The 144179-nt window shown below is 43.4% G+C and overlaps 2 protein-coding genes across 4 annotated transcripts; one reads left to right on the plus strand and one right to left on the minus strand.

Annotated features, from left to right (window-relative positions):
- Positions 1–9912: 9912 nt before the first annotated feature.
- LOC134585871 (interferon-induced, double-stranded RNA-activated protein kinase-like) lies at positions 9913–102115 on the plus strand. Of its 2 annotated transcripts, XM_063441354.1 has the most exons (17): positions 9913–10018; positions 29138–29273; positions 31866–31924; positions 38001–38049; positions 40245–40348; positions 47304–47436; positions 49203–49246; positions 52297–52339; positions 52710–52765; positions 75427–75483; positions 81104–81226; positions 86880–86993; positions 88890–89079; positions 91528–91671; positions 92948–93046; positions 98308–98370; positions 101112–102115. In XM_063441354.1, exons 1-17 carry the CDS (start codon positions 9921–9923, stop codon positions 101220–101222), a joined length of 1623 nt encoding a protein of 540 aa, XP_063297424.1. In that variant the 5' UTR covers positions 9913–9920; the 3' UTR covers positions 101223–102115. The 2 variants fall into 2 exon arrangements, with proteins under 2 accessions (XP_063297424.1, XP_063297425.1); XM_063441355.1 differs by lacking the exons at positions 40245–40348; positions 47304–47436.
- Positions 102116–110104: 7989 nt separating this feature from the next.
- CEBPZOS (CEBPZ opposite strand) lies at positions 110105–121186 on the minus strand. Of its 2 annotated transcripts, XM_063441356.1 has the most exons (6): positions 121028–121186; positions 118719–118779; positions 117566–117685; positions 114675–114719; positions 112434–112512; positions 110105–110222 (listed from the first exon to the last, which is right to left on the minus strand). In XM_063441356.1, coding segments are annotated over exons 3-6 (225 nt in total). In that variant the 5' UTR covers positions 117666–117685; positions 118719–118779; positions 121028–121186; the 3' UTR covers positions 110105–110221. The 2 variants fall into 2 exon arrangements, with proteins under 2 accessions (XP_063297426.1, XP_063297427.1); XM_063441357.1 differs by lacking the exon at positions 118719–118779.
- Positions 121187–144179: the final 22993 nt, after the last annotated feature.

Genomic DNA, 144179 nt, shown 5'->3' on the forward strand with positions numbered 1-144179 from the left:
CGAAGGCAACATAACCAACCTGGCAAATTTCAATTAGAAAAAACTGAAAAGCAAGCCTTATATTTGACTCTGTAACTTTCGAAAACACCATAAAACCTGTACATGGGTACTGTTATACACGGGAGACTTTGATGAACACAAATATTACTATTAGTGTTTAAAAACAGTAAAACGTATCACAACAATTATATCGTCCGTGTAAGTGCCATTTGTGTGTGAAAAATTATTATTAAAAATGCAAAACATGTCACTTTCACTGACGATAGCATCGCTGTAATACATTTTACTGTTTTGAAACACTAATATTTGTGTTCAGTGAAGTCTTCCAAATAAAACAGTACCCCCCCTGGACAGGTTTTAGGGTGTCTTGGAAAGTAACAGTTAAATATAGTGCTAACAAATTCCCTGGACTTTCAGCCTGGGTTGTCAGGCAGGTCCCACAAATTTTAATTAATAAAAATACCTAATTATGTAAAATTATTACATAAATATATACGTAGAATTATTATTATTTATATATATATACACGTATAAGAATTTTTTCAAATTATTTTTATTTATATATAGGTATATATAGTTATGTGTATATATATATATATATATTATTTAGTTATACGTGTATTTTGATAGCAATATATATATATTAATTTTAAAATACACTTAGAACGAATTTACACACACATACATTTATTTATTTTTTTTATTTTATTTTTTTACATATTTACATACTTATTTTATATTATGTATAAATATATATAATAAAACGTATATATATATTTAATTAATATCATTGTACGTGTACTCCAACCCCTCTCCAACCACCCAGCCCCATCTGCATCCACCCTACCCCCCCTCCAACCACCCAGCCCCCATCTGCATCCACCCTACCCCCCCCTCCAACCACCCAGCTCCCATCTGCATCCACCCTACCCCCCCTCCAACCACCCAGCCCCCATCTGCATCCACCCTACCCCCCCTCCAACCACCCAGCCCCCATCTGCATCCACCCTACCCCCCCTCCAACCACCCAGCCCCCATCTGCATCCACCCTACCCCCCCTCCAACCACCCAACCCCCATCTGCATCCACCCAGCCTCCAAACAAGTAATAGTAGTAAAATGTACTTACAGTTCTGAAGACTCAGGGCTGGCTTGGCCTCAGGGGTGCTGGCTGGCTTGGCCTCAGGGGTGCTGGCTGGCTTGGCCTCAGGGGTGCTGGCTGGCTTGGCTTCTTCTCCCTCCTCACCGTCACGGTCTCACCCACGCGTTACACAACGCCGTGACTCCGCCTCCGCGTGACGTCACGACAGTCCGCGTAGCCGCGTACGCAAAGGGCAGGGGAGGTCGGAGGAGGAGCAACCCGGAAGTAAGTCCTCCGTCCGCTCCTGCGTCCTGACTCCTTCACTATGCGATGCCGCTTGCATAGTGAAGGCTCTGTCTGCTCAGGAGGAGCACCGGCTGGGCTCAAGAGGCAGCTGCCCTTGTCCTGTAGGAGCAAAGGGAACGGCGTTCCTGCCATGAAAAAAGTGCAGGAACACCGTTCCCACGCGTTCCTGCAGGACTCGAGCCCTGGAAATAGTTCAATGCATTGGACAAGGTATGAAAACATTAGATATTTCACGAAAACTTAAGCGTGATCATCGCACTATTAAGAGATTTGTGGCTGATTCAGAGCACAGACGAGTTCGTGCAGATAAAGGCACATTGAGGAAGATTTCTGCCAGATCCATGAATCGGATCAAGAGAGCAGCTGCTAAAATACCATTACATAGCAGCAAACAGATATTTGAAGCTGCTGGTGCCTCTGGAGTCCCACGGACATCAAGGTGTAGAGTCCTCCAGACTGTGCATAAACCTTCTATTCAGCCACCACTAACCAATGCTCACAAGCAGAAATGGCTGCATTGGGCAGAAAAATACACGAAGACTAATTTTCAAACAGTCCTGTTCACTGATGAGTGCCGTGCAACCCTGGATGGTCCAGATGGATGGAGTAGTGGATGGTTGGTGGATGGCCACCCTGTTCCAACAAGGCTGCGACGTCAGCAAGGCGGTGGTGGAGTCATGTTTTGGGCCGGAATCATGGGAAGAGAGCTGGTCGGCCCCTTTAGGGTCCCCAAAGGTGAAAAGATGACCTCTGCAAAGTATGTGGAGTTTCTGACTGACCACTTTCTTCCCTGGTACAGAAGGAAGAACTAGGATTTCCGTAATAAAATCATCTTCATGCATGACAATGCACCATCTCATGCTGCAAAGAATACCTCTGCATCAATGGCTGCTACGGAGATAAAAGGAGAGAAAGTCATGGTGTGGCCTCCATCCTCCCCTGACCTCAATCCTATTGAGAAACTTTGGAGCATCCTCAAGCAAAAGATCTACGAGGGTGGGAGGCAGTTTACATCCAAACAGCAGCTCTGGGAGGCTATTCTGACATCTTGCAAACAAATTCAAGTAGTGAATGCAAGACTTGTGAAGCTGCTATCAAATAAGGGGTCCTATGTTAAAATGTAACGTGACCTGTTAAAATGTTTAAAAAGGTAAAATGTTGTTATAAGTTTGATTGAAATCTTTTGATTTCAGTAAATATGCTGCAAACACAACAAATTACAATCTTCAGTTCTTTACAACCTATATAGTGTTTTAAAACTTACTGTGTATAATAATTTGGAACAGTGCATTGTAAGTTTTTTATATTTAAAAAAAATACTGTTATCATTAGGAGGTTAGTTCAATAAAATTTGAATTGTACTCTTAATAGTTTATAACATGATAATTATGCTGACTGTTATTTATATCAATTATTTAGGTAAATGAGAACAATATAATTTGCATAATAATTTGAAACAGGGTGTATATACCCTTTTGTTGGAAGAAGATAGGAGATGAAGCCAAATAGAACTTAAAACCTTTATTAACTGCAAAACATATTAAAAACAAATAAAACAAATCAAATATACAATAAAATGCTTAACAAAAAACACGTTTCACCCACTTGGGTGAACTTTCTCAATTGGCATACAGTCACTTGCTTCCTCAAAGGGGAAGTGATGCGGTGCCCTAAATCATGTCACTTACAGGTAACGATCATCCATCTTGTGTGTGGGCAAACCCACTCTTTACATCACATTAGTGGCGCGGCGGACATTGCTGTCGCGTCATTTCCTGTTGGGTTGCGCCATTTGTAATGTGCATATGGGTTAGTACTGTCAAGGTTAACCTCCTTAACACGCAAACTAAGGGGCTCAAAAGGTACACAAAGCCAGACGTATTACCAGTCCTTCGAATGGCCAGATTTAACGTTTAAAAGTACAGAGATGAGAACAGAATGGTCAGACAAGCAAAGGTCAGGATAGGAGACGGAAGAAAAAAAACAAATAACAAAGCCAAGGGTCACGGATGCCAGAAGTACGGATAACCAGGAAACAAGCCGAAGTCAAATACCAGAAAAGACAAACCAACAGCAAGAAGGCCTTTTAATTTTGATCGGCTCTACCCACCCACCCCGGTTCCTTCTAACTATATAGCTTGCTCTTCCAGCTGTTTGGAACCATAGCCAATTACCTCCTCATTCCCTTCACATGCTATCAGCTGCTGCAGTTATACTATTAACTCTCTCTGCTATCACATACAAATCCCTCTGCTACCTCTTGTCTCATCTCCCCAGTTTAACCTTTAGATTGTAAGCTCACGAGCAGGGTCCTCTACCTGTTGTATGGGTCTGTTCTTATTGTGTTTGTCTTTTTCCCAATTTTAAAGCGCTATGGAATTTGTTGGCGCTTTATAAATGCCAGTAATAATAATAATAAACAGAACTAAGTGAGAGCTGATAGGCTAGCTAAACTTATAGGGCAGTAATTAAATACATATAAATAGAGTGCCAGTTCAAAGGTAAATAATGGTACTTCCCCTTTAAGAAGCCGGAGACGAGGCGCACGCCCCCTAGCTAGTAATAGCACGTGGTACGTCGGCCGGGCCTCTGCACAGTGTGGAGGGACAGGACGGACATCGGGATGAGAGCAGCGCGGGCCGGGAGGAAGTATGACAAGTGCTCAGTAAAAATAAAGCTGAGTTTGTTAGTTCCTTTTGAAAATGTGTGTCCAGTTTGGTTTCTCTACGGATCCCAGTAACAGAATCTTTGGACCTGTTGGCTGGATGGTTTCGTCCTTGGATCCTGGGACATGATAAAAAGAACTAAGCTTGAGAGCCATGTAGCGGACCCTGTTTTTATACCCATACCTTTTCCCCAAGAAAACTGATCACTTCCCCCTGGTTTGGTACCTTACCTTCTCCCGAACGTTTATTGCCGAAAGCACCTCTCTCTGGCAGTCATTCGGCTACAAGAACTCTCGAACAGTCTCCTGTGGTACTTGGCCACAAACCCTCTGGAACTCGAACCAAGCTACTGGACCTCGGGGTTCCCGATCATCTTGACTCACGGCTTTACCCCACTTGCCGACATGCCAGAAGAGCGCTATTTGGACGTAAGGTACTCCAGACTACAGAGAACAATCGATCCCTGAGAGCCTGGTGGAGCCCCCTTTTCTTTGGCCGCAGGAGCTTCCGACATTTGACTGGAAAAAGTAACTTTTGCACTGGAACTCTTTTGGGCATGGACCACATGTGCGACTGTTTAAAACTTTACCCCTGTGGTTATTTTGTCAATTCTTTATGGATCCGGGCACTTTTGCCAACATGGGCGCTCGCACCAGAGTCCACTGTGGCAACGAGCAAACAGCTTTGCACTTGGTCAGAGTACGGGAGCTCCGTCACATGGGATTGAGACCTGCCTGGAAGACGGAGCGGGTGGAGTGCTTAATGCCTGCCTGGAAAACAGCGGGTGGAAATGTTGATACCTGCCTGAGTGGGAGGAGGGGTTGATTCCTGCCTGGAACAGTTGGGATCCCTGGTACAGAAGGAGAAGGGACAGACAGCGAGGTGGAACAGGTCTGCATATTATGTCAGGGACCAATCACCCCTGTTACCGTTACACCTCTGACTGCCCATCAGGCCCTGCTCACAAGAAGAATACAGATCAGATAGCAGATCCCCCCATCTCCCATCCTTCACTCCCTCTGTAACCATACCCTCTGATCACTCCTAACACAGCTGTCCCTTCTTCATCATACTGCTATCACTCTAATTCTTTTTTTTTGTAAATCTGTTTGCTATCACTCTAATTCATTACATCTCCGAACCCTCCTATCACTCCCAACCATCCCTATTCCTATCAATACCACACATCACTTTCTAACCCGATACTCATTATTGCCTTTCCAGCCAGAGTTGTACTCATGAGATCTACCTTTAAGGCACTCCTGCTCCATGGGGGAGGAGAGGGTGTGCAAATTTTCTTAACAACACGCTACTCTCTACATTAGTTTCACCACTGGTTGTCAGGGCTACAGAATGGGAGTGAAGGGTGTGTGAATGTTTTACTATAGGTTCCTACTCAGAGTGCATAGGTGATCTGTCTACCACACATTATTAAATTAAAACCCCATCTGATGCCCAGGATGGGGTAAATGTAACAGGTCATCCCCCCTTCCCCTACATACTTGACTGGCTCTATAGCTCTTATCTATATATTTGTTTTATTGGTTAGATAAGTGAGAAAAAACAGGTAAGTATGAGAATAATGGAAGATTATACTAGCTTTAGTGTACTAATAATCTTAATTTTAATAATGACAGGGGGAGAGTTTTTTTTTTTTCATAACTCTCTTTACTCACTCCACAGCAGCAAATAAAAAACAAGTAAGGTATATAACCAGTACAGCAGGGCTCGAGTCCTGCAGGAACGCGTGGGAACGGCGTTCCTGCACTTTTTTCACAGGAGGAACGCCGTTCCCCCTGCAGGCACTCAGGGGGCGGCCGAAAATGCCGCCCCCAAATGCCCTGTGTTCCCCCCCCCCCCCTTCCCGGCAGGCGGCTCTCTCCCTGTCACACGCGGCAAGGGAGCTGTGTCCTCTCTGCTCCCTCTCGCCGGCGCCGTTTTCTGATGCAGGAAGGAATGACGTCATATTCCGGCTCCCTGCATCAGCAGACAACCCACGCGGCGAGAGGGAGCAGAGAGGACACAGCTCCCTCGCTGCGTGTGACAGGGAGAGAGCCGCCTGCCTCACTGCAGCCCCACTGGACCCCAGGGACCCATCCATGCCAGCTTTCCTAAAAGGTAGGGAGGCTGGGTGGGTAGGCAATGTTAATTTTAATAATTTGTATATATGTATGTCTGTGTGCATGTCTGTTAGTGTATGTCTGTTAGTGTATGTGTGTATGTCTGTTAGTGTATGTCTGTTAGTCTATGTATGTGTGTGTATGTCTGTTAGTGTATGTGCGTATGTCTGTTAGTGTATGTCTGTTAGTCTATGTATGTGTGTGTATGTCTGTTAGTGTATGTGTGTGTATGTGTATGTATGTGTGTGCGTATGTCTGTTAGTGTATGTGTGTATGTCTGTTAGTGTATGTGTGTATGTCTGTTAGTGTATGTGTATGTATGTGTGTGTATGTCTGTTAGTCTATGTATGTGTGTGTATGTCTGTTAGTTTGTCTGTTAGTGTATGTGTGTATGTCTGTTAGTGTATGTGTGTGTGTGTCTGTTAGTGTATGTATGTGTGTGTGTGTATGTCTGTTAGTGTGTGTGTGTGTGTATGTCTGTTAGTATATGTATGTGTGTGTATGTTAGTTTATGTCTGTTAGTGTATGTGTGTGTTTGTGTCAGTGTGTGTGTGTATGAGTGTATTTACGTCTGTTAGCGTATGTACGTGTGTGTGTATGAGTGTATGTGCTTCTGTTAGTGTATGCATGTTTGCGTGTATGTGCTTCTGTTAGTGTATGCACGTGTGTGTGCGTATGAGTGTATGTGCTTCTGCTGCTGTATGCACATGTTTGCGTGTATGTGCTTCTGTTAGTGTATGTTTGTAAGTGTCTGTCAAATCAGTGAGAGTCTGTTTGTCATTTAGTGTGTGTGTGTGACTATTAGTGTGTGTCTGTCAGTGTGTTTGTGTGTGTCTCTCTGTCAATGAATGAGTGTGTGTCAGTGAATGTGTGTGTGTGTCAAATCAGTGACGTCTGTGTGTTTGTCACTGAGTGTGTGTGTTACTGTCAGTGTGTATCTGCCAGTGTGGGTGTCTGTCAGAGAGTGTGCTTAGAGGGACACTATAGGCACCCAGACAACTTCAGCTCATTGAAGTGGTCTGGGTGCAGTGTCCCAGTCCCCTTAAACCTGCAAGTGTAATTATTGCGGTTTCTCAGAAACTGCAATAATTACCTTGAGGGGTAACTCCACCTCTAGCGGCTGTCTACCAGACAGCCACTAGAGGGACTTTCGGGTGGTTAGGTGACCAAAAGTCACCTAACTGATGCTGGACGTCCTCACCCTGTGCATGAGGACATCCAGCATCTGCTAAATACCCATAGGATTTTAACCCCATCATTGTCGAGTGGGGGAGGGGAGGACATGAGGGGGGGGGGGGGGGCACTATAGGGAATTATAGTGCCAGGAAAACAGCTTTGTTTTCCTGGCACTATAGTATTTCTTTAAAAGGAGCAGGAAATGGTGGATTCTAAAGAGGAAGGGGTGGGTTCTTAATCAGGAAGCTGTGCGCCCTTGACAGGAAGGGGTGGTAAATTTAGATTAGGGGGTGCTCAGGTATAGTCATGCCTAGGGCAGCACAAAATAAAATACACAAATGTGTGAGTGTCTGAGTATGTGTGTGCGTCTGTGAGTGTCTGAGTGCATGTGTGTGTCTGTGAGTGTATGTGTGTGCACGCGTTTATATATGCATACGAGTGGGTTTTTTTTTTTTGGCAGGGGGGGGGGAGGAGTTCCCACACTTTTTTCCCCAGGACTTGACCCCTACAGTACAGTAACTATAAGTACTTCCCCTTTCTACAAGATAAATTAAAACTAACAAGAATACAAATCAAATACAATATTTTGGAACAGGCAAGAACAGCAGCAAGAACAACAGCCTTCAGATCGTAAACAGCCATTGTATCCAGCGAAGTAGATCATACTGAAAAGATAATGTGAGAGTTGTTAGTAAAATGGTCACAACTGTGTGAACAAATAATGCCCCACAGTAATTCAAAGAAATAACGTATGCGCAAATTCTAACCCATACACCCCTCGTATAATAACAATCAAAACAAACCAAGCATACTTATACAGAACATACAATACACGAGCATAAACACATCAGATCCTCACCAGAATATACCATAACAGACCTGAAATAAAATTAGGAATAGACCTAGTAGTAACGGGTAACGGGTGGGAAAATACTCTCCTCCTGTCATTATTAAAATTAAGATTATTAGTACACTAAAACTAGTACAATCTTCATTTTTATCACATGACAGGAGGCTTTCTATTTTTTTTTTTGTTAAAATCTTTATTTTTGCATTGACAAAGACTGCAGTACATCAACAATATAAGGCTTGTGCACAAGCCATTTCGTTGAATATATAGCATTGCATATATGATACAGAAAGATAGGTAGATAACGTTAAAACATGCTTTACTTTAAGCAATGGTAACTGGCTTGCTCGGTCTGTCATGGGTTTTCTTCTTTATAGCATTTTGGTAATGTGACGAACGTATAATCTGATCTGACTTCTTGTGGAGCAGCAAAGAAAGAGGAGGTACTTAGAGTTACTGTACTGGTTATATACCTTACTTGTTTTTTATTGGAATTGTAAATGTCTGTGCTGCTGTGGAGTGAGTAAAGAGACTTATGTAAAATAGGAAGCCTCCTATCATGTGGTAAAATTCATATTTACCAGCATTTTCCCCATTCAGAATGGGACAACTGTTTCATTAAAAATTAAAACTTTTGAATAGGACAATTATCTCAAAGTGTCCCTTTAAAGATATATATACGATTATTATTATTATTTTTATTTATTTTATTTAACCTAGACTAAGCCATTGAAGTATCCATGTCAGGTTTCCATTTCAGTGCTGATGACGTCATACACTAGGGGGGAAACGAAACTAGCCGTGTCTCGAAAAGGGTTCGGCTCATGGGGAGGGCATGGGGGCGGAGTCTACCACAAACTCCTCCCACACGTACAGCATTAACCCCGCCGCTGCTGGACGAACGTGTTCACTGCACTCAGTCCAACTGGGACTCCGGCAGCGATGGGGTAAAGTTTTGGCCATGTGTTTCGTGACGTCAGGGCGGGGCGGTGAGTGGACTGAGTACAGAGAAGTAGGGCAGAGTTCCAGACCCCGACACTCCGTGAGTGGCATCTGAATTACCCGGTGAGTGGCATCTGAGTTACCCCAACTATTTTAGAATTGTGAAAAGAACCATGCATGTCACATTATCATAGGAAACTCTAAAACATTGATCCATTCATAAATGTGGATGATAAGATTGTTATCGATACCCAGAAGTTGACCAAACTGATTGCTATTTACAGAGCCCGGGTGATGGCTCTGCATTATGTGAGTGGTTCTATTACATTTGTTTGCATATTGCATGTTTGTTTTTTATGTGTGTGTAGCTTTAACAACTCGAATGATAAGAGTGCACAATATACTTCTACTTTTACCAGAGTAGTAGGAGTGGGAGTGCAGAATTATTTATATGCTATTTTGTTTATGCAATAGAGACTTGTACAAGGTATATTGTTTCACACTGCTGTTAGTTCTTTTCCGCTATATTTTTACATTTTGGATTCTGCTTATTATGTTAAACCAGTAACAATTTAACATTAAACCCAGGGATGCCTACAGTACACTCTAAGCAATATAGAGTGCCCCTTTAAACCTCCTTCAGGACCAAGATAAGACACATCTCTTAGAATGGTGACTGCCCTGCCATCTCCTCACTTCCAAAGGGATATTTTTTTATTCTAATTTAATATTTTTTTTCTTTCTACTTAAGGTATTATATAATTAAATACTGCATTCAAGATGGACTTCAAAGGCCAGCTCATAAACCAATGCATCAGGAAGGGATTGACGTATGAGTTCCACGAGGTCTCGGTAACAGGTCCACCTCATGTTCGTTGGTAAGATTTTCAGTCTGTGTTTTGTCTTTTTTAAAGGGAAATAATAGGCAACATTTTTTTTTTTTACCTTATATCTGTAATGCTTTAAAGATTCTTCCAAAATCTGTATTTTATATATATATATATATATATATATATACAAGTGAAAGCTTGGCACTCTCCTCAAAGACAATAAACGTGTCTTAATATGCCTGGGTGCAAATTGCTGGCGTCAAATATATACAGAAAAATGAAAAATCAAAATGCACTCACAGGTCTTCTTAAGTGGAACACTTAGTGCTTTATTGTTTCAAAACTGGTGTACAGAAATCAATCGACGTTTCGACCCTGCCGGGTCTTTTTCAAGATCGCAGAGTACATGACAGTGAAGTGTTTATATATGAAATACAAATCTAAATTAATGTGCACTTACCCAATGGTGAAGTGAGGTGGAGTGAGTCTGCCCGTTGGAACCCGGAAGTGCTTGGAAGCCGCATAGGACGTCACGTGATCGGGACGTCGGACGGAAGAAAAGTGGTTGTCAAGACAACGGTAAACACAGAGAAAACTCAGATACCGGGCGCAAGTGAAACGCTGTGGAGAACAGAGTGGGAAGTATAGACTACCACATAGTCTGTATAACCCAGATGCCAGGAAAGAGTGCTGGTGGACTAACCAGTGTAGTGTACTAACGTGTTAAGAGTTATAAACACACATGTGAAAAGAGTGCCAAACCAAAAAAATTTAACCAGTGAGACAACACAAAAAGCCTGGCATCGTGAATAAAGGTTAAAATCAAAGCAGAGAACGACATGTATTTAAACAATATTATATGCAAAATATATATATGAGATTTATACACTCAAGCATGCTATTATATGCATAAGTTCCATACCAGAACAACTTAATAAACAATGTTATATACATAATGTATGCATGATTAATGCACTAGAGCATGCTGTACGATGTACTACTAATGTGATGATCTAGTACTACGAAATATATCATAAACAAAATCATAAACTCTAATGGTGACACAGACTAACTCCCATCACTCTATATATTTTCCAAATGAATATCATGTCTAAAGGATAAAGGGGACAGCCCTTGAGTAACAAACTAACCCCACATGGAGTAGTCTGAGATACCCCTGGACTGGTCAAAGTCCCATGTCAGAACAAATAGATAATAGAGCAGGAAGATAAATCCATAAGTGACCAAATGCCACTAGTAACTGCATCTAGCGTAGTGCCGGATATTAACACTCAGTTGACTGTCTGAGACCAACCAAACTTTAAGTCCGATATGCCAAATGGTAATACGATACTACCAGCATATGATTGCTATGTACAAATGAGCAAACTAATAATAAATCAAAACATAACAAACCAAATCTAATGCTGATCAGACAATCACGTCTAATGGGACCACATGGAACTCTATGTGGTTAATCTATACTGGGGTCTATCTTGTAGAATCATAGATGTAGCGTATAATTGCTACATACATGTCAAATAAGGAATGTTAGTGTAAATACGTGGTAAACGTGTCTCAATGGTACTAGGACAACCTAACATATGGTGATAATAATCCCCACCTTCATAATACGATACTACCAGCATATGATTGCTATGTACAAATGAGCAAACTAATAATAAATCAAAACATAACAAACCAAATCTAATGCTGATCAGACAATCACGTCTAATGGGACCACATGGAACTCTATGTGGTTAATCTATACTGGAGTCTATCTTGTAGAACGCTACATCTATGATTCTACAAGATAGACTCCAGTATAGATTAACCACATAGAGTTCCATGTGGTCCCATTAGACGTGATTGTCTGATCAGCATTAGATTTGGTTTGTTATGTTTTGATTTATTATTAGTTTGCTCATTTGTACATAGCAATCATATGCTGGTAGTATCGTATTATGAAGGTGGGGATTATTATCACCATATGTTAGGTTGTCCTAGTACCATTGAGACACGTTTACCACGTATTTACACTAACATTCCTTATTTGACATGTATGTAGCAATTATACGCTACATCTATGATTCTACAAGATAGACCCCAGTATAGATTAACCACATAGAGTTCCATGTGGTCCCATTAGACGTGATTGTCTGATCAGCATTAGATTTGGTTTGTTATGTTTTGATTTATTATTAGTTTGCTCATTTGTACATAGCAATCATATGCTGGTAGTATCGTATTACCATTTGGCATATCGGACTTAAAGTTTGGTTGGTCTCAGACAGTCAACTGAGTGTTAATATCCGGCACTACGCTAGATGCAGTTACTAGTGGCATTTGGTCACTTATGGATTTATCTTCCTGCTCTATTATCTATTTGTTCTGACATGGGACTTTGACCAGTCCAGGGGTATCTCAGACTACTCCATGTGGGGTTAGTTTGTTACTCAAGGGCTGTCCCCTTTATCCTTTAGACATGATATTCATTTGGAAAATATATAGAGTGATGGGAGTTAGTCTGTGTCACCATTAGAGTTTATGATTTTGTTTATGATATATTTCGTAGTACTAGATCATCACATTAGTAGTACATCGTACAGCATGCTCTAGTGCATTAATCATGCATACATTATGTATATAACATTGTTTATTAAGTTGTTCTGGTATGGAACTTATGCATATAATAGCATGCTTGAGTGTATAAATCTCATATATATATTTTGCATATAATATTGTTTAAATACATGTCGTTCTCTGCTTTGATTTTAACCTTTATTCACGATGCCAGGCTTTTTGTGTTGTCTCACTGGTTAAATTTTTTTGGTTTGGCACTCTTTTCACATGTGTGTTTATAACTCTTAACACGTTAGTACACTACACTGGTTAGTCCACCAGCACTCTTTCCTGGCATCTGGGTTATACAGACTATGTGGTAGTCTATACTTCCCACTCTGTTCTCCACAGCGTTTCACTTGCGCCCGGTATCTGAGTTTTCTCTGTGTTTACCGTTGTCTTGACAACCACTTTTCTTCCGTCCGACGTCCCGATCACGTGACGTCCTATGCGGCTTCCAAGCACTTCCGGGTTCCAACGGGCAGACTCACTCCACCTCACTTCACCATTGGGTAAGTGCACATTAATTTAGATTTGTATTTCATATATAAACACTTCACTGTCATGTACTCTGCGATCTTGAAAAAGACCCGGCAGGGTCGAAACGTCGATTGATTTCTGTACACCAGTTTTGAAACAATAAAGCACTAAGTGTTCCACTTAAGAAGACCTGTGAGTGCATTTTGATTTTTCATTTTTCTGTATATATATATATATATATATATATATATATATATATATACTCCTCCTCAAAGTACCTGAGAGACAGTCTCCAGATATAGGCAGAATGAGGGCCGGCCCAAGACATTGTGCTGTCTGGCTCCAAGGGTGAAATGCTGCCCTCCCCAAAACCTAAACCACGCCCACATTCATTATGTTATACAGTGTGTAGTGAATACAGTAACTGTATAGTGGATGCAAAGTGTGTATTTGTGAAATGGATTCAGTGTGTGGATTGTATGCAGCGTGTGTGTGTGTAGTGCATGTAATGTGTGTGTCGTGTGCATATAGTTCACATGTAGTGCATGTAATTTGTGTGTGTGTCGTGTGCATAGTGGAGACAGTGTGTGTGTGTGGTGCATGTACTGTGTGTGTGTGTGTGTATAGTGGATGCAGTGTGTGTCGTGCATGTGGTGTGTGTGCAGGGCCGCCATCAGAAATTGTGGGGCCCCAAACACAGCTCAAGGTCTGGGCCCCCGGGTGCCCGCCTCCAAGCCCCGCCTCCAAATCCTGCCCACAGGAATATACACAAAAGGACACAGAAACACACACAGAAAGATACACACATACTAACAGACACACATACTGAAACAGACATATACACATATAGACACATATACAGATACACACACTGACGTACATACATACTCACATACTGACACACACACACATACATACATAATGGCATACATACACATACATACACACACACAGATATATACATACACAGATACATACTGACATACACACACACACACACACACACACAGACATGCATACTGAAATACATACTGATAGATAGATATATACAAACATACACACATACATACTGACATACACACACACACACACAGACATATACACACTGACATACACACACACACACACAGACATGCATACATACAGACATATACACACTGACATACACACACACACACACAGATAGACTGACACATACATACTGACATACACACACAGAGATATACATGCATAGTGACATACATACATACACACATACATACTGACACACACATAGACATATACATACTGACATATATGCATACTGACATACACGCATACTGACATACACACACAGACATATATACATACTGACACACATACATACATACTGACATACACACACACACACACATACATACATACACACAGACATATATACATACTGACACACACACAGACATATATACATACTGAGATAACACATAGATATACATACTGACATACACACATAGATATACATACTGACATACACACAGACATACATACTGACATACACACACATACATACTGACATACACACACATACATACTGACATACACACACATACATACTGACACACACACATATATACATACTGACATACACACACACATACACACATACATACTGGCTTACACACACACACATACATACTGGCACACACACACACATACATACTGACATACACACAAACATACATACTGGCATACAAACACATACATACTGGCATACACACACACATATATACATACTGACATACACACACACACACACATATATACATACTGATATATACATACTTGCAGACACATACATATACACACACACCTCATTTATCAGCCACCCTCCTCTTACCTTTAAGTTGCAGGAGGGTGGCTGGGGATGATGGGAGCGGATGCCTCTGGTGTCCTCTCCTCTTCCTCCCAGCAGCACTTGTGGTGTAGCCGAATTTTTTTTTAAAGGGGCTCGGTCGCGCAAATACACGGCCGCAGCGCAGACCGGGCCCCTGAAGATATAGGGCCCATCAGGTGGCCCCTAAAGGCTTGGGCCACCTGATGGGCCCCGGTGCAGATGCACCTGCGGCAGTTTCGCTGCTCCACGTGGGGCCAGGGCGGCCGGGCCCCCCAGGGTCGCCAGGCCTGTGACAACCGTTATGGTTGTCACTCCCTGATGGCGGCCCTGTGTGTGTATTTTAATTGGGGGTGAGGCAGTTTTTTTTGTTTTTGATTTTTACTTATGTTTATTCTTCCCTCCCTACCTCTTACCTGTGGGTAGGGAGGGATGGTACTTAATCTCCTGGTGGTCTGATGGCTCAGTGAAGCTGGAAGATAGTGAAGAGGGGCCCCAGAGCTGTAATCTCCCCTCCAGCAGCAGGTTCGGTCCGCTCCTTCCACGAGCAGAGAGAGCGATGCTGCTGGGTTGCCACAGCATGCTTTGCATCGCTCTCGCGGCTTGAGAGAGGAGCAGCCAGTACTTGCTGTTGCTGAAGTGGAGATTACAGCTCTGGGCCCGGAACAACATATATCTATATAGCGGTAATCGCTATAGATATATGCATAGGCGGCCCAGGCACCTTACAGCTCATTTCTTAAAAGTACAGGGGCGGTGGACAGGCCAACCCTGGGCAGATTCATGATTTTGACCAGGAAGGGGCTCCTCTAATTTGGAGCCTCTCGTTTTTGTGTATGGGGTGTAATTTTATCCCATTATCCAATCCAATGTAACTGCTTATCATACCAGCTGCAGCACTGGTTTTGTTCCCCACAAAGTATTCAGCAATCTCCTAAACTGCTGACCATGCATGAGGATGGCTGCAGTTTGGCTCTCTTGGGAGTAGAATATTTTAACCACTTGCAGGTGAGTTTGCATGAAATTGACACCGCAAAGTAGTAGGTGAAAGAATGCAAAAAACACCCCAGCATATTTATTAGGGAAAGCTGTCAAATGCCTTCATGTTGTGCTGATGTCCATTTAAGCAGTGTTTATTGCCCTAGAGCAAACATGTCAAACTCGTGGGCCGCATGCGGTACCCAATGAATATCTTTGCGGCCTGGCGAGCCGCGAGTTTGACATGTTTGGGACATAAAGGGACACTATAGTCACCAAAGCAGCTACAGATTTTTGAATTTGTTCTGGTGAGTAGAATCATTACCTTCAGGCTTTTTGCTGTAAACACTGTATTTTCAAAGAAAATGCAGTGTTTACATTACAGCCTAGTGATAACTCCACTGGCCACTCCTCAGATGACTACTAGACCTGCTTCCTATCTCAGTCTTGCCTAGTGTGCATCACAACATATCAGTATCTCTTCCCTCTGCATGCAGACACTAAACTTTTCCTCATAGAGATTAATTGATTCAATTAATCTCTATGAGGAGATGCTGATTGGCCAGGGCTGTAGTTGAATCATGCTGGCTCTGCCCCTGATCTGCCTCCTTCACAGTCTCAGCCAATCCTATGGGGAAGCATTGTGATTGGCTCAGAACAACACTTCTGATGATGTCAGCAGAAAGCTTGCTGGTCTGAGGCAGGCAGGGGGAGAGCCATCAGTTTCAGGCTTCAATACAAGTAAGATTTTACTATATTTAGGGAGGCAAGAGAGGGCCAGGGGGGGCTAGATGGTGGTTTTAACACTATAGGGCCAGAAATATGTTTGTGTTCCTGACCCTATAGTGCTCCTTTAAGGCAGAGTAGGCACCTGCTCTCCCCACATTGCAGGTGCCTACTCTGCTCAAATTTACCTGGCCGGGGAGGAGAGGTCACTGGCAGCAGCGAGGGAACTCAGTCTTCCTGCTCCTCACTGCTCCCTCGCGCGCGCCATCTTTTGTAATAACGTCATATTCCAGCACCCAGCATCACTAAACTGCGCGCGTGAGGGAGCAGTGAGGAGCAGGTAGACTGAGTTCTGTGACTGTGTGCAAGAATGTGTAAATGTGTGTGTCAGTGTGTGTGTGTTGGTCAGTGTTTCGATGGCAATGTAAAAATGACAATGTAGAAAGCACTCTGTAATAAGCAGCAAGCACTTCATCAGATAGTCCATCCACCGGCAGTGCACCAAAACAGAAAATTGTTGCAATACTTACCGTAATTTTCGTTTCCTGGCTAATATCAATGTCAGCGTGGGGTAGCTCCTCCCTCTCTGCTGATAGAACAGGAATCTAAATTTCAAATGATGGCATATAAGGAATCAACCTCCCCAGAAAAAGCAGTCCAAAAAAACAAGTCAGCCCAGAAAAAAGGGAGGATACTTTGATGCTGACTAGGATATTAGCCAGGAAAAGAAAATTACGGTAAGTATTATAACAATTTTCTGTTTTCCTGGCCAATCCATGTCAGCATCACCTATGGGACTTCCCAAGCAAAATTAAAAGGTAGGTAATAAAAAACAATTGCACCATCTCAATGTTAAACCAAATTGAATCAAACGTTCGTTGCAGAGGTAAGGACATTTCTGCCAAATGAGGGGGCAGATGAGCTTGAAACGCCAAGGCGATAGTGCCTCACAAAGTGTTGGAAGATAACCATGCTGCATCCCTACAAATTTCTTCTGTAGAAGTATCCTCCAAGAGGCCAAGAGAGTCCTACTCACGTGAGCTTTAACACCTTCCGGCACCGGTTTACCAGCGAATATTTAAGCTTTCTGAATCACAGAAGTAATCCATCTCCTGATAGTAGAGACAGAGGCAGACATACCTTTTTTTATGGTAGCTAAAAGGTACAATAAAAAGTCTATTTGACCATGGATGACTAGTCTGCGACTTAGTTATTTAACAAAAATGTGCAAGAATCTCATATGCCCTGTACTCTGCATTGTTTGTATCTCAAACTTCTCGCTACGCTGTTGGGGCATAGCAAGAGCATCTGTTCAACCTTTGCATAACAAAAATAAAGAATTTTTTTTTAAAAAGTCTATTTGACTTTCTAAATTCCTTAGTATGATCAAGGTAAATGCGTAACAACCTCACCACATTCAAAGTGTGCCAAAGGAATTCTTCTTCAGAAGAAGGGTTTTCAAAGAAAGAAGGTAGGATAATCTCCTGGTTCAGTTCAAATTTGGAAATGCAAAACTGTAGACACGTCCCATGCTGGAATGAGGTTTTTTTTTAAGGTGGTCTAATTCTCATTGGTCCTTTGATAAAATGCTTAATCGTAGGATCTAGGGCCCATTGGTGGTTAGTGATAGCTGAAAATGCAGATAACTGTACCTAAAGAGAACTAAGGCTCAAACCTTTATGCAAACCATTTTGTAAAAATTCCAACAAATCAAGAAGATTAAGGGTTTCATAAACTTTCTCGAGAGATGATGCCCAGTCAGCAGAAGCCTTCCAGATTCTATACTTTTGTCGTAGTGTGTTTTCTAGCTTTGAGAATAGTCACCACCACATTATCTGATAAGCCTCTAGCTTATCTCAATCTCCAGGCCTTCAGATGGAATATTGCAGGATCTTCATGAAGAACTGAGCACTGTTCTAATAGGTTTCTCTTGATAGGCAGTTTCCAAGGAACTCCTTGTGACAGACTCAACAGCAGTGGAAACCAAGGCCTCCTTGGCCAAAGAGGATAATTGCGATAATTACATTTTTCTCCTAGATCTTTTTGACAGTTCTCTGGATAACGGAAGGGGAGGGAATACATATCCCAGCCAAAAAATCCATCTCTGTGTTAGGGCATCTTGACCTTTTGCTCTCTGTTTGAATCTTCTGGAATAGAAAAGGGGGACTTGTTTGTTTCTGGAGTTTGCCAGATCTATATCGGGTGTTTTCCATAGATCGTATACCTGTTGGAACGTATCCGAACTCAGCTTCCATTCTCCTGGATAGTCAGCAACGTCGTTCAATTCTCCTGGAAGATGGATAGCTGATAATCCTTATAAATTCTGTTGAGCCTAGAGTATTATAGGTTTGATTTCTTAAATGAGTTGCTTGATCTTTGTCCCTCCTTTGTGATTGATGTAGCCCATCGCAGTAGAGTTGTCCACTCTTACCTTGACCATCTGTTCTTCAAGAGGTGCTTGAAGGCCAACAGGGATTTGAAGACTGCCCTTAATTCCAGAATATTGGAATGGAAACTCCAACACTTCATTGGCCTCAATCCTTAGGCTAGATAGTACTTTTATTGAGCTCTCCAACATTTTCCGCTGGCATCTGTGGTTATTAATTCCTACTCAGAGTCCTCTAGCAGGAAGCCTCTCCTGATATTTTCCTTGTTCATCCACCACTGAAGAGACATTCTTACTTCTTCTGTGATCCAGATCTTTTGTTCCCATTCTTGATCTTCTTGATTAAACTGTTCTAAGAAACTTGTCTGTGTTAATCTCAGGTTCCAGTGTGCCCACCTCACTAAACCGATAGTTGAGGACATTATTCCCAGGATGCTAATATATTCTGTGACTGTCATAACTCTGCAAGCCACTGCTGCTGAAACGTTGTCCCTTAGTCTTGTAAGTATGTCTTCTGTTAACATTATCCAGTTTATCTTTGTATTGATGCTTGCTCCTAGGATATGTATGTGTTGTGATAGTTGTGTCATGCTCCTGAGCAGGTCAGAGAGGAGACGATTGCAAGGGTTATTGGTTAAAACTTTATTTGTCGGTAAGATGTAATTCAGAAAGGATGAGGCACTGCAGGTACGTTCTCTACAGAATGAAATAATGTAGATAAAATACAGGATATTACCAGGAACAGAGATTCTTTATTGGAGCATAGACTTCATCCTGAACTTGCCTGAATTACATCTTACCGAAACACTTTCCTTATCAGCTTCCAAGAATCCTGATTTGTGGCGTATTGCCTTCATTGAAGAATCTTAACTGCTTCAATTGCTGCATCACTGCATGATCTCGTAAGCAACCTGCATTATATTATTTGGGAATATACCTACCTGTTTCAACCTCTGCAACTCTGCATGATCCTGTATTGCTTTTTACTAAACGGTATTTACCTATAACTAGCTGCATTGCAAAGTATCCTGGAAATCCTTAACTACTTGGTATAACTTCAAGCCTGCTTGTATACAAAATACTTATTCATTTACTTTCTAAAGATCTTGTTTGTGGCATATCGCCTAAACCCTATTTTTCTCACAAAGTATCCTGTTTGTGGCAGACTGCCCTTTATTCATTATTTCAGTAAATTTGTTATGTCTAATACGACAAATAAAGTTTTAACCAATAACCCTTGCAATCGTCTCCTCTCTGACCTGCTCGGGAGCATGACAAGTTGCTTTTGACTCTTGTTGAAGTTTATTATCCAGCCAAAATCTTGTAAGTCCTGAATGAATGTCTCTGTATCTCTTATCAGTCTTCCTTTTGATTTGTTCACAATCAGTATATCATCCAGATAATGGAATATGCTGATTAATTTTTTTTCCCTTGGGAGAGCGATCAGGATTCGTGAATATCCTGGAAGCGGCGCTTATACCAAACGGCATACCTTGAAATTCAAAATGACTGTCTCAAATCTTGAACATTAGATATCCTTTTTTTTTGTTTTTTTTTTAATTCTTTATTTTTGAAGTGCAGATAATTACATACAACTTGTCACGCCCCAACAGCTTGTGACAGGAGATAAAATACACAGCTTGTAAGCAGTAAGGCAGTGAGAAAACATGCACAATTTTTAAAGTTACAGAGACAAGAGTAGGTACATGTTTGGTATCTCTATTATAGAGTGAGATCGTAACGTAGGTTCGTAGGGTATTCAAATCTATCTAGACTCTATAGGTTACCTTTTTTTTTTTTTTCAATTTATATTTTATTGAGTTATCGTGAATAAAACATAACTTTTCATTTTATGTATATTTAACATGAGTAAAGCAGGCATAACTTTTGCGGCTTATATACCACGATTAACAGCGATGGTCTGCCTGTAATCGTTAGTCCCTGATGTTTCACAATTTATAATTGGACTACTGTCTAGTGCGAGCTAGGTCTCGGTTCATATTGGGCTCTGGATTGGATGGGTCACTGCCTGGGGATGGGGGTATGAGGTGAAGTCTCTGACTCAGCGCCAAGAGGTAGTTCCCCCTAGTGGTCTGGCCCACCTCTGAGCTGTGTTGGTGCCGGTCTCTTTTCTTCCGGTTCGGTGCTGTTCGGAGGATGTGTCTGTCAGAGTTTGTGGGCGCATGTCCAGGTGCTTATATAGCTCCTCGGGGTCGTCTGCTGATGTCAGTGTATGGGCTTTGTCCCCAGTTGTCACTTCCAGGGATCCTTCCACTCCCCAGCGGTATTTTATAGAGCAGTCTCTTAGTTTCTTTGCCACCGGTGCCAATTTGCGTTTTTCCATGAGCACAGGGAACGGGATGTCGCCGTATACAGCCACTGTACTGCCTTCAAAGGTTATGTTCCCCTGCGTTCTAGAGTAGGTCATGATCGCATTCTTGATAGCAACATCACGTGTTACCGCTATCACATCTCTGGCGGAGCCCTCAGGTGCTGCTGGGGACTTTCGGACCCTGAACACCGAGGTGATCAGTGGCGGGGCAGTCCCTCCCCTGATTCCTAGTGTGTCTATGAGGCTCTGTGTATATTGCAGCAGCTTCTCTGTGTCAATCATCTCTGGGATTCCCCTGAGACGTATGTTTCTACGTCTATGGCGCGTTTCCAGCATTGTTACCATGCGGTTCAGCTTCTGCACTTGCGAGGTCAGTCCCTCCATCTGCGTTCTAGCCTCCTGCATTTGGCTTTCTCTGTTTGCTTCTTTTGCCTCTATAGCTCTGACCTTGTTGTGGACTATCACCACCTCTGCCTGGACCTCTTGTAGGTCTTCCTTCCATACCTTTCTGAGGTCCAGTAGGAGCTTTTTAATGTCCCCTTTTGTGGCAGGGGCTGAGTCCTCGTCTGGTTCGGATGAGTCGGATTCCCTGCCCGATTGCGGTGTAAGGGGTTCATCCTCCTCTGGGGAGTCATCCGACATCTCCTGTTCTGTGCTGGCTTCCGGCGCCATCTTGGGTATCGGCCGCGGCACGGGCCTTTCAAAGGAGAGTCGGATGTCTGGTAGGCGATGTGTCTCTGGGCGCTGAATTTTTCTATTTTTTCGCCCCATTGCGTCCTGAAGTGGGGGTGAGGGTTTCGGTCAGGTAAGTCTCTGTTTTTTTCGGCCAAAGTCTAATTTCTGCTTGTTTAGCACGGAGCCTCGCATAGAGACGTCCGCTCAGTCTCTCGGTCGGCCACGCCCCCCTATAGGTTACCTTTTAACTGTACATTTTACATTTATTTTTATTTCTTTTGTCAATCTTTGTTTTATTGCGGCATATGAGATGGGATACAGAAGAGAAAAGGATAATGTACGGTTTGTTCACAAAATGGGGTTAATACAACATTTGCATCTGATAAATACACTTCCTTGTTCAGTAATGCCACATTTTTTGTTATGTCGATTATCGAAACAGATATATTACATTTTAAAGGTAAGTAAACAACGGTTATGTGAAGTTACTACCATAATGCTGCAGCCACTTTTGGAGCCCTGCAGTCAATGTAGATACATTACAGATTGTTAAAGTTTAAACTGTAGCATGGATATTCAGGCTATGGATTGTTTGATCCAGTATGTAACATGTTAAATTAACAGTGCATAAACTAGTCTTAATATTTCACCATTATAATACCGAGTAGGTGAAACCATGAGTCAGCTGGTGTGCCTTTGCCAGTCATTAGGGTAGTTTATAACAAGCTATTAAGGTATGATTGTTTAACTGCTGCATATTGAGAGAAATCACAAACACAAGCTAGATTAAGTTAAGACAGTGCGTGACAATGAGAGTAACACAGGTGTGTGGTACCATGTGGGAGCATGCTGAGGCACTACAGCGGTTCGTGAGGGTGAAGCTGCACTATCCGAGTCTGCTGAGCTGGGCATTCTCGGGGTCAGGCTGGTGTGTCAATATATATGTGCGGTAAAAAGCCATTGTGGGCGCCATGCAGGTGGCGAGGGTAGTGTTGCTTTTATGTGTGGTGCCTGCGTACAGCTAGCTGTGCCGGGTGAGTGTACTCCCTTGGTAGGGATGAAGTATGTGTTGCTTATGGCTGGGTCTGATTACCATGGTAAGTGGCATGCATTAAAGTCTATAGTTCAGTTGGGTAATAGGTTAGTCTCTGCGTTGTGGGCTGGGTTGTTGGTTGCAGGCCGTGGCCTGTATGAGTCCGGATTGCCTCACCCTATGCTCGTTCTGATGGCTCTGCTTGTGCGACCGGGTGCGTGTCGACCGCTCAGGCTCCCTCTGGGCGGGAGTTCCGGCAGTTTTTTCAGGTGGGTCAGCGAGGGGTGGAGGTGGTTGCGGCAGGGGGCTTCTCCCTCATTCCTGGCATTCCTGGCACCATGCGGCCACAGACTCGGTTGCCTCTCGGGGCCGGGCCTTTCCCATGATGGGCGCTGTGGAGGGCCCTGGTGGTTGTCCGCCGCCAGCGGCGGGGGCGGCTCTCCTGCGGTGTGGCCGGTGTATAGGAGGGGGTCTCCTAATGTTCCCCTGCCTGGGTGGGTGGGCCGTCTGTCGGTGCGTGGCGGCTTTTCACGGGGTCTGCCCGCTCTGCCTCTCAGCCTGAGTCCGCCTCACCTCTTCTTGGTGTTGCAAGGTTAGATGTGCCGTCCGACTGTCCAGTTTCTCCCAGAACCGGCGGAGCAGTGCGTCCAGACGCTCGTGTAGAGGCTGGGTGGGAGCATGCTCTGCAGTGTGGCCTGGGGTCGCCATTTTATGAGCGTCCGCTTGTCTTTGTGCTTCGTGTGTTTGGCAGTTTACATCAATTGCAGCTAAGTTTGGCTTAAGGTACATGCTTTTACGGACCAGGATAACCCCCACTGGTCCTGGGGGGGGGGGGGGGGGGGAGTAGAGAGGCCCGATGCTTCAGGTACCGCTTGGTTTGGCAGGTCGGGAGAGCGTCCGTCTCTCCCCACCACCATGCGTTGTAGGCCCCAAGTTCCCAGCCCGGACTCCCAGCGGGTTTGCAGGTCTGTGAGGTGTCCTTCTGTACCCCTGCTTTCACAGTGCCATTTATGGTGGGCTGAAGGTCCAATTTGGGTGAGTTTCCCTCCATTTTCCGCTAAAAATCGGGCCCAGGCTCGGGAGCTCACAAAAAGCGTGTCTGCTCAGCTCCCCGGTCAGGCCCCGCCCCCCCTACATTTTACATTTATAATACTAGGAGAAATAGTCAGTGGAAAGATAAAACAACAGATTAGAAGGGTCAGGCTATACTAACCAGTGGAACATAATTGATAAATTATTGCGTTGTTATAAATTACCGCTGTTTATCATAGCACATTTGTTATGGGTAAAGATGAAAGAAAATTATTGGAGTGAGGTGTTAGTCAGGGCTTGTACAAGAGAGGTTAGCTGAGCTCGTTAACTGTCTATGTGTAAAAGATTAACTTGTAACCAACGTTTGTCTTAATAGTAACTGAATGTCCCTGGGGAGACAATTACACCATGAGAACAATGAAAATGATTAAACCTCATCTATGCCTGGGGATGTGGCTAAATATGATTAGGAAACATAGCGCCAGGCAAGGGTTGGTACATTTCAGTCAGTGGAGTTGAGGCAAGGCAGTAACTGAAATGTACACCACAGGTAGTACGTTGTTGGGAGTTCACCCTATGCCCCGACTTGGCTTCCGACCTCCTTGGTTAGGGAAAGTCTTGAGCGGACCACCCAGTTTAGCCTTGGCCCTATTACGTGAGGGGGCTTTCCCCGGTACCTCCGACACTATGGGAGTCCCAGTGGTAGGCAGTTGCGGCATCCTCTTGTGTGTTGTCCAGTGTAGCTTGGTCTGGTTGCCTTTGAGCTGTGAATGAGCTCTTTTGATCTGGCCGCTTGCTTTACGGTTTCGTCTGCAGATGCCGGGTCTGGGGTATTCCCCGGGGCGAGCATCCAGGCTTTGAGGTTCCGAAGAGAGGCAGTATATTTCAGCAATCAGGGCTGAATCTTTTCCTGGCTTGTCAGGCTTGAGCTTGCACCGTGCTGCTGTTAATGCCGTTGATTGCGTCTGCGGCTTCTCTGGTGAGGTCTTCACCGTGAGTGTGTGTTTCTGTGCGGTCTTGAGCTTGTGGGGTGTGCGGTGTATGGTTTGCCGCGTGAACGGAGTTTCTGCCGCTGGTGCCTTTGAGGACTTTGTCCGGTGACCTCAGGGTAAGCGCTTACCCGATCGTGGGAGGGCGGTTGCGCGTCGTGGATCGGTTTGGGTTGGCATACCATGCATTGGACAGGTGAGACTGTCTGGGGCTTTAAGGCTTCCCCTTGCTCCCCTTCTCCGCGGGGTCCGATGGGGCCCAGTCTGGCCTGGTCTCGACGCCGTGTAGGCGTTGCTTTCATGGGGAGAGGCAGATCGTTGTGGTGCCGTTTCTTGTCCAGCTCCGAGTACCAGCTTCTCCTGCAGCCTCTTCCAAAAGTTTGCAAACAGTTGGTCGATGCGGGCTGGCAGGTCATCGCTTAGCAGTCGTGGGTCTGCGTGGCGCCCTTGTTCCTTTCCCCTGCATGCAGCCTCCATTTTGAGTAGATGCTGTGACACTGTGCTGTCGGCTTGTGCTCCTTTGGGTCTGGAGCTGGACCGGGATAACCCCCTCCGGTCCGGGGGGTGGGGAGGAGGGCGGCTGAGTTGCTCAGCGGCTCCGAGAGCTGAGAGAGCGGCCGTCTCTCTTCAGCACCACGTGGTGTAGGCCGCAAGCCTCGATCCGGGGATTCCAGTGTCTTAAACGCTCATGTGGGGTATCCCCCGGTGCACAGATGCTTACTGAGCCGGGTCCTGCCGGTTCGGGTCCAAATTGCCAGGTTGGCCCGTGGTTATAACCCAATTAGCTTGTTTAGGCCCAGGAGCTCTTACAGTGTACGTCCGTTTAGCTCCACAGCCAGGCTCCGCCCCCAAACATTAGATATCTTTTGTGTGCAAGTGATAGTATGCATCTTGAAGGTCTTTGGAGGTTAGCCATTCTGTATAATATATTTGAGGAATTCTAGTCTAAATACTCTCCATCGTGAAAGTTATTTTCTTTAATAGACCGTTCACCTTTTTTAGATCCAAAATCATTCTCCATTTCCCTGTTGGCTTTGGGTGAGAAAAACAAAGTAAATTCCTGGAAATCTTTCTTTGCAAGGAACATAACAAATAACTTCCTGTTGAAGGAGCTTTTCTAGGCATTCTTGCATAGGTTTTTTTTTTTTTTTCGCGAGATACTGCCAATCCCACCATGATGGATGGAATACCTTCTTCAAATTCTACAAAGTATCATCTCAGAATGAGTTTCCTCTTCCTCTTTGGATTTTAACGGATTGGCTCTGTTGTCCCTTCCAGTATGGCCCTCTAAAATATTATCTTCCAGGCTTATAAAATCTGGAGTCTTGAAAGGAGCTGTGTTCTTTGTATCCTCTGCCCCATTCACTAGGACAGGGGTAGGCAACCTTTGGCACTCCAGATGTTGTGGACTACATCCCGCATAATGCTCTTACACCCATAATGCTGGCAAAGCATCATGGGAAGTGTAGTCTAAAACTTATGGAGTGCCAAAGGTTGCCTATTTCTGCGCTAGGATATCACTTAGTTCTTCTGTCCTATGGCAGGAGAACTTTTTTCCCCTGAGCCGCCATCAGATGTAGCATCGTCTAAGGGTGTCCCAAATAGAAGGTTCCCTTAAAAGTAAGTAGGCATATGTTAGTTTTTGGTGAATTATCTGCACCCAGTGTTCTCAACCAAAGAGCTCTTCTGGCTAAAATTGATTGGCCCCTGACTTTAGTTATACGCTTGGTAATGTCTACCGATGCTTCTGTAATGACATTTGAAGCAAATTTTAAATCTCTGGAAATTTCCAGTAATATATCTGTTAGTGCCTTTAGAAATGTCTTCAGTAAAAGTAGCGGTCCAGACCCTTAGAGCTCTTAACAACGATGTTAAGGCCACTGCAGGATGGATTGCTTCCCCTAAAGAGTGGAAGTCTTGACTAGGTTAGCATCCAAATGCTTTTCCATTGGTTCCCTAAATGACGCTGCACTGTCTATTGGTAAAACAGCTTTTTGCCACTTTGATTATAGCCGCATCCACTTTAGGTACCGTTTTCCAGAATTTTGTGTCTGATGATTGGAATGGGTATAATAAATTGAATTTCCCTTGGGCTGACATACCTTTTCTCTGTGTCCCTCCCCCCCCCACTCATTCTGATTCTATCAGATCTTTAATTTTGCAGTGTATAGGGAAAGTGATTCTTCTCTTGTGCAGGCCCTCTAAGTATATATCTGAGTCCGTAGCTTCTCCATGATCCTCTGGGATTCTTAGAGAAATGAATCAACCGCTTTACCATCTAGGTTATAAGGGTAATCCATGCTGTCTTCATCCTCTGAGTTAGTAATCTGGTATCTGAACCTCTGACATAGAGCTTGATGTGAATCTTCTCTTGCTCTTTTAGTTTTTTTACAGGAACGACTCTTGCAAGTTGCCTCTCTAACTCTAGCAGCCACAGTCTTAGAAATTACCTCAGCAGAGGTAGATGCTTCTTCATTTGCTATGATTTAAAGCAGTCTCTGTAGAAGTTTTTCCCCTTAATTGCATCAGATGGGCAGGCATGACATTTCCTGGATTTTCTGTTATCCTTGCAACTTTTTCTTTCAGTCTGTCTCTGGCTGCAATATATATACTAATATGTATCAGCAGGATTGTGTGTGTGTATATATAAGTAATAGGTATAGCCATTAGGCACTCTATTATATATGTATATAAAGCTCACCTTGTACTTCCCTGATCCAACAAGGCTGCGACGTCAGCAAGGCAGTGGTGGAGGCATGTTTTGGGCCGGAATCAATGGAAGAGAGCTGGTCGGCCCCTTTAGGATCCCCAAAGGTATAAAGATGACCTCTGCAAAGTATGTGAAGTTTCTGACTGACCACTTTCTTCCCTGGTACAGAAGGAAGAACTATGATTTCCGTAATAAAATCATCTTCATGCATGACAATGCACCATCTCATGCTGCAAAGAATACCTCTGCATCAATGGCTGCTATGGAGAGAAAGTCATGGTGTGGCCTCCATCCTCCCCTGACCTCAATCCTATAGAGAACCTTTGGAGCATCCTCAAGCAAAAGATCTATGAGGGTGGGAGGCAGTTTACATCCACACAGCAGCTCTGGGAGGCTATTCTAACATCTTGCAAACAACTTCAAGCAGAAACTGTCCAAAAACTCACAAGTTCAATGGATGCAAGACTTGTGACTTATTTTTGCTATAAAATAAGGGGTCGTATGTTACCTGTTAAAATGTTGTTATAAGTTTGATTGAAATAGCTTTTGATTTCAGTAAATATGCTGCAAACACAACAAATGACAATTTTCAGTTCTTTACAACCTATAAAGTGTTTTGAAACTTACTGTGTATAATAATTTGGAACAGTGCATTGTAAGTATTTTATGTTTAAAAAAAATACTGCTATCATTAGGAGGTTTGTTCAATAAAATTTGAATTGTACTCTTAATAGTTGATAACATGAGAATTATGCTGACTGTTATTTACATCAATTATTTAGGTAAATGAGAAAAATAATATTTTGCATAATAATTTGGAACAGGGTGTAAGGATATCATCTAGGAAGCTGTGATAGACCAAGTTGCACCTCCATGAGTTATTCTCCCACACCTTTGTCTCCTCAGAATAACCCATGCATATATTGGCATAAGAATGTGCAAAACTGACCCCCATCGCTGCCCCTTGTGTCTGTAAATAAAATTGCCGTTAAAATAACCACTTCACTGAGACGAAGTTGCTAAGGTGCCCAGAATGTTTCTTTTAGGGAATAGCAGGGTAATAATTTGGACTTGTCTGAGGGACCTCTCCTACATTTAGTCTCGCAGTATGGTTTAGCACATTCATACAGAGCTGGGGAAATCTTCCATTACATGTAGTTTATTAGCAGATTCTCCTCTGGCCATGAGCTACATTTCGCTGACTACCTTCCTAAAGGAAAAAAAAAAATCAATATAATTTATTGATGATTAACCGGTAATTCACTTTTGCTGTTTTGGCTTTTATATTTTGAGTGGAATAATTAAAAAAGCAAACTGGTTTTCTTCTTTTTTAGGTTTACATTTCATGCTCTTGTAAATGGTGAAAAACTTGGTGAAGGAGAACATGCAACAAAAAAAGGAGCAGCTAACATGGCGGCCAGAATGGCTCTTGAAACTCTACAAACTCAAGATCAAAGCAATTCCCCCATGGTAAGATTCCAAATTTCTTATTATGTGCTAGGAGGTTAATTCAGCTGTTCAGAAGTTTAGAACGTCTTTGATAGTAGTGCTGATTTGAGGTGGATTCATTATTCTGGTAAGCGAGCTGTTTTTTTATGCCTGTTGGACAAGCAGACGCTAGACTGCTGCCTAGGCAGTGGCGTAACTAACGTAGAGAGGACCCCTGCACAATAATTTTTTTTTTTTGCCCCCTTCCCATCTCAAGGGTGGCAAAAGTAAAAGGTAGATCCATACCTGACGTACAACTTCCTTAATGCTTCGACAGCTTGGGATCTACCATTTGTCCATCATTTTAGGGTTATATTTAGCATTTAGCAGTGTTTGTGTATTTGAATGTGAGAAAATTTTTGTATGGAGTATGTAGGAGTGTGTTTGTATGTGGTGTTGGTGTTTTGATGCAAAAGTGTGTTTGTTTTAATACAGAGGTGTGTTTTGTATGCTTGAATACAAGGTTGATTTGTGTGTAGTGTTGGCGTTTGAATGCTGAGTTGTATGCACATATAAACATACACTGATACACATTCACTGATTAGCCACAACATGAAAACCACTGACAGGTGACGTAAATAACATTGATTCTATCATTCCAATGGCACAAATGAAAGGGGTGGGATATATTGGGCAGCAAGTGAACAGTCAGTTATTGAATTTCATGTGTTGGAAGCAGAACAAATGGGCAAGCAAAAAGATCTGAGTGACTTTGACAAGTTCCAAATAGTGATGACTAGACTACTGGGTCATCTCCAAAACGACAAGGCTTGTGGGGTATTCCCTGTTTACTGCAGTAAGTACCTACCAAAAGTGGTGCAAGGAAGGACAACTCCTGAACCGGCATCAGGGTCATGGGCACCCATGGCTCACTAATGCACATGGGGAGCAAAGCGCTAGGTCCAATTACACAGAAAAGCTAGTGTAGCTCAAATTTCTGATTTAATGCTGGCCATGATAGAAAGGTGTCAGAACACACAGTGTATTGCAGTTTGCCTCATATGGGGTTGTTGCAGAGTGGTCAGAGTGCCCATGATGACCTCTGTCCATCGCTGGAAGCACCTTCAATGGGGACGTAAGCATCAGAACTAGGCCATTGAGCAATCGTAGAAGATTGCCTTGTCTGATGAATCATGTTTTCTTTTGGATCAGGTGGATAGCTGAGTGTGTGTGCGCCATTTACCGGGGGAAGAGATGGCAGCAGGATGGCACTATGGGAAGAAGGCAGGTCAGCAGAGGCAGTATTATGCTCTGGACAGTGTTCTGCAGGGAAACCTTGGATCCTGGCATTCATGTGGATGTTACTTTCATACTTTCCACCTACCTAGAGATTTTTGCAGACCACTTAAACCTCTTTGTGGAAAAGGTGTTCCCTGATGGCAGTGGCCTTTTCAGCAGGATAATGCAGCCTGCCATACTACAAAAAATGTTCAGGAATGGTATGAGGAACATGACAAAGCACTCAAGGTGTTGCCTTGGCCTTTAAATTACCCAGATCTCAATCCGATTTAGCATCTGTGGGATGTGCTAGAGCAACATATCCGATCCATGGAGACCCTACCTTGCAACTTGCTTGACTTAAAGGATCTGCTTCTAGTGCCAGATACCACAAGTCATGTTCATAGGTCTTGTGAAGACTATGCTTCGATGCATCAGAGCCATTTTTGCAGCACGAGGGGGACCTACGTGATATTAGGTAGCTGGTTTTAATGCAGACACAAATACTGGTCAAAAGTTCTAACTTCCTCTCACGCTGCAGGTATGAAAGAGGTACTGTTGAAGAGAGACAGCACACAACTTTGCCCCTGATGACACATGCCCATCGGGTGTCCCTAAATGCATGGGGCCCCTCCGGATCTGAGCCCTAGTGCAGCTGCACCGGCGGTAGTTTCACTTCTTGGCCCAGGGATTAGACCGAATCTCAGAACCATCCCTATGTGATGAAAGAAGGCTGGGAGGTGGCAAACTAGGGCCCTGTGGGTTCTTAAAGGGATCATATAGTACCAGAAAAACAAAGCCATTTTCTTGGCGCAGTTTATAAAAACGACAATAATTACACTTACAGGGTTACGGGTGATGGGAGTTGGCACCCAGACCACTTAAATGGGCTGAAGTGTCTGGGTGCCTATAGTGTCCCTTTAAGTTGAAGCTTTAATTCTTCATTAAAGGGAATTATTTTACAAGATACCAAGCATGCAATTTTCCATCTGCATATTTGGAATGAGTGCAGCAATAAGTATATGGACCCCTAGATGTATCTTACTCAAAGTAGGTTAAAAGCCCTAAGTGTGTTTTTGTGGTTCAAACGATATGGGGGGATAAAAGTTGCACTCAGAATTTTGCTTAGTAATAATTACAAACTTATTGCTTCTGAATTTGAAGCTTTTTTGTGATTGTATGTGTGTTTTTTGTTATTTTAGTTTTGACATTCCAAATGACTGAATGTAATATTTTACAATTGCTGTCCAATATACCACCTTTAATAGGTGATTATGCCCATATTTTTGAATACTGATAATTTGATTGTTTATCCACAGCTTATAATACGGTACTTATTTTTCCTTTATTTTCCAGTTACAGAACTCTTCAAATACCCCACAGACAAGCCGCTGTCCTAGTGCATTAAACTCAAGGTACTGCAATTCCTGTTTTAAAAATCGATACATTTTTAATGATTGCTAAATGAAGCACAGTGTTAAAAACCCTTTATGTACATTCCTGATCCCAACGCCAATGTCCCAATCTGATGACACTTGACGAGGGGGCGCTAATGCGCATGTGTGGCGAGTGCCACCCGCACATTAGGCCTCCCCATATGAAAAGCATTGAATCAATGCTTTCCTATGGGGAAATAGCTGACGCTGGATGTCCTTATGCAGAGTGTGAGGACATCCAGTGTCAGTTAGTGAACCAAAAGTCTGGTAACATTCCGGAAGCGCCTCTAGTGGCTGGCAATGTAAACATATCAGTTCTAAGTGCAATAGGGACACTGTACCCAGACCACTACAGTGAGCTGAAGTGGTTTGGGTGTCTATAGTGTCCCTTTAATGGAAGAACACAGTAGGAAATACTTATGGAATAAAAAGAAAAACATAGTTAAAAAATATAAAAGGAAGGTGGTATAGGATGGCACTCACAGGCGGAGAGAAGTTATCTACTGCTCAGAACAATGCAGCTCCTCAATGAATTAGATGCACATGGACGATTGTGTAAGAAATAGCCTTTATTTAAAACCGTTAAACCAGGACAGCCCACAATTCTCCTCTGAATTCAGCATACAGTTCGACAAACGCCTTCAAATTGACACAGAGCTAGGACAGCGACACAATTCACCTCCGATTCGACCACTGAACGGTTAACTAGCTAGCGGCTTACACAATTTAGCTGAAGTAAGTAGAAGTCAGAGTCTCAGAGAAAGTGCCAGTATTTCTTCATGGGGGGTGGGATCCTGGTTTTATCTGTTTTGAATGAAGGCTATTTCCTATACAATCGTCCATGTGAATCTAATTCATTAAGAAGCTGCATTGTTCTGAACAGTACATAACTTCTCTCCGTCTGTGAGTGCCATCCTATACCACCTTTTCTATTTAACAGTTTTACACCACAGTGGAACCTCGGAGCTCAAACTTAATCCGTTCCAGATGGCTGTTCGAGTTCCGTTTTGTTCGAGAACCGAATCAACATTTCCCATGGGAATTAATGTAAATTTGATTAATCCGTTCCAGACCACCACAATTACAGCGTTAATTTGAAGACTGAATGGAGCTGTTTGTTTACAGAATGGAGCTCTATTTGGAGATTGAGTGGAACTCTATTTGTAGACTGAGTTGAACTCTATTTGAAGACTCGAAAACACAAAAAGTATAGTAAGTCTCCTAGTTGTCACCAACACTCTGGTTAACTTCAAAAACCATGATATACACAAAAAATCCAAAGAAATAGTGTGGTGAGCTATGCAAACATCTGTGAAGATCACCGATTAGATAATATACATACACTGGTTACCAGTCCCCCGAAATATACCGGTATGATAAAACTCCAGTTAGGAAACTAATTCCAGCTTTTAATCACTTAAAAACATAAACATGGGGGGTGGGGGAGCCTGATCCTCATCCTCAAGCTAGCCAGACGTGCTTTCTTTAAGCCAGCACAAGGCTTAAATGTGCTAAAACTGAAAAAAAGCGTTCTAAACAGCACGAAACCAAGAACAGACGATACTTTTGACAAGGATAACCAAGCCTGCAAGTTTAATCTTCCATCTGAAAACTGGCCTTCCAGGACTGCCGGCCCGTCGGCTGGGAGAGGCGGCTGTACTCCCGCCGGGGACTGCACACCCCGCAGTGAACCAACTGAAGCCCTGTTACCCCCCCCCTCCCACTTTGGAGCGGCGGGGGAGATCCTGGTCCCCACTGGGAACACTAACCACGCTGCCACGACCACATCGATCTCTGATCTTGAGACCGCGTGGCGAAATAAAAATGGCTGACACGCCCACTGTCCCAGGGAGCCCAGACTGCGTTAAAAGCTTTGCAGACAGATTAGACAAACTGTGCCACGATTTTTGGACTTGCATAGCAAGCCGTTCACGCATTTCCACTTCACCTGTCCAAACCCACTGAGGGTTACTACCTCAACACTGCTCAAGCCTGCAAAGCCCACATTTAACTGCTTTACCTTAACGCCAAAAGCAGGGAGGCAGAAGAGGAGGAAGCGGAGAGCGCACCGACCACAGAAACGCCGCACCGCCAGCAGCCTTCACTTACCTAGGCCTCAGTCCAACCAGGGACAAGTCCCAAGGCACAGCCCACATCCTCGGGATACAAAGATTCAGCGTGCAAAGCAGGTCACTGGCAGCAGATCCTGCTACCACTTCTGGGTAGCAGGACATGACCGGACCGGAGGGCAAAGTGCACTGGACTGTGCTAGAGCCTGGGGCTGGTGGGGCACTGCTATATGGGACTTGAGCAACACAAATCTGCCAGGTCCATTGCTGTGTCAAGTGGGCATAGGATAAGATGCACACATTCTTGAGCCTAGGCCTGGAGGTCCCTCACTCCTTCCCTAAACTGGCCCGCTAGCATATTTGGGGCAGCAGTTTCTCAAGTTTGCTTATGTCTAATTTCTGCATACCAACAATATTCCAGTCAGTACCAGTGGTATTACTTCTCATGTTTCATATACCTATCTATTGTCTTGTCTGAAAAGTTATGCCATAAAGGAAGTGTAGATTAAAGTCTCACACTCCGATGCATCTATATAGCATGCTTGTTTACCCCTTCTTTATCTGCAATGTTACGCTTGCTTATGCATTATGCATGATCCTTAAAATGTATAAATGTGCAGTCAACTCAAATGTCATTCCTATGATTAACTATGTTTTCTTAAGCTTGCTAATGATATCGTAACACTGCAAGCTTGTCTGTTATAATGTGCACAGCAAAAATAAGGAATATATATATATATATATATATAAAATAAAAACCTAAGATAAAACATAGTGTAAAACCATATAATATAATGTTAAAAGATAAGGTAATTATTGCATTCACAAACACTCTGCCACTAATAGTGGCCAGAAGGGCACAGAATAGAGCTCTGCTGACAGAATGCAGCTGTTTGCTTAGGGACGAGAGCTGTTTCCCAACAGAATGGAATGGCGATGCGTCCTACTAATGAGGTCTAGCGAGGTTACCATAGAGGTGAATGCTGCGTGATGTGTTCAGAGTTCAAGGATCGTTCGTGTATCGAGACATTTTAATTCGACTTCCGAATTATTCGAGAATGGGACTGTTCGAGTTCCAAGGTTCCACTGTATTTTGTTCTTCTTTTGTAGTTTTATCCCATAAACATTTCCTGCTGTGATCTTCCATTAAGCATTTGTAAGTCAAATGTTGCTACGCCATGTCAAAGGGTTCTGTGGGGTTTTATATTTTTATAACCTACTTCCTCCAAGCTTTGTAACTAAGAGCATTTTGACACTTTCCATTTAACTATTTTATCATGAACCTAAATTTCCTGATGCTGGGTGTTCTGGAGCTTCAGTACTCCGGCTGAGTACCTCCGTCAAAAGTTCCCTCTTGCTGGAAAGAAAGCATTGAAGTGACAATAGCCCTTTCCCCAAACGCTAGGCAACACTTTGTGGTGAAGGGTAAAACATGCATTATTGGAACACAGGCACATATTTTTAAAAACAATCTTAACAAGGGGTTTAAAAAAAAAAAAAATTCAATTAGATAGGTGGTATAGCGGTAAACCATAAATTATACATCTCCCGCAGGGTAGCTAATTAAGTTAAGCCACGATCTTGATAGACTTGGCATCTATCTACGGGCTTGACATAACCGTGTCGTGTCAGGTGTAATTGGGTATGGGATGTATCCGATGGTGTACAGAGATTAAGCCTGGCTTCCGTATTACAAAGATTTTCAATTCCTCTGAACTTTAAGTAAGCGGTAGGGGTGTTAGTTTTGTCCAGAGACCAGTCAATCTGTGGGGTAAGAGAGCTAAGATGGTAGACAAATTAAATGGTGGAACATAATGAAAACAAAACATATCTAACAGTATAGGTTTACTGCTAATAACAATAAGGTGTTCAGGTGGTGGCTGCGGCATGTCTTTCCCTGGTTGTCTTGGGATGAAGGTGGTCTGGGTCCCAGTGGTGTCGCAGCTCTGCCACTCTTCGGGTCTCATCAAGCTGAAGAGAGTCCTGAGAGAGTCCCAGCTCAGGTAGTAGGGTAGTTGCCCCCTGCAGGTCTTGTAGCAGATGCTTTTCTTGCCCTGGAGAACAATCAGGGAACGGGCCATTTATATTGGATGCTTTGTCTTCTGAAGCCTGAGTGACCTTCTCCGTGCCATCGTACCTCCGGAGAGGTCTGTATAGAAGGTGAGGGACATGGCTTCAAATGGGTAAGGTGGGCGTTCCTTTACTGCTGCTAACACTGCAGCCTTGTCTTTCTCCTGCTGGAACTGTACAATTAGGTCGCTTGGCTGGCCTTGTGACTCGGAAGTAGCCGTCCAGTCCAATTGCCTTGGCCTGCATGGGGGATATCAACTCTGCCAGTAGACTCCGCAAGAGGTGCGATATTTCCGCCACAGGTGTGTTTTCTGAAGTGCCCCTGATCTTTAGGTTGTGTTTGGGCCAAGCGTCTTCCAATGCCACAAAGCCGCGATCATAAGTTTCGTTTTAAAGTTGGAGACTTTGGACGGTTTGCTGTAGGGCAGCCAGTTGGTGTACACAGTTCCCAGAGGCAGACTCTAGAGCCCCCAGCTGCCCCGTCAGGCCCTGTATGTCAGAGCGGAGTACTGCTACATCGGACTAGAGCGTTCTTTGTTTCTTGACGTGTTTTTTTTTTTTTTTTCAGCATTTTGCTTCTTGATCTTGCGACCCATTCTGCTTCCCTATTTCTAGCAAAGTACCCACTGTCACTCAAATCAAACGTTGGAGCCCTGATTCGTGGAAAATCGTCGATAATATGCAGGAGCACTCTCTCCTTGCGACCAGTCTGCTCTGTTGCTTGGCTCAGCCCCCTAACTGGAATCCGTTTTTTTAACTTCCAGACAACAGGACGCCTTACAGCAGCAATAGTAGATCAACAAATTATACATTCCCGAACAGGGACAATTCCCATGAGAAATATGTCCAAAAAGCACCCGAATTGGATGTACACAGCATGAGTAATTATCAAATGAAGTTTAGCCAGACTGTGGCCATTTCCCGATCCGGCACAGAGTTCCAGTATGCTGCAGGCTAAGGAACCTTCTCCGAAAAAGAGTCCTCCTGACTTTGGAGAAAGGGGCTCTCTGATTTAGAGTTCTAGGTGATTAGCACCTGGTCCCGCTGGAGGAGTCGCAGCTGCCCCTGTCCTGTAAATCAGTCCCAGAAATTAAAAATAAGAGCGCTCTGTTGCATGGGAGTGCATGTGACCCGGAGAGTGATTATGCTCTTTAACCCCTTAAGGACACATGACATGTGTGACATGTCATGATTCCCTTTTATTCCAGAAGTTTGGTCCTTAAGGGTTAAGGGGATGTTTGACTTGGAGTCCTGCACAAATTGAAGCATGATCTGAGGAGGCTCCATCACACTGGGAACATATAAAATTAGGGTTCATTTTGATTGTAAGCTCACGGGCAGGGCCCTCTACCTTTTGTATTGGTCTGTTTATACTTTATTGTCTTTTTCCCAATTGTTCAACACTGCTGAATATGTTGGCATTTTTATAAATGCCAGTAATAAATAAATAGGGGATGTTCAGGTTTAGAAGGATACCTTGAGCTCCCTGTATTAATTGATGGGAGGCTGGGTGCGGATTCAGAAATACCACGACTAAACACGATCGCTCACTCACAATATTTAAAAGGATTTCAAAGGCTATGTGCTGTTGCCCCAACTGACAGCAGGGGCCATTCTATATTGAAAGATACCTGGAGTTTTCTGATGCCTGCTGGTACTTTAACTGCATGACGGTCTATGCCTTCAAAGGGTGTAAAAGCACTCACTGTATGACGGCATAGACCATCATGTGCTCCTTAATGCTTAACATATAGTGCTTTTCATGCTTTGTGTCCCTTTTAATGTATGTGTTCTTTGTGGTGACATATTATAATGCGTCAATTGAATTTTTGTCAATTACAACCTAAGGCTGTTGGTTTTTGGTGAGCATGCTTATCACCCAGTCTTGTATTGAAAGGTTTTTGTTTCCTCCACAGTCCTGTAGAAAATTCATTATCTGTTACTGAGGAATCACGAGAAAATACAGTAAGCCTCTCTTTTTAATAAACCATTTTCTGTGTTAATCTAACGTGTGTGTGTGTATATAATTGTATTATAAAAAAAATAGTAAGTCTAGTAAAACTAGTAGTCTTTCTATGGTTTTGACAGACTCGTGTACTAACCTGTATCCTCCCCAATGTTTGTCAAACCCTTTTTTGTTAAACATTATAGTGATAGGAATACAAACATGTATTCCTGTCACTATAGTGGTGAAAACATAATTTAGGTCCCCTGTCTGCAGCTGGCTCCACCTCCTTGGCTGAGATCATGAAACTTGACTATCTTGGCCAATCCAATGCTTTCCCTCAGGAAAGCATTGGGAGGCTATTGTACATGCCCAGCAAAATGCTACACTGCGCCAATCAGCATCTCCTCATAGGGATGCATTGAATCTCTATGGGGAGTGTTCAGCGTCTCTATACAGAGCATGGAGACTATGAATGTCCGTGTCGCACACTGTGCAGCACTGACCCAGAAGCGCCTCTAGTGGTCGTCTGAGCAGTGGCCACTAGAGGTGTTCCTAGGGAGTAATGTAAACACTGACGCTTCTCTGGAAATGCAGTGTTTACAGCAAATTGCCCGCTATACAGGCTATCGGCACTAGAACCACTACATTAAGTGTTAGTTGTTATGGTGACTATAGTGTCCCTTTAAGGGACACAAGGGATCAAGGAAGCAGATGTTGGCAAACTGTTAGTGCAGGTTTAGTGGATGTAATTTTGTTTGCATTATTCTGTAGATTTTAAAAAACATATTTTATCTACTTGTTTGTGCATTGTGTAATTTGATGAAGTAAAGGCGGTTTTATGTTTAATTTGGTTAGTATTTATATATATATATATTGATGTTATGTGGTGAGAATAGCAAATGATTAAGTACAAATGTGGCCTTGATTTAATATTGTTTGATAAGCTTTTACAAATCATTTAATATTTTTGGACAAACTTCTAAAATTATTTTATACTATTTTAAAAATTTATTAAAGTTTGTAAAAAAATTATGAAATCATTTGAATAGCTTACACAACAATATTAAATCAATTATTTTGTGTCTAGTGGGGTGTGCTGCTCTATTGTGTATTTTATTATTCCCATTAGTTACTAATACTGTTACAGTAGAGATGTTACCTTCTATTCTTTTAATAAGGCCAAACATGGGCTGGTAATATCATATGTCTTATTAAAGGGACACTATAGTCACCTGAACAACTTTAGCTTAATGAAGCAGTTTTGGTGTATAGAACATGCCCCTGCAGCCTCACTGCTCAATCCTCTGCCATTTAGGAGTTAAATCCCTTTGTTTATGAACCCTAGTCACACCTCCCTGCATGTGACTTGCACAGCCTTCCATAAACACTTCCTGTAAAGAGAGCCCTATTTAGGCTTTCTTTATTGCAAGTTCTGTTTAATTAAGATTTCTTATCCCCTGCTATGTTAATAGCTTGCTTGACCCTGCAAGAGCCTCCTGTATGTGATTAAAGTTCAATTTAGAGATTGAGATGCAATTATTTAAGGTAAATTACATCTGTTTGAAAGTGAAACCAGTTTCTTTTTTCATGCAGGCTCTGTCAATCATAGCCAGGGGAGGTGTGGCTAGGGCTGCATAAACAGAAACAAAGTGATTTAACTCCTAAATGACAGTGAGTTGAGCAGTGAAATTGCAGGGGAATGATCTATACACTAAAACTGCTTTATTTAGCTAAAGTAATTTAGGTGACTATAGTGTTCCTTTAAGAACATGAACCGTAGATTACAAAGAACCAGATTGCTTTTTATGCTAACAATTGGTATTTTGTTTCCTGCGTTTTGTGCTGTGACTGAGCACACTTGCCATGCTGATATGGTTCTATCACAAATACTTTTGTTACTAGGAATATACCACTACTCTATCTTATTGCTGGAGTCTTTTAAATGGGAACTCTAAGCACCATCACAACTTGCATATATACAACGTACATATTGTACCCTTCACTGACACTGCGAGTGGTTTAGAGAGTGTAACAAAACAAAACAAAAAAATCATTCATGTTCCAATTCCAGTTGAGTATATCTAGGTCCATTTATCAAGCCATTCCACTCATGATGAGTAGATGTGCAATGTGAGATACCAAACACCAATATCATTTTAAACAATGCATATATGTTTTATTTTACTTAATTATGTTCCTTTTTATGTTTTAGTTTGGAAGAAATTACACTGGAAAATGTAATGAATTGTGCCAAAGAAAAAAATGGCCATTTGCTGTCTTTTTGCATGAGAATAAAGGACCATCACACATTCCGGAGTAAGTAAAAGTGAAACTTGATTGTAAGGAAGTAGAAACCCTTAGTTGTACTTATAGCGAGTGTAACGGATCGACTGGCACCCCGACTTGGTACCTCCGTTAATGGATGCTCCTAGTGCTTCCTGAGGACTCCAAGCACTCTGGCAGACACCATAATCACCGAATCCGAGAAACCTTTAAATTCTCCCAAGCGTATGAATGCTGTAGACCATTGAATAGGAACCATACGAATAGGCTTGTACTCCTAGCAGTCAACTGGAACAGCATACAATAAATCCTTCCCCCAATAATGAGACGACACATCACTTTGAGGGTAAAACAGGAACTCTGGACTGGCTCATCCAGCCTGGCTTTTATTTCCAACTCACACATACAGGCCACACCCAGGGGGAGGCATAAAAGAACCAATGACATAGATGTTACCTCCCACACCTCCCCTCCCCTTAGTGTGACACATAATCCCATTATGCATACAGTGTAAAATATACTTTTACACAACTTTCATAACTTTAAAACCATACATCACATTGACATAAAAATACATATCCACAATCAATCCATTTAGGGGAACAACATATTAAAAAATGGCATGAATCCGACCAGGGGTTCAAAAGTTACTAAAAGTATCTTTTGTTCCTTTCTGGCTGGCAGAAAAACATCCCCACAATGCACCCTGGTTTCCTCCCTTCTGCCCTGGAGTTAATTGGAGAAGTAATCCAATTACCAAGGACTAAAGGCAGACTCCATTAACCACATGGTTGCAAAACGACATAAAATACTTTAAAATACATAAAGTCACATTTACACATAACACACAGACATTTCACCTATCTCCAGATAGCTGAGATCTGCACGCACAAAACTACCGAATAGCGCGCAGATCCTACTCACACAGTACAATTGCCATGGAGCTAAAGTCTTTCCCATAGTCTTTCATTATATGAATAGGCTCCATGGTATGGCTATCTGGGGTATCACATTCCCCTAAAGTCTGGTCCATAGTCCAAAGGCAAGAGGCGGGCAATCAGCCCCCTCCAAGGACACGTGGCGAGGTCGGTTTCGCCACACTTCTCCCCTTTACCCCCCAGACTAACAGGGTACTTGACCTCCTGCCGGTCAGTGCCCTTGTTAGTCCAGCAGCCCACCCACAAGACAGAAACAGCAGAGCAGCCCACCCACAATAAACAGTTACTACACCTGGGTGAGGGAGAATCTTGTCCAGGTTCAGGTGCCTCACCACGGCTGTGTGGGGGACTGGTAGGCTGCCTTGGTAGGTTGCTGAGGGGGCAGAGACCAGCGGTACTCTGTCCTGTTGCCAGCACTACCACGGGAGTAGTCTGGTTGGAGCCTGGTTGCTGGAGACCGACTGTCTCCCCTTTAAATACACCGCTCTGCTGCTGGAGACCGACTGTCTCCCCTTGAGTTACACCGCTCTGCTGCTGGAGACCGACTGTCTCCCCTTTAGTTACACAGCTCTGCTGCTGGAGACAGACTGTCTCCCCTTTGGCTAAACAGCCCTGTTGTGGGGGGGCAGGACCGACCGTCCCTACCCCCTGTGCTGGAAGTGCAGAGACCACGGTCCCATCTGCACAGGTGTGGGGCTTACAGTCTCCCCCTGGTACATTAAGCTGCCGCTGGGGAGAGGTGGTAACCAGCTCCTCTCCCATTAGAACACTCTGCCGCTGGGGAATGGAGACTGGGCTCTCTATTCCCTGTACATTAATGATCCGCCGCTGGGGAGAGGTGGTAACAATCTCCTCTCCCATGCATACTTCCCGTCTCTGCGGAGGGAGACCGACTGTCTCTCCTCCCAGCACAGAGTCCTGCTGTGGGGGAAAGGGGGCTGGGCTCTCCATTCCCTGCTGGATACTCTGCCGCTGGGGAATGGAGACTGGGCTCCCAATCCCCAACAAATCACACTGCCGCTGGGGAGGGAGGACGGCCCCTTCAGCTCCCTGTAACTTGGGCGCAGAGACCACGGTCCCATCTGCGCTGGTGTGGGGCTTACTGTCTCCCCTTGGTGTGCTAAGCTGCCGCTGGGGAGAGGGGGTAACAAACTCCTCTCCCTTACACACTTTCAGCCGCTGGGGAGCAGGGCTGACCCAGTGTACTCCCTGTAGGCAGGGCGCAGAGACCACGGTCCCATCTGCGCTGGTGAGGGGCTTACTGTCTCCCCTTGGTGAGCTGCGCTGCCGCTGGGGAGAGGGAATAACAAACTCCTCTCCCTTACACACTTTCAGCCGCTGGGGAGCAGGGCTGACCCTCGGTACTCCCTGTAGGCAGGGCGCAGAGACCACGGTCCCATCTGCCCTGGTGAGGGGCTTACTGTCTCCCCTTGGTGAGCTGTGCTGCCGCTGGGGAGAGGGAATAACAAACCCCTCTTCCTTACACACCTTCAACCGCTGGGGAGAGGGGATAACAGGCTCCTCTCCCTGCACCGTAGACTGCCGCTGGGGAGCAAGAACGGCACCTTCAGCTCCCTGTAACGCACACTGCCGCTGGGGATCTGGGCCGACTGCCCAGCATCCCTGTAGGGCCGGTAGAGAGACCGCAGTCCCATCTCCACCTGCCATCTGTGGGTCTTCCCAGGACCAATCCGTGAGGCCCCTCAACATTTGTGAGTAAGGGCCACCTGCTTCCCCACCTGGCAACTCTGGCTGCTGCTGGGGATCTGGGCCGGCTGCCCAGCATCCCGGTGGAGTGACCTTGGTCCCATCTCTACCTGCCTGTTGTGGTTCCTCACAGGACCAGTCTATGAGGACCCCCACTTCGGGTTCCTCCCGCCGCCTCAGGGAAAGACGGCTAACCTCCTCGGATGCAGCCTCTACCCGGCTGCTGTAACGCTCCTGCTGCTGAGCATACTTCCTCTCTTTTGCCAACCGGAATTCTCGGTCCAGCCTTGTGTTTCGCTCGGCCATGACCTGGTTCCAGATCACCCGGCGTGTCTCCATGGGTATATCATCCCCATACTCGGCCACTCGCTGCCTCACCTCGGCCAGCCAATCATCTCCAGAGCCAGAACCTTCCATACTTGTCTGCTCCCAGGGGCGCTGCACGACTGCTAGCGTTGCCCTCAATTTGTAAATCCAAACGAACTGTGTCTCCGAGCTGCTTTACCTCACACTAGGACGCCATCCCACCGCTTGCCACCAATGTAACGGATCGACTGGCACCCCGACTTGGTACCTCCGTTAATGGATGCTCCTAGTGCTTCCTGAGGACTCCAAGCACTCTGGCAGACACCATAATCACCGAATCCGAGAAACCTTTAAATTCTCCCAAGCGTATGAATGCTGTAGACCATTGAATAGGAACCATACGAATAGGCTTGTACTCCTAGCAGTCAACTGGAACAGCATACAATAAATCCTTCCCCCAATAATGAGACGACACATCACTTTGAGGGTAAAACAGGAACTCTGGACTGGCTCATCCAGCCTGGCTTTTATTTCCAACTCACACATACAGGCCACACCCAGGGGGAGGCATAAAAGAACCAATGACATAGATGTTACCTCCCACACCTCCCCTCCCCTTAGTGTGACACATAATCCCATTATGCATACAGTGTAAAATATACTTTTACACAACTTTCATAACTTTAAAACCATACATCACATTGACATAAAAATACATATCCACAATCAATCCATTTAGGGGAACAACATATTAAAAAATGGCATGAATCCGACCAGGGGTTCAAAAGTTACTAAAAGTATCTTTTGTTCCTTTCTGGCTGGCAGAAAAACATCCCCACAATGCACCCTGGTTTCCTCCCTTCTGCCCTGGAGTTAATTGGAGAAGTAATCCAATTACCAAGGACTAAAGGCAGACTCCATTAACCACATGGTTGCAAAACGACATAAAATACTTTAAAATACATAAAGTCACATTTACACATAACACACAGACATTTCACCTATCTCCAGATAGCTGAGATCTGCACGCACAAAACTACCGAATAGCGCGCAGATCCTACTCACACAGTACAATTGCCATGGAGCTAAAGTCTTTCCCATAGTCTTTCATTATATGAATAGGCTCCATGGTATGGCTATCTGGGGTATCACATTCCCCTAAAGTCTGGTCCATAGTCCAAAGGCAAGAGGCGGGCAATCAGCCCCCTCCAAGGACACGTGGCGAGGTCGGTTTCGCCACAGCGAGAACTATAATTTTATACAAACAAAGAGATAAGGAACTGAACTCATTCATATGAGTAAAAAAAGGGTGCAAGGGCCTGGGGCTAGCACAAAGCCCAAATAGTTGAATCCTATTGAGAAGAAAAAGGTCCAGGCACTCCAAAGCTCAATCTGGCACATTTATTTGGAACAAAGTGAATCCAGCAATGTTTTGAACCTACAGTGGATCTTTGTGGAGCTTGACTCATAAGGTCTACCTCTCCAGTATTTCAAGATCTTTACCGTGTACCTGAGTAAACTGGGACTTTGTTGTAGACATTATAGGCAGTGGGGTCAGATCTAATTTTAAGTTGTGGATCCATGTTCTTCAGGGAAAGGTCATGGCTAGACTCTGTTTAAAGACTCTGTGCTCTGTATGATTTATTCAGTGGTGCTCCTGTATGCTCTCACATTTGAGCTGTTTTTAATATAAATTGGAGTAACAACAACATCTCTAACTTCTGCTCTCATCACTACCACCAGAAAGTGATACCTTGAATTTCCAGATAAATTATCATAACTTAGTGAATCTTACCATACCTCAATGAGACCAGCTCTAATGGAAAGATTTTGGTTCCAATGACATGCCTCCTGCCTTTAATATTTTGGGACCCCAACATTGGATTCCCTCTACAAGGTTTGTTTTAAATGCCTTCTCCACAGGATGCTGTCAGACTTTAAGAAGTGGGATCAACCTCAACTTTCCTGGATAGGACCAGTAACTGCAGTGAAGACTTTTTCACCTTGCTGAGATTGGGGATTCCCTCTCTTATCTGACAGAACAAATTACCCCACATCCGCTTTAGTTCCAGAATATTTCTGTAGGATAAAGATGGTCTGGCACTCCAACAACTGTAAAAGATTATGTGGCCACACACTTAAGCCATCTCCATCATTGCCAACTGGTACCAGTTTCCCCACTCATTTACTTCTCCCTTATCAGGAATAAGGGCACACCACATTCTTACATCCGATAGTACAGTGCACTCGTTGACATCCCTTTATCCACAGGCTGAAAGTACAATCCTCCATAAATTAATATATCGTGAATTTTCAGACACCTCTCTTTCTTGCCAGTGTCATTAGCTCAATCGATCTTTGTTCTCATTTGAATAACTCTGCAATGAGCAGTTGCCTCCAACTAGCCTCATTTACTTCCATGTGATATACTTGTGCAGAAAATATACTTTTTCCCTCCAAGCTCTGTCTTCATTGAAATAGGTACCAGGTTATGACCATTTCATAAGATGAATCAGTTAAGATCATGTCTTTGATTCTCAAATGTTCCCGATGTGGCAACAATGCATGAGACTCCCTATAAAATACTGACTCATTGGTACGGCAAACCACAACTATTAAATGCTGGGAATCCCAGTATATATTCACTACTTACGGGAGATATGGACATATGAAAAAGGCAACATGTTGCATGGGGATAATGCCCTCAGATTCTGTTTTTCTAGGAGGGAAAAAGGGCTACACAAAAACTCTACGGATATCCCTCCCCATATAAACCTGCTCAGGTTGTACAAGACGTCCACAAAATTTAATTGTGGCTTTAACAGCAGATAATAATCTAATTAATTTGGAAAAATCCTGATGGCTCCTTTCTTTCCTAGATGGTACCAAGACTCCTTTCATATACTTTGCCCTGATCAGGGACAATTCAGGGAACACAATATTATGTATATCAATGCACCCCCAATACCCTCTCCTTTTTAACATAGGTTGCACAGGTGGATGAGATCAGACATTTGGAAGATTTCACGACCAGGGGTGTTAAAATAAGAGTTCTACACTTATCTATGGTCCTTTTGGTTTGAACTTCTCCCAGAGTTTCAAAACATGGATGTTCTAGGTCAGGGGTGCCTAAAAAGTAGATCCCCAGATGTTGCAGAACTCCAACTTCCATGATGCTTTGTCATTCTAAAGAAATGCAATGCATCATGGGAGTACTGCAATATCTGCAGAATACTGCACCAATGTAACTTAAAAATCTGTGTTTTTGACTGATTGAAATCTATATAGAATCTCAAATTACAGAGTAAGTAGTCAGTACATTTGAGGAGTCAATAACTTTTTATTTATGAACCAATTTTAATGGTATTGCACACAATAAATGCCTAACGCATGGATATTTGTTTGACTAGGTACAGAAAATGACATCTTTTAAATGAGCTCCATTTGCCGGGCTCTGCTGATATCATTCTTCATAATATAAGTTCATGTTTGAGGCTCCAGTGCTTAAATTTCTGCTCAACAACTTCCTGCGACGTCACCCGCACTAGGTGGTACATTTGGTAGGGTGCAATTTGAGCTGATTATCCGTGGCTTTTCTGTACACCAGAAACAACAGTTTTGCTTATTGTCGAAACCATTTAAATGAAAATGAGTTGAGGAATAAACTAATTGTTTTCTCTGGCTAATCAGCTGTTTCTTTGTGAAATTACCCATAATGAATCTTCCAAGACTCAGTTGTAATGTATACCTACAACCAAATATATTTAACTACTAACAAATACGTTATTTGCCTTCCAAATCCGACTCTGAATTTTGGCCCATCCAAAATATATTCCACTGGTAAAGTTTTTTACAATTTAGTAGATATACCCTGAATGAAAACATGCGTGTTTTCTTTGGGGGTATATGAAAGACAGTTAAAGCTACAGGCCTGCTTTCTGTAGCCTTTGCAAGCCCTCCCCTTTATCTCTGTCCTATGAAATTGTGACTTCTAATAACTCTTTTTGAAATGTCTTATACTGTGTTTCTCTCCTCAGGTTTTTCTGTAGTGTTAAAATTGATAAAAGAACATTTTCAAAAGCTACAGGAAAGAGTAAAAAGGAAGCACAACAAAATGCTGCTTTTAATGCACTACTAGAGCTTAAAAGGGAAAATCCAAGTGACCCAGAGGTACACATATCCGTGTGTATTTGTTGTTTTGATTTTGGTTGACAGATTTTTAACCCTTTAAGAACATTAGGATGTGTCATTGTGTCCTAACTATAATAGGCTTTAATGCTACCTGCATCTCCCCTCTGTCAGCTGGACCATTTTTAGAGGTCCCAGACTTTTTGCTAAGTTATATGCAGTATTGGAATTCAGCACAACATCTAACTCCTTCAAGAGGCATTTAAATGCCTCTAATTAGATTTTGGTGTGAGCGAGGTTAAATCCCTGCTCACACCTGGAATTCCATGTATCAATAGATACCTGCGTATCCCCTCTGAATGCAATGCAATGTAGAGCAGGGTTAAATCACTTTGTACAATGTACAACATTTTTAAATGTTTGTACACTGTATGATTTGTACAAATGTTTGTTTTCAAACGTCTTCTGGTTATCCCTGCATATTACAGTTACTAGTGATGATATTAGTTATGTCATAGTTTTTCTGTGTTAAAATTTTATGTTTGTGCAATAGATTTATTTTTACATGCAATGAACTATTTACATTTGAAGGAACTTTTTTTTTTTTTTAACCCCTTAAGGACACATGACGTGTGACATGTCATGATTCCCTTTTTGTTCCAGAAGTTTGCTCCTTAAGGGGTTAAAGGACCACTTTAGTGCCAGGAAAACATACTCGTTTTCATGGCACTATAGGGTCTCCAGGTGCCCCCCTCTCACCGGGCTCTAGGGGGTGGAAGGGGTTAAATCTTACATGTTTTCCCCCACTGGGCTCCCTCAGTGTGGGGAACTCTCCTCCTCCGTTTTGCCGTCATCGGCTGAATGTGCATGTGCGGCAAGAGCCGCACGCGCATTCAGCCAGTCCATAGCAAAGCATTCTCAATTCTGAAAATCACAGTGAGAAGCACGGAATCGCCTCTAGCGGCTGTCAATGAGACAGCCACTAGAGGCTGGATAACCCATATGTAAACATAGCAGTTTTCACATGGGAACATCTTAATCAGTCAGGTAGTGGACACTGACCAGACTGTTTCTCTGAAACTGCTATGTTTACAGCAGAAAGGGTTAATCCTAGGTGGACCTGGCATCCAGACCACTTCATTAAGCTGATCTTGATTCGAATGCTTAATATAAAAATGTGCAGAATAAGCTCTACTGTTTAGTTCTCCTACTACATGTTTTACAATTGCCTATGTTGCTCAACAGTGTGAAATGTTGTCATGTACCATCAATGCACAACCAAAATAAATAATGTATAAAACCGTATTTAAAAAAAAATAAAAATAGGAATGTATGCATGAGACATAGGTGTTTGTAGTGTGTGCCTTTATTAAATTGGCATTTTTTAAGTGCAGTTTATTTTTCTCTCTGCTCATTCTTCTGTAATGTGCTATGTAATGCAGTACACCGGTTGATTAACTAATTTACTGTTTTTTTAAATGCTAAAGGAGATTTAATTTCACCTTACAGAGGACAGGGCGAATATTTGATATTATTATTATTATTATTAATATTATCATTAATATGGCACCAACCTATACTGCAGTGCATTACAATATTATAAAGGGAGAATTTAACAACACATTTGGACAGAAATCATAGGTTGATGAGAACCTGCTCAGAAAAGCTTAGCACTTTAAATGGTAAAAGATTTTAACAAACAACATTGCTTACAACTATATCTTATACAATGAATTTAAAACTGCAACATTTTTTGTCAAACTTGTAACAAATTGACTAATAATTTATTGTATGTGGTTCATTAATAGATCCCGGATGTGAGTAGAGACTCTGCAAGTCCAGGATCATTGAGGTATTTATTTAAAAATAGATATAAATTTTAAAATTAATGTTATTTACCCTTCGTAGACAGAATTGGAAATCGCATCATTTTTTATCACAGAAAATGGAACGTGTCAGTACATAGGTGCACGATAAACTGGTAAATGTAGAAACTGGATGCTACTTGATTTGGTCTCATGGAACACATGGATTACATGTTTGGCTATTTATTCTGCCTTTATGAGTTTTACAGTCTTTCAATAAAAGGCCCCATTTGAGGGGCATTTTGTGCTTGCTGAATGCTGGTTTCTGTGTGTAAATGCTTGCAATGTTTGTGTTGGGTGTCCGTGTTTGTGCATGAATGTGCTTACTATCTGAAAATGAGTCGCCTTGCCACTTTGTCTCTGCGACCATGTCACTCTCTCCTCGTTTCTTCCTCTCTTCATCCATTTCAGCTCTCTACATACAGGGAGTGCAGAATTATTAGGCAAATGAGTATTTTGACCACATCATCCTCTTTATGCATGTTGTCTTACTCCAAGCTGTATAGGCTCGAAAGCCTACTACCAATTAAGCATATTAGGTGATGTGCATCTCTGTAATGAGAAGGGGTGTGGTCTAATGACATCAACACCCTATATCAGGTGTGCATAATTATTAGGCAACTTCCTTTCCTTTGGCAAAATGGGTCAAAAGAAGGACTTGACAGGCTCAGAAAAGTCAAAAATAGTGAGATATCTTGCAGAGGGATGCAGCACTCTTAAATTTGCAAAGCTTCTGAAGCGTGATCATCGAACAATCAAGCGTTTCATTCAAAATAGTCAACAGGGTCGCAAGAAGCGTGTGGAAAAACCAAGGGGCAAAATAACTGCCCATGAACTGAGAAAAGTCAAGCGTGCAGCTGCCAAGATGCCACTTGCCACCAGTTTGGCCATATTTCAGAGCTGCAACATCACTGGAGTGCCCAAAAGCACAAGGTGTGCAATACTCAGAGACATGGCCAAGGTAAGAAAGGCTGAAAGACGACCACCACTGAACACGACACACAAGCTGAAACGTCAAGACTGGGCCAAGAAATATCTCAAGACTGATTTTTCTAAGGTTTTATGGACTGATGAAATGAGAGTGAGTCTTGATGGGCCAGATGGATGGGCCCGTGGCTGGATTGGTAAAGGGCAGAGAGCTCCAGTCCGACTCAGACGCCAGCAAGGTGGAGGTGGAGTACTGGTTTGGGCTGGTATCATCAAAGATGAGCTTGTGGGGCCTTTTCGGGTTGAGGATGGAGTCAAGCTCAACTCCCAGTCCTACTGCCAGTTTCTGGAAGACACCTTCTTCAAGCAGTGGTACAGGAAGAAGTCTGCATCCTTCAAGAAAAACATGATTTTCATGCAGGACAATGCTCCATCACACGCGTCCAAGTACTCCACAGCGTGGCTGGCAAGAAAGGGTATAAAAGAAGAAAATCGAATGACATGGCCTCCTTGTTCACCTGATCTGAACCCCATTGAGAACCTGTGGTCCATCATCAAATGTGAGATTTACAAGGAGGGAAAACAGTACACCTCTCTGAACAGTGTCTGGGAGGCTGTGGTTGCTTCTGCACGCAATGTTGATGGTGAACAGATCAAAACACTGACAGAATCCATGGATGGCAGGCTTTTGAGTGTCCTTGCAAAGAAAGGTGGCTATATTGGTCACTGATTTGTTTTTGTTATGTTTTTGAATGTCAGAAATGTATATTTGTGAATGTTGAGATGTTATATTGGTTTCACTGGTAAAAATAAATAATTGAAATGGGTATATATTTGTTTTTTGTTAAGTTGCCTAATAATTATGCACAGTAATAGTCACCTGCACACACAGATATCACCCTAAAATAGCTAAAACTAAAAAGTACTTCCAAAAATATTCAGCTTTGATATTAATAATTTTTTTGGGTTCATTGAGAACATGGTTGTTGTTGTTCAATAATAAAATTAATCCTCAAAAATACAACTTGCCTAATAATTCTGCACTCTCTGTATATCTTCATCTCACTCATCAGTGTCTGCTTCCTATATCACTTCCATTTTTTTTCTCCTTTTTTTTTTCAATTTATTGAGAGGTCCCCTTCCACTTGCTTACTGAGTGGAGGGACCTCATCCCTGATGTCTAATAGCAAAAGAAAGTGGTAGGGCGTTGGTCATTATTTGGTTCTAAACACAGCTGACTCACTCTGTAGTGACATTATACCAAGCATTGTATCCCCTGCTACCAACACCAGGCCCAGATCCTGAGCTTCCAGAACCTTGGCCAGTTTCCTTCCAACCAGCACTAGCAAGTATTGTAGCCGCAGCTGGTTCCTCTGTTTACCATCACAATGTCTTAAAGCGTAGAAATTAACAGGACTAAGCGTACAGATTTCTTAGCCATAATATTATATAGTTAGTAAGAGTTCCTCTACTTAAAATATATAAATAATTGTGAATACAATACAAAATATGGATTGTCTTGGAAGCAATAAAGTTTTGTCTTTAAAAATATTTTATTAAATAATATAAGTATAAACCTATAAAAACGTAATAATCCATAATAGTAATTTGTAGCTTGCAATATCCGTAAAGTATATGCTTGCAATATCAGTAAAAAAGAATAACATACCCTCTTGAACAAGTCAGCCCCTCAGCATTGGTAAAATGGAGCAGTGTCTATGCATCCAAAATTCTCTCCTCTGTCTCTAACATTAAGTACACATATTAACCCTTAGATTTTCAATTCGGTCATGTTAGGACCTTCCTTAACTTGGCAAAGAGAAGAGGCCATGTTCATTAAATGACCTTGACTTGGTCATTTCACATGGGAACATCTTAATCAGTCATGTAGTGGACACTGACCAAGGCTCCTGGTACTTATCTCTCCCCACTTACTGGGCCCATGGCAGTTATATACATTTAAAAAAACAAAACAAAAAAACAGATTTGTTTTATATGAAACCTAAAATCTATACACACCTTCTTGTGTTGAGTACATATATACTCTGGTATAAGTTTTCAACTTTAGAAAAAATTATTATTCTTATTAATTTCTTTTATTGTTTTGTAGTGCCAGCAATGCCAGTTTAGAAAGTGGATCATCATCAACTAAGGTATTCCACTAGATCCTGTGATGTGAATGCGTGCTGATAAACGCTTATTGATTGAATATGGTTTAAAATGCAGTAGTATTTATTTTATTTATTTACTTACAGACCTGTGCTAGATTTAGACAGACCTTTCTTTCCTTTTCTTTCTATTTTCTATCACCTTCTTCATTAAATTAAGTTATGATCAGAAGAAAATATAATTCCCACGGAGCTGAATCTAAACTGTATGAAGGAGTTCACTTCTCTTTAAGCTATGGGTGTTTTCTTTATCTTTTTATCTTTTCTTTATTTGACGTTCCCTTTCAGATGGTGTGTACTACTGATGAATTCTGGGCAACATTTTTGAGAGTATTATTTGTTTGTTTTCTTGTAGAGTTCATTGGTCTTTGCTTCCAATTTGACACCCACCGCCCCAACCAAGTCCGTGAGGTATGTTGTTCTGTTCTAATAAAATAGACTGGCTCTGTTTATCTAAATTTGTTTTTTTTGTGAATTAGTGGTAGTAGTAAAGGGGTTAATGCACATGATATTCCAAGCATTACCTGCTGTTATTACATGTCATATTGTACTAGGATTTTATCAGTGTTTGGAAAAACAGTTACATATTTCTTTATTTTTGCCTTCAGTCCAATTGCAGTGATTGCTTGGTTTTCCTAATGCTTGCTTTGGCGTGTAATCCACACCTTTTCTGGATTGTATTATTAAAGAAATCTTTAATTGTGTTTTGGGTATTTTGTTTTATTACATTTGCCAAACAAAAGCCCAACTATGTAAAGGAACCCTTTAGTCAGCAAAACAACTTTTGTTTAATGAAGCAGTTTTGACCATGCCCATGCAGTCTTACTGCTCAGTTGTCTGTCATTTCTAAGTTAAATAAACGTATGCCGCCTTAGTCACACCTCCCAGCGTGTAACAAGCACAGCCTTCATAAACACTTCCTGTAGTGAGATCTAATATTAATACTACCTTTCTTGCCTAGTCTGTTTTAATATAGAATTTCTCATTTACTAAACTGTTAAATGCATGCTAGACCTTGCAGGAGCCTCCTGTGTCTGTGTTAAAGTTCAGTTTACAAAGCAGGATATCTGGCTGAATATTACACTTTTTTTCCATGCAAGCTGTGTAAGTCACAGCCAGGGGAAGTTTGGCTAGGGCTGCATAGACAGGAAAAAAAAGTGATTTAATTCCATAATGGCAGAGATTTGAGCAGTGAGACTGCAAAGGCATGCTCTATACACAAAAAAAATGCTAAATTAAACTACTATAGTGTCCCTTTAAATGAACAGTTTGTAGTGGTGCCAGCAGTGTCTGGGCACCCTCCCCGAATGTAAGTAGCCAAACATTTGCTAGCTGTTTATCTTCTTACCTGGGAATCCCTCGTGTATCACTACCCTACCTCTTTACAGGTGGACGTTGTCTTCTCTGAGCTAAGCACAGTCTGTGCAAATCTTGACTAACAGGTTGGGAGTGATCAGCTGACCGTATCAATCATTGAGCTGCCTATGCACAGTAGGGCTTAGCTTAGAAGAGTTAATGGAAGCTTCTGGCTTTAGAGAGGCAGGGAGTAGTGCTGGGCAGACTCCAGGTAAGAAGTCAAACAATTGGCAAACGGTTTGACAACTCAAGTTGGGGGGGCACCAGGACACAACTTGAGGCATAAACACAACTGCAACCTGTAGTGGTTATGGTGTCCTAGGTGTTTTCCCCATAAAAAAGCAAAAAAAGAAACCTTTTTGGTGCAATTTGCCATACTATAAATCATGACAAATAGCACGGGAGACATTATTCTTTTAATATTTCAATAATACGAATTATGCTTTCACATTTAGTATCATTTCAACCAACGACAAAAAGAAAAAAAAACAAGTAGAATTGTATAGATACAATTAAAGGAATTTGGGGCACTAATTTTATAAATCTACCAAAGTGTAATGCCACCTTTTACACTTACAAATACAAAAATCTACACACAATTATGTGATGGTGCACGCAGTAGTTATAGTTACCAAATATTTAGATTACTGACACAGGTATCTTCCTGTAACCTAACTCCATAAAAGCACATCATAGTGCAGTAAGAATGACAGTGTCAAAACACATCACGAAAGTAACATCACTTCAGTGTTCCGTTGCCCAGGAGACATTCCCCACTCATCCTTAGTTTCCTGGTTCCTCATTCTGACATCATGACATGTAACTCTTCCATTGGTCTCCTTTTATGTTGTCAGTCTGTATGGTGCTTTAGAAGCAGGACGGTCGCATGTCAGACCAGCTCCTGAAACAATAAGGAAAAATAAGCATGAAACTGGACTTTTGGCATTTAAAACTGACCGGCAGCGGCAACCCCAATCGGGTGGAGAGTACCAGACCCAGGGTGAGGCTGGCCAAAAGGGCTCCAGTCCCCTGGGGGGTGAACCCTCACTGGCGCAATCGAGGCCTTCTCCGGCGGTGAGTGGAGCAGACGGCCGCTGCTCCACTATCCCGTCCATCGGTACCCAACCAAGGGCCAGATCCGTGAGGAAATGGCCCTGTTCCCCCCCCTCTGGACCGGGGGGGTGATCCCGGTCCTCACCCTCGAGCCCCGACCAGCCAGGACGCCGCTTCAGGACCACCCTGATCCGACACAGCATTCAAGATGGCGGAGCCCAGAGGTGATGGCGCAGAGCCTGTAACCACTACAAGGTACCCGCCAAAACCCGCAACGAGGCGCTGAAGAAGCGACACACATCAGCCCCCCCCTTCAAAGCACCCACCTTCAAGCCGGCTAAGCAAGAGACGGTACCTTAAAAGAGGACCCCAGCCTGACGGCCTCTCACATGCCCCCTACAACATGGCGACCTTAAGGCCTATACTAGGCACGGCGGCACTCACCACCACCCCTCACCATAGGCAACAACGCGAAGCAGGTCTGTACTGCCTAGTTTCCGCACCATAGGACTGGGACTGACCCCACGACAGCCTTCCTGGGCCTTGAGCCCCAGAGGTCACTCCTCAAACCGCAACCCAGCACCTGGACTGACCACACTGACCAGGAATTCCGTTACCGGCCACTTATGGAACCGGAACCGTGGGCACAAATGGTTGGCTCATACGGAGCCCAGGGCTGGCAGCGTGGCATTCGCCGGACCCACCCTTATAGCGGGACTCAGCTACACCTCCACTCAAGGCGGAGGGAGGAAAGATCACAAGCCCAGGAGACCTGACTTGCCTGACAACTTGCCGATGGGGAGCAGTTGGTCTTTCCTAACAATACCCAGTGAGGTCTTTTAACCTGCCTCTCAGATTGAACTCAGACTTCCTCTTAACAGTATGTGCCCCTCTCAAACACACATCACATCAGGATGACCCAAGTCTTAATTTTGTTTTATAGTTCTGTCATGGCGGTCTCCCTGCTTCAAGGACTTGATCTGAGAGCCTCCTGGGACATTTCAGAAATTTAACTTAAGCATATTCTGTAAGCATACTGTAAGCATTAATGCTAGTTAATGTAGCTAATGGCAGCATATATAGCAGGTTGTTACTGTCACACATAAGCCAGTAAGTAAATATAAGAACTGAACTCTCATAGTTGCTAAGATTAGCAGACTAAAAAATATACCATGATTAGGTCCTGTAACTCACTGCATAGGACCTACTTAACGTTCAGACTAAGGACTAGCAAAACCATGCATATATGTAGAGCGCCTAGACAAAGCAAACCTCATTAAACAACAACTATATAGTTACCTTAGCAGCAAAGTATATCTTGTTTAACCACAAATCTGGTTAGTTGTTTGTTATGCTACTTACAGATTATAGCCTATGCCAGAAAGCGTGGTATTAGTTTAAGAGCGAAGCTCACACTCTGTACTCAAATACCCGTTAACATTGCATTTCATAGACGATAACACAAATGACCTACTAGCAACGAGCATATGTATTAGCTACAACTATAACAAAAAAAACAAACAAAAATGTTTTCGTTAAGCGACTTCCAAAATATAAAAAATGAGGCATCGATAATTGGGAAATGTATTAAACAATGTCTTCGCTGTACGAACCCTATTGTGTAGACAATTCATGCACTTCCCTTTTTCCATTCTGTATCCTGCTTTTATGCCTTAATAAAAGCAAGATTGACAAAAAAAAAAGAAGTCACCTGTACATACACACACACACACAAATATACACATATATATGTTTAGTAGATAGGAGAGTGCGCTGGATCTTGTGTATTGTTTGTTTTATATATATATATATATATATATATATATATAAACAAAATATTCAAAGTCTGGCACTCTACCTTTAAATGGGTTTAAACGGAAAAAAGCCTCGGTGCTGCTGAGCGTAGATGTGGGTGCTGGGTACTATTGGATATATATATACATATTTCTTTGTGCATCATTGTGTGGCTTGGACTCATGTGTCCTATTTGTTCGTTCATTCTGCTCAAACTCTGCATTGTTATGGCATTCATCAGGCTTGGCGTTGGCACTTGCCACCCAGGCACTGCTGGACTTTACACTGTGTATGTACACACTCATGCTATGCCTGAATTAACTCATTAGAGGTACGCTGTTGTCTAGCGGTTGTCCAGTTGGGATCTTCACTTACGATTATTCTCATGGCACTCTCAGCAGATGGTCCAGTACAGTGACTATTAGCTGCACTACTCTCTACACGCTCCCTTACATTCACTTGCACTTACTCCTTTGATGTATATAGTATTCTTCAGGGTCACTCTCTCACATGTTCTCACTCTCTCACATGTTTTTATTAATATAGATGTTGTCTCACGTGTGACCGGTCACGTTCTTCACATACATTCATTCACTCACTCTACCCTCAGCTCATCCAGATCTTCCCACCACTCTCACTCTTTACATTCATCCTCACTCACACACTTTTCACCCTCCTGGACATATCCGGTATGATCATTCATTATATACATTCATGATATACATACATGGTACGCTGTTTCTTACAAAGCCCATTGATAGTGGGCTTCCCTATTCTATGTACACAGCACAGGTCCACATTAGTCCTTAGTCTGATCAGCATATTCATTTTCTTCATTTTCCTCTATGTTCCTTTAAATTTCGCTACTCCACATTCATTGGTTAGCCCGTTCACTAAGTGGTTTCCTTGGTTACCCAGACGCACACTCACATTCTCTTCCTAGTCGCACGTCCCGTGACGTCATCACTCACAGACGGGATCGATACTGCTTTTTTCGGCAATCACACTCTAGCGATCACACATGGCTTGGTGACACACACCTCTGCTCAGGGTAAGTGATTACTCATTAATTTGTTAGGATATATAATGTCAAGATTGTACACTTGTAAGCATCTTGATAAAGACCTGAGGGTCGAAACGTCGATTCTACTCACATTGAATAAATAATCTCAACAAGTCCTCTGGAGTGCTCTACTCACTACTTGCATGCATATATATATATATATATATATATCCAATAGTACCCAGCACACACACTCAAAACATGAAAACTGCCGGGTGCATAACAGCCATAGCCAAAAATACTATAAATTGTAATAAATGAAGGCTTGCACTCACGGTCTGTAGATAAGTTAAAACAATTCTTGTTTATTCCAATTCGTTTAAATCATGATTGCTGCCATCAACGTTTCAGCCACTCCTGTGGCTTTCATCAGGATCAATTCAGCATACAAATAATTACATATACAAACTTCTGCTTATACAGGGAGTGCAGAATTATTAGGCAAGTTGTATTTTTGAGGATTAATTTTATTATTGAACAACAACCATGTTCTCAATGAACCCAAAAAACTCATTAATATCAAAGCTGAATATTTTTGGAAGTAGTTTTTAGTTTGTTTTTAGTTATAGCTATTTTAGGGGGATATCTGTGTGTGCAGGTGACTATTACTGTGCATAATTATTAGGCAACTTAACAAAAAACAAATATATACCCATTTCAATTATTTATTTTTACCAGTGAAACCAATATAACATCTCAACATTCACAAATATACATTTCTGACATTCAAAAACATAACAAAAACAAATCAGTGACTAATATAGCCACATTTCTTTGCAAGGACACTCAAAAGCCTGCCATCCATGGATTCTGTCAGTGTTTTGATCTGTTCACCATCAACATTGCGTGCAGCAGCAACCACAGCCTCCCAGACACTGTTCAGAGAGGTGTACTGTTTTCCCTCCTTGTAAATCTCACATTTGATGATGGACCACAGGTTCTCAATGGGGTTCAGATCAGGTGAACAAGGAGGCCATGTCATTAGATTTTCTTCTTTTATACCTTTTCTTGCCAGCCACGCTGTGGAGTACTTGGACGCGTGTGATGGAGCATTATCCTGCATAAAAATCATGTTTTTCTTGAAGGATGCAGACTTCTTCCTGTACCACTGCTTGAAGAAGGTGTCTTCCAGAAACTGGCAGTAGGACTGAGAGTTGAGCTTGACTCCATCCTCAACCCGAAAAGGCCCCACAAGCTCATCTTTGATGATACCAGCCCAAACCAGTACTCCACCTCCACCTTGCTGGCGTCTGAGTCGCACTGGAGCTCTCTGCCCTTTACCAATCCAGCCACGGGCCCATCCATCTGGCCCATCAAGACTCACTCTCATTTCATCAGTCCATAAAACCTTAGAAAAATCAGTCTTGAGATATTTCTTGGCCCAGTCTTGACGTTTCAGCTTGTGTGTCGTGTTCAGTGGTGGTCGTCTTTCAGCCTTTCTTACCTTGGCCATGTCTCTGAGTATTGCACACCTTGTGCTTTTGGGCACTCCAGTGATGTTGCAGCTCTGAATTATGGCCAAACTGGTGGCAAGTGGCATCTTGGCAGCTGCACGCTTGACTTTTCTCAGTTCATGGGCAGTTATTTTGCGCCTTGGTTTCTCCACACGCTTCTTGCGACCCTGTTGACTATTTTGAATGAAACGCTTGATTGTTCGATGATCACGCTTCAGAAGCTTTGCAATTTTAAGAGTGCTGCATCCCTCTGCAAGATATCTCACTATTTTTGACTTTTCTGAGCCTGTCAAGTCCTTCTTTTGACCCATTTTGCCAAAGGAAAGGAAGTTGCCTAATAATTATGCACACCTGATATAGGGTGTTGATGTCATTAGACCACACCCCTTCTCATTACAGAGATGCACATCACCTAATATGCTTAATTGGCAGTAGGCTTTCGAGCCTATACAGCTTGGAGTAAGACAACATGCATAAAGAGGATGATGTGGTCAAAATACTCATTTGCCTAATAATTCTGCACTCCCTGTATATAGCTAAACAGACTCATCAATAAAATTAACAATGCTTACCACCTGTGTCTTCAAGCGTCCGGCGTCTATCCCATTCATGTGCGCATGTGCGAACACGCCGAAACCGGAAGTGGCGTGTTCGCGACAACAACCCGTTGCCAGGGTTACCCGCAATGTAAACAAGCTCCCCGGCAACGGAGTAGTGCTACACAACGCCAGGGCGCCTACACGGTAGATCTATCAGGACCATAAAAACATACACAATATATAAACTTATCCATTCATGTACCAGCACAGTTTTCAAGGCTCACTAGCCTAATAATACTAAGGGTATAAAGGGGGAAGGCTCATACTTAGCTTTACTAAACGATCCCATTGGTCCTCTCAATGAAGTATCACGATCACATATCAAACCTACTGTGGATAATAAAACCTAACAAGTACATACATTGGTACAATTCAGATGACAAATAACACTCAGGGAACAAACATATATATCAAAGTGATTCCTGTGTATATTAAAGTGAAACTTAATGCTATTATATACATTAAAGTGCTATCTGCAATTTTAAGTGTATTACTATGCGCTAAAGTGCCTGTTATGTTCTATAAAGTGGTACTAAATGCTGTTATGTACATTAAAGTGCTTACAGTGATCTATTATGTACAATAAAGTGCTATCTATAACTTTCTGAAAATACCCATTCTCTAAAGTGCCTCTTATCATTCTTTAAAGTGATACTTATTGCATTTATATACATTAAAGTGCTGTCAGTGATTAATAAAGTGAAACTATGTGCATTTATGTGCTATCTGCAAATCAGTCCTGGTGTGAACTCATGTGGTTGAAACATTCAATGAGGATCCTAATGTGGCCTTAAAGTGATACCTGTTGCTCTTATGTACATTAAAGTGTTATCCGCTACTATGCACATGAAGAACTTGAGGGGACCCCACCACTATGGTACAAGCTAGAATAGAGGAAATATTGAACATGGGAGTAAGAGCCAACTATATAGACCTAAATCTGTATGCATACCTCACTCAAAAGTCTCCAAGGACTCCGGTTATGTATACAATACCCAAAATACACAAGGACCAAACCGCACCACCGGGAAGACCGATAGTATCGGCGGTGGGTGGAGTCCTTGAACCTCTAGGGAAGTGGTTAGACGCACAGTTTAAGGAGACAGTTTTGAATCTACATACGTGCATAAAGGACACCCCCTCACTCTTGGAGTCTTTGCGGCAGCTTCACATAGATGTACAAGATCCTGTCTTGATAACTATGGATGTGAGTAGCCTCTATACCATCATCCCTCATGATGATGGTATAGAGGCAATGAGACAAGTCCTGTGTGCTTCATCTGTATACAGAGGTCCACCGATCGAGTACACTTTGGAGTTATTGGAAGCGGTACTGAAGAATAATTACTTCAGGTTTGAACAACAGTGGTTTATGCAGATCTCAGGAACCTCGATGGGTGCACCTATGGCGCCTATGTATGCGAATTCATATATGTATATATTTGAGGAGGAGCATATACTGAAACCGTATCGACATAACATCATAAGATATTTTCGCTTCATTGACGATGTGCTGATACTATGGAGTGGCACTATTGAACAAGCTCAGCAGATGGTTGAATCCATTAACAAGTTACCTACACCTGTACGGATGACGGCGGATATCAGCACAGAAAAAGTTCATTTTTTGGATGTGGAACTCACCATAATAAACCACAAAGTTGAATTTAGTTTGTACTCCAAACCTACGGACCGGAACACAATCTTACATTACATTAGTGCACATCCGAGAAACTTGAAAAATTCCATTCCCCAAGCACAATTTCTTAGGGTCATGAGAAACAATTCGAGAGATGATGTCAGACAACGACAATTGGTTCAAATGAGAAATAAATTTCTGGAACGTGGATATGGCAGTAGAGTCTTAGATTTAGCATTGGAAAAAGCACAAGAAAAAGCGACCAAGCCACAGGACTCCTGTAAAAGACTAGCATTGGTCTTCCCTATAACGTTCCATAACCAAGCTCAGAGGGTATCCAATATCGTTAAAAAGAATTGGAATATGTTGGCAATTGAGGATGCGTTACCCTGTGAATTTAGGGAGCCCCCAAGAATTTGTTTCCGCAGGAACAGAAACCTGAAGGACATGCTAATAAAAACAGACCCTGTAGAAAGTTATACCAAACCTCAGAAGGTGCAAGTGCGAGGAAGTGTGCGCTGCCTAGGATGCGTGACGTGTGGCCATATGGTGCCAGCACGCACATTTATGCATCCACACAGGAACAAGACCTACAGGATAAGATACACAATTACTTGCAAGTCTACGTTCATTATATACAAATTATCATGCCCCTGCGGCCTGTGCTATGTCGGCAAAACAGAAACCCAACTTTGTGAACGGATCAGAGGACATAGGTCCAATATCAGAACGGCCTTTAGGGATGGAGCCACAGATAAACCTGTGGCCAAATATTTTTTGGAAAATAGACATTCCTTGGCTACTTTAAAGTTTGTGGCAATTGACCATATCCCCCTACCAAGAAGAGGCGGTAATAGGGGAAATATGTTGATACGCAAGGAAGCATTTTGGATTTACGAACTGGACACAGTTGCACCGAGGGGCTTAAATGAGCAGTTATCATATGCCCCATTTATTTGAATAAGGTTACAGTTGTTTGGAATTCTCTTGAGTAAGGCTATGTTTTAATAAGTAGGATTATCCACAGTAGCGGCACAGTATAGGGACCTGTTCATGCAACCTATTCTGTGCAGCATGATGCAACAAGGGGGGTTCAACTAAATTAACACATGTCTTTCTAGAAATCCATCTAAGGAATAATTTGGGCTATTGAATATCACTATTAAGCAAGGTATAGGAGAACCCCTTGGGCGAGTATGTTTTCCTGGCACTATAGTGGTCCTTTAACAGCACCTTATACACAAATATATCAGTCACATATACTGAGTCTGTTGAAACAGTAATCATACATAGCCTACTTCTGCTTTATACAGTGACTCTATGCCTGTAACCACATTGAGATTATATGAGTGAGATAAATTGAGGCTGTGTTGTAACAGGACTTCATGCACCTACTATACCACTCACATATACTGAGGTTGTGACTCGCAATCCACACATAGAACCAGTATTAGATTAACCCCTTAAGGACCAAACTTCTGGAATAAAAGGGAATCATGACATGTCACACATGGCATGTGTCCTTAAGGGGTTAAACTCATAGAGGATGTGTCCTATATCATTCACATATATTGCGTTTCCACTAATACATCAAGCATATAGTGAACAGATACACTGAAGCAATGTCTTCACCCCAACTTAAGAGCATGTAGAGGACATGTACTGAGACTGTGTTTTCTCCAGATCAACTCATACATATACAATATAGTGGATACATATACTGAGGCTGTATCTTCATAGTAATTCATACACAGAGCATATAGTGAATACCTATACTGAGGCAGCGTCCTCATTGTAACTCATACATAGCGCCTATAGTGGGTACATATACTGAGGCTGTGTCTCCATAATAACTCATACATAGAGCCTATAGTGGATACATATACTGCGGTAGCGTCCTCATTGTAACTCATACATAGGGCCTATAGTGGATACATATACTGAGGCGGTGTCCTCATAGCAACTCATACATAGAGCATATAGCAGGTATATACACTAAGGCTGTGTCCCCATAGTAACTCATACATATATCATATAGTGGATACGTATACTGAGGCGATGTCCTCACAGTAACTCATACATATATCATATAGTGGATACTTATACTGAGGCGATGTCTTTACAGTAACTCTTACATAAAGCATATAGTGGATACATATACTGAGGCTGTGTCATCATAGTAACTCCTACATAGAGCATATAGTGGGTACATATACTGAGTCCGTGTCCTCATAGTAACTCCTACACAGAGCATATAGTGGGTACATATACTGAGGCTGTGTCCTCATAGTAACTCCTACATAGAGCATATAGTGGATACATATACTGAGGCCGTGTCCTCATAGTAACTCCTACACAGAGCATATAGTGGGTACATATACTGAGGTTGTGTCCTCATAGTAACTCCTACACAGAGCATATAGTGGATACATATACTGAGACTGTGTCCTCATAGTAACTCCTACACAGAGCATATAGTGGGTACATATACTGAGGCCGTGTCCTCATAGTAACTCCTACACAGAGCATATAGTGGATACATATACTGAGGTTGTGTCCTCATAGTAACTCCTACACAGAGCATATAGTGGATACCTATACTGAGGCCGTGTCCTCATAGTAACTCCTACACAGAGCATATAGTGGGTACATATACTGAGGCCGTGTCCTCATAGTAACTCCTACACAGAGCATATAGTGGGTACATATACTGAGGTTGTGTCCTCATAGTAACTCCTACACAGAGCATATAGTGGATACATATACTGAGACTGTGTCCTCATAGTAACTCCTACACAGAGCATATAGTGGGTACATATACTGAGGCCGTGTCCTCATAGTAACTCCTACACAGAGCATATAGTGGATACATATACTGAGACTGTGTCCTCATAGTAACTCCTACACAGAGCATATAGTGGGTACATATACTGAGGCTGTGTCCTCATAGTAAATCCTACACAGAGCATATAGTGGATACATATACTGAGGCCGTGTCCTCATAGTAACTCCTACACAGAGCATATAGTGGGTACATATACTGAGGCCGTGTCCTCATAGTAACTCCTACACAGAGCATATAGTGGATACATATACTGAGGCCGTGTCCTCATAGTAACTCCTACACAGAGCATATAGTGGATACATATACTGAGGTTGTGTCCTCATAGTAACTCCTACACAGAGCATATAGTGGATACATATACTGAGACTGTGTCCTCATAGTAACTCCTACACAGAGCATATAGTGGGTACATATACTGAGGCCGTGTCCTCATAGTAACTCCTACACAGAGCATATAGTGGATACATATACTGAGGTTGTGTCCTCATAGTAACTCCTACACAGAGCATATAGTGGGTACATATACTGAGGCTGTGTCCTCATAGTAACTCCTACATAGAGCATATAGTGGATACATATACTGAGGCCGTGTCCTCATAGTAACTCCTACACAGAGCATATAGTGGGTACATATACTGAGGTTGTGTCCTCATAGTAACTCCTACACAGAGCATATAGTGGATACATATACTGAGACTGTGTCCTCATAGTAACTCCTACACAGAGCATATAGTGGATACATATACTGAGGTTGTGTCCTCATAGTAACTCCTACACAGAGCATATAGTGGGTACATATACTGAGGCTGTGTCCTCATAGTAACTCCTACATAGAGCATATAGTGGATACATATACTGAGGCCGTGTCCTCATAGTAACTCCTACACAGAGCATATAGTGGGTACATATACTGAGGTTGTGTCCTCATAGTAACTCCTACACAGAGCATATAGTGGATACATATACTGAGACTGTGTCCTCATAATAACTCCTACACAGAGCATATAGTGGGTACATATACTGAGGCCGTGTCCTCATAGTAACTCCTACACAGAGCATATAGAGGATACATATACTGAGGTTGTGTCCTCATAGTAACTCCTACACAGAGCATATAGTGGATACCTATACTGAGGCCGTGTCCTCATAGTAACTCCTACACAGAGCATATAGTGGGTACATATACTGAGGCCGTGTCCTCATAGTAACTCCTACACAGAGCATATAGTGGATACATATACTGAGGTTGTGTCCTCATAGTAACTCCTACACAGAGCATATAGTGGATACATATACTGAGACTGTGTCCTCATAGTAACTCCTACACAGAGCATATAGTGGGTACATATACTGAGGCCGTGTCCTCATAGTAACTCCTACACAGAGCATATAGTGGATACATATACTGAGGTTGTGTCCTCATAGTAACTCCTACACAGAGCATATAGTGGATACCTATACTGAGGCCGTGTCCTCATAGTAACTCCTACACAGAGCATATAGTGGGTACATATACTGAGGCCGTGTCCTCATAGTAACTCCTACACAGAGCATATAGTGGGTACATATACTGAGGCTGTGTCCTCATAGTAACTCCTACACAGTGCATATAGTGGGTACATATACTGTGGCCGTGTCCTCTTAGTAACTCCTACACAGAGCATATAGTGGATACATATACTGAGGCGATGTCCTCATAGTAACTCCTACACAGAGCATATAGTGGATATATATCCTGAGGCCGAGTTCTCATAGTAACTCATACATAGAGCATATAGTGGATACACACTGAGACTTCATACCAATTCATACATTAGAGCATATAGTGGAAACATACCGATGCTGTACCACCACTAGTTCATGTACAGATATTGAGGCCCAGTGGTCTCATATGCAGTATATTCTTCCACTCTCTGGAAAAGCCTGCTTATTTGCAATAACGCACAGATAACAGCAATCAGGGCCACATACCTTGATAGAAACAAGTGTGTGTGTGGACTTAGAGTTAGTTTTTTTTTTTAATTTATTTTTTTAAACCTGTTATATACATGTGTGTACTTCAATCAGTAACCCAGGAAAGTTCTCTTACCTTGGATATTTCTCTGTCTTCATGACTGTGGAATTCCAGCAGACTTTATACAGCCAAGATATCCATTATCAGCACTCTTTTTCACAATGCCTCATTGCATTATTTGCACTCTTTTTCACAATGCCTCATTGCATTATCAGCACTCTTTTGCACAATGCCTCCTTTCATGTATAAACTTACCTAAATGCTCACCACACAAACCTCCTAAATGTGACCTATTTGTTAGAAGGAAGCCTAATGTAAGCAGCTGGGAGGGACTGAAAGAACAGAGACCCTGGTGCCCATACTAGTTTTTTTTTTTTTTTTTTAAATTCTTTATTTTTTCATCTTGACAAGATAAGCATGCAGATAATAGGCATATATGGCTTATGCAAAAGCCCAACATTGTGCAACATGTTTACACGTATTTATACAGTGTCCTTATACATTAGGTACAGAGACCGGCACGTATGACCGTAAGCTTGTTTGGCTACTAGTCAAGGATTTTTATTATTTTTATTTTTTTTTTTTTTTTAAATGCTGTAAGTATCAACCATGCATGGTGCTTGTACAGAAGCAGAAAAAGGGTGGGGGGCGGTGTACGCATACACTCGTCGGTGCAGTGAGTCATGTCGTTAGGGTATCGATGAAGGTGTTGATCAGAAGCTTCGTTGGGAACGTTATCTTCATGTGGCATATCGGGTGCAGCTTCATCGTCTGTACCGATGTGTAGTGCAATATTCACCGGCCTCAGTTATAAACGCAGCCATGCATGGATTTTTATTTTTAGAAAAGAAGTTATACAGGATAGTAAGAAAGTAGAGGGGTGAAAGACTAGGAAGGAGATGCCAGGGGTTCAGGGGGTGTGGGGGGGAGGGGGGGGAGTGTACCGGGGGAGCGTCTTTGGTAGAGTCCGGGCCCTCAGTGGTCTATGTAGTCTTCCCAAGGTTCCCATGTCTTAAGGAATGTTTGGAAGGTGTCTCTAATTTGTGCAGTGAGCTTATCCATTAGATGCGCTTCTTTAATATATTGTATTACTGTTTCTATCTGCGGCATGTCTGTGTGTAGCCACTTTTTTGCCATTGCTCGCCTGGCGGCTAAGGTAATTTTGTTCAGCAGTTTTTGTTCTTTGTGTGGCAGGCTGTCTATTGGTCTGGATATTAGAAATGTCCAGGGGTCTGGTCGGATGCACTTGTGTAGGACCGTCGTCAGTAGTGTGGCTATCGTTTCCCAGTAGGTTTGTGCCTTCGGGCACCCCCACCACATGTGCAGGTATGTGCCCTGTTCCCCACACCCCCTCCAACAGGTGTCTGTCGTTGTTTTGCCCATTCTGCAGAGCTTCACCGGTGTGGTATACCAGCGCATTAGTGTCTTGTAACACTGCTCTTGATGGAGGACACAAATGGAGGCCTTCGCTGCCGCCTCCCATATGTCCTGCCATTCCCCGCTCTCCAAAGGTTGCTGGAGGTCTGCTTCCCAGTGTGCTATGTATGTGGGTATGTGGGAGTCACCTGTCGGTGCGCTTAGTTGACTGTAGAGTGCGGTGATGAGGCCGGTACGTGGACCCTCCTCGATACATAGTCGCTCAAAAAAGGTAAGTTTTGCCAATGCCGCTGCCTTGATATGTGGTTTTGTTGCAAAGTCCCTCAGCTGCATGTATCTGAAATAGTCCTTTGTTGTCAGGGGGGCCAGGGTCTTTAGTTCATCGAATGAATGGAACCTGTCCGCGTGGAATAGCTGGTGGTATCTCTGTATACCGGTATCTTCAATGTTTCTAAAGTCTCTGGCAGTCATTCCCGGGGGGAAGGCTTTATTTCGTAGGTATGGGGCTAGTGGTGACACCGGGTGCGTGAGTGCGTATTTATGTGCCGTTAAATCCCAGATTCTGATGGAATTCAGAATGGCTGGGCAGGTGGTGCGAAGCACTGGTCTGTCCGCTCGAGGCAACCAGATCCAGAACTGTGGTAGGTCCGTGGACATGAGCAAGGTCTCCACATCCGCCCATCTATGTGTGTCTGGCGGTGCGTGCCATTCTATCACCTGGGCGAGTTGTGCTGAGAGGTAATAGAGGTGAAGGTTGGGAAGTCCCAACCCCCCTCTGCTCTTAGGCCTGTAGAGTGTCTGTCTCTTAATTCTGTGTCTTTTACGGGCCCATATGAAGTCGTCAATGGCAGTTTGTATTGTTTTTAGGTCTGTTTTGGTCACTTTTGTTGGGAGCGCTTGGAACAGGAAGAGCAAGCGTGGGAGCAGATTCATTTTTATACTATGCAATCTTCCTATCCATGAAATTGGTTTTTCATGCCATGTGTCCAGATCTTTTAACAGGGCTGTGATAATGCGGAGGTGGTTTTCTCTGTATAGGTCCTCGGGGCGGGCTGTCAATTTTACTCCAAGGTATTTTATAGGGTTGTGGGTGATGGTCAGGTGGGTTGTTTGTTGGACCGCTACGACGTCTTCCTCCGTCATTGCTATGGGCATACCCACGGACTTATCTACATTAATTTTGTATCCCGACACTTGGTTATATGAGTCTAGGAGGTCCAGGAGGTGTGGGATTGAGCTCCCGGGGTTGGTGACAGTGAGCAGAATGTCGTCTGCGTAAGCAGAGACCTTAAATTCTTCTGTCGCTATCTTCACTCCCGTGATCTGCGGGTGGGATCGTATTGATTGCAGCAGAGGTTCTAGGGCCAGTATGAACAATAGCGGCGACAGCGGGCACCCTTGCCTCGTGCCGTTTGTAAGGTTGAAAGGGCATGGAGGTGCACCCGGTATCACCGTCTGCGCCCTTGGGGTATGGTACAGTGCTCTCACTGCTGTTATATAGAGGTCTGGTATCTGTAATTTCCTTAACAGGGTAAACATAAAGTGCCACTGAAGTCTGTCGAACGCCTTCTCCGCGTCCAGGGAAAGGATCAGAGAAGGCGTTCGGGACTCCCCCGCCCACCACATGAGATCTACCGCCCGTCTGGTATTTTCGTATAGTTGTCTGTTGGGTACAAAGCCAACTTGGTCAGCGTGTATGAGTTTCGACAGGAGTGGGTTTAACCTGTTCGCTAGCAGCTTGGCATAGATTTTTACATCAAAGTTTATAAGTGAGATAGGGCGGTAATTTGCGACTAGCGCCGGGTCTCTATCTGGCTTCGGGATCAGGACGATGTTAGCTGTCGTAAGGTCTGGGGATGGGGCTTCTCCTTTTGTCCAGTGTGTGTACATGTTTGTCAGGTGTGGCACCAGGTCCTCCCTGTAGGTTTTGTAATAGGCCCCATCAAAGCCGTCTGGGCCTGGGGCTTTGTTACCCTTCAGTGCCGTTATGGCCCTATCTACCTCCTCCGCGTCTATCGGGTCCCCCAGGGGGGCAACCAGGTCCGCTTGGGGTAGTGGGAGATCTATTGCCTCTAAAAACTTTGCCACTGCTGTGGCATGCAGCTTGTTACTGCTTGTCAGAGTGGGAGAGTGGTTATACACTGACATGAAGAATCTGGTGAATTCTTCATTGATGTCGGTCGGGCTTGTGAGTATCTGCCCTTTGTCGTTTCTAATGGCGTGGATCGTAGGCGCTTGTGTTTGGGGTCTGAGGGCCTTCGCCAGTAGGGAGTCCATTTTATTGGACTTTTCATAGAACAGTCTTTTTGTCCTTACTAGCGTCTTGCCTATGTCGTCCAACATAAGTTCTGTAATGAGCCGTCTGAGTTCTGTCAGTTCCCTAGTCGTGGTCTGAGTGACCATCTGTTTGTGTTGCATTTCGGTTTTACGCAATTGTGTTTGTAGTGCCGTGAGTGTCTCGTATTTCTGTTTTTCCTACGTGTCGCTATTTTTATGAGGAGACCACGAATCACCGCTTTATGGGCCGCCCACAGGGTCGTTGGTGTTATGTCCGGTGTAGCGTTTGTTTGGAAGTAATGCCCGATCTCCTGTCGGAGATCCTCCTGTGTTTGTGTGTCTTTCAGCATGGAGGCATTTAGTCTCCATTTCCATTGCGTGTGATTACCGGGTGCTTTCAATGTTATTTCGATATCTGCATGATCCGACCACGTGATCGGATTGATTCGTGAGGTTTTTATCCATTGCATTCCCATGCTATTTGTAAGGAAGAGGTCTATGCGGGAGTAGGATTTGTGAGCCGCGGAGAAGAAGGTGAAGTCCCTCTCTCCCGGGTGATGCAGTCTCCATGGGTCAAGCAGTCCCGTGTGTTGTATGAAGGTGTGGAGGAGTTTGTCTTGGCCCCCCCTATTATGCGATCGGGGCAACTGTTGTCCACCCCCTCTGTCCGACGCCGGGCAGGGCGTGGCATTAAGGTCCCCCCCTAGGATTAGTATGCCTCTCGGCAGGTTCTTAACTATGAGTTCCAGATCTCTCCAGAATTGTGGGTTTGGAGTATTTGGGCCATATACGTTGATAAGGTGGTATGTGTTGTTGAGCATTGTTCCTGAGAGTACCACGTACCGGCCCTCCGTGTCTGTTTGCACCCCAGTGACTCGCATGGGGCAGTTCTTATGCATGAGTATTTCTACTCCATTTCTTTTACATGTCGCCCTAGATGTGTAGGCTCTCGTATAGATATGGTTCGTAAGTTGAATCCTAGAGGTGCGAGGAATGTGGGACTCTTGGATAAAAGCTATTGTGGCCCTCTGTCTATGGATTTCTCTCAGTAACAGCCTGCGTTTGTTTGCGGTGTTTAGGCCATTTACATTTAGTGAGGTCAGGAGGAGGTCCATGTGTCGGGGTGTGTGTCGTGTTACTTTGAGCTGTGACTTAGATTTGTGGGGTACTCACACTTTGCTGCTGTATTCTATGACAGGTCTGCAGTGAGGGTCCTATGCGCTCAGAGCGTTGGGTCTCTCCGCGGAGTTTCGGCTCGTCCGGTACGGGGATGGGATGAGGGGTGGGTAAGGCGGGGAGAGTAAAGAGATACAAGAGAAGAAATAGAGATACAGGCGAGCAGGCTCAGACGGTCTACCACCTGTTAGAGTACAAAGTTATAGTGTACAATATTTAGTACAAATTCAATAACAAAAACACAAAAAAACAATAACAATTCAACAACAGGAATTCCGGGTCTTATCAATCGCCAGGAGCTGTGGGGGTGTGCAACTGCTCCGCTGAGGGGATCACCTCTAAGGGAGCGGTGGCTGCCAAACCCAGCACCCAGTCAAACCCGCATTCAGCTAACTACAGCTAGTGTGTAGGTGGGGGGGGGGTCCGCCCCCCTCAGGATCTCCCCCTGTAATGTGTGTTGGGGCTCGCCTGCCTTAGGTCTGTGTGTATAAAAGGTACTTGTCGTGTGTGCCACCCAGGTTCCCTATACCTCATCTGGACTCCCACCAACCATACGGGGGATCATTCTCCACCCCCTCACCGCCCCGGGCCCCCGGGGGAGGAAGGGGGGGGAGGGCAGAAACGGGGGGGGGAAGGCCAGCTTTGAGTGATCTCTGTTGATGTACACCCCCCACCCCCCCGGAACCCACCCCAGCCCCCCCACCCGCCCCCAGGCACCCTATAAGAGGCCCCGAATCAAGCGAGGCAAAGGTCCCTGTAATACTGGGCGTCTCTAGTAAGCATCCCGCTACTCTGTGACTCCGCTGTAGCTTGGCTTTTGACCGTAGAGCAGAGTAGCTAAGTGCCCGCCATCAGATCGCAGTCATACCCCTTCTCAGGGCATGCGTGGCTTAGTTTCCGGGAGTCCCAATAACCATTGTCCCCCCCCCCCTCCCACCCCAGTCCCAGTATATACTTGCTCTCAGTCCAGGCTTTGTAAACCGCTGTATTAAGAAGTCCTTCAGTTAAGCAGTTCAGTTTGCATTCGGCTCAATGCTCCCGTGGTTTTGTTGCTGAGGTTCCCTTTTAGTGCATGTCCTCCGTCAGGTCGCTGTGCCCCCATGCGTCTGGTAGTAGTGGGAGTTGGGCCTGTCCTCCCTGGGGAAGTTGTAGATCAGCCGGCACAGCTATGTCAAGGCCTGTGAGGAAAGTTGGTATGTCCATAGAGGGTAGTAGCACTGCTGGCTTGGGTCCCTTGAAGACTATAATTTTAAAGGGGTATCCCCAAGCAAACCTCACCCCCTGTTCCCTGAGGAGATCTGTTACCGGTCTCCAGGCCTTGCGTCTTTGCAGCGTAGAGGGAGCTATGTCCGGGTACAATTGCAGTTCAGTGCGTTCCCAGGTGTATGGGTGCGATCTGCTATGCTTGAGGATGGCTTCTTTTGTTTTGTAGTAATGCCATTTTATGATGACATCCCTTGGGGGGCTGTTGTTAGGGCCTTTAGCTCTGAGGGCCCTGTGGGCTCTGTCTATCCACCACATGTGCTCTGGTATATCAGGGAGGCTGCGTCTGAAAGTGCTCACCAGTGCTGCTTCTAGGTCTGTCTCCCCTACTGTCTCTGGCAGGCCGCGGATGCGTAAGTTATTGCGGCGGGCTCTGTTAGAGATGTCCTCCATTTCTATTTCGAGGTCCACAAGCCTGTGCTGCAGGGCATTGGTGACAGTGGTGTTATCATTTTGGGCTTTGGCGATCCCGGCCATCCGGCGCTCAACTGCCGCTGTGCGGATGCCAATGGCGGCTATTTCCGCCTTCACTTCTGCCGTCGACCGAGCTATTTCCGCCGCCAGGAAGCCCTTGACCTCCGCAATGGAGTGGAGGATCGTTGCGCTCGAGGTTTCAGTCGGCGCCCCCCGCGACGGGGTCCCACCCGGTGCCTCCTCCTGCCTATGCGGCTGGTCCGTCTGGGCGCCTCGAGTGGTAGGCCGCGGCGTGGATAGCATGTCCGCGACCGACATCGCGTCTTTATGGCCCTGCTTCGACAGCTTCCTGCTGGCCATTTGCTGCGGGAGCAGGGGGACAGTTCGGGCTGTTTTGGGTTTTTTTTGGGGGTAGCTGTAGCGTGTTGCAGGGCGTTTTGGCGGGCTTCGGGTGCGGAGCTCTGCTCTCAGGCGGCCATTTCGCACGGCGGTCAAACCACGCCCCCCCCCCATACTAGTTTTAATCTAAATTGCTAATACACTTACCTGAACAGCTGCAGGCCTGTGTTTCAGCGACAAAATGGGGATTTGAACAACTGACAGCCTAAACTGTTTAAACTATAGGCTTCCATCTGTACCCCATATGCCGTTCATCATCACCAGTGGGAGAAGGTTTCACAAAACTCCATACAAGGTGGAACACATAGAAAAGGAATACCCAGGTAGTCACCTTCTGGCAGTGCTGCTTACTGGGTCTTCAAGGATAAAGGCTTAGACTCGGCTGGGCCTCATGTATGCAGTGGACAGCTGTCATCCCTTCAGGGAGAGACATAGGCCAGACTTCTGATTGCTGAAGGAGGTACCCAGGCTGGCAACTCTTACAGCTGTGCTGTTTGCTTGGTCTTCAGGGATAAAGGCTTAGTCTCAACTGGGCCTCATGTATGCAGTGGACTACTGTCATCACTTCCGGGAGATAGATAGGTCAGACCCCTGGTTACGGAAGGAAGTACCCAGGCTGGCAACTCTTACCGATATGCTGTTTGCTGGGTCTCCAGGGATAAGAGGCTGAACCCTGGCCTGGCTTCATGTAGGCAGTATATCACATATATCCCCTGAGGGGGTACCCAAGCTGGCCTGTTGCTGGGTCTTCAGGGATAAGAGGCTGAACCCTGGCATGCAGTGGACCATTGTCATCCATTCAGGGAGAGGTTGGATCCGACCCCCGGTCACTAAAGGGGGTACCCAGGGTAGCAACTTTTCATCTCTGTGCGTTTTGCTGGGTCTTCAGGGCTTAGAGGCTGAACACCGGCAGGGCTACAAAAATATTGCCTGGTGAGCATAAAAGAAAAAATCTGGCCTGCATAAGCAGACTCCTTCCAAACTGCTTGGGAAGGACAGGAAAAAAGACTGCCTGATGGGAAGGGGGATGATCTATATATACCAGCTGCAGAGTTCTATTTCCTGTCCTTTCTGCTGTGAGGGGAGGAGCTAACCCATGAGTATATGCTGCCGTGAATAATGGTCCGGAAATATATATATATATATATATATATATATATATATATATATATATATATATATATATATATATATATATATTCCTTTAGTTCCCTGCACACACACTTTGAAAAATTTGCAAATGCCGGGTGCATTACAGCCATAGCCAAAGTTAATAAGACATACTGAAAAAAGGCTTGCACTCACGGTCTCTTTCTTTTGTAAAAGTTTTCTTTCTTTATTCCATATCTTGTTAAAACATAATCTTAGTCATCAACGTTTCAGCCATCTTACGTGGCTTTCATCAGGATCAGTTCAGCAAAAAAACAAAATTTTATATTTTTGTGACTTTGTATCCGCTTGTAACTTATACTTATAACATATATTTTAAACTACACAAAATTTTGATTTCACAGTAGGTGAAGTAACCTATTAAAATATTCATGATCCTACCCCTGTCTAAACCTTCTTACTATAGTAAAAAAAAAATTATAATAAAACAACAAATAATGACATCAAACATCATCCTACATAGGGCCATATATATAAATATATATAATGTATATGTAGGGGGATAACAGGGAGTTTCTTCACGCACTATTGATGTGTAACCTATATATGTGATATCACTTGAAAGCTTCCTTTCAAAAGAAGAGTCACATACCCAATTTTACTCCCTGTATGATGGTTATCAGGTAACTTTTAGGACGCTCTGCGCCCTAAAAGTGACATAGTAATTACATTGGTCTATGGAAGTTTCCTGTTAGGCAATTAGGTCACCATACTGTAAAAACAATAAGTAGATGATTGCCACTGCAATTTTTTTTTTTATTACAAAACTGGTAAATCACCATTCATGCCTCACTATGACAGAGAGAAATATGGGGGCTCTTGTAGAACCTCTTTCCCCTCATAAAATTCAGTCCAGATGTGATCAAAAGACCACTAATGTGAAAGTGAAGATTCTCTCCAATGAAGGGTTCATTGACCCCCATAGGCAAAAGCGAGTGGCATATGAGGGCTCTATTAGAACCTTTCTCCTGTGGGGTTATCATTAATTAGTATAATGAGGAACGATTATCTCATCCCACCTTGTTATACTTTAGAAATGCAGCAGATTACATGGTCACCCTTTTAAAGGGGTTTGAGAAGCAAAGGTGCTTCCTCAGTGAAGGGGGTTTATGTCACAGATGCAAATGATTCCAAAGGTTTCCATGAAGATGTTAAACTATGTATTCCTTTTATTTACAGAAGGGTTGAATTGGCAGCAAATTTTACGAAACTAAAAATACATACATGTGATGAAAGGTAAGCTGGGGAAACAATAACAGTTAATATCTAGCAAAGGAAGCCACCACAGAAAATGTATTATGACAGAACAAACCTCTAGTCTAATGCAGACTGCCTAGAACTATACTGGAGAAGATGTATTAGTAAATAAGGTGCCTGAACACTTGAGAGGTGTATAACTAACAATATCCAGACCAGGCATACCTTTCGTGTGTGTGTGTGTATGTATGTATGTATGTATGTATGTATGTATGTATGTATATATATATAAAGTATCCAAAATGATGGCTGCACTCCTCAGTCTTCATAAAATCCAAATAACTTTATTGGGTATACATTAAAATATCAATCAATGTTTCAGCCCCACACTGGGCTTTCTTCAGGATCAAAAACTACAAACATGTTCGCAGGGCAGGATTAACATACGGGGTAATGGAGCTGCAGGCCCAGGCCCATGGAATAGGCCCATTGATTCCCTCCCCTCCCCCCTAAATATATATTTTAAAAAAAAAAATTTACACAGTACTCGTAGGGATGCCACCAGGCTGGTATTTATTTGAGGCTGCCTGGCTGGTGCCGATATTGCAGTATTACTGACAATACAAATGCCGGTATTTTTCTCAGTATAAACAGAGATTACTCTGCAATACCAGCACCGGCCAGTAGGGGTCACTGTGTGTGTGTGTGTGTGTTTGTGTGTGTGTGTTTGGAGAGAGCCAGGCATAGGAAGTTACAGCATCTCTCTACTCACTGATCCACAGGGGAGCAGCTACAGAGAGTCCAGACAGCAACTGCAGAGACAGCCTACAGCTCAGGGAAGTGAGGGATGGGGGGAAAGGCTGCAGGGAGACATGGGGACACAGACACTGTGAGACATGGGGACACTGAGACACTAGGGGACACTGGGAGACATGGAGACACAGGGAGACCTCTAGGAACGTGGAGACATGGGGACACAGTGAGACATGGGGACACTGAGACAAAGGAAGACCTCTGGGGACTCTGAGAAATGGGGACACAGACACACATGGGGACACTGAGACACTAGGAGACCTGGGAGCACTGAGATACTAGGGGACACTGGGAAACACGGGGACACTGAGACACTAGGGACACAATGTTCCCAAGTGTCTCTGTGTCCCTATGTCTCCCAGCCAGTGTCCCTGGTGTATGTGTCCCCATGTCTCCCAGTGTCCCTAGTGTCTGTGTCCCCATGTCTCCCAGTGTCCACATGTCTCCCAGTGTCTGTGTCCCCATGGAACAAGCGCATCATTTGATGCATTTATGCCAAGCTCAGGATGCTATTGACCAGCATGCATGATTGGCAGGCTAGTCTTCCAATTCTTTGGGCAGACACGCTTCCTTTTTTGGGCATGTTCGTCCCTTTCGGGAGTTCTGGTTACATGATCCGCGTCAGTGGCCCACCCTTTTACATCGCCCATTGACTTCCTGCTTCACTGGACACTGCTGTTAGGGGGTGTGGATGAAAAGATGAAAGCATGAATTAGATATAGATTATCATATTTTAAAATAATCTTCGTTTTCTTATAGCTTCATCCTATGAGTTTCCCTACGGCAACATCTCCACTAGATTCATAGCGCTTGAGAAGTATGACTGTTTTAGTGTTTTTGGTCGATAAGATTCTGTACTTAGGCCCCTCATAATCTTTAGCACCAGGCCCACTGGGCTCTTAATCTGGAGATATATACCGTATATACTCGAGTATAAGCCGAGTTTTTCAGCACATTTTTTGTGCTGAAAAACCCCAACTCGGCTTATACTCGAGTCAATAGTCTGTATTATGGCAATTTGCATTGCCATAATACAGACTGGGGGCTGTGGGTGCTGGCAGAGCTGTACTTACCTGTCCTGCAGCTCCTGTCAGCTCTCTCCTCCTCCGCGCTGTCCGTTCAGCACCTCGGTCAGCTCCCAGTGTAAGGCGGCTCTCGCGAGACTTACACTGGGAGCTGACAGAGGGAGCTGCACAGACCGCGCGGAGGAGGAGGGAGCTGACAGGAGCTGCAGGAAAGGTAAGTACAGCTCTGCCAGCACCCCTCTCCCCCCCACTGAACTACCAATGACACTGGACCACCAGGGAAGGAGCCCCCCTCCCTGCTATGTATCAAGCAGGGAGGGGGGACGAAAAAAAAAATAATAATAATAATAATACAAAGAAAAAAATAATATAAAAAAATAATAATTAATAATATATTAAATGCCCACCCCCACCAACACAAACACACACTGCATCACACACACTCACACTTCATTCATATACACACACTGCACTCACACACACTGCACTCACACACACACTGCACTCACACACACTGCACTCACACACATACACACACACACTGCATTCATTATATACACACACTGGAAATAAATATTCAATTAATATATACGCACACACACTGCACTCATACACACACACACTGCACTCACACTGCACTCATACACGCACTGCACTCATACGCACACACTCCATTCATACGCACACACTGCATTCATTATATACACACACTGTAAATAAATATTCAATTAATATCATTTTTTTAGGATATAATTTTATTTAGAAATTTACCAGTAGTTGCTGCATTTCCCACCCTAGTCTTATACTCGAGTCAATAAGTTTTCCCAGTTTTGGGGGGTAAAATTAGGGGCCTCGGCTTATATTCGGGTCGGCTTATACTCGAGTATATACGGTATATATCCAGATTAAAAGCCCAGTGGGCCTGGTGCTGACAATTATGAGGGGCCTAAGTACAGAATCTTATCGACCAAAAACACTAAAACAGTCATACTTCTCAGATATTTATTTTTCAATTGCCTTGTAAGTAGCAATATCTAACCAGTAACTTCTCTTGTGGAGCGTGACCACACAAATGAAAATAAATCTATTGGCAGGGTCACATAATGTATTGAACTGCCCAGATTTGTGAGATATCCTTACAGATCATACCTCGCTGTAGGGGGAGGGACAACCCTGATGACAGGTTGAGGGGACCACTTGGGCAGCACATGGACGCTGTTCATCAGTTGGTCATCTGTCACCAACATGCTATGCATGCTGACGACAAATGCCCAATATGCACAGAATTAACATATTTCAACTAACTAAAGTGACCATAGTACATAGAGCAACCCTTAAACTGTAAATATTGTTAGATGAATGTTCCATTCCACTAACCAGACTATTATTTCATAACTCCTAACTTTGCCTGGTGCGATCCAGTACCAGTGTGGGTGAACCGCAAAGGAGGGTGGTGAAATGCGGGACCCTGGTGTGTAATATGTTAAATATTAAAGGTACACTGTAGTCACCACAACAAGTTTAGCTTAATACAGTAGTTTTGTGTATAGATCATACCTCTGAAGTTTCACTGCTCCATTCTCTGCCGTTTAGGAGTTAAATCACATTTGTTTCTGTTGATGCAGCCATAGCCACATCTCCCCTGGCTGTGGCTGATGCAGGCTGCATAGAAACCGTATTGTTTCACTTTCAATCAGATGTAACTTACAATAAAAGCTTTCATCTCATAATATGTAAATTGAACTTTATTTACATACAGGAGTCTCCTGCAGAGTCTAGCAGGCTATTAATGGAGCATGAGATGGGGAATTCTAAATTATACAAAATTGCAATAAAGGAAATGTAAACATTAGACAACTCCTTTAAGGAAGTGTTTAGGAACGCTGTATAAGTCACATGCAGGGAGGTGTGACTAGGGCTGTACAGACAAAGTGATAAAACTGCTAAATGGTGCAGAATTTAGCAGTGAGACTGCAGAGACATGATCTATACACCAAAGCTGCTTCATTAAGCTAAAGCTGTTTTGGTGACTATAGTATCCCTTTAAGGCTTAAGTGAAGCAGAAAATGAAGAGACACCCAAAACCAATAGTGTATAGAGATAGAAATCCTGGAGCTATTACAAATGGATATAAAAAAATATTCAGGGCCAAGAACTACTGAATAGTAAAGGTAAATGGTAATAAAGCATAAAAACTGAAAACGGTGAGGAAATGTTAGCAATGGTGTAAACAATAAAAACTAAATCTAACGCACTCTATACCAAAAACAAATGGTGAATATCACCCAAATTTCCCTAAAATGAGCAAGAATTGTATTGCTGATAAACACACACTATGATCTACTACTATAATATACTTTCAGCAGATAGCGGAAAATAATAAACTCAACAAATATTTATTTTTATTTTGTATATATTGTGACGGTACAATCCGTTACTCCGTCAAGCATTCCCTTCTTCCCATAAAATAAAATCACCAAGTAATCCACAGAGTAATAACTTGCTGGTCTCGCCAAATAATCCACACATGAGCCAAAGCTTAATGCTGGAACAAGACTGCTTTACTGGCACACATAACTCACAATTTATGCAACACAAAACTCCTCCCCTGGGCCAGGCTAGATAATTGAGTTTTAGCAATATACATAGCTCCATTATCTGCTGGCCAGAACATTTACAGTTTAACATACTTTTTACCTAACATTCATAACTCTAAAACCATACATCACATTCACATACAAATTACATATTCACAATCAATCCATTCAGGGGAACAACATATTAAAAAATGGCATGAATCAGACCAGGGGTTCAAAAGTTAGTAAAAGTATATTTTGGTCCCTGGCTGGCAGCATGGCAATCTGGTTTAAGCAGGTTTTACAGAGGCCTCTATCCTGGAGACAAAGGGGAAAGTAATCCAATTATCCAGGGCTAGAAGCAGACTCCATTAACCACATGGTTGCAAAAAGACATAAAACCCTTTAAAATACATAAAGTCCCCTTTTACACATAACACACAGACATTTCACATATCCCCAGATAGCTGGGATCTGAACGCACAAAACTACCGAATAGCGCTCAGATCCTATTCACACAGTTCAATTGCCATGGAGCTAAAGTCTTTCCCATAGTCTTTCATTATATGAATAGGCTCCATGGCATAGCTATCTGGGGGTATCACCGCTCACACAGGGCAAGTACCGAATGGCCCCACTGTGTTTAAAGGGCCAGAATGAGTGACATGCACTCTGTTAGGGCCGAATACTGTTTTTAAAGGGCACAATCTCCCAGGGCCATAGTCCAAAGGCAGGAGGCGGGCAGCCAGGCTTCTCCAATGCAATGTGGCGAGATTGCTCTCGTCACATATATTCATAAGATTTTAGTTTTATTGTTCAGACCATTGCTGACATTTCCTGACTGTTTCCAGCTTTTCGTTTAGATTTTATTTTAACTCTTTGGCCCTGAATATGCATTTACTTATTTACTTAATTAATCTCTTTATCCACTTGTTGTAACTGCAGCATTTCCACCCCTATGCACTAGTGGTTTTGGGAGTCTTTTTTTAATTTATTTTTTTACTTATTATTATGGTCACTTACTTTTCCTGTTTGAACTTTATTTAGTTGATACCCCTTTGTTTCCACACTTTGATTTGTAGATTGATTCCCCCCCCCCCCCTCTATATAATAACATTTATTTAGGTGAAGCAAAGTCTGTATGTGGATACAATTTCTTTTAAACCATATTTGCATAAAGGATTTTTGAGATGCTGTTTTTGTTTTGTTTGTCTTATTGGGTTATATTTGTTTTTTCTTCTATAGCTTTCTTCGAGACTTTGACGACATATCTCCACTGGGTTCAGGTGGATTTGGAACTGTTTTTAAAGCAAAAAAAAAAATAGACGACAAATACTACGTAGTGAAAAAAGTTATGTTTCATGACCAGTAAGTGTTTATCACTACTTTATCTTAGAACTTTTCAACTGATATTTTAATGGCTAAGGCTTTTCTGAGATTCTGTGCATTTGTGACCAAAGCATTTTCGCTATGTGTTTGTTTCAATGTAATTAAACACTTTGTCTGTGCACCCATATCTTATTATATATAGTGCCTAAATGACAGGTCTTTCTTCTTATACTCTATATCAGGGGTAGGCAACCTACGGCACTAGTGCCATGCACGGCACTCAAGGTGTCTTTCCACGGCACTCAAGGCTGTTAGAGCCAAACAGGCTCTGGCCTATCAGGAGTCTCCGTGAAACTTCAGATATCTGCTAATACGAAAAGGTGGTGAAGGAAAATCCTCAATTTATGCATTTCAGAACGTAGAGGAAGTGATCTCAAATCAGTTCCTCCCAGCACTTGTGAATGGGAATCCACACTGGAGTAGAGCAGCTCCTGTCCTTGACCTGCACCTGGCCAGCCTGGTCCCCACTGGAACCCAGGGAAGCCACCCACACTGCTAGATATACACAGACCTACAGAATAACCCTCCCCTCATACAAATAATATGAACAGCACACACACAAACATACACACAATCCCCACAAACGCAACACCACTAACAATCCACATACATGCACACAATCCCACATGCAGCCTCTCACATGCAATACCTCAAACAGCCCCCACACGTACACACACTACCAAACATACAATGTGACATATACATCTACACACACACAATTCTACAAGCAGCCCTCATACACAGCCCACATTCATAGGTATCATACACGATACCATAAACTATTAATGAACATATACAATGTAATAGCTCATAAACGTACAAATACAACGATACAAAGCAATTACAGTAAAAATAACACAAGCAAAATACGGCAGCATACACACCTCAATTTAAAAAAATAGGACCAGCATGCTACGGGACATCACAGTCCTATATCGGCCCAGTGCTGCTAAAAGGTTGCCTACCCCTGCTCTATATGCATAAATAACAACATTTATGTATGTATAAATTGTAAAAAAAAATTCAAAACTGATTGGTTTATTTCTTTATTACATACTTTTTAAAATGTATAAACATGATATTTTGTTAACACTAAATATTAGCAGGTTTGGTATGCTGAGAAAATATCTCACTTTAAAAGGACACTATAAGCACCCAGATCACTTAATCATTGAAGTCGTCTCGGGGCAGTATGTGGGTCCCCTTTACTCTGCAAGGGAAAACATTGCCGTTTCTGGTGTAGAGAGAGGAACGGATGTGATATCACTCCCCTCTCATTCACAAACCGCAAACCCACTATGAGACTGAAAATGAGACCTGGCAGAAAGAACACAAGCTGCCAAGTCTCGCACAACATGATGAAATGCCCGCTGGCTTAAATTATGCTCGGACAGTTGTGGAGAGCTTTTAATCTTCCCACCTGTCCATAGCTATGCTTCCAGGCCACTGACTGCCACATCCACCCCTGCTCACCCTGGAAATTCATCGGGGTTTGGCACACAGGGGGAGAAGACATGATATGGGTTTTTCACCCCCCTCCCCCCCCCCCGTTGCATCACATATAACATTGGAGGGTAACCCCTCTAATACATAGCAAACAAAGAGAAGGATAAGAGGATTTCTGAGTATTTAAAGTTAAAATAGTAGAAATTACTAAATGTCAATCTATATACCTCGGTAAGAGTGGAAAGATTTTAATTGTAATCGCTTGATAGCTGAAAAAAATAATAAAACGGAATTTTTAATACTAATAATGAAATAAAAAGGTGAGACTTGTATAAGGTGTGAGTACCAAAGTATATTTGATCATGTACCAAAGTATTACCGGTAGATATATTGTGATCAAATATACTTTGGTACTAATCAGTAGACCCACACCTTATATAAATATGTTTTGTGTGTGTCTATTTATTTTATTTGTTAGCGATTCTCTCAATTTATTTTCTTAAAATTAGATGTCTCACCTTTTTATTTCATTATTAGTATTAAAAATGAAGTTTTATTATTTTTCCAGCTATCAAGCGATTACAATTAAAATCTTTCCACTCTTACCGAGGTATATAGATTGACATTTAGTAATTAATACTATTTTAACTTTAAATACACAGAAGTCCTCCTTTCCTTCTCTTTGTTTGAGTGTCTATCAGGATTCAAAGTCAAATTCCTAATCTAGTTTAAAAAAATATATCTTTTTTAAAAATTCACTTTTGTCTTAAATTTGAAATTCACTTTGAATTCCCAGCAATTTTCACTTTAGTGCAGGGATGGTCCTTTAGCACTTCAGTTGTTGTGGTCTACTTCTCCCATAATGCTCTTACATCCACAGTGCTGGCAAACAGGGGAGATGTACTGCACAACATCTAGAGTGCCAAATGTTCCTTATCTTTAGGGTGTGCAGTTTATGTGTGCTAATGTTTCTTTCTTTTTTTTTTTTTTAAATAGATTTTTTTGTTTTTCTTAGTTTTTTGGTCTTGGAGGTATTTCTCCATAATTCAAGAATCATAGTATAACAGTGTCTTGTAACACATGCACAAGAAATAAAGATTACAAATATAAGAGAAGAAAAAAGGAGAGAGAAAAAGAGAGAAAACAACAAAGAACCAAGTATCACATCACCATATACAGCTAATACTTTTTCAGTAACAATCGTATTTGGCCTAGGTCACATATAACCTTCATATAAATCATAAGGAACAATGAGTATCATCCTTTGGTGTCTGTGTTAGCGTACCTATTCTGTATCACGAGAATGATGTTCTATTCTTTCTGGATCTTACTCCGTTTCTCAGGCTAACACGTCTATGTTAATTACATGCTGGAGAGGAAAGAGAGAAATAGCCCTGGTCCTCCCCGACTTATCCCTCGTTACTCCCCAGCCCCTTCCCGAATTGCCTCCCCCTCTCTGGTCACTCGAGATGGCACTAGTTTTAAGCCTGTCTTCCTCTCAGGAAATCTTTCCAAGGTTGCCATATATCTTTATATCTATAATATTTGTCTAGTGATCCCCATCTGAGTTCTTCCATCTCATGGAATTGTTCTATTCTAATATACCAATCTTTGGTAGTGGGCTGAGTTGCCGACTTCCAGTGATTTACCAGTGAGCTCTTTGCCGCCGTCAGCATGAAGTACACTAGGGAGTGTTTAAGTTTACGTTGTGGTATTTTACAATGGTAGAGGAGAAGAGCCTCTGGGCAGAAGGGTATGGATGTGTCTGTTACCAGATTGACAGTGTTCCAAACCTCTCTCCAGAAGCCAGATACTGCATCGCATAACCACCATATGTGTTGGAAAGTGCCTTTTTCTGCATTGCACCTCCAACACATGGGGGAGGAATTAGAGTCAAAACGGTGAACTTCTACCTGGGTGGTGTACCACTTGGAAATGAATTTATAGTTAATTTCCTGTAGTGGTATGCTAGAGTGTGCGTGGAAGATCGTTCGGAAAATATTCTTCCAATCTCCTTCTTCTAAGTCTGTGTCTATGTGTTCCCTCCACAGTCTGGTAAAATACGGTAATTGTGTATAAGTCTGGGTTTGCAGCAGTTTGTAGCAAAGGGATGTCGGCTTAGAGGGCATTTTGTCCCCTGAGCATAATAGTTCAAGCTTGAACTTTTCTCTTGGGGTCCAAGTTAATAGGCCTTGCGCGGACAGGAAATGTCGTAGTTGTTCATATTGAAACCTCTGCACGAGTGTGGGATCTTTCCCTTCCGTCAAGAATGCAATTGGTATCAGTCCCCCCTCCTTCACCACGTCAGTCAGAGTTATATGCGTCTTCCTGTGTCCACCTCCCTGTGGTGATAATAGTAGTCCCTGTTTCCCTGCTATGAAAGTGGGGTTATTCGTGATAGGGTAGTTCGGGGATGGTGTCGGAGCTATGTCTGGGAGATTGTTTACCTTTTTCCAGATTCGTATGGTTGGAGTCACTGTCGGATGTGGTGGTGTCGTCCAGTCATTGACTGATGTCATCAGCCAAGGTATTGCCTTCAAAGATTCCCCAACCTGAGCTTGTTCTAATGTGACCCATAATTTGGAGGCAGTTTGGTAAGACCAGACTCCCCCCCTCTCTTTGGGTCTAGTGAGTATGTTATATCTTATTCTAGGGCGTCTTTTGGCCCACATAAATTGTGTAAATAAAGTCTGGATTTTCTTAAAAAAGGTTCGCGGGATGGCAATGGGGAGGGTGTACAATAAATATAGCAGTCTAGGAAGGATATTCATTTTTAGAATATTTACCCTTCCAAACCACCGGAAATGAGGTTTATTCCAGGATTCCAGGTCTGCGCTGATGGCTCCCAATAGTTGTGGGAAGTTAGCTCCGTATAGAAGCTTGTTGTGGGGAGTGATATTGACTCCCAAGTATTTGATGGACTTTGGCGCCCATTTAAAAGCATATTGTGCCTGTAGTCGTGCTTTGTCCGTGGCTGGTGATGTGAGATTTAATATTTCACATTTATCTATATTTATTTTAAAATTTGATAGAGTGCTATAGTCGTCCAGGAGTCCTAATAGTGTGGGAAGGGACTTGTGTGGGTTAGAGAGTGTAAATAACAAGTCATCTGCAAATGCAGATACCTTGTACTGGAGTTTACCGTGTGCTAATGTTTCTGTATGTGAATGCTTAGTAGTGTGTACCTATACCTTTCCAAGATCTTGCTTCTCAGAATGTCTCCCATGGTTGCTAATGACGTGACTCTATCTTTGTAACCATTCTGGTGCCAGGATAGCGAATGGCCCTTAGACACAGAACTTAGGTCAACCGTAACATAGGCAGAACATCCGCATATTACAAGCCCTTGAGTAGTGAGCCGGGAATATGTATTTCTGAACTACCTTACTTGTGAGACCACCTCAGCTGTGTATAGCTGGACTATCTCATGTATGTAGTATCTGACAATACAGTGAGACATGGCACGATCAGAGTGTACCTGGACTACAGTTGCCATCAATGATTCCCTAAAAGTAAGGGCATGAGATGGCATTGGTATGGTGCCAAAGCATAATCGGATGCATGGGATAGCCAAGGGACCACACTATTAGTGAGGAGTCGAACAATAAATTGTACTTGCTGCTATCATTAAAATATGACATTTGGTGAGCATTGAAATGTCCAATACTTTTGTGTCCTAGACTCTTGTTTCTCAAATATTCTGGAGTACTAGAAAGCTGTACCAAACCTATTCTTTGTTCATTTTTCCCCACGATATACTACCTTCCATTTTTTTTTTTGTTTAACACACACCCAAGCTTTTTGGTCCATATGTATACTCCAAAATTTCCACAATCTTTACCATTTTCTTTCATTTTGTCTTTTAACCTTCTGATCCAGAGATTATGCTCACAAAAAGATTCTATTTTTTCTCCTTCCTTTTTCTCCACCCCACTTTTTCTTCGCTCCACCTGCACTCCATCTCTAACTTTTTTTTTGTTCTCTCTTTGTGGCCTCATCATGGTCTTATATGATTTTTTTTGTGAACCTAATAAAATAATTAAAATATAGCAAGGCTGGAATTTCCACAAATCCCAGAATGTTCTTAAAAAAAGTTAGTTTATTTAAATTTCCTTTACTTTTTAATACCAAATGTATTCTTTTAACCTTTTTAGATAATTTAGTATTTGTACTTGTTTTACTTTAGGAAATCGATTTTAGAGGTTAAAGCCTTAGCAAACTTGGAACATCCAAATATTGTTCGATATTTTCATTCTTGGACTGGACAAGACTACTCAGATGACTCCATGAGTGGTAGCAGGTAAAATGATGCCTCCGTTATGAATATGGATTTGAATGTTTTGTGGTGTATTATGTAAGCTGCTTGAATATAGAGAAGGCTTGATTTGACCAATGTCAAATCTTTACCACTCTGAACTATGTACATCTTCTTTCCATCCCCTCTCACCTCAATCATACCCTCCATTTTCTGCAATCAAATTTACATCCCATTTTTTATTTTTTCCTCTCAACCCAAACCTCCTTGGTGTGAGTTGCAGAAGGCATGACTGAAGGACCAGCCTCCACTCTTTTCCCAAGTGCCTTCAGGCAAGTTGTTAATAAATATTCTTACTGCACGCCTGCACGGGAGGGGGGGGGGGGGGGGGTATTTAATTAATTTGCTCTTTAAGCATATCATCCAGGATTTTAGAAGTGAGGTGAGTGTACACTCACTCTTATTGGTCAAATCCTGGTTTGTTAACTTGAAGAGCAACCCATCAGAGGCAGAAAGAAGTTGTGCAGTTTTCCTTTTTGGAAAAGACGTGTTCTTTAGATAGAGGTGTAGGATCACTTACTTGACCATGGGAGCCGCATCAGCAACTGTATGTGTTAGACCACCTATTCCTATACATATCTCTCCTCAACCCTCTTCTGCTATACCTCTACCTGTCCTCACCTCTTCTTAATTCTGCCTCTCTTCCTCCTCCTCATGGCCTTTACTTATTATTCCATGTATGCAGGCAGTCTCCTTCTTTTTATAATTTTTCACAAACTCTTCTTCAAAAACACAAGTTCACAAAAGCATTTTCCGTTCAGCTCACCTGACCGATTTTTCTCCTCCCATTATATCCTACTTTCCTCCAGCATACCCTGACTCTGTGTGTGCCTTTTTGCTTTAAATCTGTTTCATTCCAATGTTCATGAAATCTCAGATTGTGCGTGTGTGTGTGTGTATCCTTGAAGAGCCGCCTGACCGGCAAAACACGCGTCTGGATTCAAATCTGTGTGTGTTCCAGGCTCCCTTGCATACTCGACATTTATCTCAGTAATTCGAGATTTTTCAATCTGATTTACTTCCTTTTATTTTATGACAATTGTGGGAAACCTGGGATTAATTGCACAGTCACAATTTTGTTATCCTCAGTTGGAACCTCTTAGAGTATAGAAACTAGTTTTCACTAACCGCCTAGGTGCCCTCAAAGGCACAGCTTAGACATTTATCTATTTGAATCATGCGGCTCCTTTCCAGGCTTACTCGCTTTTATATCTGACTTAACATACATCCTGTGACAGATTACGATCTTTCATATAACACCACATGTAGCTCACAATAATGATTGATATCTGTGTGTTTCCAATCTCGATCTTAACCTAGAGTTTATTGCTCTTAGATTATAGTCTATCTCAGGGGTATTACAACACTATCGATTATTTTGTTGCAAAAGACACTCTTTAACTATAGCTCTGATTAAATTGTAACTATTCCTTCCAAACAAATCGTATCTCGGAAAGCCTGGCCAGCAATCCTTACTTTCGAAATCCAACATACAAGCAGGATATATGCTTTGCTATTATAATTATTGTTATTTTTTTTAATTTTCAGTTTATTTATTTTCTGAGATGTGCACTTTTTCTTTTCTTTTTTTTTTTTTTTTTACTATATTTTGTATAGATGAGTATCTTTTGACTAATTCCCTTTAGATGTGTACCTATTGCTTTATTGTTCTATATATTTCTAACTTATCTTACTGATATAATAAATTATTTTAACAATACCTATTAAAAAAAATAAGTTTTATATATACACAGGTATATTGTCTTTGCTGCAAGTGAGTTTTTTGCTATTTCTTCTAAAGTGTGTATGTGAATATATATATATTTAAATGTCTGCTTTCCCATAAAAGTACAATATAACACAATTCTGTTTTCATTTTAGTGATGTTGGAAATAGAAATACACAAGTGTGCCTGTTTATACAAATGGAGTTGTGTAAATACGGGACTTTGAGAGAATGGATGGAAAAAATGAAAAAAATTGATAAGGAGAGGAGTCTTGATATTTTCAGACAAATCATTGAAGGAGTTGTATTTATACATTCGAATAAGCTCATTCACAGAGATCTCAAAGTGAGTTAAAAGTACACAGTTTCAACCCATACCATTCTGTCAAATGGTGAAATACACAATGTTAAAATGCAAGCTAAAAAATTCTTATATGCAGACTCCTAAATGGTATAATGACACTTTGTGATTTGATGGTCCATGTCATCCCTCTTAACCACTTCACGCCAGTACTCATGTATAAATGACTTGCATAATTGCAAATTCATTTTGTTTTCAGTTGCTGCCGAGATAGCACGGCCGGCACTAGCATTATGGTGCCAACTCTGCTGAGTCCCCTCCAACTAGTTGCATGGCCCTCTGGGGTAATTCATAGATCTCCCTGCCCCGCACTGCACTGCACCTCTGACTGGTAGCAGATTGTGCTGATTCTCCCTCCCAGTAAGGGAGTGTAAAGTAGCATTTACAGTCGTTTGCACTCAGTTGGAGGTACAGGTATGCTTAACAGCCCACCAGGGAAACCACTGGACCACCAGGGTATTAAAATTAGAGCCGCCTCACTGCAGAACAGGTAAGCAGGATGGGGGTTACAGCTAAATTGAAAAAAAATAATTAGATATACTGTGTGGGGATGCTGGACAAAGCGATACAGCATCCCCACACACCGTCTCCTCCCCCAATTCACCCTGCCACACTAAGACCCCCTGTTCATACTCACCTCTCACACTCACCCTTTCACACTTAACCCCTTACTGTGTCACAGTCACATTATCCCAGTCAACCGGTCCCACACTCTGTCACAGTCACCTTCATATACAGGCAATCCCAACAGATCGTAATCCTCACACACAAAACGGCCTCGCCATAAATACAACGCACACATCAAGACCACAAACATCCCCCCATACACACAACACACTGCAAGCAGCTACTACACAGCTCCACACCAGCTACAGACAGAGATACGCATGCTTACAAAACATACAGACACAGATATACTTTCCAGATATACTAGATATGCACTCACACAAGGATACTCACTGCCAGACACACACTCTCAGACAAATGCACAGATACACCAGTCACACACACAGGCTCCAATACACACTGCCAAACACACAGAAACTGTGTGTTTGTATGTGGGTGTCCAAACAGGCAAAATGTCTGTATATAATATATATGCACAGTTTAATGCTTATGGAATAATATGTTTAAGAGAATGATGCAGAGGGAAAAGTCTGCTACGTATTTAGGAATGTAAGTTATATGTAAAACTGTTTTCTTATCTGTAACGTCATTGTATGGTAAATCATTTTTTGAAAACACTTTTCTGTCCAACCAAACACATTTGTTTTAGTTTCCATTAATAATTTGCTATCTATGCATACTCGAAACAAACAATACATTTAAACATTACTTTTCAGCACACACAAAATACTCAGATTCTGGAGGAGTATATTTTGCATACCAGGTTTCTGCAACTTACATATTAATCCAATTTTCAATCTGTCTTTGGTGCTATACCATTTAGATTGTTTTTATCAATAGATGTTGTTGTATTTATAAAAGTTACATTTTCCTATGTATTAAAGGACCACTATAGGCACCCAGACCACTTTACCAGGTTTAACCCTTTTTTTTTTTTATAAACATAGCAGTTTCAGAGAAACTGCTATGTTTATAATAGGGTTAATCAAGCCTCTCGTGGCTGTCTCATTGACAGCCGCTAGAGGGCTTCCGCGCTTCTCACTGTGATTTTCACAGTGAGAAGACGCCAGCATCCATAGGAAAGCATTGTGAATGCTTTCCTATGGACTGGCTGAATGCACGTGCGGCTCTTGCCGTGCATGCGCATTCAGCTGGTGATGGAAAAAGAGGGAGGAGAGGAGGAGGAGAGCTCCCCGCCCGGCGCTGGAGAAAGAGGTAAGTTTAACCCCTTCCTCCCCCCAGAGCCCGGCGGGAGGGGGTCCCTGAGGGTGGGGGCACCCTCAGGGCACTATAGTGCCAGGAAAACGAGTGTGTTTTCCTGGCACTATAGTGGTCCTTTAAGGGGAGTATCAGATTTTTTTTTTAATTTTAGTTTTTTGTAGTAGAATTCGAAAGAGTTTACTATTTTCTTTTGGCTGGCTTGAGAAAACAAAACTCACAGATCCATTTTCATCCACATTTGCCACCGTTATGTTACGGGAACAGAGTCAGACCAATTTTTTTTAATTTTTTTTCTTCTTTAGAGTTGTGTTTATATCAGGTGGTCCTTCACAGTTAATGAATGCGAATATGCTAGTATGCTTAACAATGGGTTACATGGAATAACAGTCATCAGCAATATTCTGGTTATTCATAGATTCAGCTAGTTTACATAGAATTTTACTCTCATGAACACCTGCACACCAGGTTATTTGCTTCATTGGACAGTCTCCCAAATCCTAATGATGTAAAATGGTTGTTTTTGTGTGTCTGTGTTTTTCATTATTATTGTTTTCTTTATTGATTTTGTTTTCCTATTTGTTGCAGCCTGAAAATATATTTTTTGCCACAGAAAGGATCATAAAAATAGGCGATTTTGGTCTTGCAACTCCAATGACTGAAGAGAATGAAAAGCAAGCCCTATGCCGTACCCAAGGCATTGGAACCAGATCTTACATGGCCCCAGAACAGGTGAATATCACCCAATTTATTTAATGTATTTCTGTCATCTGTCGTGAAATAACATCCACCATCTTTTTGAGCAACCCAAAGTCATATTAGGAAAGGAAGGTTCTTTTTACCTAGATCTATGCATCTTAAACCAATTTTCAGATATCGCCAATGTCCACATTTATCATCACCCTTTAAGGGACCACTCCACACTTAAAAAAAAAAAAAAAAATCTACCACAGTTTAGTAGATATACCCCCAATAAATAAATGCATGTATATTTTTATATATGTATTCATTATGGGTATAGTCTAAAACGGCTTGCAAAAGCTGCAGGTCACATGACTGCAACCTTTGTAAGCCCTCCCCTTTTTCACAGTCACTTCACGGAGAATTGTCCAATCAAAAGCTTCTCCTAGAGAAGCCTCTGTTTCTTTTCTATTTATCCTACTCCCCTTCCCTCCCTGTGTTAAAGCCGCCACCTCCCCTCTTGTCAAAGCCCCTCCTCCCTCCAGTGTCAAAGCCACTCCATTCTGTGTCAAAGACCCCTCCACAAGTCTCCCTTCCCTTCTATGTCAAAACTACCCCCCAATGCCAAAGTCTCCCCTCCAGTGTCAAAGTCCTCCTCCCCTCCCTGTATCAAATGCCCCCCTTTAAGTGTCAAAGACCCATCCACAGCTTTCCCTCCTCCCCTCTCTGTGGCACACGGGCAGCTCTTGCCGTCACTATTGTAAGGCTGCTATTTCCGTTAGCTCAGTGGAGCTTACGGATGTAGGATGTAAATCTCCCCAGCTGTTTGACAGCTTTTCCATTTTCAAATATAAAAGTGCTAATTTCACAATGAAATTGGCACTTTTATAAATGGGGATTTTAAAGGGATACTCCACAGCCATACAGCAATTCAGCAAGCTTCTTTAAATTGAAGCCTTCGCTTGAAATGGCAGCATTTCATGGAAGACATGATTAATGAATGATTGGAAGATATATGGGGTTATTCAACAACGTCATGATTTACTAAGGTGTGAATTGTCATAATGTAGCACAAATTTCAAATTTAAGGTCAAAATAGCCAAACGTTAAAAATGGTTTCCAAGCCAGCAATGCTCCGAATTTAGCAACTTTGGTCTTTCATTAACCTTGATTTTGACAGTCCTCACTTTAGTAAAGAAACCTCTACCCAATGTAAATTTTGCCTTCTTCACATGCAGCAGGTGGGGAGACCCCATACGTCCAATGTTGTGTGTTCAGGAAATGTATTCAGCTGTTTATTGACGATTCGTCTTGCTTTTATTTTCAGGAGGAAGCCAAGTATGAAAATGAGGTGGACATCTTCCCATTAGGATTAATACTAATTGAACTTTTCATGACATTTGGTACTGTTATGGAAAGACAAAAAGTAAGTATTCTGAAGATTGTTCTTCACTGAAATTCTAGACATCGTTGCTCAGTTGGAGGTGTTAGATATGCGTTTTCCAATTAGGGGTTTGCGTGACCCTGCTTGTCCACAAATAACTGCGCACTTAAAGGGAAAGTAAATCTTAACAATATAGTCTGTTTAACCCCTTAAGGACCAAACTTCTGGAATAAAAGGGAATCATGACGTGTCACACATGTCATGTGTCCTTAAGGGGTTAAGGGATTCTCCAGTGCCAGGAAAACATATTAGTTTTCCTGGCACTGCAGGACCCTGAAGTGCCCCTCTCCCTCCCACCCCCCATCCCAAGTTGCTGAAGTGGTTAAAACCCCTTCAGTGACTTACCGGAGTCCAGCGCCGATGTCCCTTGGCGCTGGTCAGGCTCCGCCTACTCTCCTCCCCCACCGATGTCAGCCGGCAGGGGGAGACCTAATGCGCATGCACGGCAATGGCCGCACACACGCATTAGACCTCCCCATAGGAAAGCATTATTCAATGCTTTCCTATAGTGATTTCGGCGACCCTGGAGGTCCTCGCATAGCGTGAGGACGTCCAGCGTTGCTTAAGACACTTTTCGTATTCTAAGAACACGGAAGTCCCTTTAGTGGCTGTGTAGTAGATAGCCACTAGAGAAGGACTTAACCCTGCAAGGTAAATATTGCAGTTTAGGAAAAACTGCAATAATTACACTTGCAGGGTTAAGGGTAGTGGGAGTTGGCACCCAGACCACTCAAATGGGCAGAAGTGGTCTGGGTGCCTGGAGTATCCCTTTAATAACACAGTAAAACAAAATGAAACCCTTGTCTATCTCATTGCAGTTTTGCAGGAGCTTAACATACAAGTGTTTAGCAAAGTAAGCTGACCATTGCAGTATTGCATATATACTCACTGCATCATAATTCATGGACGGTGGTCCATTCCTCATTTAGGATTCGTGTTAGAAAATATTTCACTTAACTCTGTCCAAAATAAGGTGTATTTATTTTTTTTTGGCTCCGGGAAGAATAACATAAATTTATTCACCCACATTTGGCCTTTAAAATCCACAAAATAACCTGCATAATCTTGAAAACTCCAATATCTCAGCAATACAATGGATACAGGTTTTATATGTTTTCAATACTTAATCATGTCAGAGGTCAAAATGGCATATAGCTGATATTCTTAATAATAATACTCATAGTCTAAAAGACTTGCAAGACAATTATGATTTCGTATGGTCCAACAATGTTTTTAAATACTTGGGTGTGACAATTTCATCTCAAGTTAATGATATTATGGAAATTAATGTACTGAATCTTCTGAAATACACAAATATAAAATTAAAAGAATGGCGCCTGACCGAATCCTCCTGGATCGGCAGGATTAACATAATCAACTCTTATATTATGCCCAAATGGACGTATCTATTCAGGATGATTCCCCTCCAAATTTCTGATATTTGGCTAACTATGATACAATCTAGCTTCGAAAAGTTTATTTGGAAAACGGCAAGAACCAGAATAAGCTCTAAAGTCCTATCTAGGAAACCTAAAAATGGAGGGGTAAACTATCCAAATATTAGAAATTGTTACAATGCTAATATCATTGCTCACATATATAAACTTCAGGTTGAATCGTTTAAAACAGATGCATGGTACCAAATTGAATCAGAGGCGGCTGGAAAAGATAGATTAGAAGTATATTTATGGCACAAAAACAACAAAAAAACGACAGAATTTTTACGTAGTAAATCATTAATCCTGTCACAAATTATTACTGCTTGGGAGATGATAAAAAACAACAAAAAATCTCTAATAAAATAATTAAGTCATCACATCTGATTGTTTTAGAAGATAATATTGAGGATATCTCTTTAAATAACTGGTCCAAATTCCAATGGACGATTGGAGACATCCTCCAGGAGGATCAAATTCTACCTTTTTCAAGCCAAACTCTTTCTTCCCAATAAAGAACTCTTTTCTTATTTAAGAATTAAAAATGATTTGAATAAGTTCTTGTTAAAAACCTCGCCAAAAATCGATATTCTTATCCAATCAATCTTTAGATATACTAAGGTTAACAAAATTGTTTCAAAAGCTACTAATCTGGTGGGGGCGGGGCCTGGCCGCCGGCCGGATCAGACACGCTTTGTCTGAGCTCCTGCCTCGGAGCTGGTAAATCGGCGCAAACTGCGGGCCATGGGCACACACCATCCCGAAAAAGCAAGCACGACAGGCGATGGCGATTCGAGGGGTACCCGACAGGACCCCCAACGGCTTCAAAGTCACCCGATCGAGGCCTCAGGCCTACGGGCTTGAGCTCGGGTGGGACGGCCGCTCACCCAGTTCTCTGGCCGGAGGTATGCCACCCCCCCCCCTCTGGGCCGGGGGGGTCATCCCGGTCCCCACGGGAGACCACCACCGCACACAGCTACATCTCTACTCGGATCGAGCACTGTAAAATGGATGGCGCACACCAAGATGGCCGACCCCCAGCTATACGGCATAACCACAAGCAGCGCACTAACGAGTTTACTACCTCGTGGCGAAGAACTGCTGCGGCTTCCTCACCAAGCCCACCTAGTGCCATCCGGGCTAACGGCCTCCCTGGGCATTCCTCTTCAGGCAATGATGCAGGCACACAGGAGAATAAATATCAATCGGAAGCTACGACTACACGCACTGCCAGTGGCCCCAAGGGGTCTCTAGCTGGACTCTCACTCTGCCCACACAAAGCAGCGGACACAGCACACAGGCAGTGCTCTGCACCCAAAGCTGATGCTGGAAGAAGCACAAACGCAAGCACGACCATGGCTAGCAAGTCCCAAAGCAACCAAGCACCAAGCGGGAAATTATAAAGGACTTGACGATGCCCAGGATGCCAGCCGAACCAACGCAGCAGCAAGAGTGGCTAAGCGGCTGAATATATATCAATATATGCATGTAACTATCATTCTAGCAGAGCACTGTTTATTATTGAGTCTGGCATACCCCTCTTCTTATTTTCCTTGATGTAAATGCAATATTTGGTACTACTGCTAATCTGCATAGATATTACCTAAATTGCCTGAACCTTGCATGACAACTAAACCTGGCTAGCCCAGTGACTCACTGCCCCCTGGTGGTCAATCTTAAGCAGTGTGAAGAAACTTGCACCTGACACAAATTTATGTAAGCCTGTAACCTACTACTTGTAGCATTCCTACTTAAATAAGCTTGTAATAGCTCAGTTATAAAGTTTTATCAACGTACACCAAACCTGGTATATCTAAAAGCTAAATGAGCTGCTTACTTTACCATAACTTTGTATGACGCTATTGTTTAACATTGATCGCCTAAAAAAAAAAAAAAAAATGTATGCATACCCAACTTGTCACAATAATGATATCATATGTCTATGAAAATCGAGCCTGTCAATGCTATTGTGGCGACACAGGCACTGTTGTAACTACCTGCATACCAAAAATAAAGAATTAAAAAAAAAATAAAGCTACTAATCTGTTATCCAATTTGGATCAACAACCCTTAAAGGACCACTCTAGTGCCAGGAAAACATACTCGTTTTCCTGGCACTAGAGTGCCCTGAGGGTGCCCCCACCCTCAGGGACCCACTCCCGCCGGGCTCTGGGGGGAGGAAGGGGTTAAACTTACCTCTTTCTCCAGCGCCGGGCGGGGAGCTTTCCTCCTCCTCCTCTTCTTTCTCGCGACGTCATCGGCTGAATGAGCATGCGCGGCAGGAGCCGCGCTCGCATTCAGCCGGTCGCATAGGAAAGCATTCATAATGCTTTCCTATGGACGTTTGCGTGCTCTCACTGTGATTTTCACAGTGAGAAGCACACAAGCGCCTCTAGCGGCTGTCAATGAGACAGCCATTAGAGGCTCTGGAGCCTGGCTTAACCCTCAGTATAAACATAGCAGTTTCTCTGAAACTGCTATGTTTATAAAAAAAAGGGTAAAAGCTAGCTGGACCTGGCACCCAGACCACTTCATTAAGCTGAAGTGGTCTGGGTGCCTAGAGTGGTCCTTTAAAGATACTTGATAAATGGAAAAAGATTCTAAATATTGATATAGCTGAGCAGACATGGTGTACATCTCTTAAAGATACTCGTAAATATATTCATTGTCAGAGTTTGGTTGAATGTCAATATAAGATTATGTATAAATGGTACCTGACTCCATATAAATTAAGCAAAATGTATCCAGGTCAAATTCCTCATTGTTGGCGATGTGGCCATCCAGAGGGAACACTCGTTCATATATGGTGGTATTGTAATTTGGTTAAAAGTTTTTGGGTATGGGCCTTCGAAATACTTAAATGTCTATTCAATATTACAATTAAAAAAGGCCCGGATATAGCACTATTACATTTAAATTGGAAACTTTCCTCCACTTCCTCCAAGTGCCTTGTAAACCATTGTTTTTTGGCCGTAAAGATAATAGCAAGACAATGGAAGTCACATCTTCCTTTCCAAAGATGTCAGCTTGTTAATCAAATCTTATTCCAACTCCGAATGGAAAAAGATTTGCCAGTCTCCTCCATACATCTTATAAATAAACAAGACCAATACACTAATTGGATTCGAATTTTGGAAAATGGATGAAGTATTTCCTTCTATTTCTCTTTTTTGAGATTTCGATAGTTCATTTCATCATGGCGATATTTTTTCTTTTGTTTTTTCTTTTTCACAACGTTTAGACTGACCATAGCCCACACTCATACTTATCTTTACAACAGCTCTATAAGATAGATCTTCCCTTTTTAAGATATCCTTAGCCGTTTGTTTCAGGAATTATCTTAAAACTTAGGACTAGAACAGTTGTAACAATGCAAATTACATGTTGTGTTATTGTCACACTTGCTTTGTCCTGTTTGTATATTGCACTATTTTGTTATATGTATGAAAAAATGGTAAAAAAATGTTTTCTAATAAATAAAACAATGAAAAAAAAGCAAGCAAAATCTAAATATAATCACTCTAGAGGACGATTACTGCCAGAGAAAATTTTACTACTAAAATTATGTTATGTGACATTTAGCGGCACAAAGAAAGAAAATCTATAACCGAGGCAACCTTTTCAGGAGTAAGTATTGTCGCATGGTAAGGATGGCTTCTAATGCCCCATCTGTACAATGTGTGATGTCCCAGATTGCAACACTAAACACAACAGTGACCAGGGGTTGTTCGGTATCTTTAGTAATAATTTCCCACTTATATCAAACACAAATGTCTTGATATAAATTGTTCATATTTATTTTCCCAGGAATGGACAAACATACGAAATGCTGAACTACCTTTATCATTCACAGAACAGTACCCTTCTGAGGTATAGTATTTCTTTTTTTACTTTCCGTGTAGATAGGTACTTGGCTTTTACTGCTGCTGTTAGAACTCTTATTGGGCCTTTGTTGTGCATTTTACAGTTTTTAAAGGGACACTCTGGGCAACAAAACGGCTTCAATGCACTTGGTAATTTTGGCCTCATTATTATGCTATATGGTTTGCGTGCTCAAATCTAAAATGCACAAAGTAAAATGTAAAATGTTTTGCAGAATTCTGCACAATATGTTTGCCTCCATAGCTGCCATGTCTCTCATGTGAGAAAGACTTCCTTATCAAAGGTATGCACACCGTATCAGACCCAAATAGCACTGAGTCAGCTGCTTTTAATTCACAACCTGGATGCAGACATTCAGAGTAGCTACAAACCGGTACTGATATCCTTACTATCAGTGTCCTCTCCTTCAATACGGTCAGTAGCTGAGCTTGGTGCATACCTTTGATAAGGAAGTCTTATGGTGCATCATACTGAAAAAAAACTTTATTTGCTTCACGCAAAAACCATAAAGATTTGAGCATGCAGAAAATGCAGCATATTACCGAGGCCAAAACCTATCAAATGCATTGAAGTAATATTGGTGTCTGGGGTGTCCTGTGAAGTGATAATGCAAGGGAGCTGTGTGTAGAACTAATGCAAACTGTTCCTTATTGCTCCCTCATACAACCAGACACTGGGGGTGAGGCCCTTCCAGGAAGTTCATGGCCTATCCTATCTTCTGCTGGTCATTGAGAAACCATTGTGTATATGTGTCAGTATGGGTGTATGTATGACTGTTTCTTTATGAGTGTGTGTCTGTGTCATTATGTATCAATGTGTGTCTGTAAGGGTGTGTGTATGTGTCTCTGTATGACTACGTATCTGTATGAGTCTGTATGTGTGTCTGTATGAATGTCTTTATGGGTGTGTGTATTTATGTCTGTATGACTGTTTATCTGTGTGTGTGTGTGTGTGTGTATTACTATGTATCTGTATGAGCATATGTATCTGTGTCTGTATTACTGTGTCTGCATAAGTGTGTGTATGTGTCTCTGTAGGACTGCGTCTATATGAGTGTGAAAATGTGGCTCTGTATGAGTATGTATGTGTTTTTCTGTCTGTCTATGTGTATGTATGTGTGTTTGTATGACTGTATGTCTGTGTACATGAGAGGAAATGAAAGTGGCAGTGATGGTGGCTCTCAGAGAGAAGGGAGACACTGCTAAAAAAGGGGCAACACCATTAATGAATGGAGAAATTAAACTTGACCAAGAAAAGAAGGGGAGTGCTGCTAGAAATAAGACTGATAGGGGACTAAGACAAATGGAAAAAAGTGATCTGCATGAGGAGAGAAAGGGACATGGGGAAAGGTGACATGGATAAGTAGAGGAAGGGGCAAGGGGAGAAGGGACATGGCATGAATGGTAAATTAAAGGGGCATAATGATAAGTAAAGAGTTTTTCTTAATTTTGATCTTTCAACTGATTAGTAGAGCGCTAACTAATTTAGTATCCTTTTATATGGCAATTCCACACAAGGAAACCAAATTAGAGGACCATCTACTAAACTGCTGACATATCAAAATGAGCAAATGGGCTTCTTTTCTGTGTTTGTTATTACCACTATTATCAGTACTATATTACAATTTTAGCCATATAGAATGAAGCAAGAACCCTGTATGTGCAGCATTAAAAAGTGCATATACCTCGATATTTTATATTGCTGTGATGTAACTTCACATTCGGCAGCCTTCATTAGCCTGGTATGAGAGGTCGGGGCTGGCCAACATTAATTCTGTGCATACTCTTAGCACATAGGTTAATTCCTTAAAACACTCAGATGACACACAGACAAAAGCTGGATGGTGATCCCACCCTTCATTCATTGGCTAACACTAAGTAATCAAAACGTCTTTGGATGGTTTGACACTAATCTGGTTCACCTTCTGCACGTGCATTGCTTCCAGGACCTCTTAATATAGCCGTGGTGGAAGTTCTTATTCCACTGTATTACTTTTGTGCATTTTTTTAAAAAAATTGTCCTCAACCAATGATAAAACAAACAGCTGCACAAAATTCACAATGGAAAAGCAAATGCTAATTTCTGCTTTAGCTGTACCGAGAAGACCTGAAACCGCACAGATGGCCGGGTTGATCCAGCTAATTGTTAAAATGGGAAGCCGTCACAGGATAACTGGCAACATAAGCATCACAGTAAGCTTCAGAGTGCCAGAATTTACATAATTTCACCAACCTGTTAATAAAGAGATGTAGAGTATCTATTGCTGTTTACAGAGAAATACATCTCATATTCCCCTCTTACTGTCTATTAAATTAGTGAAGTTCCCTGTCCCATAGTCCATCTTCTTCTATATATATATATATATATCCCTGTCCCTGTGTACAGTTTCTTGATTTCTTCCTAAGACAGGAAGAAATGTTACAAACAGAAGAGGGATGAGGTTAGAAAGAAAAGAACAAGCCTAGAAGAATTGGCATGCACAAAAAAAAAAAGATAATTTTTCATTTTCAAAAGCAACACTTGTGAAAGGAAAAAAAGGGGAGAGAGATAAGGAGGTTAGAGAATGATGAGAAACTGTATTTGTGCAAAAGAGAAATGTGACGGGGAAATTGGATAAAAGATTTGCGCCTCAGGAGATACTGATGTACATTCGGATTACAGAGCAAAAACACAGACTGTGAAATAGAATATTTATCATGCCACTGATTTTAGATTTGTTTGTGTTCCAGGAATCCTACATCAGGTTAATGTTGTCTAAGGATCCCAAAAAAAGACCTACAGCTAGCAAACTAAAAACATATTTTGATATACAATCGGTGCTTTATTCAAGAACTGTCTAAGAAGTTGGAGAACAAAGAAATTGTAACGATTGAATTGTAATGCAAAAATGAACAGTATCACTTTGTTATTGTCTGCTTCATGTTAAGAGATTATTATGGTCTTTATTGGATTGTGCTTAATTGTACACTATGTAAATGGTACTATAAAAATCAAATCCGTCGATAATGTGATTATCACAGATCTGATTTAATAAAGGGAAACTATAGTGCCAGGAAAATTGTTTTCCTGGCACTCTAGTTTCCCCGTTTGCCCCATGGTGCAGAAGGAGTTAAAAATCCCTTCATCAATTACCGGAATTCAGCACCAATGTCCCTTGGCACTGGCTTGGGGTCTGCATTCACTCTTCCCCCTGCCGACGTCAGGCCCCATAGGGGCTTTCCTATGGGGTTTTGGGTGACGCTACTTATGCGTGAGGACATCTGGCGTCCGTTACGACCCAGACGTCCCTCTAGTGGCTGTCTACCAGACAGTTAACCCACACAGGTAATTATTGCAGTTAATTAAAAACTGCAATAATTACCTTTCCATAATTAAGAAGCCTAGGAATATGCACCCAGACCACTTCAATGAGCTAAAGTGGTCTGGGTGCTTATATTGTCCCTTTTAATATATTTTTTAAGATTTTCTAAAAGTGTAAGTTATTGTCTAATTTAAAATAGTACCCCTGAAAGCAATGTAAGATTTTAAGTTTTTTATTAGGTTGGTACGACTTTGCTCCTTGTATGGTTAAAGGGAAAGCTGCAAGCTAGAAGCACAGCTCAATATAGATGTATATAGAATGGTTTAGCACTTGAGTTCGATAATGGCTCCTAAAGTGTAGTGTGGAATGGTACAGTCGCCACTCTACTATAACTAGTAGACACAATTTTTTCTCTGTGCTGTGTGTATATATGCAATATATATATATATATATATATATATATATATATATATATAAATAGGTGGTACATTCCCTGCCAAGGAAAGTGATGTCCAAAAGGCAGACTGAAGAAAAAGCAGAAAAGTCCAGAAATCTTAAATGAATAATCTATTTTTATTCTAATTTCAAAACCGCTATAAAACTATACAATGAAGTATAAATGCAGCACTAACACGTTTCACCATGAAAAGTGGTATCAAAGTGTTACACCAAGCTGGACAAACACTTTTTTTTTTTTTGCAAACAAAGATAAATTGAAATTTGTGGTCATGTGACATCATCACGTGACCATGAAACACAGAACATTTACATACATTTCATATCAAGGTTGGACAATATTGCATAAAAAAACAGATCGTTTGTAAACTGTATAGGTACACTTGTGTGTAAAAACTAGCATAAACAATTTAAAAATATATGTTTATAAAAAGGTGTTCCAAGATGGCACTGGGTCAATAGTCACATGATCCCCAATTCAGATACAGTATATCCTGCACAATAAGATATGAATATTAAAAATAGAGCTGTGAACAAAAAACTGTGAATGATGCGCTTCAATTGTTTAGTGTCAATTTGTAATAGCCGCTTCACATCCCAGGGGAAGTCTCCCTCACCCCCTGTGATATTACAATAGTGAAAGGTTATATATGCCTAGGTAGGAATAAACTCCTCTTCTATGACATATATTGTGGTGAAGCACTGAAGTAATAGGTGTAGCAGATGTTTATTCACTTACATTCAGTGTAGACGTTTGATATTTATATGAAAAAGAAAGAAAGAGAGAATAACAGTATAATTCTGTAAAAATATTATACAGATATTTTGGGTGAATAATGTCAACTCACATTGATAAGAGCCTATAGTAGGACAGGCTCAAATCACACACGTTTCTGTGCCGTCTTGTGGCACTTTACTCTTCAATGGTGTGGAAGATTATCCTCAGAGGAAAAAACACAGATATGGAAAACTCTCTGGTGAAGTAGGTCTTAACTTTGCATAAATGGCAATACACACAGCAATATGTTTGCTCACCTTCTCTACTGCCCTTGTTACCTGGCTCTAGGTTTATTCATTCATTGTCTATATAGAGGACACCACCCTTCTTTATAGGAAGCAGTAGTAGAGGCAGTCGATACAGGACTAAAAAAATATATTTATTACAAATAAACAAAAAAATATATATTATTTTTTTTTTTAAACTTGGATAAAATACAAAATTGATAAAATACATTAAATAAATGTCCCAAAGTAGACTGCTTTTGCCGAGACGCGTTTCTCCCAATCTCTTGGGCTTTCTCAATCGGTCTGTATATTCCTCTGCTTTCCGTTGTATGTTTTATATCCTTATCCATATTCCCATTGGTCTGTTCAAATTCCAATTGTCCAGTCCTGCACTGTGATTTGATTTCCTTAATTGTTTCTAATTATGGGTACCTGTTCGGTCGAGATGTGAGCGGCACCATCCGTCACTTCCGGTTCTCTTGCGCCCATTTTTCTTTAGGGCGTTTGGTCACGGCGGTCCTCACCGGAAGTGACATAACCGGATATAGCTCCACGTCACCATACCTCCCTACTCGTCCCCAATGTTTACAGGGATATGTAGCCCTCTATTGTAACAATAATCCGTAGGTATTCTTCACAGCAGCAGTTTATTCTCTCGTACCGAGGAAAAAATGGAGAGTTGAAAGCAAACCATAAAACCTTATTAGTGCAATATCTTATCATTCCTATTAATAAAAATAATCATAGCAATGTGGCTAATTTATTCAAACCTATATACTATACTCATTGTTAATGTACATCCAACTTGTCTATTCCTTCAGGGGTACAGTAATAAATATATATAATATATAATCCATTTTACAAAATATTACCATACATATCATAGTGAACCAGGTGCCTTTTTTATGACATTATTTTGTATCCTTATGTAATATACACATTTAAATTTTCATTCTTCCCATAGGGCCATATACATTTATATATGGGGCCATATACATTTATATACTTCTTAAATCCTTTAATAAGTGCCTAAAAACCCATCTCTTTAGGAAAGCTTATGGCCTCCCAGAGTAACCTCTACCTTACATACCTGTCTCTTGCTCTCTCCTAAAGGGCAGCACTCTACTCTCTCCTCCAGCTCTGCTTCACTCCCACCCTATTTGATTGATATTTCCTGTCCTAACGTGTCTTATACCCCACCTCCTATAGACTGTAAGCTTGTTTGAGCAGGGTCCTCTTCAACCTATTGTTCCTGTAAGTGTCCTATTTATAGTTACATCCCCCCACTCATAATATTGTAGAGCGCTACGGAATCTGTTGGCGCTATATAAATGGCAATAATAATAATAATATATAGGTTTGAATAAATTAGCCACATTGCTATGGTTATTTTTATTAATAAGAATGATAAGATATTGCAATAATAAGGTTTTATGGTTTGCTTTCAACTCTCCATTTTTTCCTCGGTACGAGAGAATAAACCGCTGCTGTGAAGAATACCTACGGATTATTGTTACAATAGAGGAATACATATCCCTGTAAACATTGGGGACGAGTAGGGAGGTATGGTGACGTGGAGCTATATTCGGTTACGTCACTTCCGGTGAGGACCGCCGTGACTAAACGCCCTAAAGGAAAATGGGCGCAAGAGAACCGGAAGTGACGTGACAGATGGTTCCGCTCACATCCCGACCGAACAGGTACCCATAATTAGAAACAATAAAGGAAATTTAAATCACAGTGCAGAACTGGACAATTGGAATTTGAACAGACAAATGGGAATAAGGATAAGGATATAAAACATACAACAGAAAGCAGAGGAATATACAGACCGATTGAGAAAGCCCAAGGGATTGGGAGAAACGCGTCTCGGCAAGAGGAGTCTACTTTGGGACATTTATTTAATTTATTTTATTAATTTTGTATTTTATTCAAGTTTAAAAAATGTTTTTTTTGTTTATTTGTAATGAATATATATTTTTAGTCATATCGACTGCTTCCTATAAAGAAGGGTGGTGTCCTCTATATAGACACCTAAATGAATACACCTAGAGCCAGGTAACAAGGGCTCTAGAGAAGGTGAGCAAACATATTGTTGTGTGTATTGCCATTTATGCAAAGTTAAGACCTACTTCACCAGAGAGTTTTCCATATCTGTGTTTTTCCTCTGAGGATAATCTTCCACACCATTGAAGGGTAAAGTGCCACAAGACGGCACAGAAACGTGTGTGATTTGAGCCTGTCCTACTATAGGCTCTTATCAATGTGAGTTGACATTATTCACCCAAAATATCTGTATAATATTTTTATAGAATTATACTGTTATTCTCTCTTTCTTTCTTTTTCATATAAATATCAAACGTCTACACTGAATGTAAGTGAATAAACATCTGATACACCTATTACTTCAGTGCTCCACCACAATATATGTCATAGAAGAGGAGTTTATTCCTACCTAGGCATATATAACCTTTCACTATTATAAATAGAGTGCTATGTGTAATGCAAGAGAATATATGCATTAAAGATATATGCATATTTACAAGGGAAGTAATAGACTTCAAAAATGTGAGAGAATAAAAACCTAAACAAAAAAGGTTGTACCATTGATATGTCTATTAAAGGGACACTATAGTCACCAGAACAACTACAGCTTATTGAATTTGTTCTGGTGAGTAGAATCATTACCTTCAGGCTTTTTGCTGTAAACACTTTTCAGAGAAAATGCAGTGTTTACATTACAGCCTAGTGATAACTTCACTGGCCACTCCTCAGATGGCTGTTAGAGATCCTTCCTGGGTCATGGCTGCCTAAAATGCATCCAAACATTCAGTGTCTCCTCCCTCTGCATGCAGACACTAAACTTTCCTCATAGAGATTCATTGATTCAATTAATGTCTATGAGGAGATGCTGATTGGTCAGGGCTGTGTTTGAATCATGCTGGCTCTGCCCCTGATCTGCCTCTTTGTCAGTCTCAGCCAATCCTATGGGGAAGCATTGTGATTGGATCAGGCCACCACTTCTGATGATGTCAGCAGACTGCTTGTTTTTTTTTTTTTTAGGCAAACAGCATGCAGATCTCCAGCTTCTGGCTTGAATACAGTAAAATGTTGCTATATTTATGGAGGCATGAGGGGCCCAGGGGGCTAGCTGGTGGTTTTAGCACTATAGGGTCAGGAATACAAGTTTGTGTTCTTGACCCTATAGTGATCCTTTAATGTACCATTTTATCGTTATATGCTAATTTTGTAGTTCTTTATTGTTTAGGTGCTTTTTTATGGGGGATGTGGGGGGGGGTTTCTCTCTCTCTCACACACTTTAAGTCTATTAGTCCTCTTGTTTATTACCTCTTGCATTACCTATATATGCACTCCACTTCTAATATTCATATCTCCTGGTATTACCTGTATATTTCACCTGTTTACCTTTTGTCCCTTCCTTTGGATCGCAGGGATCATGTTACCAGCAATAATATGTACTTAGCTTCCATTTTGGTGTAGCCGCTTCCTGATCCTATTATTTATTTATTTTAATTTTTTTAAGCTGATTTGTGCGTCACATGACCAGCAATCTATGGCTTAAACGTCATATTGGAGAAATCGTACAGCTTACTCCGCTTATTTTTAGCCCTAATTCTCTATTTTTCCGTTCAACAGCTCTTTTTTACTTCCCAGACAGAGTATTTTGCCAAACATAAAGTTGATTTGTTTGCCTCTATACGATGATGCACGATCACGTGACCGCATCAGCGCCATCTTAGTACCCCCTCCTCTCTTAATGCTAATTTCCTAGCCATTATTTGAATACAGATTGTTTTAGTTCTGGCTCCTCTTGTTGTATGATTCCAGTATCATAGCATATATGGTGTCTGAATAGTGGCTCATGTGACTTAAATGCATGTAAATGTTTGGTTTATCGCGGTCACATGATATGACCACAAATTTTAATTTTATTTGTTTGCTATAAAAGGAGTGCATATTATATTGTCTCTTTTTATATTAGAATGAAGATAATTGTTAGTATAAGACTTCTGGACCCTCCTGCCTTTTATTCAGTCTGCCTTCTGGACATTACTTTCCTTGGTGGGGAATGTACCACCTGTGGTGTATGGAATGAGCAAAACCCACTTTTCCCTACCTCTGAAAGTAATTTTCCATTTATTTGCACTAACCCATACTGCAGTGTGCACTCTATTTCTACCTCTGATCTATTGCATATATACAAAACGGGGAAGAATTGTTTCTACCACTAATCCAAGAGTGGTGACTATACCACTCCAAGCTACGCTTTAGGAGCCATTATAGACGCTCCATTTCATGTGACTGCAATTTTATTCTATCATATTTACCTATACTATTCGGATATACTTCTCCATTCTCCCATCTTTGTTTTGTAGAATCTAGACATCATAAACAAAAAGATTTGAAAAATCATGGAAAAAGCAAAAACAAAATTGGAAAGGGTACTCTGAGAACTATAACCCCTACAGTTTGATGTGATTATGGTACCAGCATGCCCCTGATATTGGCCCACTTGCTTGTTCTGCATTAGCATTTTTGTCCATCCTGTAAAGTCTAGGACTGTCTAAGTGTGTCGGCTGACATGCTCAGCCAATTAATTCTGTGCAAATTTGGACTGAATTGATATGTGGAACTATAACTGTGAAATAGCAAGCAAGGTTCAAGGCAGCAGGCCTTAATCTGACACTGAACTGAGGGATGGTGTCAGGGGCATGTTGGCACCATAACCAATATAGCAGGCTACAGGGTTTATAGTGGCCCCTTTAAAGTGTCTGCATATACTAAACAATATCTGAGTTTATAAAAGATTAATATTTGGAAAGCTGGAGCACGAATAAGTTATAAATAACCCGTTCAGGATTATTCACTATACAGTGTTAAATTGGAAACTCATTTCTGCCTTAAATTTGAAATGGTTTACCTAGAAAAAAAATATCCTACAGTTATCCATTAAAATGTGAATTCATTTAAATTCATAGCAAATCTGAAATCATGTGTCCAAACAGTCAAATAGAAAATAAATAAGCAGGGATGAGAGACCTGCTGTAATGTAAAGGGAGGAGAGAGATAAGGTAAGAGAGGTAAATCTGAGAGTGTCGACTGCTGAGTGCTCTTGAAAGTGTGTTCTTACCTGGCTTGTTTGGAAAACAGTGGCTTGTACAGTTTAAGGTAAGACAGTCTCTTGATTTTTACTACTGCAGACTTGCTGACTAACAGTCTCAGGATCACTACTCAGTGAGGGTCTTCACTAAAGTGAGGATTAAATTTGAAATTCACTTTAAGGTTCAAAATAATCTTGAAGAATTCTCTGAATCAGCTAGGCTTTGATTTAAAATTCACTTTGAATTCTCACATTAAAGGAATACTATAGTCACCAAAACAACATTATCTTAATGAAGCAGGTTTTGTGTATAGATCATGCCTCTGAACTTTCCCTGCTCAATTCACTGCCATTTAGGAGTTAAATCACTTTGTTTCGGTTTATGCAGCCTTAGCAATACCTCTCCTGTTTGTAACTTGCATAGTCTGCATGAAAACAAAATAGTTTCACTTTCAATCAGATGTAACTTACCTTAAAAGATTTTAACTCCTGCTTTGTAAATTGAACTTTAGTAACATACAGGAGACTCCTGCATGGTCTAGCAAGCTATTAACAGAGCAGGAGATAAAGTCTAAAGGAAGGATAAACATTATCTGACTCTTTACAGGAACTGTTTAGGAAGGCTGTGCAAGTCACATGCAGGGAGGTGTGACTAAGGCTGTATAAACAAAGTGATTTTAAATCACAAATGGCAGAGAATTGAAGGGCATGATTTATACACCAAACTGCTTCATTAAGCCAAAGTTGTTTTGGTGACTATAGTGTCCCTTTAATAAAAAAACTGAATATGTTGTTACTTGGCATGTTTAAAAGACTGTGACATGTAAGTATTTTTATTTACTTATTCAACAGTTAATACATTAGAGATTCTAGTTAAAATTGTGGTAAATCAGATAGATGGAATCCTTGGTCAGCAATCCGCTCGTCTCCCCCTTTGGGGACAAACCTTAGCTGAAAATCAGAATGGGTGTGATTTCACAGAACCCCGGTATAATTTCACATTTTGTAGATCTGGGAAAGAAGCCAAGGAGATTAACCCTGAGTCCCAGCGGTTAATGATTGGAACCAGACAGAACATGTGTAGTAATTAATTATATCTACATATTTTTGCCCTTATTTCTGTATGTCTAACAGTTTCTTACCAACTATTGTAAATAAAGTACCGTAACATCACACATTTTCCTCTAAAATGTGAGGCAGCAATCAAAGCGATCTGTAAAACTTGTTTTTAAGAAATAATAAACCATACATTTTTCATTGCAATGGCTTAAGAGCCTCGTTTTTGCACACTACTTGTCGTTGTGTACAATTGTTTTTAATCCTTATGAAATAAAGCAGTATAAAAAAAATGGTTATGTAGTTCTGACTCCTTTGTCGAAATTAAACGGAAAAAAACGGAAATGTTTTTATTTCGACTGTAAAAGTTAGCAAATACGAATGACTGGCAGTAGCCAAAAGGTAGACCATTCAATTAGAAATAAGACTCCCATGGCGCCTGGCAATCAAAGCTTCACAGTTGTTGTAGTCTACCAGCTAGGCACCCTTTGGCCAAACCCTGTATTAGAATACATAGTTTCTGCAATCCATTTTATACAAACATTAAAATAAACATGACTATTGTCTCTCCAATTGAATCTTTGAAATCTGCATTAACAACATAAAAGGGAAAAGAAAATTACTCGTACAACCTGTTTGGCATTGCTGGTAGAAAGTTAATGTTTTCTAAAGAAATAGTTATTTTATACAAAGCATTTCTTAAAACATCTCAAAAGAGTTAGTGCCACTAGTTTAAAAAAAAAACAACAGAATTAAAATGTTTGAAAAATTTCACATTTTATTACCAAGTAATAAGGCTAGATGCTAGCCACAGGTATATAAATATTGCATCGTCTTGTGTGCAAACCACAGGAATTAAGTCGTAATAGGTTCAGTTTGTATGCAGCAAAACTGTGAAATCTGTATAGGGAAAAAAAAAATAGGGAGTTGTTATGTGCATCATTCAATACGAAGCTTGTAGTACTATTAAAAAAAGCAATCATGGGGGGCGGGGCTTACCAATCGTCCTGACCAGACGCCATTTCTGAAGCTCCCAAAACTGAAAATCGAATCTTGACGATATCTACTAAACCGATCCCAATCCGACTTCCACACAATCACAGCCGAGATCAGAGGAACATATAGCATCGATAGATGCCTTTTTTCCAACCACCAAAGTCAGCCCGACGGAAACCCAAAACCGGGGCCTACGACACGCTGCAAGGCCTGGGGAGCTTCCTGGGAGGAATAGCAGCGCAAAGAGCGGAGCAACCCTACACCCACACAGTACAGGCTTCACCCCAGAGCATGCCAGGCATGGGTAGGCGCTCCCAGAAGACGCACACCTCGGCGGAAAGTAGGGACATAGGAACTATGTTCCAGAAGCCACCGCCACCTAGGCCTCCCGCTGTCGAGGAAAGAGAGCAAGTCCCGGCACCACGCCAAACGGGGCCCGAGGGCTCACCGCACTCACCAGCACAGCAAGATGGGCCTCCAGACCCTCCCGATGACTCAGCTCCTACTACGAAAAAGGACCTAAAACTCCTCCTAGCCGAAATACATAAGCTACTCGCGGCCGACTCGGCCATTCTTAAAACGGAGGTCCGAGCAGTGTCGGAGAGGGTCGGAACCAACGAAAAGGCCCTAACAGAGGTACAATCTCACCTTTCCGAAGTACAGGAATCCATGCAAACACTGTACACGCAGCAGCACTTTCTGTCGCTCAAGCTCACCACACTGGAAGATCGCCAGCGGCGAACTCATGTTAAAATCAGGGGCATCCCTGCAGAGGTTACGGCCGAAGAGCTACCCCACTACATCAGGAGACTGCTGGCCGCGGTTCTGCCACACGCAAAGGCAAAGAAGGTAGCAATTGACAGCATCTATCGCCTCCCAAGCCCATCTCACATAAAATCCACAGCGATACGAGATGTCATCCTCCGTTGCACCTCACTACCTGATAAGCTGCTGATCATGTCGGCTATAAAGGGCAAAACTCCCTTTACTTTTGAAACCGCAAGCCTCTCTTTTTTTCCAGGACTTAACGAGGGCCACACTCCTACACCGTAAATCATACAGCATGGTAACAGCACAACTGCGAGCGGCGGGGCTACAATACAGATGGGGACTGAATGGGTCCCTGACTACGACCCAAGGCGGGACGACACACACTCTGACATCCATGGCGGATGCACCGATCTTTCTGGAGACGTTGGGACTATCGCACGCTGATGTGCCCTCCACCTCGGCATCACAGGCGGCAATATGGGACCCTGCGTCCATACCACCGTTTGTCCCACGATCTATGAACACGCAGGGCGCAGACAGCCCTGAATGAACACTCGTCTACACATGTGTTAATATGCTACTTAAGTTCACTTTTACTTTTACTTTCATAGTTGATATCTATATGTTCTGTTCTACCTCTCTAGATGCGGCCCTATTGCTGCCCTCTAATAGGACAAACTGACAGAAGAAATAGCCGGCTTAATCGGCTGACGTAGAGACCACATTACATGGTGGACCAAACACCCCCCCCCCGCAACCCCCTTGGTCAGGGGCTCATAACCCGCACACGCATGACAGCGAACGCATAACTCACATCTCGGGCCTCCCGGCTCAGATCTCACATAGCGTGACACTAATCTCTTATTACAAGCATGATATCTTACCAATAGTGGAACTAACAGGTCACCATTACGAACCCATTGCATCTCCCAGACACACTGACCCCATATAAAATTGTAATGTTGTACCTTGACGGAGCCTGACATATGTACCATACCGTAAACCTTCATGAAAGCCTGCTTGTGAGACTCGGGCCTATGGGTCACGGGCCTGTAGAGCCATAGGCCACTAATTTTACAAAGCATCAACCGTTGTCACAGATACACTGCATATTATCTCACTACGTTGTTAACTGTTTGTACCCAATACCTGCAATGTTGTGCTATACTTGTTACAAAAAGAAAAAAGGAGGCTACTTTTTACAGGAGCTCGTCCTCCCTGACTGCGTTCAGGGCTGAGCGACCTTCCATTGTCATTCTTTGTACTGTTTCGCTTACCTGCCTCACTAAAATAAAGAATTTAAAAAAAAAAAAAAAAAAAAAGCAATCATGCAAAGAAACTCACCATTTTATCTCAGACCATTTCTCTGCATCAAGTTCCCGTATTCCATAAATCCCAGCCCATTCATTGGACTTATAGAACACTGTGTACAAAGACAAATTAGGCATGATCGTGTGAATAACATTTAACAGTGCTTATATAGCGCTCCAATCCAGAGCACTTTACATTTGACAATTGTTCATAGGTGTTATTGGAGACAGAATGATGTACAAATAAATATACAGGCACAAAAGGAAAGCATTTGGACTTTAGTCTTAGTTCTAGATCTTTTACACAAAGTTGATGCAATGCTTCAGCCAATTTTACAGTACTGACAACTTATGTTCTTTATTGAGAGTATACACATTGTGCTTGCAGATTTGCCAACAAACATATAGATTAGAAGAAAAATCTTTGCCAAAAAAATTGACAAAGAAGAAAAGAAAAGGCCTCCCACAGGTGCTCTAGTAACTCCCTATCTGATAGTCTTGGCTAGGAATTATAGAAACATCACTCCGTTCAGATGCCAGAATGTTGGCGTCACACAGGAGCTTTGCTCTGCTTGGGAAGGTTCCCCTAGAAAGGCAAATGACAGAACACTGCAGGAAGAGCAGACAGACCAGTTGCTCTTCTGTAACAAATGAAGCTGTGGACATGGTGGATCTGGATAGGAGGTAATGAGAGTATATCTTATAACTTTACATTGAAGACATCATGTAGGATCGCTGTGATACAGGACTTATTCAATGTATTTGGGGCTCATTTATGTTAATTTGAAAATCGCATGACAGGTTCACTTAAAGGGTTTAAAGTTACTATCAGCCATTATCAATCCGTGCATAAAAAGTAGCAAATGAGTTACAATCAAAAATATGAACCACATTATAAACAATAAGGATGTTTCTTCATAGCTTTAGATAATAGGTATACTGACAAAAGGCAAAAAAGGAGAAACTGTAGGCTGCTTAAAGGGATACATATGCACCAAAACAACTTAACCAGGGAAACCCAGTGTTGGCAAAGGGAGAATGAAATAGGGATTCCACTGATCCTAATTTTGGACAGGGAGATGTAGTTCACAACATCTGGAGTGCCAAAGGTTGTCTATCCCTGATCTATACTAACGCCTTAAGACCCTGTAGCCGACCACGTGTAACCCGACTAGTTACTTCAGCTATTTTCTCCTCTCAACCAGACTGGAACCGTTGTATGATTAAGCTTGTATTGCCCCAATAACTAGACAAGACATAGTTCTGGGAGTCATCTGATTTTTATTTGGCCACACATGGCTTTTATGCACGGACCCCTGGCATTTAGGGTCTCCACAGCAAAAATACAAGGGGTTTTTCCCCAGGAGTCTCTGGGTCTAAGAGATAAGAGTGCGAAAACCATAACTCAATTATCTCTCAGTTACAGGGAAACATACAGAATATTACACAATCCCCCAAAAGTATCTCCAATATGAACAAGAACCCTACAAGAGTTATATCTCCTTGGATAGCCCTGGTCTGAGCACCTGACTTGACCAAATAGCGCTCAGATCCATTCGGTAGAATGGCATCCCCACCAGGGTAAAGTTCTGACCGGCCAGTTACGAGGTGAAAGCCCGAAACAATTCCAGGCAAATAGGTGCAACGATTGGTATTTGTTCGGGGGTTCCTGTGAGAACACCGCACAAGGGATTCCCTTCGTTTCAGGGAAGTGAATGCTCTCCCCCATCAGTAGCTCACATCTACCGAACGTCGTTCGAATAGCTGGTCGGGAAGTGGGGCAAGCAGCGGTACAATCTTTGCAAGGGTTCGTGCGAGTGCCTCGCCGGAAAGAGTTCCAGGCATGCAACTACCAAGAACCGCTGCCTAGGCCACACAAGGGAAGTATTCATTATTTCCCTTGCGGTTTCACACTTATGTTCACTGGTGTTAAGGTTCTAATGGGGTACAGTGGTGGTCCTTGTTCGGGAGTCGAATACAGTGGATTTAGGTAAAATAACTCCCAAACGTATGAAAAGATAAAACAGTCGAAAGGAACGGTACGTTCCGCCACGGACCACTTTACTAATGCTGACTCTATATGCAGACTGCTTCTTTGCACATAGATCATCGTAACAGTGGACACGTGCCAAGGAATGCCTGAAAGAGGGCTGATTATAACAGCTCTAGTCAGCTATGCTTTTCCAAAATGCCCATGCTGCAAAGATAACCAAAGTTAATACTTTACAATTGCCATAAAGGAAACAATTGGAGGAAAATATAAAAGGATACTTACTTTCTAAGACAGAGGGAAATCTTCTATTCATGGTATACCTAAAATCTAGTGGAAGACAGAATGTTAACTACTACAATTCTAAACTATCAAGATTGTTTAAATAGTGAATAGCAACTCACATGAGTTTCAGTTTTCTCATAAGTTTATACTTGTGCTAAGTACTAATCTAGAGTTTTTTTTCCCCCAATGCTCCCACCTTGTTTTCTTATAGAAACATAGAATGTGACGGCAGATAATCATTTGGCCCAACTAGTCTGCCCAATTTTCTAAATACTTTCATTAGTCCCTGGCCTTATCTTATAGTTAGGATAGGCTTATGCCTATCCCAAGCATGCTTAAACTCCTTTACTGTGTTAACCTCTACCACTTCAGTTGGAAGGCTATTCCATGCATCCACTACCCTCTCAGTAAAGTAATACTTCCTGATATTATTTTTAAACCTTTGTACCTCTAATTTAAGACTATGTCCACTTGTTGTGGTAGTATTTCTTCTTTTAAATATAGTCTCTTCCTTTACTGTGTTGATTCCCTTTATGTGTTTAAATGTTTCTATCATATCCCCCCTGTCTCGTCTTTCCTCCAAGCTATACATGTTAAGACCCTTTAACCTTTCCTGGTAAGTTTTATCCTGCAATCCATGAACCAGTTTAGTAGCCCTTCTCTGAACTCTCTCTAAGGTATCAATATCCTTCTGAAGATACGGTCTCCAGTACTGCGTTTATTTACATATTGCACTGTGCGTCTATTCTTATCCAAAAAGTTTCACTGAGAAAAGATTTCCTTATAGGTTTGAAACATTTAAAACATCTTTTCTAAGGGATTCCGTGCCTGCGTCCCGGTGGTGTGATGCAGTTCAAGAATGCAAGGCGATTCTCCCCCTCGGTCATGCTTCTCGCCATCAGCTTTGAATACTTTATCTTTCACACTGAATCAATTACTGGGAATAATGCCTTATCACTTGGAATGTGGCATGCTACCTATAAGTTAATGCTCCATAGATGTGAAATTCTTGTTTCAATACCCTTAAAGCGCTACTCCAAGCACCATGACCACTTCAGCTTCATATATATAATAAATAAACATAGTAGAAAGGACCGCACTCCAAGGTCTTTGTGATAATTTTCAAATAAAATTTAACTTTTATTTAATCCATATAAAAGTCAACGTTTCAGCCCCCACATGGAGCTTTCATCAGGACAAGAAAAATGTTGGAGTGCGGTCCTTTCTACTATATTTATATGATTTTGCCAGACCTGCACCGGGCATTAAGAATTTAACCAGGAGTGCAAGCCCTTGTTACTTATATATATATATATATATTTATTTATTTAATGAACTTTGCTGCAGGAGTTGTGACCTCAGGCAGGCCATTAGCAACCCAGAACTAAAAATATAAACAACAATATAGTCAATAATACCGGTATATAACAAAAGTAAAGTATTTACATGAGGAATCTCACCATTCCTCTCTGAGAAATCTGACAGGAAAATCCTCCCTTGTGCAGATATGCAGGTAAAGCAAAAGGGGGAACTCCATCTCAACAATTTCATGAAAATATACTGGCGGCTTTCTAAAAGGGTGTTGGCTTGCAGACATGAAGAGGAAATGGGACAGGCACTTCTCTAAATTTCCAAGACTCTTTCTCCTGATAAGAGAGGCAACGGCTTGGAACGCAGATAAAGATAGAATTTTATAACAAGACACGGAGGCTCATATTGCATATCGGTTTCTTTACTGTCCACCAATAGCAGCAAAGAATACAAACAGTAAGGAAAAAATTGTATACATAGTGATAAGCCACTCCCATACCCATACGTGTATGTTACTTTTGACCGGCGACTCATGTTTTTTCTACAGTTGTCCGTCAGCTTTGAACTTGCAATATGAGCCTCCGTGTCTTATTATAAAATTACATGATTTTGCTATTACATGAAAAAAAGTCATGATTTTATTAAAGACACGTAGGCGAGTATTTTACCACCCTAGATACATTTCTGAATTGGGGTATATCTTCCCACCCTGGTATATTTATTGGATGGTATTACGGTAAGTGGGGATAACATGGCATTTGGTTTCTGGTTTATACATTTGGAATGTAGGTCTGTTCTTGGGTTCTTGAAGGTCTGTTAAGAATGGTCTGTCTCTTCCTTACATGCGCACTAAGTTACGAGGACCGAAATAACTGTATGGCTCCTGTTTTCACATCTTAAATTAATCTCGTTTACTGGATGCCGACGGCTTGTTATATAATGGGATCCTCTACGTTTGGCGTTTGCTAGATGATGATGGATTGGTCCCAATTCATTGATTGGTTCCTGGTTTGAGTTTGACTGGATGTCAAGACAGTTGTTTCTTATGCGGTTGGACTGATTCTTCGGTTCCTGTTTGATGTTTTGTTAGTGTGTCGGATCTCTAAAGAAAGAGGAAATACCATGGGATGTGCTGGCTATTATACTGGGACTTGGTATGGGAGTGGCTTATCACTATGTATACAATTTTTTCCTTCCTGTTAGTATTCTTTGCTGCTATTGGTGGACAGTAAAGAAAGGGATATGCAATACTCGTCTCCGTGTCTTTAATAAATTCATGACTTTCCGTCATGTAATAACTAACCTGCAGTCTGAGTATTTCAGTGTATTTTATGCCCATAAATTGTTACTTATGCCTCAAATGCAGGGATTTAAACAACATTCCTTGTAAAGCGAAGCATTAAAATCAAACAGAACAAACGGTCAGAGTTAAAATCAGACAATCATAGATTGCAGGGGCAAATTGTAACTAATTGCATAACAATATATATTTACTGCACTTCATCTACTCTCCATTCTGCCAAAAGCACAAGTTATATATATATTGAATGATGTTGCTATTCCATTCCAACAATTTTTACCTTGACTTGAATTCATTTTTTGAAACACACCATATGCCCCAACCACACCAGCCACTTCCAGTAATACAATGCCCTTGAAGATTGTCCTTGCAACGGACATGCTTGTGCTGCGGTTTTAATCTGAAATGGAAAAAAATGGATGAAAATTACTCTTTAAGAGTTCACGGTACATTAGTAACTGTATAAGTATGTTACACCATATATGAATGTTATTGTATGCAGATTAGCTTTTTCACCAGATGTCATCATAAAACACGCACACTAGGACAATAGACTGCCGGGCAGGTTTCCTTATCAGTACTATCCTTATGCTGATCCCTGCATGTGTATGGGCAGAAATACCTTGTAATTCATCACATGAATGCGTATAAATAAAATATGAGTTTGCATTCCAATTCATTGTAGGACTCCTCACAATGTGTGACTACACCAGGTGTAGACAACCTACCCCTGGACAGAGCTATTGGCAGGTGATCAGGAGGACGGTTTGCAACTCATTTGCCACTCAATAAAATCATGCTACATGACAAACCTGCATTTCATGTCTGAATGGACTATCCCTATTAGTGGGACCTGCCTCATTATATAGGGTTGTTTGTAAATGCATTAAAAGACGTTTAAGCCCTAACTGGGAATCATTATGTGTGTGATTGTTTTTAGTGTTCGGTCTTATTTGCATGTTTCAGGATCTCCGCAGGTCTGTCATAGTTATTCACTGAACTCTTCAATGAAGCAAATTAAAATCTGAATGGCCAAACTGAGGCATAGATAGCTAGCTGATCTGAAAACCAATCTGTAACTCAGCCATAGTCCTAATATGGCTATTTTTGGCCTCAATTTGCAAATTCGATTTTAATTAAGTTTAATTGGAGTTTAGTGAAAAATCCTGCTGTGTATAACATAATAATAATAATAATAATAATAATAATAATAAGTTAACAGGTGTAGCTTATGGTCGTTGCCACGCAGGAGTAGTGGGAGTTTGAGCGCAGGGCTTAATTTTGTATGTCCGTATTTACTTTTGTATTACATAGCCATGCTTCAATGCTGTTCCCTATTAAGGGTAAAAAAAAGTGTGTAATAACCATTTCTGTCTCAGACATTTTGACTTTTAGCTAAAAGCAGCAAGGTGAATTGTTAATGTAGAACTCACCTTAGAGGTTTTTTCTTGATGTGGCAGCTGAGCTTACACTCTAGTGACAATTGGAATAATACTAAAAAAAAAAAAAAAAAAAAAAACTCCAGTTAACTAAATGTGCATAGGGATTTGGCATTGTGTGCGGGTAACATTTTGGCTTTTATTCTATATATTGGGGCTGATGTGTACTTTAGTCATTGCTACCGCCCAGGAGTAGTGTGGTGGAATCTCGGTAAAAATAAATTTAGTAGGCCGAGATTACCACGTGGCATGTGTACGTGCATATGCTGACGTATCGATCAGTTGGTTGCACGAGGCAAGATACGATCAGTAGTGTACGGAGCATGTGCAAGAATACAGGATGTAGTATTCCCCTCCTCCATTGTGCTGGACAGGCCATGCGGTCAAGCAGGAAGTTAATTCTTATTTGTATTGATTGGTCAAGAGAATGTGCGGGTGGAGCTTAATATGGGAGGAGTTGTGTGCCTATATAAGGAGCCTGCACTATTGTCCGGGGCTCAGAACTTGCTGTATTTTGGTGACATTAGTCCCTCTGAGTCCCGATCGGTGATCCAATAAAGAATCTCTTCCTTCCTGAAGAAACCTGTGTCCATCTCTCTGTGCTTGGCTTCCGTCAGTTTCTCCGGTATCAGTAGTGGGAGTTTGAGTGCAGGGTTTCACTTAAAACTAAAATACTCATGTACTGTCACTGCATACACAAATACACCCATGCACTAACACCGATGCTGGAGAACTCACAAGAGCACATGGTTATAAAATAACTACACCAAGTATTTTTTTTCCCATTCCCAAATAAGCAATCATTGCAATAAGCAAACCGAATCTGATGTCATTGCGGTCTATTATTATAAATTGTGCACTGGTATTTATTTTATTGGTATTTTGGAATCTCATGTTTAAGGGACATTAAGTCACTGCTTGATGAAGCAGTTTTGGTGTATAGAACATGCCCCTGCAGCCTCACTGCTCAATCCTCTGCCATTTAGGAGTTAAATCCCTTTGTTTATGAACCCTAGTCACACCTCCCTGCATGTGACTTGCACAGCCTTCCATAAACACTTCCTGTAAAGAGAGCCCTAGTTAGGCTTTCTTTATTGCAAGTTCTGTTTAATTAAGATTTTCTTATCCCCTGCTATGTTAATAGCCTGCTAGACCCTGCAAGAGCCTCCTGTATGTGATTAAAGTTCAATTTAGAGATTGAGATACAATTATTTAAGGTAAATTACATCTGTTTGAAAGTGAAACCAGTTTTTTTTTCACGCATGCTCTGTCAATCATAGCCAGGGGAGGTGTGGCTAGGGCTGCATAAACAGAAACAAAGAAAAAAAAAACTGGAGGGTCCCTTTCCCTCCCACCCCCCAATCCCCGGTTACTGAAGGGGTGAAAACCCCTTCAGTGACTTACCTGGGGCAGCAGCGATGTCCCTCGCCGCTGTCTCCGCCTCCACGACGCTCCTCCTTGTGATTACGTCGGCCGGTGGGCGAGACTAATCTCGCCCACCGGCCGAGGAGACCTAATGCGCATGCGCGGAAATGCCGCGCATGCGCATTACGTCTCCCCATAGGAAAGCTTGAAAACTAATTTCAATGTTTTCCTATGGGGTTTTGAGCGACGCTCTAGCACAGGAAACCTGTGCTAGAAACTAGGAAGTGACCTCTAGTGGCTGTCTAGTAGACAGCCACTAGAGGTGGAGTTAACCCTGCAATGTAATTATTGCAGTTTATGAAAAACTGCGATAATTAAACTTGCAGGGTTAAGGGTAGTGGGAGTTGGCACCCAGACCACTCCAATGAGCAGAAGTGGTCTGGGTGCATGGAGTGTCCCTTTAACTCCTAAATGACAGTGAATTGAGCAGTGAAATTGCAGGGGAATGATCTATACACTAAAACTGCTTTATTTAGATAAAGGAATTTAGGGGACTATAGTGTTCCTTTATGATATAGGATGCTTGTATAACTCTGATATTGTGCCATTTAACCTTTACCCCTTGTGGCAAGGGTGAAGACACTGACTGCACCTTGGGGTGACTTTCACAGTACCCTTGAGTCTTTTTCCCTCATGCACAGCCAGCCATGATAACATTACTGGAAGTATCAGTTTAATAGCAGTCACAGTCAGTGTTAAACAGGAAGCAGGAGGCTGTGTGTCTGTGATTAGCAGTGCATAATATCAAGCAGGAGCATCTCTGCTACTGGTGCTCACTTACTGTACAGTTCTTGTTTCTCCATTATGATCTAATGTTACATTCTGTAGTCAAACATCAGCAATTATTCATTCTCACAGTCTGACACCAAGGTTCTTACCACTCGCTGGGGCAGGAGTTTCTGAATCAGTCTTCGATTGCTCTTGTCTGCAGGATTGCCGAAACTAAACATTGCATTGGAAATGTTGCAAGCAAAGGTCACACGGAGTTCTAGTCACCCAAGCTGTAATACCGCTCCACACAGGAGGCTTTCCTTCCAGGCTCCATTTAAATGGAGCCTGTATTTAAATTAGGGTATCCACTGCCAAAATATTTAGAACTCTTTAGTGTCCAATATACATTGGCATTATGTTATTGTGTTATCATTAATGTATGCCTTTTTACCTGAAACTATCTGAAGTGAAGATTGGAAAATAGCTTGTGAGTGTATAACTTGCATTCCTGAAAATATTTTTTGCATTTTTAAACATGAGCAATTTTGTAATCTTTGCTGTTCATCCTGTCACAATAATGTGGGAATCCCAAAATGGTGTAAAGTTTTATGTTAGGCTGCAAAATTTTACAGGGTCTGTAACCCTTAAATGGGTCCTTTAGTGCCAGGAAAGCAAACCCGTTTTCCTGGCACTATAGGCTCTTGGAGTGCCCCCCTCCCTCGGGGCCCCCACCCTCGCGCTGAAGGGGTAAAAACCCCTTCAGTCACTTACCTTAATCCAGCACCAGGCTCCCTCTGCACTGGTAACCTCTCCTCCGACGCCAGCTCCCGAGTGGAGCTGAATGCGCATGCGCGATCCTATGGGGATCTTATTTGATGCTGGACTCCATGAGGACGTCCAGCGTCAAATAAGTGCGCTTTACTCCGTGTAAATAGCGGAAGCGGCCTCTAGTGGCTGTCAGGGAGACAGCCACTAGAGGCTGGATTAACCCTGTAGTGTTGATGTAGATTAATTTAGAAATAAACAAATATGTTTAAATGTCTATCTGTTCCTGTCCAAATCTGAGATGATTAAATTGCGTATACGCAGAAGTAAGTTCACACTGACACATGGAGTTCAGGTTAAAAGCACTTCGAGAAAATTTAATGGCATCTGGTTAAAAGCGGGCTCGCAGACCCTTATAAGAGCAAAATTACATCATCATTGCATATCAAGATAGCAGTAAATAAACATCATTAATTGGATTAAGTGTTAAGTGGTTATGTCAATGTCCACCCATCAATATTATTAATTGGCTCAAGAACTAAGTGGTTAGCTAGGTGCCCTCCCACCGGGAGGTGGCGTTATTCTGGACACGGGTGTGGACAGACGGCTCATGCGCCATCTTACCCAGCACGAGGCTTACTCGGTGGGAAGGGGGGCTTGGGCGTCATTTTGGGTAGTTAGTGATGTCAGACTCGTGGTCAGATTCAGGGTCCTTTTTATGAATAGAACATTTCATTAGGCCAGCTTTCTCATGGCCTTGGCTATACTTTGTTGCATGTTACAGGAGCTCAATAATTCCGGTTTGTTAGTCATGTCTTTCTAGAAAATACAGTCTTTATTCATTATACTAAATGCTTGTTAGGAAATTCTGTCATGTAATGTAGTTAAAATGGAGGATCTGTCAGGTAATGTGGTTAAAATGGAGTTAGTGCAAATATTCAACACAGGTTCAATACAGGTTTTTAATAATTCTACATCAGTCCCCCCTATGAAATGTTAGATTCTAAAAAAGATAAACTTTATTGTGTTAATACCAGAAGACGTGTTAGCCCAAAGACACAGAAACCCGTGGCCGCTAGCTAGGTGTTATTGCAAAGTGCAATTCTGTCCCTCAAGCTGACCCTCATAGGCTATCTCATCCGTCAGTACGGCTCTCGAACGCTTCACTCTCATGGGTATCCCACGGTGGCTAGCCCACCACTTCTCCACACGGTAGACTTTACCTATACTGACGGATGCTGTCCCTAAGCTGGTCCCTACCTAGAACTCTTGCACTTTATCAGTATAGGGGATAGTTTGCAGCGGTATACAGGGTGAGTTGAGATCTTGGAAATCTTGGTCATCAACTGTCAGATGTGCAAAAGTGGGTGCCGCTTGGTCTACAGTCTTCAATAGGAATTTTCTCAGGCAAGGGAGGACACAACAAACGAGAAGAGCAAAGATAAAAAGAGAAATTAGTATTGCCATACCAATATGCATTAAAGCTTTTTGCCATCCTGTCATCTAACCAAACCATCTTTCCCAGGGATCTTTTATCCCAGAATTCCTTTTTAACTCTTCAGAGAGCTCATTTAATTTTTCTATGGCTAAGGTGACTTTACCATTAGGGCCTGTGTTTTCTGGGATGTAAGTGCAACATGTCATGGTGTCGGGCAAAATTTTGCATACACCCCCTTTTTCAGCTAGAATCATGTCTAAGGCCATTCTATTCTGGAAGGACATTTGGGATGTAGCCTGCAGCTGTTCGGCTAATCCCTGGAGGGCATCCCTGGTGTAGTTAACAAAGCGTTGTTGGTTGTAATAAATGTAATTTATCCAATTCAAATTCTTGTTTGCAGTAACTATGGTAAAAAGTGATTCAAACCCTGCAGCAACTTCATCTCTTGCTTTAAATTCATTGGGCACCCCCCTAGGCACCCCAATGGCATCCATGTAAATGTGAGGGTCAAAACTGCCTTTTACTGGGGCTTCACGCTTAACCTTGGTTGGTGTGTGTTTGGACTCATGTGTGTCAGGGTGTGTGTCAGAGATAATATGTATAGGCATGATGGCTTTAGCCAGAGTACACTCCCCCCACCATTCCTTGTCCATCCTGGATCTTAGCTGTAAATCCCCACACAACCAGTAAATATCCCCCAATGACCTAGTATGGAATTGCAGCAGGTTCATGGAGACAGTTCTGTAGGTGGCACAATACCCTTTGGAGAAGTTACCCAAGAATGTACCAATTCCATCATAATTAGCATAACAGGTGTATTTACCTTTATAAACTGTAACACCGTCTGGGGGTTTGACATCCTTGGCTAAGAGAGGATATTCCACTGTCCATGCTTTGCAGAGGGACCTATTGAAATTGTAGTGGTAGGCAAAAAGACTCAAAACACATTCTTCCATATCTACTGGTAAGGTTAAAGGTACGGTGCCGAGGTGAGGCCGGGCACCACCATAGTTACATAGTTACATAGTTACATAGTTAGATAGCTGAAAAGAGACTTGCGTCCATCAAGTTCAGCCTTCCTCACACCTGTTTTTTGCTGTTGATCCAAAAGGAAAAAAAAAAAAAAAAACCCAGTTTGAAGCACAATTTTGCAACAAGCTAGGACAAAAAATTCCTTCTTGACCCCAGAATGGCACCACACACATAGCATGCGGTTCTGTTATGTTTGTTGGCATTATATTTCATCCATTCTAACCATAAATTAACATCATTAAAACCTGTTTCAGCGGCCATGGTATCTTCAAAGGTGGGGTTAGCAATTGCCATCATGTCTTTAAAGGACTGGATGTGTGGTTTTAATGGATTTGAGACCATATGGGTGGCCCCTTGCCACTCTGGAGAGTGGCACATATCTTTAAGGTAGAAATGCCCTAGCTTGTTGTAGGAACCTTTCTTCCAATACATTCCCATTACATACTGGTCTGCATCTGTTGGACTGGGATGCTCAATATTTAGGATTAATTTCATAGGTATACCCCCTCCAGGCTTCCTCAGAGTCATTCTATGGAGAAGGGATCTACCATGATCATCTACTTTAGATAAGGCACTTTTTGGTTTGTAACCCCAGGCAGGCCCGGCATTCCATCCCGCCGCCCCCCAATGGTTACAATTGTGCCCCCATTGTTTGTCAACTACACAAACATAGGGGTCCTTTAAATGAGGGATATCTCTATAGATATTTTGAATTTGTGACGTAGGGAATGGGCAATCTACAATGTCACAGTAATCAAAAAAGTGTAAGTAGCCACACGGGTACATGAAGAGTTGTACCAGAAGGTATACCCACTGGCATCTTTAGTAATTGCTACTTGTTGGGCCTTAATTAAGCTAATTAAGGAGATGATGTACCAGAGGCACATGGTTGTGCGGTATCTGCTTCCTCCGGGGCAGGGGTCTTCTTGCAATGGGAAGCGTGGATCCAATGTGGCCTGCCGGCCAATTTGACGGAGGTTGAGGTGATCAGGAGAACTTGGAATGGTCCGTCAAATCTTGGTTCCAGGGTATGTTTCCGCACAAATTTCTTGACCAGAACCCAATCTCCGGGAAGCAGGTTGTGGGTACCTGTGTCAAAATCGGGATCTGGAATTGAAGAGAAAACTTGGGCATGTATTTTGTTCAAGGCACTTGCAAGTTCAGTTACATAGTCTACTAAAACATCAGTCTGAAGCTGCAACTGTTGCGGATAATAACAACCTAGTCTGGGTGCAGTCCCAAATAGAATCTCATATGGGGATAGTGAGTGCTTCCCTCTAGGTGTGTGCCTAACGCTGAATAAAGCTATTGACAAGCTTTCTGGCCAGGGCATCTTTGTTTCTTGTGACATTTTTAACATTCTGGCTTTTAGGGTGCCATTCATGCGTTCCACTTTGCCACTACTTTGTGGGTGGTAAGGGGTGTGAAAAGCTAGGGTCACTCCCAGAGCATTCCAAATCTCTTTAGTCACTGTTGCTGTAAAGGCTGGGCCCTGGTCACTTTCAATGACTTCTGGAAGTCCAAATCTACATACAATATCTGCAAGTAGACGTTTTGCTGTTGTCTTGGCAGTGATATTGGCCACTGGGTAGGCTTCTGGCCAGCCTGAGAACATGTCCACTATTACTAGTGCATACTCATGAGGCCCACTCTTGGGCATTTGTATGTGGTCAATCTGAATTCTCTGGAATGGGTATGTAGGCTTAGCCAGGTGTTTCAAGGGCACCTTGGTTGGTTTTCCTGGGTTGCATTTTGCGCAAATGACACAGGCCCTACAGAAGTTGTTGATCAATGTTGTGATTCCAGGTGCTTCATAATACTTCTGTATGAGGGCAGTCATTAAGTCTTTTGACAGATGTGCAGGTCCATGTGCCCATTGGACAACTGCTGGATATAAATTCTTAGGAAGACAGAATCTAAGGTTGTTGTAGTATATACCATCCTTCAGGACTGCTCCTTTCTTCTTCCATTTCTGTATTTCTTCTGGGGTAGTTGCAGCTTGCTGCTCCCGTAAAACTCTTAGGTCAGTAGGAAGAGTCTGCAAGGTAAAAATAGGAATTTCTTCGTGTCCGGACACTTCTTCATCCACTTCCTGCAAATTTCTTGCTGCTTGCTTAGCAGCCTGATCAGCCAAATGGTTGCCCTTTGCTTCATCTGTATCCAACTTCCCATGTGCCTTCACTTTCAAGATGGCCACTTCTTCAGGGAGTAGGAGGGCATCCATTAGTTCCTTGATTGCAGAGCTGTGTTTGACTGGTGTACCGGCAGTGGTAAGAAATCCTCTTGTTTTCCAAATTAGGCCGAAGTCATGTGCCACACCCAGAGCGTATCTTGAATCTGTATAGATGTTGGCACGTTTTCCTTCGGAGATTTTGCATGCTGAAGTCAGGGCTTGCAATTCAGCTTCTTGTGCAGACATTGCTGGTGGTAAAGATGATGATTTGATAATTTCATCTGTTGTGGTTACGGCATATCCTGTGTGGTATTTTCCTTCTTCATCAGCATACCTTGAACCGTCCACAAACAGAGTGAAATCAGGATTTGTTAATGGATTCTCATGTACAGTTGGTAGATGTATTGTCTCCATTTTCATCTGTTCAAAACAGTCATGAGGTGTCTCTGGGTCATAGTCATTCACTATGACCAGATCCTGAAATTCATTTTCCAGGAAGTGACGTGGCCATGCTTCAAGATGGTCAGTTGTTGGGTATTTGACAATGCCATTTTCCTGTAACTGTGATTCATCCATGGTGGCCCATAATTTTGCCATGGGCCCAAGATCATTCCATGATTTTGTTTTCAACTTGGTGACAGGGACATGTGGAATGGCAGTATCCCAATGACGGTACAAATATTTGAGTCTTGTGCAGTGAGTTTCACCTCCACCAGGTGATAAAGCTCATCTTCGTAGCAAGCAGGGCCGTTTGAAGGAATTTGGGGGCCCCAAGCAAAACGGACATGGAGGCCCCCCCCAAACTCCAACCCCCCCCACCCCCCTCCCATCCCCCACATGCACGCTCAAGGTCTGCCCCCCCCCCCCTCCCTCCCTCCCTCCCTCCCCCCCTGAGTCCGCCCACAGGGATGCAGTGTCTGCAGGGCCGGTGCAAGGATTTTTGCCGCCCTAGGCAAAAGTAAAGTTTGCCGCCCCCCATGTGACATCACAGTGCCCCACCCATATGATCTGCCATGTTAACTAACACAGTGCTGCAGTGCCGCCGTGTTTACAATAAAAGGCCTGCAGGGACAGGCTATAGACACCAGAACCACTACATTAAGCTACAGTGGTTCTGGGGACTATAGTGTCCCTTTAATGTGAGGTAAATTAGAGATTAGTGCCACGAATAATATACTAGATTGCCTACTTACAACCAGATGAGGATGATGATGGGCTTCAGCTGCCGTCTGGCTCCACTGGTCTGGTGTAGAACAGGCTCTCTGGAGGCGGTTTGTAACTGTGGTCACAAAAATCAATGTTCTGGGAGAACGGGAAGCAGCTCCATTTTTTGAGGGCCATTTACACAGTTTAAGGTCTGGGTCCCAGGGTCCACCTTCATGTTCCACCAATGAGTTTGTTCACAGGGTTGTGTGTGTGTGTGGGGGGGAGGGGGGGATGTCCTGATGTGTGTAAGGAATGCATTGTGTGAATCTGTGTGTCACGTTTAAACATTTGTTATGAAGGAACACAACTGCAGATTTCGTATAGTTGAATATTTATTAACGAAAGTAAAATGAAAAGACTTTAATTCCAATTTACAGGTACTGTAGCTTTAAGTAGTAAACGATAACTGAAGTCCACAATTACAGGCACTGTAGCTTTAAGGAGTAAATGATAACTGAAGACCACAATTACAGGCACTGTAGCTTTAAGGAGTAAATGATAACTGAAGTCCACAGTTTCAGGCACTGTAGCTTTAAGGAGTAAACGGTAGTAAATTGCAGACACTGAATCAATAAAGAGTCTCTTAGTAGAGTTAACGGTTTAGGTGATAAGTAATTACAATAGCTGTTCCATACTTTAACTGAAGCAAGACAGATGCAGATAACTGATATGAAGTATGAGTTGAAGTTAGCTGTAACGGGATTGTTTTTACCAAAGGACTTTTGGAGACAGGTAATAACAGCTTTTAGATGCAACTCTTATCACATTGGTTTTACTTAGCTTCCGGCACATAGAACACTGGTTCCCGAGATCTCCTCAGAGGCGTATGAAGAGTGTTTAATCTTTAGTCGTGGATGAGGAGAGGTGAAGGGAACTTTGCAGAGTCTTTCAGTCCGGTCTGGTATTAGAGGCTTTCACCATGAAGTTGTAGCCGGGTTGTGAGTAAGGAACGTAGTTCAATAATCCAGCCCTGATCAGCTGGTGCAGTCAGATTAAATAGGCAGACCGTGTCATAAAGGGGTGTGGCTAGGCTCCGTGGAACCAGGAAGTAAGAGGATACCATAGTTAAGGCATGACACTGTGTTTGTATGTGTAAGGGCTGCAAGGTGAGTTTGTGTATGTATGGGATGCAGTGTGTGTGTCTGTAAGGCAGTGTTTCCCAGCCCAGTCCTCAAGGCACACCTACCAGTCCAGGATTTAAGGATTACCCAGTTTTGTCTAAGGTGTTTTTAGAAAAAAAAGAAAAAACACCTTAGACACAACTGGGTCACCCCTAAATCCTGGACTGGTAGGTGTGCCTTGAGGACTGGGTTGGGAAACACTGCTGTAAGGGATGCACTGAGTGTGTGGAAGGGGTGCATTGTGTGTTGCTGTGTGTAAGGGATGCATTGCTTGTGTATGTGTGTAATGCATTGTGTGTTTTTCTGTGTGCAAGGGGTGCATTGTGTGTGTGATGGATGTCAATCTCCCCCCCTACCCCGTCAATTTCCTTCTTCTCCCCCCTCTCATTGCCTTCTTCCCCCCCTCCAATTTCCTTCTTCTCCCCCTCCCTCTCATTTCCTTCCTCCCCCTCCAATTTCCTTCCTCCCCCTCCAATTTCTTTCCTCTCCCCCCTCCAATTTCCTTCCTCCCTCCCCCCTCAAGTTTCCTTCCTCCCTCCCTCTCCCCCCCACTCCCTCAAATTTCCTCCCTCCCTCTCCCCCCCACTCCCTCAAATTTCCTCCCTCCCTCTCCCCCCCACTCCCTCTCATTTTCTTCCTCCCCCTCCAATTTCCTTCCTCCCTCCCCCCTCCAATTTCCTTCCTCCCTCCCCCCCAATTTCCTTCCTCCCTCCCCCCTCCAATTTCCTCCCTCCCCCCTCAAATTTCCTTCCTCTCCCCCCCAAATTTCCTCCCTCTCCCCCCCACTACCTCAAATTTCCTGCCTCCCTCTCCCCCCACTCCCTCAAATTTCCTCCCTCCCTCTCCCCCCCACTCCCTCAAATTTCCTCCCTCTCCCCCCACTCCCTCAAATTTCCTCCCTCCCTCTCCCCCCACTCCCTCAAATTTCCTCCCTCTCCCCCCCACTCCCTCAAATTTCCTCCCTCCCTCTCCCCCCCACTCCCTCAAATTTCCTCCCTCCCACTCCCTCAAATTTCCTCCCTCCCTCTCCCCCCCACTCCCTCTCATTTCCTTCCTCCCCCTCCAATTTCTTTCCTCTCCCCCTCCAATTTCCTTCCTCCCTCCCCCCTCCAATTTCCTTCCTCTCCCCCTCCCTCAAACTTCCTTCCTCTCCCCCCCCAAATTTCCTCCCTCTCCCCCCCACTCCCTCAAATTTCCTGCCTCCCTCTCCCCCCACTCCCTCAAATTTCCTCCCTCCCTCTCCCCCCCACTCCCTCAAATTTCCTCCCTCCCTCTCCCCCCCCACTCCCTCAAATTTCCTCCCTCCCTCTCCCCCCCACCCACTCAAATTTTCTCCCTCTCCCCCCCACTCAAATTTTCTCCCTCCCCCCCACTCAAATTTTCTCCCTCCCCCACTCAAATTTTCTCCCTCCCCCCACTCAAATTTTCTCCCTCTCCCCCTCCCTCAAATTTCCTTCCTCCTCCCTCCCTCTCCCCCCCACTACCTCAAATTTCCTCCCTCCCTCTCCCTCCCTCTCCCCCTCCACTCCCTCAAATTTCCTCCCTCCCTCTCCCCCCCACTCAAATTTTCTCTCTCCCCCCCACTCAAATTTTCTCCCTCCCCCCCCCTCAAATTTTCTCCCTCCCCCCCCCCTCAAATTTTCTCCCTCCCCCCACTCAAATTTTCTCCCTCCCCCCACTCAAATTTTCTCCCTCCCCCACTCAAATTTTCTCCCTCCCCCCCACTCAAATTTTCTCCCTCCCCCCCACTCAAATTTTCTCCCTCCCCCCACTCAAATTTTTTCTCCCTCCCCCCCACTCAAATTTTCTCCCTCCCCCCCTCCCACTCAAATTTTCTCCCTCCCCCCCACTCAAATTTTCTCCCTCCCCCCCACACTCAAAATTTTCTCCCTCCCCCCCACTCAAATTTTCTCCCTCCCCCTCCCTCAAATTTCCTTCCTCTCTCCCCCCAAATTTCCTCCCTCCCTCCCCCCCCACTCCCTCAAATTTCCTCCCTCCCTCTCCCCCCCACTCCCTCAAATTTCCTCCCTCCCTCCCTCTCCCCCCCACTCAAATTTTCTCCCTCCCCCCACTCAAATTTTCTCCCTCCCCCCACTCAAATTTTTTCTCCCTCCCCCCCACTCAAATTTTCTCCCTCCCCCCTCCCACTCAAATTTTATCCCTCCCCCCTCCCACTCAAATTTTCTCCCTCCCCCCCTCCCACTCAAATTTTCTCCCTCCCCCCCACTCAAATTTTCTCCCTCCCCCCCACTCAAATTTTCTCCCTCCCCCCACACTCAAAATTTTCTCCCTCCCCCCCACTCAAATTTTCTCCCTCCCCCACTCAAATTTTCTCCCTCCCCCCCACTCAAATTTTCTCCCTCTCCCCCTCCCTCAAATTTCCTTCCTCTCCCCCCCAAATTTCCTCCCTCCCTCTCCCCCACTCCCTCAAATTTCCTCCCTCCCTCTCCCCCCCACTCCCTCAAATTTCCTCCCTCCCTCTCCCCCCCACTCCCTCAAATTTCCTCCCTCCCTCTCCCCCCCACTCAAATTTGCTCTCCCTCCCCCCACTCAAATTTTCTCCCTCCCCCCCACTCAAATTTTCTCCCTCCCCCCACACTCAAAATTTTCTCCCTCCCCCCCACTCAAATTTTCTCCCTCCCCCACTCAAATTTTCTCCCTCCCCCCCACTCAAATTTTCTCCCTCTCCCCCTCCCTCAAATTTCCTTCCTCTCCCCCCCAAATTTCCTCCCTCCCTCTCCCCCACTCCCTCAAATTTCCTCCCTCCCTCTCCCCCCCACTCCCTCAAATTTCCTCCCTCCCTCTCCCCCCACTCCCTCAAATTTCCTCCCTCCCTCTCCCCCCCACTCAAATTTGCTCTCCCTCCCCCCACTCAAATTTTCTCCCTCCCCCCCATTCAAATTTTCTCCCTCCCCCCCACTCAAATTTTCTCCCTCCCCCCTCCCACTCAAATTTTCTCCCTCCCCCCCTCCCACTCAAATTTTCTCCCTCCCCCCCACTCAAATTTTCTCCCTCCCCCCCACTCAAATTTTCTCCCTCCCCCCACTCAAATTTTCTCCCTCCCCCCACTCAAATTTTCTCCCGCCCCCCACACTCAAAATTTTCTCCCTCCCCCCACTCAAAATTTTCTCCCTCCCCCCACTCAAAATGTTCTCCCTCCCCCCCAAATGTCCTCCGTCTCCCCCCAAATGTCCTCCCTCCCTCTCCCCCACCCCCACTCACTGAAATGTCCTCCCTGAGTCCCTGACACCCGGCGGGCGCGCGAGGGAGCACTCTCCCTGGCTGAGTGCTTCCTCTTCAGCTCCCTCGCGCGCCGCGTACTGATGCCGGAGCCGGAAGATGACGTCATCTTCCGGCTCCGGCATCAGTACGGTGCGCGAGGGAGCTGAAGAGGAAGCACTCAGAGGAGAGTGCTCCCTCGCGCGCCCGCCGGGTGTCAGCAGGGCCAGCCTCTGGGGGGCCCTGAGGTGACCGGCTGCTGGGCCCCCCAGGAGAAGAGGCTGGCCCAGTGGGTACATACAAGCAGTTGCTTGTTTTGCCTGTCGGCTAGCGACGGGCCTGGTAGCAAGGTTCAGGAGTGATATTTGGCTTATACCACATGGTACAGAAGGCATATCCTGGTCCCTCGCAGAGAGGAGCTTGTTCATCATGAAAGGATAAATCAGGATGCATTCTCTTGATGGTCCCAGCAAGAAGGTAGATGTAGGTTTCATCCATGATAAACCCATAATATTATACCTCCCTCAGGTAGTGGGAGAAGAGTGGACGGATTGAGAACTTGACATCTTTGTATGGTAATGTTGTCAGGTAACAGGAGATGACATTGGAGGCGTAGGTGTCTTGCAGGAGACACATGCTTGAGTTGTACTTGGTTGATGATGGCAGAAATGTCATGAGGGGCCAAGACAACTAGAGGGTGGCCAAGGACCAGGTCTGTAGTTCTTTCAATGAGTTCTCTTGCTGCAAAAATGGCCCTAAGGCAAGAAGGGGTCCCTCTGGCCACGATATCCAGCTGGCAGGAGAAAAATCCAATAGGCCTTTGACGGCCTCTTAAGTCATTTGTTTGGGTAAGGACTCCTGTAGCATGGCCTTGTCTTTCAGAGACAAACAATTTGAAGGGTTTGGTACAGTCTGGTAGGCCTAGAGCAGGAGCAGATGCAATGGCACATTTTAGTGTGCAGAAGTTGTCATATGCTTCATTGGTCAGGCAGAATGGGTCTGACTTGAGTGCATCATAGAGTGGTTGCATGAGCAGAGAGGCTTCTGGGATCCATGCTCGGCAGTAGGAAATGAGGCCTAAGAAGGCATGTAGAGATTTTGAAGTCCTTGGAGGTGGAATATCCAGTACTGCTTTAACTCGGTCACGAGTGAGATGTCTGGTGCCTTGAGATAGACAATGTCCAAGGAAGATTACTGTAGGTTGACAGAATTGCAGCTTGAGAAGTTAAGCTTTGCATCCTTGTTCTGCTAAATAGCAAAGGAGACTAATTGAACATTCTTCAGTTGTAGGTATGTCATCTCCACAGAGCAGTAAATCATCCACATACTGGAGCAGGACAACTTTTGGATGGTCTGCTTGCCATGGATCAAGGATAGAGCACATGGCCTTTGCAAACTGACTTGGAGAGTTTTGTGCCCCTTGGGGCATGACAGTCCATGTGTACTGTTGCATTTCATGTGTGAAAGCGAACAGGTATTGGCAAATTGGATCCAGTGGTACACTGAAGAAGGCATTGGCCAGATCAATGACTGTGAAGTATTTTGCAGAAGGTGGGACCCCAGAGAGCAGAGTGTGTGGGTTTGGCACAATAGGGGTGTCCAGGACTGTTGCTTCATTCACTGCACGGAGATCCTGGACCATTCTGTACTTCTCTGGTTCACCTTTTGGAGTTTTCTTCTTCACAGGAAATAATGGGGTGTTGCATTTTGATTCACATTTCACGAGAGCACCCTTCTCCAAGAGTGCTTTGATTTGACTTGAGATAGCTGCAGCTTGAGCTGGTTTTAAAGGATATTGTGGTTTTCTTGGTAACTTAGCTCCTGGAATGAGCTTTACCACCACAGGTGGAACTTTTAGGTGACCTATGTCCTCTGGGCCTGAGGACCATAGTTTTGCAGGCACCTTTGTCTTTAGTGAATCCGGGAAATTGGACCTCTGTTCCTTTGCCTCCCCATGGGGTTCTTCTAGATGGAGCATCAAAGGCAGGGAGCATAAGGCTGAGGTGTCTGATACAGATAGAGGAGTAGACAGTTCTACTTGTCCATCTGGAGTGAAGATGATAGATGCCTGCAGGCGTGAGAGGACATCAGCGCCTAACAGGTTAATTGGGCATGTGGAGGATACCACAAAACTAGCAAGCAAGCTAGGGTAGTTGCCAACTTGTAATGGAGTTGTTAAGGGGTTGTGTCTTGGTTGGCCATCCACTCCTACACAAGAGACATCAATATTTGATAGAAATGATGGGTCTGGCAGGTCTTGTTCTCGTAGAACACTTCGGGCTGCACCTGTGTCAACAAGAAATGTAGTAGGTTGTCCTTCAATTGGTAGAGTCACAGTGGCAAGTGGCCCCCCCTTATCCCCTGAAGACACTGCCATGACAGGGGTTAATGACACAGGCTTGCCAATTTCCTATTCATCAGGTTCCTCAACTATTGGAACTGTTTTTGTGGCCTTAGGGCCAGGGGCAGGCTTGGACATCTTCTTGGGTTCAGGGCAATCATTTTTGAAATGTCCTTTAGCTTTGCAATTGAAGCAATATCCATCCTCGGGTTTGGTGCCTTTAGGGACAGGTCCGGTACGGGACACCATGAGAGGAGCTGAATTGGGCCTTCTGGGAGTCTGGGCAGATTCCAGACCCCTAGCAACTAAGAGTAAGGTATCCAGAGGGACTACCTTATATTCAGGGCGTGCAGCAATGATTCCCTTGCGTATGGAGTCTTTAACACCTTGGACAAATGCACCAGACAGCATTTGAGAATGGATCTTGTCTGTAAGATCAAATCCCAAATCTGTAAACAGTTGAAACAGTCTTGCATGAAACCTTTCCACTGATTCTCCTTTGTCTTGTACAATATCAGTAAGGCCAGCAGCCTGATCTGCAAGTTTGTCCTTAGCCCATTCTTTCAGTTGGTTACAAAAAGTTACTCCGGAGGGGTAATCAATGTCACTTATAAGCAGATCTGTACTGAGGTGGCGGGCCATGCTGGGCCAGTATGCATCCCCGGCTTTAATAGCACAAATGCTCAGTAAATCACACCATGCTGCGGAATAAGTCTTTTGAATCTGAACTATCCCTCGGTAAAAAGGCATAGGTTGCTTTTCTGGGTCTGGGAGTGATTTCATCAGGGCACTAGCCTGAGTAGGATTAAAAGCTACATATTTAGGAGGGGCCCGATCCCCCCGGCCCTTATGTCCGAAAGGATCATCGAGGGAACGGCGAGGCGGGGGCCCCGTGGCATCCTGTGAGCCCTGGGATCCCTCCTCATACTCATCTTCATCTGTGACCTGGACCCCTCTGAGTAATGGGGCCATTTGAGGTGTCAGAACCGGGGGAAATGAGGGAATCCCAGAAGCTGGAGTGGCCAGTGGATTATGAGCATGGGGTGAGTAATCACCGGGAAGTACCGGCATTAGGGGTGCTGGATGACTGGGGGCCGCCATATTGGAGGCGTGAAAGGAAGCTGCGTTAGGGTTAAGGGAGGAAGTGGCGGCCATGTTGGATGTGGGCACATCCGGGGCAGACTGTGTCGGATTGGGCATGACCGGGGTCTGGGGAGTGGCTTGGTAAAGGAAGTAGGCTTGGTTTGGATAGGGCAGGGCCAAGGGGTATGGGAAGGGGTAGGGACAAGACAACTGGGTAGGGGTTTGGGCGGAACCTGGGGAGGGTGGGTTAGTTGGGCAGGGATTAGGGAAGGAGGTGGGACATCCGGAGTACGGATATGAAACTGAAGGGGTGGGAACCTGGGCTGTGGGAGGGGTGGGAAGGAGAGAGAGCGTAGAGAGATTAGTAGTAGGAGGGGCCGGAGTGGGTGTAGTAGGATTGACAGTAGCGGGTGAGGAGGGGTTAGAGAACTGGGTGGATGCAAGTGGGAGGGTAGGATTATTGACGGAGAGAGAGCGTAGGGAAGGAATGGAGGATGAAATGTTTGGATTAGACAGAGAAGGTAGTGCAGGGATGGACGAGGATGCTGGGAATGTTAGGGATGATGTGGGGGAAAATAGAGATCCATCAGAATTCAGGACCGGACAAACAGGGGAAATGACGGGATGGGTGATAGGAGGATTGGGAGTGGGGAACATGGTCAGCTGGCTGTCACTTATTGCTGACTGAACCTTGGGAATGGACATCCCCTGGGCGCCATTTTGGGGCGCTGGCTGAGGGAATGCCCCAGCAACACAATTATTATGATACACAAACAATTTTACACCTTTGTGATCTATTTCTTCCTCAACCCAACCTTCCTGCTGAATAGCCTTTGCTACTCTATACCATGCTTCTGCAGTACGTAATAAATCATTATCTGTAAGCTTGCCTTTCTTCTCTGTCAGTAATCTACGCCAGCTTTCTGGCTGCAATCTACCACATGAAGGCACAGCAATTTTACACACTTTAGCAATCTTTTCAACTCCCTTAACCATCTCTTCACCCTCTCTGTCTTCAACTAGATCACACGCTAGCCAGCCCTTACCGGGCTTACTCAATCCCTGTCCCATATCCCCCTATAAAAGGCGTCCCAGATATAGGGAAAGGAAAATGAAACAGAGCGTCTACAATGCTCGACTGCCACTCGGAAGGGTGGTTCCCCCCAAGTGCGTCTTCCCAAAACGTAGACTAGTCACTAATCCCGCCTAGGAGCGAGGTGAGAAGTGTGTGACCAATCACTTCTCTCACAAGAGAAATAGGAGTGGATAGTGTAAATAACACAGGAAGTAGAGTAAAAAGTAAAGTGAAAGTAGAGACAGACACAGGAGTTTGAATGACTCCTAATAAGAACAACAATTCAATTGAAATACAGTGCATGCATCACAGTTCAAATAAATTCAACAGTAATCCCTTTCCTTTACTCATGTGACCAAAGCCACCTCCCTCAACCTCGTAGTGTCCCCGCTCGGAGAACAACTTTCGTAAGTCTCACTACCAGCGGCCAAGGATAACAGCTAACACCGGCCCGAAATCCATATGCCTCCCTCGTTACAGCGGTCCGATACTCGTGACCACCACTATCCTCACCCTCGTAGCGCCCCTATGAACCCACTCATAAGTCTCACTACCCCGTGGTGATGGAGACAGCAATGCCTGCCCGAATCCACGCACCACAAATAAAAATTGGAATGCCACCAGCCTCAGCGCTCGAAGCTGGAGGGTACCACCTCTCTGCAAGCAGAGCTATGTGCACAATGAGGCTAGCTAGGCTATCAAAGTGACACCATGGGGAATCCCCAGGAAGCAATGAGTCTACACCCGTCCACAGATTCCCCCCCCCCCTCTTTTTCCTTACTGCTGCAGCTACCCAGCACCTAAAAGAGGTAAACAGGCAAAGAAGACCCCCAGGAAAACTTCCACAGGTCCACCCCCCTTTTTCCCTACAGCCACAGCCACGTGGCTCCTAAAAGGAGTAAACACGCAACAGAGGACCCCAGGCACACACCCACAGGTCCACCCCCCTTTATCCCAAAAGGGGTACACAGACAAACAGAGGACCCCCAGGCAAACTACCATAGGTCCACCCCCCTTTATCCCAAAAGGGGTACACAGATAAACACTCTACCCGGGTACTTAAGCTAAAGACAGACCAATATAAACACACCCAGGCAACAGATAGACTAAATGCAGGTAAACAGGTGGGTAACAACAATAAGACACCGGGCAAGATATTACCTGTCTTTGATGTCCTCCCGGTAGCAGTCACAGACACTTGGACGGGTCAATCAAAGGGGCTGGAACATTCCGGATAGGCTCTGCAGTAGTCTCTACCGTGTACAGGGAGGTGATCAGTCTCCTTTCCTTCCCCCCGGATTCCTCCGTCCAACAGCGTCTTCCTTAGGAAGGCTTACCGGAGGGGCGTGGCCGAACCGTCGATGAACACGGACGTGTTTCATTAGTGCTCCGCACTCATCGCGCCCTAAAGCCCACTAAAGCGACCTAAATATTCGCAAATTACCCCAAAACGGGTCCCCAGACATGGACAGGAGGCGTACAAACAAGCTGGGGAAAAAAACAGCAGAATCCGGAGCCTCCGTCCTCGACCACTTCGCCATGCAACGGCCTGGTCGAACAGGGAGCCAAGATGGCGACGGAGGATCTCCGCGCACCCCGACCCAGGCCGATACTGAGGCACCGACCGCTGATCAGGAAACTGTCCTGGCCAAACTGGCTGAAGTCAGGGCCTTCCTGGCAGGGGAAATAGCCAGGTCCACGGCTGTGCTCCAGGCAGATATCGGAGCCTTGGGGGAACGCACTGCAGCCCTGGAGGACCGCATGGATACCACCGCTCGAGCCCACAACGATGTTGTTGAACGGGTGAATCAGATGGCGGCCCGCATGGTGGATACTGACCTGGCACTGGAGGACATGGCGAATAGGTCCCGGAGGAACAACCTCCGCCTTAGGGGGCTCCCTGAGGTGCGGGACGAAAATCTGCGGGAGACACTGCTTACTCTCCTGCGGCCTCTCCTCCCTGACCTCCCTGAAGAACAGTGGCACATTGAGCGGGTGCACAGAGCCCTGCGAGCCCAGAGGGCGGATAACAACACCCCGCGGGACGTCATTGTCCGCTTCCTTTACTTCGGCACCAAAGAGGCCCTCATGAGAAGGAGCCGAGATGGGCCCATCCGGCACGAGGGGGTAGCTGTCTCCCTATACCATGATCTGGCGCCCACGACACTGCAGCGCAGGAGGGAGTGGCGGCCGATCACTGAGGCCTTGCGAGGAGCAGGCCTGAAGTATGCCTGGGGCTTCCCTTTCAAGCTGCAGGTGTTCAAGGGGGACCGGGCGCACGTTCTATCACCTGGCGGCGATCCCCAGCGTTTCCTGCGGAGCCTTGGAGTTCAGCCGCCCTCGGAGATCCCAGACGTCTCCCTGTACATTGATGACCTCCCTCAGCTGCCAAACGACTGGAGTGCCGCCGGAGCCAGGAGCCATCGCTGAAGGTCACAGGGTAGTGTATGTGCCTTCCCCACACCATACCCGGGGGACCCCTGCCCTTCTGCCCTGTCCCCGAAGGGGTACCTTTTTTTTGCCTTCCCCCTTGGGGAGGGGGGTTGCCGGGGGAGGGTGTCCACACGGGTCGGGGAGGCTGTTGTCTTCCCTTTTGGGTGGGGGTACGGGTCATGGAGCTAGGGCCCATGCTGGGCGTTTTTAAAGCCCTGGCCGGGTCCAGATCAGCGGTGCCTGTCTCGCCCCCCCCCTGATGCCTCAGTTTTATTGCTTTCCCTGCGGGACTCCTCTGCAGAACCTCTTGCTACCCCCGGTTTGCCAGTTTCCCCTTAATTACTGTATGCCACTTCTGCCACGGAAGGAAGCTTTATTTCTGGGGGAGCCCGGATGCCCCCCGCTTGGTTTAGGGGGGCTCGAGGCTGGGTGTCAGTATGTGGGGGCTTTTTCCGTGGGCTTGGGACTCCGACCCGAAGTCATCGGCCTCCTGGGCATCTGGTTCCTGCCTTACCTGTCCCTAAGTGAACTTACACCAGGACGGAACTGTAATTATCACGTTTTTTGCAATCAGCCTGTACTTGTAATGCTATGCCTCTTGTATTGTTTGGATCGATGTACCCCCTCCCTCATCCCCTCATCCCCTCCCCCCCCTCCCCCTCCCCTCCCCCCTCCCCCCCTCCCTCCCCTCCCCCCTCCCCTCCCCTCCCCCCCTCCCTCCCCTCCCCCCCTCCCTCCCCTCCCCCCTCCCCTCCCCCCCTCCCTCCCCCCTCCCCTCCCCTCCCCCCCTCCCTCCCCTCCCCTCCCCCCCTCCCTCCCCTCCCCCCTCCCCTCCCCCCTCCCCCCTCCCCTCCCCCCTCCCCTCCCCCCTCCCCTCCCCCCTCCCCTCTCCCCTCCCCTCCCCCCCCTCTCCTCCCCCCTCCCCTCCCCCCCCTCCATCCCGTCTCCCCCCCCCTCCCTCCCGTCCCCTCCCCCTCCCATTTAAAAAAAAAAAAAAAAAAAAAAAATAGAGTGTACAGGTAGTTGGACTTTAGTTTTTGACAAAGTTGTGACATGATTATTTATATAAAAAAAAAAAAAAAAAAAAAAATGATGAAAATAATTACAATCTGTTGAAAACGCCAAGCACAGTATATATACTTAGATGTTTAACTCAGCAAATAAGCTTAAAGACAAAAAAAAAAAAAAAAAAAAAAAAACAAACAGGGGGGGGGGGAGGGGGGACTATTGGCTCAATTGGGACAAATTGCCGAGACCTTAAGTCCATACGTGTCACACCGCCACTGTGTACCCCTCCGCCCCTATGTTACGGGTAAAACAATCTTTTGGTTAACTTAAAAAAAAAAAAAAAAAAAAGATATGTAAATACTTGAAGGGAACAGATATGATTAGTATGCGGGTATTTCTATGAGGGCATTAAGATGTCCGATGTTTATGATTTTTGTACATGGCTTTTCATATAGTTTAGCATTATACCTAGGTTAGGGCTTCGCCTCCTTACAGGGATTGAGGGATGTCACCTGGACCCCCTGACTTACAACTTACGGCCTGACAGTTTCATTGGTACCGGCCTGAATATAGCCACATTGTATCGGTTAAGACACGGCCGGCTTTCCCCCCGGCTGCTGGGCCCAGTGCCTTATTGCATTATTAATCGTACCTACACTATATGCTCTGTACACACGTTTTTGACACATAGGTTTAGCACTGTCTTATACTCATTTTTATTGGGGTTCACATTTGCGACTCTACATATAACCAGCGGTGGGCCCCCTATACATGTGGCTCCGCCGTGGACGCTGCGAGAAGGTGGACGGATGGGGGAACGTAGGGGATCTCCCCTCGGGAGATACATTCAGACCCCGGACCCAGGCCCGCTCATACGGTCTGACCCGCCCTGACTTAGCTCAGACCCCAGACGGGGGCTACCGCCCCGTAGGCTCAACAGATGAGACATAGACAGATGACTGATCAGGGTACCACAGTGGCAACTTTTCAGGTCTCAAATGGTTCATTACCCGGAGGAGGCTCTACGTCTGCCCATTTAGGTCCATATAGGTCTTAGCGGGCGCGATTCGAGTGGGAGCACAGGGACCCTTGCTCCCTTATCGCGTTGATCGTGGTGAGGGATGAGGGAACACGCTACCCACAAATCACTGGCTACTGGTGAGATCAGTGCTTCTCTACATCCAATTGGGTTTGGATGCCTTGGTTCTTCTTTCCCTTTTTCTCTTTCCTTTTTCTCTTTCTTTCTTCTCTCTTCAAGAGGTGCGGAGCTGGGGGGTGGGGGGTGTGGGGGGGCCTCGGTGGGGTCGTGGGACCCGGGGGGGGGGAGTAGAGACCCGTATGTCCCGGTCTACAGAAGCGGGGGGACCATGAAACAAGATGACACTTAAAATCTCTACTTTGAATGTCAAGGGTCTCAACGCCCCCAGGAAGCGTCGCCTATTGTTTAGGGAACTCAAGAGGCTGCATACTGATATAGCATTTATACAGGAAACACACCTTCCTAAGCAGGCCAAGTTTGGCCTGAGGGACCATGCCTTCAAGGGTTCTTATGAAGCCAGGTCTCTCCGTAAACGCAATGGAGTGGCCATCCTGGTCAAATCCAGTTGCCCCTTCAGGAAAACGGCCCAAGAGTCGGACCCAGAGGGGCGGTACATTATAGTCTCGGGCATACTGCACTCACATACGATCCACCTCATCAACGTGTATGCCCCTAATCAACCAGACCCCGCCTACTGGCGGAACCTCCGGGAGAGAATTGCGACATTGCCCCATGGTATGGTTTATGTCGGCGGGGACTTCAATGCCGCACCGAACCCGGCAGTAGACAGGAGCACTAAGGACGGGACCCCGAGGTCCCAGGGCCGAGGGGGCCAGGATCGGTTGCTTAACCGGTTTCTGACGGACTCTGGCCTGGTGGATGTCTGGCGCGCCCACCATCCGGGGGATAAGGAGTACACGTACTATTCGGCACCGCATGGTACGTATTCACGGATCGATCTCTTTTTCGCCAATGCAACAGGGATGCCCAGGATAGTCGACTCGAGAATCGGTAACATCTCGTGGTCCGACCATGCCGATGTGACCATTACTTTGGGCAGCCTTTGCGTGGCCTCTCCATGGAATTGGAGGTTGAACACTTCCTTGCTACAGGATCCCGTTTTGAGGGAACAGATCCGTCGAGACATCCATGAATACTTTGACATGAACGATACCCCAGACGTCTCCGCGAGCACGATCTGGGCAGCCCACAAAGCTGTCATCAGGGGCTCCCTCATAAAGCTGGCTACTAGACGTAAGAAACTGAAACATCTTCAATTGGAAACTCTACTGGAACGACTGAGGACCCTTGAACTGAAACACCAAACGGCCCCAGATACGGTGACACTCGAACGATTGGAGGGCGTCAGGAGGGACATCCGGACCTTGTTGCTAGACGATGCAGCGCGCTCCATGGTATGGTCGCGGCGGTCCTTTTACGAGAAATCCAACAAAATGGACTCGCTCCTTGCCAGGACTCTGCGACCCAGACAGGAACATTCTCATATAACAGCCATAAGACACCCAGACGGATCGACCAAAACGAGACCCGATGAGATCGCTAAGGTGTTTGAAAACTTCTATAAACAATTATACAACCATACGCCGGACCAGCAGACGAGTGAGGTAGGTGAGGAAGAGATCATACTTGAATACCTTAATAAACTTGGGATGACCAAACTTAAGGGGGAAGCCGCGGTTGCCCTCGCGGCGGATATCTCCGAGGAGGAGGTAAGTAAAGCCATTTCTAACTTAAAAAGCAATAAGGCACCGGGACCTGATGGTTTCGAGGGCTCTTATTATAAAATATTTAGGGAAGAATTAGTGCCTCCACTGACCAGGCTCTTTACCGACCTCCGGCAGGGGGGTCGGCTGGATCCAACAATGGCCCTAGCTACAATGGTACTGATACCCAAACCCGATAAGGACCCGCTCGCACCTGAAAACTACCGGCCTATCTCGCTGATCAACCATGATCTTAAGATCTTGGCGAAAATACAAGCAGATAGACTAAACCCGTTACTGACCTCTCTGGTGCATGCCGATCAGGTTGGCTTTATTCAGGATAGACAGCTGTTTGAGAACACTCGGAGGAATATAGGCTTGATCTGGCAACAAGTGACATCGAAAGTACCGACGCTGGTGGTAGCTATCGACGCAGAAAAGGCTTTCGACAGGGTGCGGTGGCAATTTCTATTTACGGTACTGAAACACCTGGGGTTCCCGGATGAATTCATAACAACCACAAAGGCCATGTACCACAACGTTCAGGCACAAGTGCGGATCACGGGAGCCCCTATGACGCCGTTTCGGCTATTTAACGGTACTAGACAGGGCTGCCCACTCTCCCCCCTCTTATTTGTACTGGCCCTGGAACCTTTGCTCCAAGCCATAAGGCATCACCCAAACATACGTGGAGCACGGGTGGGGGATAGTGAGTTCACCGTATCGGCATACGCCGATGATATCCTCCTTACCGTTACTAACCCCCTGGACTCCATGGCCGCTCTACAAGGAGTTATAAGAGAGTATGGCGCGATGTCGGGTTATAAGGCCAACATGAGCAAGACCAGCGCAATGCCGATCCATTTGTCCGATGCCACCGTTCACCGCGTTCAAGAGACCTATGGCCTCAAAATAGAAAGAGATGCCCTGAAATACTTGGGTATACAACTTACGGCCGACCCTCTGCGCCTATACTCTGCTAATTACGACCCCGTGATACGCACTCTGACTGGAGACCTGGAGAAGTGGACGGACAAGCCCATCTCCTGGATCGGACGGATTAACTCGGTTAAAATGAACGTCCTCCCGCGCATCCTGTTCTTATTCCAAGCCTTGCCGATCCGAGTTACGAAAACCCAACTGATACCATTACAAAGATCAATCAGCGCATTTATATGGCAGAACAGGAGACATAGGATATCCTGCCAAGTCCTCTACAGACGTAGGGATAGAGGGGGCCTGGGCCTACCAAACGTCTACTTCTACTACCTGGCAGCCCAGTTGACTCAGGTTGCGATGTGGCACTCGCCGACAGGGGAGAGGAGATGGGTGGAGATGGAGTCCAGGATGATGGGGAGCGACGTCCCCCACTTTACTATGTGGGTCCCGAAGGAATACAGGCCTCTGACACGGGCATTCTGCCCGTCCATCCAGAACTCGCTCCGCATTTGGGACGAGACTAATTGCAAATACGGTCTGTCCTCTTCCCCCTCCCCCTTGACCCCGATCCTCCGTAACAGGGAATTTCCACCGGGAATGGCTCCTGGAGATTTTAGGAATCTGGAGGGACTAGGGTTAAGGCGGATTCACCAACTTTACCGCCACGGACAGATAATCCTGTTTGACGACCTTAGACGGGACTCCCACTTAACACCATCAGAC

Source organism: Pelobates fuscus, chromosome 2 (assembly GCF_036172605.1).
Source record: "Pelobates fuscus isolate aPelFus1 chromosome 2, aPelFus1.pri, whole genome shotgun sequence".
In the NCBI taxonomy this organism is placed as follows: Eukaryota; Metazoa; Chordata; class Amphibia; order Anura; family Pelobatidae; genus Pelobates; species Pelobates fuscus.

What these genes read in the sequence shown, in the direction of transcription:
- LOC134585871 (XM_063441354.1), top strand. Translation starts at nt 9,921, where the DNA reads ATGGACTTCAAAGGCCAGCTCATAAACCAATGCATCAGGAAGGGATTG. An exon ending in ATACATACATGTGATGAAAG is followed by an intron (nt 75,484 to 81,103) that starts GTAAGCTGGGGA and finishes TTTCTTCTATAG; the next exon opens with CTTTCTTCGAGACTTTGACG. An exon ending in CTGTTATGGAAAGACAAAAA is followed by an intron (nt 93,047 to 98,307) that starts GTAAGTATTCTG and finishes TTATTTTCCCAG; the next exon opens with GAATGGACAAACATACGAAA.
- CEBPZOS (XM_063441357.1), bottom strand. Translation starts at nt 117,665, where the DNA reads ATGTCCGTTGCAAGGACAATCTTCAAGGGCATTGTATTACTGGAAGTG. An exon ending in AAAAATGAATTCAAGTCAAG is followed by an intron (nt 114,720 to 117,565) that starts GTAAAAATTGTT and finishes GTCTTCCACTAG; the next exon opens with ATTTTAGGTATACCATGAAT. An exon ending in ATTTCCCTCTGTCTTAGAAA is followed by an intron (nt 112,513 to 114,674) that starts GTAAGTATCCTT and finishes CTTTGTACACAG; the next exon opens with TGTTCTATAAGTCCAATGAA.